This window comes from Phoenix dactylifera, chromosome 12 (assembly GCF_051530095.1).
Source record: "Phoenix dactylifera cultivar Ajwa chromosome 12, Ajwa_hap1_PhDact_Kaust_v1.1, whole genome shotgun sequence".
NCBI lineage: Eukaryota > Viridiplantae > Streptophyta > Magnoliopsida > Arecales > Arecaceae > Phoenix > Phoenix dactylifera.
The window spans coordinates 6,382,726-6,499,882 of NC_143201.1; the positions used below are offsets into that span (position 1 = coordinate 6,382,726).

Genomic DNA, 117,157 nt, shown 5'->3' on the forward strand with positions numbered 1-117,157 from the left:
AACACCAAATTTATTAGCTATCAGAACTGTCCTTTTATTTTATTTTTCTAAAACTTGTAGAAAAGGTTTCAGGCTTTCCATCTGGTAATACTTTCTTAGGGACTTAATTATCTCTCATAATATTGGGGTTCAAGCAAGCTAATCCATAGTATACAAGTTTTTGACCTTACATATATCCTCACCTTTCGGATCATATTGAACACTACGAGTTCAAGCAAAATAGTTTCTAGAATATAAGTTGTTAACTATAAGTGTACACTCACTTTTCAAATCCCATCGAATAATAGCTTCAAAAAACGTTTTGCAACTCTTTTCATGCTGTTGACGCTTGTCAAAAGTTAGTTTTCAGATTTATATTAATGGACCTCCGTCACTTATTTCTCGTTATCAAAAGCAGTCCCCATCACCTTCCATCATTAAAATTAACCACCGCCACCAACATACACAACTAAATCAAATAATGTCAAAAAAAAATTAGATAAAAAAAGATTTTAGATAGTTTTTCCTCGTTTAAATTTTAAATTGTATTTGAGCACGAAATTTTGGTAGTTCTTGAAATGTGGCGTCATGGGCTTATATATTATTAGGTGGCTACATCTTGTCTCTGGATTTATACAATGCACAAAACTCTGAAAATTCTGATAATCGAGTAGAAGAAGAAGGATGAAAACATGAAATCTAAGCTTCAGAAGAACCTCTCCGGAATTTGAATCCCATAAGCAATTGAATGTGTAATACGTATTTAAGAAATATATTACTATAGATTAATAATAAAAAAATAATGGAAATCTTTCATATTTTCTCTTGCATTATAACCGTTAAAATGAGTGTCTAGAATCTAATTATTTTTCTTTTTTCTTTTTTTAAAATTGGAATTTTGATTATTATTTTGAAAGTAGTTGGATTATTTAAATAAGAGGTAGTTGTATATGTCTTGTAATAGACATGGAAGGATATTTTTGAAAAGAAAAATAGAAGGAACCAAAAATGAAATATTTTTAAAATCAAAGCTATTATTTTCATATATAGACAATATAGATGGTGGAATATGTGATTGGTTTCACTAGTAGGGTTGAGGAAAACATACTAAATTGCTTGGTTCTTAAATGGTCTTATTTGCACCATTTAACAACAACTAGATGAAACTTGTCCATCTAGTATTGCATTCATGGTTGTCTATGCATTGCATGATAATGTGTGGTGCAACATAGATTGCTATTCATGTATATCACATGGCACCGCTACTATAACAATCTAGGACGTCATCTAAAAAGGCTACCTAGAAAATATTAGTTAGATTTTTTGGACTTTTGTAAACACCCAGGATCTCTTTGCATGGATTTCTCATGTACTCCCTACTATTTAAGTTTTAGTATTCTTGCCAAGAATTTAAATCTAATCAAATTTCATTATTAAGATTTATAGCACGTGTTTCCATCCCATATGTAATGCAAGCCTCATTACTACAAGAACCCATGATCTCATTCAGAAAAGTTAGCTAGAAAGTAAGATGAAGCTCGAATTCCATATAAATATTCAAGATCTCCCAACGGCTTAAAGTCTACTTTTACACCATAGTCATTTGTGCATTGACTATGATCTATATTACATCATAGGTTGTTATCCCATGTATAGCATAGGCGCTGTTACTATAACGATCTAGAATCTCATTTAAAAAGACTCAACATCCTTATAGGTCTCTCACATGCTTTCTTTATTTAAGCTTTAGCATTCTTATCAAGCTAAGCATCCCAATTCTATCAAATCCAATCACAAACATCAGAATTCTTATTGTACTGCCCCCAGGGGCGGCTCAATACATTCTGGGGCCTAAGGCGAATCCAATGAATGAGGCCTTTTGTTTTTAATAATAATTTTTTAATAAATATAAAATACTTAAAAAAATATATGAAAATAGATAGCTATCAAGTACACTATTTCAACCATGAATCTAACAAAGATAGACAAGAAGCCTTTTCAATTTAATATAATTCTTGAATGGAAGCACATAAAAGTAATTATTCTAAATGAAGGGCCATGAAACTGATTAAATAACTGAGATAATACTTGGAAATACTGTTTACCATGTCAAGCAAGAGCCGGATAGGAAAAGGTCATCCCATGGCACTTCATGGTCAAGGTAAGGAAAGAATTTGTCCATAAAGAAATCTCTCAATAAGAGAAAGTAGGGTCATTATGGGAAATTCACTCCATCAAATTAATAAAATCCCATCCCACCATCTCCCCTTCAAGTGAGTACCCAAGCAGCAACTGCAACATCACGGCACAGCAGCCATTCAACCCCCTCCCTCCTTTTCTCTCTCTACCACCCAAGAGGGGAGAAGAAACCGAGAGGAGAAAACTAAAAGAATCTCCACCCTCCAAGACGTCCATCTCCAATCCCCCTATCTTTCTTCCGGATGGCCCAGCTGGATCAGGAGTAGTGTGAGGGAAGGAAAACCAAGACCAAAACCAAAAAAGAGAAGGGATGAAAGGTAAGAGTGGCTTCAGGCGTCTATCAAGCCAACCAAATCCCTCCTCTCTCTCTCTCTCTCTCTCCCCCCCCCAACCCAAAACAAAACTACTGTCCCCAACTTCCAAATTGCCCCTCTGCAGGCCAGGAAACTCTCCACCGATGGAGGGGAGAAGATTCTTAGCCAGCTCCTGATCCCGTTTATATGGGGCCTTTGCTTCCTTTTAGTCAGCCTCCCGGGGCCTTCCTTTGGCCCGGGGCCTTAGGCGACCGCCTCAGTCGCCTAAGGCTCGGGCCGGCCCTGACTGCCCCTTAGTTCATATGATCGGTGATTCACTATACCATAATTTGTACAAGACCTCGTTCAAAAAAGTTACCTATAATCAAATTTTATAGAATTTTTGCTCCTACATAAATATTCAAGAATTTTCTAATGGATAATAAAATGGGATTAAAGCTATGGTGGCATGAAATCCTCACAGCCATAATGATGCATATTCATGGTTATGATTGCAAAATTGGACTGTTAAGTTTGGTCCCGGTAGAGGATCCGGGCCCTTCGTTAATTGTGGCTGTAGGTCATTTGTACTTACATGCACCCCATCAAATAAAGCCACGGCGCACCCTAGCAGCTGCGCCTCACATTGCCTTCAGGAGCTGCCAGGTCATTTCGCCGCGTGGACAGCTCGCAGCCACCAGCCGTCCCCACCTTCGCGAAGAATCTACTAACTCCGGGCAGGCGATGCAATGATAGGGAACCGGGCCCCACCACATGGGGGCGACCTTGGACGCACGTGACACCGGCACTAGCTGAATCGCCTTGGCTTTACCTCGGCTCCCATGCAACCCCGCCCTACCCCAACCCCCTCTCTACCCCCTTGGGCTTAGGAAGAAATAATAAGCGGAGAATAACAAGAAAGGGAAAGGTCTTCTGTCCCCCTTCTCTTTCTTCTCTTCTTCTCCCTTATTCAAAATTCGAAGGAAAATCTCGTGACTTCCTTCACTCGAATTTGTTGTTTTAATTGGTATGGAGCAGCTCGTCAATTTCATCATTCGCCCACCGAGGTATGAGGATGATTTAGACCTGTTTCATGTTCGATTCTTTGGGTTTTCTTCCGATTCTCTCGTTCTTTAATTGATTTAAGATAGAACGAGGGTTTCGTCATGTATTGTTGGATTATGATTTTATTTTCTGCTGCGAAGATTTGGTTTGATTTGGTTGAATTCTTGTTTGGTTTGTCGAACAATATCATGGTGAATTTGGGTGAAAAAGATAGTGATTATTAGGTTTTTTTTTTTTTTGTTCTTTCGTGATTTTTTGCTCAATAATTTCTAATTATGCCAATTTGATAAGATAGCGGGTGTGTGTTACCATAATGAAATTCAGAAAAATGTGCAATTGAGTCATCAGTCATGATCAGAGGCAGCTTAGTCGGTGACTCGTGACAACTGAATCTCCAGTAGTGGTTTTATGAATTTGCTTAAGATATTCTTTAGGTAGGGTATGATGGATTTGCAGATTGAATTATGGACCGGTTGGGCTTGGTTAGGGTTGGTCAGAGCAACACCACCATGCACAACTGAAAGATAAGCCCATCATTCTATTCCTTGGAGGTTCCATATAGATCTGGTAATATGATGTAGTGGTGTTTAGAGATGTCTAGAAGATGCCAATCTTCCTCATGTTACTAACATACACTATTGGTGGGAAATATTAAGCCTGCATAGTTCATAAGTTCATTTTTAGAACTGCATTTGAATAAGAAGTTTGCAACTTTAAACCCTTCAAATAAATTATGCTGAGGGCTAAAATTATTTTAAAGGGAATGGGAATAGTTTAACTCTTAAATACTAGAAGGGAAGTGACTGTAGCCGCTTAGGAATTTATCTTCTTGCTATATCATAAAAAACTTTCTCTGTTGGCTGCCCAGGTTCGGTGGCTTATATTGGTTCCATTCTATTATGGACTTTGGAGCAAATGATTTTTACCAAGTACTCATTATATGGGAATTGGTGGAACTATCATGATCCAAAATCTTTAACTTATGGATTGAAGGTGTCAAGGATGCCTGACTAGTTATGGATTTCAATGAGCCCTGGGTAATGTCCACTCTGTTGTTGCTTAGGAAGCCCCATGGTATGCTGATGTCACCTTGGCTTGTGATGTTCGAGATTTGGACCTGACTACCCTAGCCAATTGGGTTACATTTTAAGGACGAGGTACTTGGGTGTCATTTAGGTCATTTGCTTCCAAATTATTTTGGATTGCATCACCTGTATCTCCTTTCTCTTTGAGAGCATCAGAATCCAAATATTGTACGAAGTTCGAGTCAAAGAGGCTTACATCTTGCTACTTGGAAATGGTAAACCTGATCCTGCAGTTAAAATACTAGCCTAAATTTAGAAGATCTACACCACTTTCTGAGTCCAATGCTTTGTTAAAAGGTGCTAGAACCAATTTACAATGTTTTCCTTTATGCACTACATTGGGTACAGTGACATTGACGATCTACCACTTTTCAATTACTTCTTGACTACAGCCTGATTAAATATGGATGTTGGGTTTACCTGCCTTGCTGGGGTTTTATATTAGGCTGTATGCACATGTGAAAGCAAGGATAATTGCGAAGGAGAACATTTGGAGTCTGGACTACAGAGAAGTTATAGAAGCATAAGGAAGAGAGGATCTAAGGATCAAAATAGAGGGAAGAGAGTGTGGCATAAGAGGGGATAACTAGAAGGACACACCTTCTATGCTCAGTGAACCTTTGGTGTCAAGATATTATCTTCCTTGAGGCTTTGATTGCCAGTGTGACGAGTCTTGCCAGGGCCTCTGAACGAACTTTTTTGTGCCATATTGCGAAAAGTTGCAAGGTATCTCACCATGTAATAGAAGAGACACTATAACCTTTTAAAATAGAAGTGTCTTATTCATTTTTAAACGTAGGATTACAAGGGATATCTATAGGTTTTTGGGCCTCACTTCCTCTACGACTTGTCATGGTCGTTAGGGCATGTATATCACAAACCAAGCTTAAAGGATGAGAAGAACTAGTAATGTTTGCATGTAAGGGCTACTCTTGTCTAGGAGTCATAATGACTTTGTGTTCAACTCACCGGCTACCAGAATTGACATGCCTAATTAAAATCTGATGCAAAATTATTGTAAATAACATTCAATATGATGTACACATGAAATTAGGTGTTCTGGACTTAAGCTTTGACAATTTGTGACATATTCAACATATCTCCCTTATTTGGGCTCCAATTTATGTGACTCTTTATGTTTTGGCAGCTCTTTCAAACTCAAATGCAATGAAAGCTGTTTAGTCCTCTAAATCCATGCAGACAAATCCTAATGAAGTTTCCTTTGATTGCTAGATTTAGCTGCATTCTTCAAAAATCCAGTTTGTCTTTTGTATGCTTTGGGGCCTTCTTTAATTCCCCTCAGTTTGGAATATTTCATACTGCTCGTGTAGTTTTAAGTTAAGCCATTTCAGATTTTCCTTCTTGATCATGGTCCTTTTCAGTTAAAACTGTCCATGTTATATGACTTAGAAATTTTGGTAGGCATGATTATGAGTTGCCATGATCTAGTTGTCAAGGACTTCTTCCACTTTAAGTTGATAGGAAGGAATCTAAAGATTGCAAATCTTGTTCATGATGCCTTGTTGCCACCAAACTAAATATTTCAAATTTGTGATACTAGAGATTAATCTTTACATTCTCAAGAAGCTTGAGCAAGTTGATGTTGCTTTCCATAGAAGGAATCTAAAGATTGCAAATCTTGTTGATGGTGCTCTGTTGCCACCAAACTGAATATTTCAAATTTTCGATGCTAAAGATAAGACTAATCTCTACATTGTCAAGAAGCTTGAGCAAGTAGGCATTGTTGCCAAGCCACCAAAGTGTTTTTGGATGATCCTTTCTTGATTGATGATTGAGGAAGTTCTAGGTGTGAATTGGTCGGGTCTGATATGAATGATGACCTATCATCTATATTACATTGGACATGCATTTTTAACCTTTTGTAGGCACATTGCTGGTAAGTTTCTGCCTGTATGATAATTCTTTTCTGCACAGCCACATGAAGGCTCCTGACATTGTAGATAAGGGACTCTCTATCCTTGCTAGTCTTACTTTAGATAGGCAAAAACAAGAATAAGATGCATAATAATGGCGAATCCCTAGCAACAGCCAGCATAGAGAATGACTAGTTGGTGTAGTTAATCGAGTTGATACAGAAAAACGCAGCTTGGAGAATGATCAAGTTTTATTCTCTTGATGGTTGGCTACCAAACTCTAATTTACACCCTCAATATGGCCATCGGTCTAAGGATGAAAGGTGCTGGAGGAGTAAATTTTCCAGCTTGCCATCTTGGTCCATTGTGTCTCCTGAGCTTTACGTTTTGGTCGAAAATGATTGTTTTCATGTTTTGATATAGTCTGATGATCTGATCACCTTATTGAAGAAGATCATTTTGCAATACGCCAAGGTATGCTATATCCGTACTGGGCCTTGTACCAGCGCCACCTTGTCGCGTGTCGGTACGCCCAGTATGGTATGGTATGTCCTATAGCGCTCGGTTCGGTACGGTATGGCATACCATGTTAATGGTAGATGCATTCAGGAGATGGATGAGGCGCACCATCTTTGGCAATTAATTGATGACAACAAAATGAGCTGGAAATAAGCTCATTAGAGTCTAGTTTGAGTTGTTCCCAAATGGTTCAGTTGGTTTGCAGCTCAAACCTTATGAAAGGAGAATAAAATATGTAGCTAGCAAGAGATATCTCTATTTTAGCATGCCTAGGAAGATGCCACCTCTTCTTGCTGAGCTAATGCCTTAAAGGCAGTAATGGCACCTAATACAGCTGGTTTACAATGGTCTCTATATGTTGATTTGTTGAACCCACTATTGTAACTTCATGTCAACTAGAAATCTAGACTATCATAACCTGATTATTTGCTTTTGATCATCTAAAACTTATTAATAGCGAAATAAACCCTCTAAAAAGATGGCTATTTTACATTGCTGAATTTTAGTGCACTGGGAGGGGTAAGTAGGGACAGATCTAATCTTTGGCATTTTATGATACAAAATGGCTTTTTTAGGACTTGAACCCGTGCCATTGCACTTGTCAGCGCAAGCCTTCACCATTGCACCAAGCAATGGCCCCTAAAATAAACTCTCTCATCCTAAAATTATTAAATCAGCTGGATGGCCCTATTAAACATAAAAAAAAAAAGATTCATATATTATTCCCCTTGCATTCAAATCTTCCTCCTTGAGATTTGAACATGTTCTTCCTCTATGAATAAAGTAAGTTTTCTAAACTTGTTAGGACAAATTTAAAGCAATAAAAGGCTGTCTAATTTGTATTTTCTTTTCTTTTGTAAGAAAAATCAGCATCATTAATCTATTCCTATGATCATGTTACCAAAAAGGGAATGTGCACCTCATGAGGCCTCTCAAATCTGCACCTGGAAAATAAAAAGAAAAGCAGAATCTACTGCTGGATTATTGCATTAGCCTATACATGAGATAAGCATTGCTGAGGCGAGATTCTTGGTGTTTACTTTGTGTGAAACAAATAATGAACTTGTAATCAATCCAATGAAAGATTACAATTTCTTTAATAAACTGCAAATTGCTTTATTGTCATGTGATGAAGACCATTATAGCCCTCATAAGCAGTTGCATTTGTTTTCAAGGGTTCAAAGTCAAAAGAGAGGCAGACCTTAGGAGATTTCAATGAAAATTTCAAGAAAGATAAGGAAACTTGCCCGAAGGATTTAACCACTGATTCAAATTAATGGCAAAAATGGGTTCGTGAAAGGAACCTATGAATATGAGATAAGGCTTGATTATCATGGTTATTGTTTGATTATCTTAGTTTGTTCTACCAATTGAGGTTCACGACGCTTGAGAGTGAACTTGGTTCCTTGGCTTCTTGGACTAGTGCACAAAGTAAATGATTTCATCAGGTACACACACTGCAAATTGTATCTTACAATTATAAGCTAATGCTTGCATGAACATTTAATTTTATAGCAACTGAGCTTTGTGATTGATTTGTGCTTTGTGATTGATTTGTGATTCCTCCCAATGCCCCTTCAATTTCAGAGGTTACAATAACTTGTATATTTTGCATTTCAGAGCTGATTACAGTCCAAAAAATGATTTGTTGGATCAGGAGTTTATGCTAAAGGGACGTTGGTACCAAAGGAAGGACTTGGAGGTAATATTAGTTTGTTAACCTTATTAGGCTATAAACTTGCAGTTATCTGCCTGGGTATAATAACAACTTTTGTAGTTAAACTTATTATGTTTGCAGCTGATGGATATAAATTTATATCACTTCTTGTAGTTTCTTTTGTAACCATTGATGCTAAATGCAACAAAAGGACTATCCTATTATTCTCATGGTTTATTTTTGTGTGATATGCAATTCTTTCATAAGTACGTGTGGTCTATTTTAGCGGAGATGATTGCTTTCATATCCTTAGTGTAGCAGCATTGTAGTGTGGATTTATTAGTTGGTTAATGAGAAAAGTATAGTTGGCCATAACTGTTGCCAGCTAGTTAGTATGTCTTTTGAGCATCTATTTCAACCCACAAATAGCTCATATATTACAATCACTAGTTTTTGGAAGAAAAAACAGAGGAAAAAATGTAGAAAAGTTAAGTCTTGTACGCGCGCGCGCACACATATCCGAAAGTACTTAAAATTTTCATGCTTTCTAAAACAAAAATGCTTTAGTAACTCAAAAAATATTACTCAAAAAGTTGCTCAGCTGGTCTTGTATTTTCATTGCTCCTTTGGAATTGGCATCATGAATTGTGCCATATAATGAAGCTACGGCAATAGTGCAAGACAACTGAGTGACTTTTTTGTGTGATTTTTCTAAGTTGACATAGCATTGAAAATCTGCCACTTTGGAGGATGATATATCATATTGTATAATATCTCGAACCTTTAGTTTGATGAAGCATGAATTATGATAAGAGCAACTTACATGTGACATGGGTATTGACTTTTGGACTCTAGGGAACTATGTAACTCAAGGTGAAAACCCATGAATAAGATAAGTGCTTACGAATTTAAAATATGTTGTAGCATGAGTAGATTGCTTTTGGTGCCTGATTGCACCTCGAGGAGTGAGAGATGGTTGGGTGCGGGGGGTTGCGTATGGAATCTAGAAGATACTATTTCCTTTTTTTTTTTCCCTTCCCCCTCTTTTTCCTCCCTTTGGAAAGAGTTGCATGCCATGTTTGAAGGGCCTGGGCAATCAGGAGTAGGGAGGGTTTTTGAAAGTTTAACTAATTTTTTAAAGAGGATATGCAACTTCAGTCTCTGAGGCGTGAGGCTAGCCTTAGAAGCTTTCCTGTCATATTATTAGTAGATAGGTTTCCCTACAAGCTAGAACATAATTTTTGATCTGAATTTCCTTTCCAATGATTATTAAGGTTGAGCTGCTCTATACTTTGACAGCTTGCTTAGTCTTGTATGTCAAAGCACACCAATCTAAAGTTTAGCGTACCGACCTGTATTGACTGTACAATATCGTATGGTTAAGGACTTAAGGTACATATATAGTACTAAGGTTTGGTTTGGTATATGAGCCGTTCCATACTGGTCCAAATTGAGCAGAACCGCTTGTACCATTTGGCACCACCCGAAACTGGAGTATGTACCATATCGTCGTCCCATATCGCCCGGTTTTGGGCACTACCATGATAAACAGTAAGAACTGTATCATACTGAGCATAACATACCTAACTAGTAACCACACCAATCTTTAATATCAGTTAGATCATTTGATGATATGGGAGCTCTTCGTATCTGTTGGTGCATCAGATATAGGCTACAAGATCTGTATCTTGCATGTGCATTATTTAGTGTTGCAGCATACCAACTTTGAGTGTTTAAAACCAGACAAATCAGACATCATGAATTAGATATCATTTATTCTGCTTATGCTTTTGAATTGTCATCTCATTTTTTTTCCTAGTTTTATTTGACACAAGATTTAATCACATACGACAATTTTGCTGTTTTGTTCTATAAAGTTGTGCAAGGATGTTTCTAATTTATATGTGAATACTACAAAGCCTGAGGTGGCAGCATGATGCCACAAAAATCATCTCACTAAAGGTTTGACTTTCAGTAGACTAATTATGATGAATATCCTTTACCACTGGAAATTTCTGACATGTATCTGAAAAATTGTAATGAGAACCCTGAATTTGGGAGTACTATCGTTGCACCATGTATGTGCACTGCAATGACCGCTGAAGTGTTTTGGGTGTTGTCTCCTGCATCACATCTCTCTTCACTAGTAAACCTGAAACAAATTGGATAATGCATTACTAAATTGGTGAAGTGCACACTAGGGGTTCCCATTTTTGACTTCATGTTGTTTAATATGAAGCCAAGTAAGTGAGCGGGAAGTTAATGGTAATTTATTTTCTTGTAATATTTGTCCAGTGATATTGTTTGAATTTACTTTTACCGCAAACAATAACCCTTGTTCCTATCAGGGGCTGTGTTTCAAAATTCTCCTTTTCTCTTCTTTCTGATCAAAGGCTACAGTCTCTTCAAGGTTCAATGTGCATATCATGCTTGTACTTGTTCTCATTATATTATCATATTTTGTCAAGTATTTCCTCTGATTAACATGGAAAGTTCGGAAACATTTCCCATAGAATATTAAACTGAAGGTATACTAGCGAATTTGATTTAATCTAAAACCCAACTATTTCAGGTAGCTTCTTAATGCTACATCAACAGTTTGAATCATGTTGCCCTATCTCGGTTTGCTTCTGGTATAGTATGGAACTGGGAAAATACAGCATGGATAGGACAAATGGAAACTGAAAAATGTCGTGTCCTGGTCCATACTGACCGTCCCAATGATCCCAAGTGTTAGGACACTACCAGGATGCTTGGGACTTCCTGGCCTATTAATGGAGTGGTTCTTGCTGGTGTCCTGGGTGCTGGTTGTCAGGAACAGTAAGGTACCAATGGTGCCATCCCATTTCACAGGGACCTAGATCCTTCTCCGCTGATAGATCCTATGTATATCTAAATTGCTAAGCATAAGTTTTGACTCATTCAAAGAAGACATCCTGTCTCCATATGTGTCATGTCATGACATGATCCATATGGTAGTAGAGTTGTGTGTGGGGAGAGAAAAGGTTACCATCATGCCATGCGAGATGAGTTTCAGAGTCAGTTCTCCTTTTTTTAACTTTTGCTATATCCCTTAAATTATATGTCCGAACTCATGAGTTATCAAAAGAGTGATGGTTGAATGAAGGTAGAGTCCGAGATTCTAGCAAGGTCTAACAAACCGTCTCGTACCGGCCGGTTCAGACTGGTCCGGCCTGTAACCGGTACACCGGAGCAGTGAAAACTGGTTAACAGGCCGGTTCTGTGTCGGAAACGAAGAAGACGAAGAGAAGGAGAGAGAGCACGAGGAAGAGAGGGAGGGAGGAGATCTGTGGCCGCCATCGGAGAGCCGCGGAGGGACGACGGAGCCCGCGGGGGCGCGGCGGAGACGGAGGCTGAGGCCGGGGCCGCGTCTCCTGTTTTGAAAGAAATAGGGGACGTGGCCACGACTTTTTTAATTTGGGGATTTTAAGTGAAGTCGGCAAATCTGTTGCCGACTTCACTTAAAAATTTTTAAATTTTTTAATTTGGAGATTTTTAAGTGAAGTCGGCATCCGATTTGCCAATTTCACTTAAAATCCCCAAATTAAAAAGCTGTAGCCGCATCCCCTATTTCAAAAGAAACAGGGGATGCGGCCGCGGTCTCGGCCTCTGCCGCGCCCCTGTGGGTTCCGCTGCCGCCCCGGCCTCCGCCGCCCCTCCGCGGTTGTCCAATGGCGGCCATAGATCTCCTCCCTCTCTCTCTTTCCCACGCTCTCTCTCGTTCTCTTCTTCTTCCTCGGCTCCTGCGGGGAAGAGCTGGCTGGTTCGTACCGGCCTGTTTCGGTACGAACCAGAACCGTATTGGTCCGGTAGGCTACCAGTACGCCTACCGGATCCGGTACGGCGAACCTTGGATTCTAGTTTTCATTTAGTGGACACATAGCAAGGAAGGATGTCTAACAGTTGATCATTAAGTTTCAGGTTATTGGATCAAATTTGACCATTGGATATAATCAGAAATCATTATGCCGAAAGAACCAGATTCTTTTCTTTCTACTTATTGCTTTGATAGATGATTTGAATCTTGTCCTACCTAAAAGTTCAGTCAATCTTACTCAGTTGATAGAATTAGTTCATTGCTTCTGTTGACATGTATACACCCTGATTGCCAGGTTATTTTCTAGTGGAATAGTTCATGGTGCTAAATTTATGACTATTCAAGACACGGTTTGGTTGCATTATTGGGTTATGTAAGAATGACTTAATTGCCTGACAAGTATTGGTTTCATTGGTTTTTATCTTTTGCTTCCATGGGACAGATGGAAGCTAGCTATTGCAGCTATGTGCTTTAAATTGCATTATTGTTTTATTTGTTTGATTTTACTAAATGTATAGCTACTGCTGCAGGTTATAAATGGTCAAGGAAAAAAGCTTCAGTGCAGTCATTATGTGCCACTTGTGATGACAGAAGGAAAGACCCTTCCCTGTGTCATATACTGTCATGGGAACAGGTAATAAAGAAGTAGCAGATTGAGTTTTCATTTTTCATTATAGTTAGAGATATCTTCCTACCAGGATTGGATGTCCGCATTCCATTTACATTTCTTATAGCTTAAGAAGCATGGATAGGGATAAGGGAAATAGATACGACATCATACAAATACACCAATAGGCAAACCTTGAAAATGTAGGATATGATATAGCTAGGGTATGTCAATGAATATAATACAGTCATGCATACACACGTGTTAAGAAACATCCTTAAAGCATGGTAGGCTATGAAAATAACATAATCTGTCCTTTACATGATAGTATCAACTTTTACAAACTCATCATTTGGTTATCATTCAAATCCTGACTCCTATCCATACTTCATGTTTAAATATAAACATCATAGGCTACAATATTGACCATTCATCATTAAAAGGTCAACATCAAGAAAAGAAAGAAAATGCTATCCTTATTTTTGGAGGTAGCATACAAGTATCTCAAGTGTATCTAGGAAGTATCCGAGTGTCATTTTGATGATGAAAAATAGGATATTTTTCAGGTATCGGACATGTATTCGAGAATTTTCCGACAAGTACGAATATCTGAAATGTATCCAATTTGAAAAAAACGGCAAGTGATTTGAAGTGTCCTTGCATTCTAGGGTATACATGCTCATAGGAAGTTAAATGTGAGAAATTGTTTTGCTCTCTAAAAATGCTATCCCACTTTTAGCTGTATGTATGTATGTACCTGATTCAAGATTTTTAATTACAGTAAAAACAACAAATTGAAAGATAACTGATAACCAAATAAAAGCATGATGTCAGGTTCATTCAGCTATACTTGTAGTCTTTTGGATCCTTCTTTGACATTCATTCCCCTGAAAGGTTAAATTTCTTGTTTCTGTTTCATTAGCACTGAGGACGCAGATTCCATAGAAGAATAAAACAAAATAAGAAAAATGGAAAATATGTCAATAGTTTTGTAATCGTTAAGAACTCCACTTATCATACATTTGTAGTCATTACTGTCTATTGCTAATTGAGCTTGCAGTATGTAAAGATTTCATTTATACTGCATGATAGCAGTGTGGGCTGAACTGAGCCAACCCGCTCGGTCGGTTCGGCAGTAGAAAGCGAGGCCGGAACTTGATTGCCTCTGGCTGGAACCATCCAATTCAGAATTGGACGGTTCCGTCCAGTTCGGCTCGGTTCGAACTGGTATCGACCTGTATCGGACGCCAACCAGTACACATCTCGATATCGGTTCGGCGAATCTGGCTTGATAGTGTTTTTTTATTTCATATTCTAAAATTATCTAAGGAGGATCAAGAAGTTTGGTTTAAGTTGGTATTATAGAACTTTCACTAGTTGAGTTCATTCGAGGCTTAATCATGGAGAAGTTATTAGTTGATACTAGGACAATAGAACTTTTTTGTACTCATAAGCAAGGTTCTAAGTCCTCTGGGATAGGGCTGTCTCGGTTTTTCTGTGGAACGGGATGTGCCACCAACTCGCCCCATCTTGACACTTTGGATAGGAAATATCCTAGGACATGCTGATCGGGATACTGCGCTTATGGCAGGACGGTCCTGCCCCAACACTTAGGAAGGGATCCTATCCCAGGATCTCATGGGATGTCCCACTGGGATTTAAAACTAGGCTCATAAGTCAAAAAGGTGTAAGAGGACCAGCACAGATGTCGCTTTTTAGAAGAGACCAGCTTTAAAATGAACCAATTTCGGTTGTCTTGAGCTGTCATTGTGCAGTTCAGGCTTTTTGAATTACTTAAAGCTGGTGGACACCGGAATAAGTTCTTTTTCCATTTAATTATATGCCATTGCACTGTATAAAGAATGACGAGGGTTGGGGGGGTGGAGGGGGAGGAATTTGCATATCATATCTTCACAAATTTCTGGCTATTGTATATTTCTTGTTATGATAAGAAAAAGGATTCATATAATACTAAAATATGATTAATTTGAAAGGAATGTGATGTTCATCAAGGACTATTACTTGAGTCACAATTATGTGCATGTCATAGATGTTGGACTCAAGTTCATTTTCTAACTTTGAAATCATTTTCTTTTTCCTTTTTAGAATTAAAAGTGCATTTTCATGTAAAATTTATGTTGTTTAAATAAAATGAGAATTTTTATGTGTCTAAATGGAGCAATATGTACAACCATACATTCACTAAAGGGCCGTTTGTTTGCTTGCAAATCATTTCCTGCAATTTGACTAGAAGCTTTAATTGGAAATGCTGCGATTGGAATTGCAATTGCAAAAGCTGATTCTGTTTGGTTGTTTGTTGTTAAAACTGCAAATGCAATTGCAACTGTTTTGTTGTATAATGTTAAAAGGAGATGGTAACCCTGCGAATGATTTGATAGGCTTACCTCCTTGAAAATAGTAAACTGTTTTTTCTTCTATAATGTAATAATTATATTATTTGTTTATAATTATAACAGAAAATAATCTTATTATTAAATTACTATTGGATTGTTATAACAGAAAATAATATCATCTTTAATTGCTATCATAATTATATCACTCTAGGATAATTTGATATTACAATAATTAGAATATTATTACAATCATATTTATAAATTTATAATATGCATTATGATAAGAACTAATAATTATTATGAGATCGTCGTTATTTTTTAATTTTATAGATTATAATAATAATTAGATAAGTAGATTATGATCATAGTAATAATATTTACATTATAAGATGATTATTATAACATTATAACAATATTATTATAATAATATATTTTTTATTATACTATAATAATTAAAAAAAATAATGATCATTGTAATATTGTATCTGGATTATAATAAGGATCATTATGATGCAATAATAATTAAGTATATTATAGTCATGGTAATAATATTTATATTATTAAATTATTATTATAATATGAGGATAATAATTATTGTAATATAATATGATGAGTTGAGTTGAATATAATATGATGACTATAATTTATATTATTAATATACTTTTTCATTATGTATAAAAATTATAATGTCATTTTTATAATTTTAATAGAAAATAAATATATTATTAAATTATTATTTGGTTATTATAATATTAATCGCTATGCTGATCATATCACTATAAATAACTTAATATTATGAGCACTAGATATGTTATTATAATCATAGATTTATTTTTAATGTGTATTATTATGATAATTAATAGTTATTATGTAGTAGAGGTTACAATGTAATTGTGATTATTATTACGTTTTATATAAACCATAATAATAATTATTATGATAGAATAACAATAAATTTAATTAGCATATAATGATCATAATAATAATAGTGAAACTGTTAACATTGAAACAATAAGTGTTATAGTAATATAATATTATAAAAATTTATTGATATAGTAATATGTATGTTAGTGTAATAATAATTTATGTCTCATAATGTGTTTATTAAAATAATTAGTATATTTTGTATGTTAAAATTATATAATATTAAAATTCAATAGTTGGAGAGTGGTGAAGGGAGTCCTTTGAGGGTTGCATCCAACGACAAGAAATCTTGTAATTGGAACTTCGTCTATTTTTGCCTCTAGTTGCAATTACAAGATTGGGCCCTTTTCGCTATTTAAATGTAGTAGTAGTTGTAATTGCAGGCATCCAAACAGTTATGTTGGACGCTTGCAATATGCAGCATTTGTAATTGCAACCTGTCCGATTGCAGGTGAACAGACAATCCTAGAGTGGTATCAGTTCTACCAAACTATATTCTAAGAAAAATAATTCAAGGATTTAACAATATGCCTCTAACTTAAATAAAAATATTTCATATGAATCATCTCAAATCTAGTTTTATACTTCTTTACATTTTTTCTCCTTTTATTTTAGTTTTTTCAATAATCAATAATCAAGTTTTTTTCTTATTGACCTTATGACATGCAATACTGAAATACAAACTCTAACTATTCCTGAATTTGGAGAATTGTCCTGTGCTCCATTTCTGTGTAGAATGAACTTTTGATTCTTTCCTTTATTCTTATGATTAGAGAAATATAGTTGAGATGTATGAAGTTTTGATACAGAATTAAAAAATTTAATGTGATATAATTTCTTGTATCCATTTGCCTTTGCAAAGGCAATTCTTTTAGAACTTTACAACATCACATTACACTGTCCCTAATAATGCCATAAACAAATCTTTGTTAAGATTTGATGGTTTATAAAATAAACTATACACTTAATCATGGTCTGCTGTGCTGGTACCGAACTCTGGATCGGTTGGCCAGTGGCATGGGTCGTTATGGGCCCGCGCCATGCTGTGTCGGGCCTGTACCGACATAGTACAGGAGGCGGGAGAGAGGGCAGACGAGAGAGAAAAAGAGAGAGAGGGAGGGAGAGAGAAGTAGGGCCGTTGGAGGCCGGCGACTCGGGCAGGAGGTGGAGGAAGGATTCGTAGCCAGGTCCCCTATTTTGTTCGAAATAGGGTCTGCTTGCTTTTTTAATTTTGCGATTTTTAAGTGAAGTCGGCAAATCGCTTGCCGACTTTACTTTAAAATCGCAAAACTAAAAAGGGGCCCGGTTTGTCGACTTCACTTAAAAATCGTGAAATTAAAACAAGTGGCTGGACTCTTGTTTCGAACGAAATAGGGAACCCAACCGTGGAGCCTGGAGGAGCATCCTCCGCAAGGCTCACCGGCCTTTGATAGCTTTAATTACTTTTTTTTTTACATATTAATGCAGCAATTTTGCACATTAAAAATAAAATAGGCCTTACATGCCTGTACAACTTATACAAAAAATAGAAGGGAAAGATATAAGAATGATGATTGCCTACAAGTAAAGCTATACTTATATGCTTGGGTCACATTTGCATGTTATTTGCATCATGAGCTTCCTAAATTCAAGTGTTACTAATTGTCGGTAACTTCAGGTCATCTGAATCTGTAGGTCAAGTAACTAAATCTCTAGTTGTAGTGCAGATGTTAAAGTCAATAAACTTGACTAGCCTAACAATGATTATTGATTTCGCACTTACAGTCAGAATACTCTCTCCACTGATCCAATCAATGCTATCTTTGGCTGACATGCATATGTCTAATGGTGGAGAAAGAATCGAACTTTGTATTTTGACCACACAGAGGACTTTATAATTAATAATTCTGTTCGCCACATTTAAAGATTTAGATAGAATGGAATTTAACAGTTAAAAGTGTTTCATTAACATGCTGTATTTCTCATGTGACAGTGGGTGCCGGGCTGATGCTAGTGAAGCTGCCATTATTTTGCTGCCTTCGAACATTACAGTGTTCACACTTGATTTTTCAGGTTCTGGACTCTCTGAAGGAGAACATGTCACTCTTGGATGCAATGAAGTAAGTGCATACTTGATTAAAGAGTTTTATTTGTCAAATGCAAAAGAGATGCAAATAGCTAGGTTTTACTAAATCTTTCAAATTTTGTGCTGTTGCATATATTTGATTATCACAGTAACATAGCACTTCTGCATGCAGCCAATGTTTTCTTTTTATTTTTGTAAACAGGAACAACAAAAGGAATAATTTTTTAGTTATATGCACCAGTTGAGTAGCTTTTGTCATCACCTTCAACAAACTATATCATTTGATTATCCTTTAAACATATGTACAGGCATCTTCTTTTATTATTTGCAAATCTCTATATGATTTCATCATGGTATGCCATACCGTATCGTACCAGACGTACCGGACGTACCATACTGGTTTGGTACTGGTATCGATACGGACGGCGTATTGACTTTCGGTACGCTAAAAATTCTGTACCGTACCGTACCGATGCTATATTAGTGTGGCATCGGTACGGGGCCCGGTACCGTTACGGCGAACCTTGGATTTCATTAGGTCCACCTAATCTTGTATTTGAAAATCATCGCACTACAAAAGCTGGAGAAAATTACTGTGCAAACATTATTTCTTATTTAGGATAGGGAATCTAAAATATGATGGAACCAATGTTTTCAATATCAACCTGTACTAGCCAGTACTGGATGTACCGCACAAACTTGCTAAGGCACTAGTACTGTATGGGACCTCGATATAGTACTATATTGACACAGGATACAACTGCTATCTCCTCTCCAGGGAGATACCATGTCTCACAGTACAGCGGTGTACCATAAAACCAGTATGGGGTCAGGCATTTAGATTGAAATCCTTGGATGCAACAACTACCAAAACGGAAGAAACATGATAGTATTAATTAACTGTTTGACATGATAATTTATAAGATAAGGCCCCAGGAGTTCCAGTGGGCAAAGTTGGACTGGGTTCAGCTTGACATATCCTTATCAAATTAACATCACTTCTTGGATTTGATTCTATATACAGTTGGTTTTTAATTGGTCTGATTGGGCTCATATCCAATTGAGTGAATCTGATTTGGATCTGATTTTTATGAGGTAGACAAGACTTTTTTTTAATTTTTTATTTGGTCTATGAACGCACATCCAGTTTTTCACTTGGTTTAGTTGGAGATTTGTGTCTTGGTTGGATTTGATGTTTAATTCATGGGTCTAGAATTTAGGTCGTTGTTGGTTCCATGTTAGGTTGGGATTGAATGTTTTATTCTTTGCTGGACATACTTGTACACCTAGTTGAAAATACAGAATGACAAATAGGCACACATGAGCATGTGCATTTGTGCTCTAAAGTTTAAAGAGAACCTCTAAATCATCTAAAGCACCAAGGCATACAAATTATGCCTTACAAAGTAACGGAGCATGGGTATTACACTTAGACTCTCGAGATCTGTTTTCCTTTGAATTAGACTGGAGTTCATATCTCTACAATGAATCTATAATATGTGACATGCTTTAATCTTCTAAGCAAATCAAACATTTACTATCAGATTAGCATGTATATTGATGCTAATAAGTTTGAACAAAACACATCTACTCCACCATATTAAAAGCTTTGACACTTGAATAAACTCGGTGGAACACTTAACTATGTTAAATATATATCGTAGTGGGAAATCAATTTTGGGATACATGGACCATGCTAAGTAAATTAATTAAACAACAGTTCATAATCCAATATAATTTATCAGGATAACATGCAAGAAGAAAGGGAATATTCAGTCAGAGATAAGATCTAGAAACTTCGTCAGAATTGGTTTACTAAAGTTTGAGACTTTGAGTTTTTCATTAAGTAATAAATATATCATAGCCTGAGATGCGCGATGCCGTCTGCAATTACTTTCTTGTCATAAAATAATATATAAGTGCAAGCCATAATTGGGCAAAGAAGGCGGAGATGGTAGAGAGTCAGGAGGCATATAAGGAGGGGGGGGTGGAGAAGGAGGAGGGGGTGGGGTGGGGGGGAGTAGGCAGGGGTTGGAGGAGGAGACGGGGGCGGAGATGGGGGCAGCAGAGGAGGAGGTGGAGAGGCAGGAGGCAAAGAAGGAGAGGAGGTGGGGGCGGAGTGGACAGGGGGTGGAGGACGAGGAGGGGGGCGAAGATGGGGGTGGAGAAGGACGCAAATATGGGGGCAACCGATGTTAAAAAAATAGTGATATGAAACAAGGTTTCTATTTTCGGAAACCATGAAAAATGGAAACAGATTTCCTGTTTCCCATTTTTTTTAAAAAAGAAAGTAAAAATGATCCCAAATGGGGCCTTAAGTTTTTTGTTTTTTTGAGTCTTGACTCTTGAACAATAAAATTCTCGACCTTCAATATTCCTGCCCTAGTTGCTTTGGATGCATGCCATCCTACATCTTGTAACCAATTGATCTCCCAAATATCATTAACTGAGAACCCTACATACAAGCTTCTTAAACATGGGGACCACAACTTTCTAGCTGTTCTATATTTAGTTCCTGATGCTTTACATCACAAATCTGGATGAGTTAGAATAGAAATACTGAGGCTAGAGGAAAGAGTAAAAGTAGATAGTTCTTGGGAGAATGGGGATGAAGCCAGGGTGTTCGTAGCATGACAACATGCATGCAGAAAGCTTAAGGATACATTAGCTTGTTCCCATCATTTTTTTCTGGGTGCTGCTGAAGTCCCCTAAATGGCCATCCTTATTATCAGACGTACCTCCTTTAACAAAGGTAGCAGCACATGATGATACTAAGACTAGATTCTATCTTACTCAGTGAACCTTCATGTTAAGGGAACATAAAGTTCTTTAACTATGAAGGTGGTGAAGTCGTATCATGCAGTGACTAAGTTCCACAAAGTGTTGCAAGAGACCTTTATTTGGTGCACTCATGTAAGGGTTGCTTGACTACCTTATCATTAGCACTGTTCATTGGCCAAGTCATTTAATGGCATCCCCAACCTTTAGAGTAAGCCAAATCCTTGTTTCCACATTAATGCCACTCCTCTATGCAAACCTGTCTACCGCATAATTCCTTAGAATAAAATTAATATAGCCTGCCTCATGTCCATAATTATATTTTAGACCCCGTTCCAAGGTTGGAGAACAGGTTGTGGAAGGGAAAATTCAAGTCGGGAGCGCTTATAAGGGGTTTGACTCTTCCTAATGTGAATTACTAGCATCCAACTCTCTTGTTATATCATAACGGTTCCACGAACTGTCAAAACCTTAAAAACAGGTTCTTGGAAGTTTTTTTTGGGCATTCGAGGACCTTTTTTTTTTTTGCTGGTCATTGTTTTTGTGTCACTTGACTTTTTTGTTGGTGGTGTTCTATTAGCACTAACTAATACTTCTTTTGGGTGGTAATGTAGTCTTGCAAGTTCTTCAATAAGGCCTTTGGAGCAATCTTTCATCTGCCTTCCTTTTGCGCTCTTTAAATCCTATGATTTAAGTAGCTGTGAAATAATAAGCTGGTGATTGTAATGGTGCCAAGAATTTAAAATGTTTAGTTGTCAAATTCTCACATTTCAAAGTGGATCTCTTACTTCTGTCTTTGGTCATACTGTATGGCATGTTACTGTTATTAAGAATCTCTTCTGATTATAATAATTGTTATCTCCAGAAAGATGATCTTCGGGCTGTGGTCAATTTTCTGCGCACGGATGGAAATGTTTCTTGCATTGGATTGTGGGGGCGCTCAATGGGCGCTGTTACCAGGTCTTAGTCATGGATTTCTACCCTTAATTGCTGTATCTGGGGCTTTGGGTCTTTAATATACTTTTATACTCGATAGTAGTGATGTCTTCACGGTGCTCTAAAAATGATCATTACAATTACTTACTGGTTTACTTATTCTTGCTTACTGCGTAACAAGCATTAGCATGCTGAAATCTGTTATCATGTTGATAGACATATAGAGGAACTTTTGAAGTCCAGTTGTCATGCTGTGATATTATACCTTATGAATTAGGATAAGGAAAGTATTTTACTTCACATTTGTCTGTTTTACTTTCACCTATCAAATTGATACTATTTGTGATCTCCAGATTTTTATTTTTTTTTACTTGACGACATCGTACTCTGGATCCTCTTAATGCATCTTCCAAATACCCATGATCTTGTTGTTCCATCTTGTAGCTTTAGATTTATATACATACTGCGTAGACCTGTTAGCAATTTATGGGAATCTTTTGTATGCAAAAATGTTGCTTATGTGATGAGATCTACATTCTGAATCATCCTACACTGAGATCAACCTAGATTGCTCAAGCATCTCCATTCGGTGGACACTGATGATGATGTAATATTAAACCAACAATATGAAACTAATATATTTAAAAATAGATTCTTTGACCATGTCTTTGTTAGGGCCTATGGATAAGGTTGTTATAAACATGGTATGTTGAATCGGCTTGTATTAGCCGGTTTAGCACGAACCGTATCGGTGCTAGGGCCAACCGGTATGGTTCAATTGTGGAAAATGGTTCCGGCTGCGTACTGGTGCGAACCGGTCCGGTTTGCACCAGTACGCGCGGGGTAGCGCGCTCACGCGCATGGGGAAGAAGAAGAGGAAAGAAAAGGAAGAAAGAGGAAGAAAGTAGTAGAAGAAGAAGAGGAAAGAAGAGGAAGAAGAAGAGAAAGAGGAGAAGAAGAAGAAGAGAAGAAGACTTACTGGTACCGGGCCTCATCGGGGTGATCCTCATCAGGGTACTCGCCCTTGCGGGAGAAGAGGGGAAAGAGAGGAGAAGAGAGGAGGAAAGAGGAGAAGAAAGGAGAAGGAAGGAGAAGAATTGGGAAGAAGGAAGAAGGAAGAAGAGAAGGCAAAAAAAAAAAAGAAGAAGAAAAGAAAAAGAAAAGATGCAGCCAAGCGTGTCCCGCACGGGGAAACGCGTCCTGCGTGCGGCCTTGCACGTGGAATCATGGGAAAGTGCGGGAGAAACACGGGGGAAATGCGGGAAAAAAACGCCCCGTGTGCGCGGGGCAGCACGCGCTGGGAACCGCGCGAGCGTGCTCCCGTGCGGCGGACTGGGTCGGTACCAGTTTTGGATTGCCCGAACCAGTACCGACTCGGTCCGGGTCGCCATCGGTACGCCGACCGGTACCGATTTAGCGTACCTTGGTTATAAATGAATTATTTTGCTGCAAAACTGAACGTTCTATGCATTATAAAATGAGGATATAATAAAAGATAAATATTGTACTGTGTTTATGATCTTTTTAGTATTTCCTTAATATAGTATTGCTTTTAAGAGAAGTATAAAACATATGATTTTTAAAAGAGCACGCATGAATGAAAATATATCTTTATTTATGATGTTTCAGTAATTATTTTCTGTGTGTGGGTTTATATCTATTTCTATCTAGCATGAACTTTGTACTTCTTTTTCACAGCTTGATGTATGGAGCTGAAGATCCTTCTATCGCAGGAATGGTACTTGATAGCCCATTCTCTAATTTGGTGGACTTGATGATGGAACTTGTAGATACATACAAATATCCCTTTCCAAAATTCACTGTAAGCATTACCAACAAATCAACGGCATGAGTTGCAGATATTTTCTTGTTCTTCTCTGCCTAGAAATTGTTACGTTCTTCTGTTGCATTGTAAATATTATCAGGCACAGATAACGGCATAGTTTCCTCCTTTGCATTAGTATGCTGGGCCACTGGCTTTTTGTTGCTATTATTATTTATTTTTTTAAAAAATTTTATCTCACTTAGTAATTAAGTTTATTAGTTAGATTCTGTTAATAACATTGTTGCGAAGTTTGTAAACTTTGTTGTTTCTTTATATATTATCTGGTTATCATTTAGTATGTGTTCCTACTCCCCTTGTTATACATGGGGCCGTGAGCATCTTGTAATATTTTTTAGCTCACTGGCTTCATCGGCAGTAAACTGTACTAGTAAATTCAGTAGTTTCCTCTTTCTTTATTTTATTAATCAGTCGATACCCACTTTTGTAAGTCAAGTCTTTTTTAACACAAGGAAAACTGACAAATGAAGGTGGTGAAACATATCATCTTTTTGCTTCCACGCAAGCATCTGAGTCCTGTTTTCTGCTCTCCCCTTTAGCAAGCAATGTTTCTTCACACCATTTTTGCCCCGAAATTTCACCCTTAAGTCTCTTGCATCCCAGGATCTGAAAAATCAAGGTATGGGCTCGTGCCAATCATGGCTAGTGGCCTGGTATAGTACATACTACAGTGGAGCCCGGTACCGACTAGGGGTATTGGCCCACCATAATCAGTACCCTGTGTCAATTTGGGCTAGTATAAGTGGCATGTACTGGTGAGTGCAGGCCATACCTACCGATTCTTGAATCTCTTCTTTTGTCCTTTATAAAGTTTCTTGTATCCCTTTCAAATATTCAGTTTTTACACTTTCCAAAGAGTGTTATTGCCAATAGATATCCGAATGCAGAAGTCAATTGTATGAAGAAGACTTTGTCTTTGGGATAAATTGTAGCTTAATTTGATTTTTATTCTTTTAATCCTAATACCTAGAAGTTCTCAATGATCAATACCTAATTTATGCTGGTTACAATTCACCTTGCAGTCTTACAAAATATTATAATTTTTCACTTGTAACAGTATTTTAATTTTTAGATTTTTTCGTAATATTAGAAATAATTTTGATCTTAAATTGCCCTTTGTTGATGTTTTAATTTTTGGGCATCCCCTTTGTCGTTCCCCTATCACAAGCATCCTTTAGAGCTGCGTTTCATATCATGCCCTTGCTTCTGAGTAGGCATGGTAGAAGATATTATGACGTGCACTGTTGACAATAAATTACTCTAGATTATCTATGGTTAATAAATAAATCCTTTGGGCATCTAAACAAGAATATTGACCAATCTACAAAAATTTAAGCTCTGCACATCACATTAACTGTGCTTGTAAATGCTGTTGCATGAAACAGGCATATATCCATTTGTAAAGTGTAAACATCAAAAACCATATAGAGTTTCCAAACAATCTCTGATATTTTGAATAAATGTAATAAAGAAAACAGTATACATTAGGATAAATGCTAAATAGTAGAAGAGAGCAGAAAAAGTAAAAGAGGGGGAAGGTATGGGCACCCTGTATGAATCTTGTTAAATTGTTCGAATAGGGAGGCGCATGCTATATGACCCAGTTGTTGCTCCCTTTTTCTCTAAATTTTTTGCCTCTCTTCTCAATTTCTCTCTTTTCCTTTCATCTTTTCTTATTTATTTCTTCAACTCTCCCTTGTTATTACACTATTCTTGTCCCTTTTAAAGGATTGTATTCTGAATCAAATTTTCAATGATGCTTCAAATTTGACTTGTTAATCGTATATAGTTAATCTGCTGTACTTATATTTATTGGGTCATTTTTCTATCTTATTTACTTATTATTGGGCCTATATTGGAGCCCATATGATCCCAAACCCATATTATACTTGACCTGTTACTTGTTATGGGTATTTCTATGCTGTTTTACCCTATTGAGTGACTAGGCCCCTTTTTAATAAGAATGGATATTGCATGGATCAGTTAAGATCGTACAGCATCTTTCTCAAATCTCTTCTGTCTCCTTTCCTCACACTTTCTTTCCCCTAACTTCTCTTCTCTCTTCTTCTCTTTCTTCTCTCTCATCATTATATCCTTTTATTTTATAATCTTTTCTTGCTATTTTGATATCATAATTGGTGAAGTTTTTTCCCCCTATATCCATCACTTTATGGAATTTATATGGCCGTCTGAGTTCTTTAATTATATTGGAGTTGGAAACTATGCATTAGCTTCAGTCATTCCTTATTTTACCATTGTGTGCCATTATGTTCTATGTCCACCTTTGGGTGTATAAATTTTAACCTCTTTCTCAATGTCTCATTTTAGGTAAAGCTTGCAATACAACATATGCGGAGGATTATCAAGAAGAAAGCAAACTTTGACATCATGGATCTAGACACAGTTCAGGTTCGATTCCATTTAATTAAATTACCATGGAGCTCTGGGCAAATATTCTTCTATTCTGCTGTCTTTTAGTCCAAAATCTTAATTTGGTCATGGAACTAAATGTTTTGTATCCGAATAGTCTTGCTATATTTACATATTGTATTGCTGAAATCATATGACTGTGTGCTCTCTACAAATCTTGGTTTATTACTTGGGTGTATGCTATCTTATCAATTATCCTAGAACTTTTTTGTTTAATCTTCTCCCTTTATTGCTCCAAAATACTTGCATGAACAAGTTTTTGACATTTTGCACATTCATTTTCTCCAATCGTGATGATATATTCATGGTATGTTAGAAAGGTATAATCTGCAACATTTAAAATATGGTTTATCATGCCCATGCCTTAATGGCGAATGATATTTGGTATTGAACCTCTCTAGGATTTTTAATAAAGCGACACATCTTTCATCGTAAAAATAAGGATTTATCGGATTCATTGACAATTTTTGGTATTCCCAATCTTCATAAAAATCAACATTCCTTAAATTTCTTGGTTACATTTGAAACTTATAACACCTTAAAAATCCTGATGGACTGATCCATTAATTGTTCCTAGATCATCTTTGAGCATTCAAATGCTGAATGTTAATCTATTTAGCTGGAAGATTACTAAAAACCCTCTACTCAATGATGATTAAGTTTTAAATGCCAGTGTTCTCTTTTCTCAAACATATTCCTTTTCTATATTTCTTTTGAGAATAAAGCAGATCAAAATGGAAATTTTTAAAAAGTAATTTTAGGCGACCTTTTCTTTCTTTCTTTTGTTTAGTTGTAGTTAAAGAAGTTGAACTGTCTTCATGATGCCAAGACATGGAAAGAAGTTTCTTGGCGTTAACTATGTATTACGTTCCAATGAGTTCACTATGGACAAGAAAACTTAGGTTATATTACAAGAAGCACAGTATGAGTCTACATTGGATGCTAGGCCAGATCAAGGTCTCAAAAATTGCTTCTGGTTTTGGACTCATTCTCCTTGTGTAGAGTTTTGAATTTAGCAACTAGTAGTTTTAGCAATTTCACTCAAGAGTTTTGGAGCATCAGCTGAAAGATCCGAAATTCAGAATAAAAACAAAAAAACTAGAAAAAGCATAAAAGCAAGTTATTGCACATAATTTATTTTATTGTGAGTCATGTAGGATTAGCAATTTTGTAGTTTTGGCAGCTTTAGGCTGAAAATGAACCGTATTAAGTGCATTAAGGTTCATTACGAAACATCAACTAGTTATGGGCTAAACAAGCTGAGTTATCAAGTGTAAAATACATGTACCTATTTAGTGCCTCGTACTGTTGTGAGGTGGGTCATGCAAAGATAATAGATTTCTTTACATTTTGATATTTCAATTTTATCCAACATTGATTTATGTTGGTCGATCAGAATTTTAGTCGATTCCTCCTTTGAATTATCAAGATGGAAAAGAATTGCAAGAGAAGGGTGTTGAACAACTTGCTTTCAGGTTGGAAAATGGATAAACAATGTCCATTCCAGCTCCCACCGGTCAACTTTCAAAAGAAACAAGTAGGGTGCATTTAGTTGACAATTTGACATCAGCTGTCATTCATTGTCCCCCAAGACTCTGCAAAAGAAGAAAAATTTTGTTATCGGTCCCCAAATAACATTAAAAGCTCAGTTTGAGAGAGTTTTGGCAGTATTGGTCGGTTTTGCCGAAACTGTTAAAGCGATTGGAACTTACTAAAATCAAAAATTTTGATCAGTTTCGGAGCATTTAACATCAAAAGCAATTTTTTTAAGTCAAAATAGGTTGGTTTCAGCCAAAACTTTGTCTTTGGGTCAGATTAATGTAAGAAACGATTAAGATCTTCAAGAAAGTTATGATAATGGATCTGAACTTCCAAAATAGCTTATAAATTTTAGGATATGTACGAGAAAGTATGTGGAACATGTTTTAGCTAGATCTGCAAAACCGTCTCGAATCACACGGTTCGGGGTGTCCTGAGCCGTATCGGCGGCAGATCGGGACAGTTTCGGCATTGAAACCGAGACATCGCCGCCGGAGGGGAAGAAAGAGAAGAAAAAAGAAGAGACAGAGAGAGAGAGAGAGAGAAAGCGGGGGAGGGAGGGAGAGTGAGAGGAAGGACGAGAGAGATCGGCCAGGGCTGGCCGGCGGAAGCCTGGGAGCCTCCGCGCGGAGGAGGCGGAGGTCGGGGAGACGCGGAGGCAGAGCTCCGCTTCCGGTCCCCTGTTTTGTTCGAAACAGGGGCCCGGAGAGGGCCCCTTTTATTTTTGCGTTTCTCCGGGCCCCTTTTATTTTTGCGTTTTTTTATGTTGAGGTCGACAAACCCATTGCGTTTTTCCTCTCTCGTTCTCCCTCTCCCCCGTCTTTTTAACTGTGTCGGTATGGGCCCGACTCATCCCACTGGGTACCCGGTACCGGTTCTGCCGACATTGTGTTTTAGTATTAAGGCGATTCTTGTAGTTAAATTTAAGAGGAAAAGGTGCAAGTCTGGACCTCCTATATAGCAAATTTTATTGGCTTGATGATGAATGATATTATCGAAGAATGTAATCTCAAGTCTAAGGTGGAGAGTGGCTGAAGTATCTGTAATTTATTTAGACCATTGCTAGGTGCTTCTGCTAATTAGGCAATGCTAAAGGCAAGCCATGTGCACTGTGATGATGGGTAGTTCTTAAAAACTATGTTGTATTGAAGAGCGTTTTACAAAACAAAGGATGATGGGGCTATTGCATGTTCACTTGGGATGCAAACAGGCTAGCTTGGTCTGTCAGGTCTTTTGGCTCACTCGATAGATGGTCACATTGGGTCTGATCACATGGAAATTGAATCATGTCAGGTCATATTCTAGGCCCAAGTCTTGGGTTGGCCTGAGTCAGTCATAGTCAAATCAAACATCTTATGGCTGATGTCATGTTTAGAACATACATATTCCATTTTGTGATACTTCTCTCCTTTCCCCTTCCTGTCCGATTTCCTCATTCCTCTTTTTGTGAGTGCAGAAGGCACTGTAAAAGGTAGTGATAGTAGTGGCTAATGGTGAGAGATTGTGCCATGCACCAAGTATGCAGTAGGAATATTATTGAACTGTCTTCTCTCTCCTGTCTCTTGCTCTCTTCCTAACCCACTCCACTCGCTCGTACTCTACCTTTTCCTCTCTTCCTTCCGCACTTACCTAGCCTAATATGTGATCAAGTCGATCGAGGGTTTACATGGCCATGTAGTGCCTGTATATATAGTTAGGTCGAGTTGATCTCAGCTCGACCCTAGCCCTGCCTATTTGCATCTCTAATGTTCACGTCAGAGGCTTGATGCATGGAAGACTATATGTTTATCTGCAATTTATACAGTAGAAAAACCTTATCTCCATTTCTTTTATTTTCTTCTAATTGGAACCATCCTGCACATTGGCTATTATTTTCTCTCGAGATCATCGGTGGAGTTGTTAAGGAATATGTCTATTGTTGGTAGGATGCCAGTTTGTTATAGTTGTGAAGATTAATGGGACATTGCTCTTATGATCTCTTCCTTCTCTAGTTATCTTTTCCTTCCCTTTGATCTTTTTGAATAGATATAGATCCTAACAGTCATTAAACTTTTTGATTATTTCTATTATTCATTTTACTCTTTCTTTCCCTCCCAATGATAGCATCTACTTTTGCCTTTGACTATAAATGCTTATTCATGAATAAACATGATTTACCTACGTGGAAGGGTTAGATCTTAAAGGTAAAGGTGAGTTATCCAGGATAGAAGTAAGGTTCACAGACAGAAAACCTTTAGGTTAGGGATGAAAAGAAACATAGTTGTTATGTTCTCTTGATTTATTTATTTTCTTTTCGTGCAGCATCTGATAGCATCTTTGATACTTAAGTGCTTTGAGTAAACTCTTGAACCATAGAAAATGAGAAACTTGATGTAATAAATCATTTATGGACATAGTTCAGGTTAATTGCAGATGAAGTTGCTCTATGTTTAACAAATTGTATTTTAGAATTCATAAGCTAGCTGTAAAATGATTAGGGAAGGCTTATTACTTATGATTATCATTATGGATGAAAAGAAGGTTTTTATGATATCTTACGGTGATCAGTGATCTTTGTAGTGGAATATCTTATAAACTACTGCATGTGATGTATGGTTTGAAAGAAGTTGGATCTAAGAGTGACAAAAGGTCAGGTTTGAGTTGGATTTCTGTCTAGGAGTAGCTAGGGTAATATTAACCTTTATCAATTTTGAATGCTGTAATGAATCTGAAACTGACCTTGTTTTATATCAGTCAACCTGGAACCATCTCGATTAGGCCTACTGCTGGCCTATTGATGAGAAGGAAAAGAGAAGATGACTTTTCCACCTTTTATTTTACTTTCCACCAAACCCATCTCTTTTCTAAACTGAAATCCTTTGAGAAAAAAAATCTGAACTTGCCATTTTTTCTTTTGTTATCTAAAATTTATTTTGGAACAAGACCCAAATGAAAATAGTGTTGAAGGAGCAATTTAGAGAATTGAGGAAGAAAAGGTTCAGGTTTTGAGCAGTGAAGAGGTTTTAGTGTAAATGGATGCTGAAACTAGTCCCAATTTCTGTCGCTTGTAACAATCTTCTCATTTAGATCCTAAATGGTCATGTTCTCTCCTCCCACCATGGTATGAGGCTTTGCCTGCTCCCCTGTCTCTCCCTCTCTCTCATCCTTTTTGGTGGGTCCATTGTTTTGGCGAAGAAACTAAAGGGATGGAGAGGTTTTTATTTGTCCTTTTCCAAAGAGAATAAAGATAAAAAAGGAATGGAATAGGAATGGTGAATGAGAGAGACAAGCATGATCCAAATATGGACTACCAGTATATGTTTTTTCTGTTTTTACTAGGAGATGGGAATTATCAGCATATTCATACTTTCTGCATCTTCAGGATACAATTCAGCATGCTGTGCTGAAATTCTAGCGGGTTACTATTTATTACGTCTCCTATGCATTTTCAGTATGTTATGCTCCTATTTGTTCACATCTTCATATTCCTTGCAAGTAGCAAGCATTCACCATATTTATGGCTTGCATACAATATATAAGGATCTTGAGGTGATATAAATATGTAATTTGCAAGTGAATAAAAGCATTTACTTTTTATTTGTTTTTCGATATACTATTGAATTGTTATTTTGTTTTCATGTTTGACATATCAATTTTGTAATATAAACATATATTTTCGAGCTTTGTGCATGGAAACTTGCCTTAATCTTATTATATTGCTTTATGCTCAATGCCAAAGCAATAACTTTTGGATAACTTTTAGGTGGCGAAGTGTTGTTTTGTCCCGGTTTTGCTAGGGCATGCCATTGATGATGATTTTATACATCCTCATCATTCAGAACGCATATATGATGCATATGTTGTAAGTCCCCATCTATTCTCTTTTCTATATTGCTTCTTTTTTGTGCATTTTACGTGTCTTACGTGTTGCTGGGGGTGCAGTATGGGGGACACCCCTTATATTGTACCGAGGGTGTAGTATAGGGGACATCCGTTATATTGCTTTCTATTGTTCATTAATCTATCATTTTCTTGAAAACCTCTTTTTTGTCTTCTATTATGTTTTCCTCTCTACTTAATGTTTACATATTTGTCATAATTCCATTTTATCAATTCAGTTTCTTTTCCTTTAAAAGGTTATAGATAGTTTTATTGTTCTAATCAAATATCTGATCTTAAAAGTTTAAAGTAGAAATTTCTTGTTAACATATTTACTACCGCACTAAAAATGTGAGTGGATCCACCATCAATTTAGTCAAACATAAAGAAAAGAACGATTATTTGTAAATGTAATTGGAGCTAAATGTATGTGACTATGTGTCCTTTTGCAATTGGCTTTTATTCAAGACAAATTACCTAATAATGTCAACATGAAGTTTTCGCTAGTGATCTTAATCTTATTTGACTATCAATGTAATTAAGGATACTTAAAGAGAGACAGCAAGGGGAGCTACAACTGCATAATGGGTCACAACAAGTCAACTATAGTCTCATTGCTGAGTTTAGGTGGATGGGCAAAATTTGATTCACTGTAAGATGTTGAGACGTTTAATTGACTTTTAGCTGTCTACTTATGTTGGGCCATGGACGTAGATAGGCAACTAACACTGACAATGACTTCGTCATTATCGTTAACACCTACAGATTCAGTGGAGCCCAAGGTTCGCCATCTCGGTGGCGGACCCTGTACCAGTGCCACACTAACATAGTGTCGGTACAGGGTTTTTTGGGTGTACCGAGTATCAGTATGTCACCCGTACTGGATACCGGTATTGAATCAGTATGGTACGGTACGCTCCGTAACGTCCGGTATGGGCTGGTACAGCGTACCATGGTGGAGCCCGAGCACTACCTAAGATTGGAACCCAGAATCTCTAGTTGCTATGGCAAAGAGGTACGGCCATTGGAACAAACCCTGATCAAGATTTTTTGTAATCAAAATTTTGGCCTTCCAAGAGACTAAGATTTATGTCAAATACTATAGATTTTGAGTCTAGATATTATCTCATATCATTTAGAGTTGAGAGCAGCAATTAGTGAACTGAAACAACTGAATTTGAAGGGCAAATACAACCTATATGTCACTGTCTGCAATCATCATCTTGACATTACTGACAATCTTGTAAAATTGAAGTCAGTTGAGACTTTGTTGTGCTGCATTGACATTAGAGGTGAGGTAATGACATGGCTTGCATATTTTGTTTGACATGATTATATTTCATAAATCATTAGAAAGAACAAAAAGCACCATATGTAACACAAAATGAGCATTGTCATCTTAATCTTTCTTAAAAAATCAGAGTGCTTTACTTGTGCTCGAAAATTTGCATTAAAATATAGGATGCACTAGTTTTACTTTTGTTTTGGATTATTAATGGATTATTAGTGGATATGATCAATTTAAAATAATTTCCACTTGTTAATCTTCATATGTCACTAAACTTACAAACTTGCAGGGAGACAAAAACATTATTAAATTTGATGGGGATCACAATTCTCCACGCCCGCAGTTCTACTTTGATTCAATAACCATTTTCTTCCATAATGTATTAAATCCTCCAGAGGATGCTTCGGATGAACAATATTTTCGCACAATGCATGATTATTTTGACCAGGTAAAGAAAATTTAGACTCTAGATGGTTTTGTTTGTTGGATATATGCTTTATAAATTTGTTCTAATTTCTACATGGAATTCAACTACAGGATAATTGGCATAACATACATGAAGCAGAATATCGAAACCACAATTTTACTGTACCACTTCCAGGCAAGACTTGTGAACACTGTGCCTCGATCATGATGAAGCTGTTTTTCCAACAATGATTGCTATGAGGATTTTATTTGAATTTGTTTCATTATACCCGTTTCACTCTCTGTCTGTGGCTGCAGAACTCGCAACTGGCAGTACAGAAGATGCTATTACCCAACTTCGATCTAGGAGGCCTATGAGTCGAACAGAGGTCTGAAATATTATCATAATTAATATCCATCTTTATTGTTGCAGTTTGATGATGATCTCCAAGAGACCAGTGACAGTTATATGGCTTTTTCATCTCTTTATTTGGCATAAATGCATATGAACATTATAAGTTGCAGTATTAGTTTCATAGCAATTGTTTGTGGTCATTTTACCTAGCAATTGACTGAAATTTTAAATAAAAAATTCCGGGTTTCTGCAGATACTTATTTTTTAGGACTCATCCAAAAGAAGTCATGAAGTAGATATATTAGATGATTGGACCTGGGATAGCACATATCAATGATATATATACAATTTACCTTAGTCTAGTACTTATCAATGATTCAAAGCAACTTCATCTGGTTGTTTCAACTAAAGAATTTGTGCAACTTCTTTTGATTGCTAAGGCAGCATATATCCCTTCACTCAGAACTCCATCATTAGATTTCGAGCACGTGCTTCTAAACATCTAAAAATCTTTTATGATGTGTACCTTGACCGCTAAACTTGGAAATTAACTTTAAGGTCATGAATGGATATAGATTTGATCTTTGATGCATCCTTAATTTTCAATCCGTAAAGGTAGAAACCAATGTTCGTCGAACTAATACTAGGGCTATTACCATTCGGCGACTGGTTCGGTACAGTACGGATTTGTATTGTGCCGTTTCGAAGAATGCTGAAACTAGGGATAACAAGGGTCAGATCGGATCCAAGGTAGGACAAAAACTTGTCAACCTGAATCCGACCTGTTTATTAAATGAGTCAAAAATCTAAACCCAAATGTGTTCATTTTATTAAACAAGTAATCCAAGTGGAGCTACAATGGCTTGAATCAAGTTAAATAGCTTAAACGGTTAGGCATTGCCACCCTTGGCTGGAATAGGGAGAGGGAGAGGGAGGGGGAGAGGGAGGAAGAGAGTGTGGGAGGGAGAGGGAAAGGTGGGAGAGGAAAAAAGAGAGAGAGGCCAAGGCCTTTGGGGCATGGTCTGCCGTACCGGATCAGCGTGGAATCCGGTACCGGTAGTTTATTGTTGAAGAACCGGTAGGGGACTGGTGGGGACTGGTTCGGACCGGTACGGGATCGGTTCGGACCGGTCTGGGCCGCCACCTGTACGCTGACCGGTACCGGTAGGGCGGACCTTGCTCTGGGGTGCTTTGAAGAGGGATGGAGGCTGACGACAAAGACTGAGAGAGAGAGGGAGAGGGAGCGAGATAGACTTGGAGGGTTTCGAAGGGGGACGGAGGCTGGAGGGTTTCGAAGGGGGCTTTCATCTTCGAACTTTTCTTTGGAGCTTCAAATAGGGCCTCCCGCTTTTCGAAGAGAGCTTCTAGCATGGGGGAGAGGATGAAGGAGAGAGGGGGGGGGAGGGAAAGAGAGAGAAGAGGGGCCAAGGCCTCCTGAGAGCTTCAAACGGGGATGGAGGCTGGTGACAAAGACCGAGAGCGAGGGGGAGAGAGAGGGAGGGTCTCAAAGGTGGATGGGGCTGGAGGGTTTCGAAAGGGGCTTTGGCTTCGAACCTTTCTATGCGAACAGATCCTTTGGCGCCGATGGTTTCAAAGTGAAGGGACTCTTGGGTCGATCTCTTGGCTTTATAATATAAATAGTTTCGAGCCCATGAATCAATTTGTTTATCGACTGGTTTGGTTAGGTACACTTTGAACCGGTTGGTTTGGCACGATTTGCCAATCCCTAGTCTAAACTCTAAAGTCTTTTAATTTTCACAAGTATTGTGACTTCGAAAAAGAGTAAATGAAAATATAGGTACATGTGAAATGGAAAAAGGAAGAAATATGTGAAAGAATAGTAAAGGAAGGAAAGTCAGAGAAATGGTGAGGAAGCATGCCAGCTGAATTGAGAAAATGAGAATGGTGAATTTCTGGGCAATATTGCATGTTGGGTCATTGAATAGGTGATAGCTAAAAGGTGATGGATAGTTCAGTGGTAGCAATATTCAAGGGATGATGGATGTTTAGGACATGCAAACCATCTGACTCACAAGGTTCTAATTATCCATTTTAGCTTTTAGATATTGTAAAACACTGAAAGAATGATTGAATGTTGAGCAAACATTGAAGACCTCTTCACAATTTCCTAAGCAATAATCTGTAAAAGAAAGTTATTTTTATTTATAGAGAATCTTAATGGTAAAGCAAAGTCAAAGTGCTTGAACAATTCTGCACCCAAAGATACAAGATTAGTCGGAGACAAGGTCAAGCAGTTCGGCCCGTATTGAGGCGATCCAGTGGCGGATTGGATTGGTTCATCTTTTATTTTTTTGGATCCGATTTCGAACCGGCCGGAATCGGTCCTGAACGCATAGGAACCGGTCTCGAACCGGTAGGAACCAGTCACAGCGGGCTGGAACCGGTTGCAAACTGTCTGGACTTAGTTTGAACCGGCCGGTTCCATGCTGAACTGGTGTGAACCGTCCGGTTCACACCGAGTCGGACCAGTTCCGAACCGCCCTCCACCCCCTCTCTTTTGTTTTAAAGACTGGTCAGGAGTGCCTGAGAAGTTTTTCAAGCCTTCCCAACCTATCCGAATATGTTTTCTTCCTCATAGTGAAAAATATGCTGATTTAGCACGATTGAAGGAGAATTCAATCCTAAATAAGGTATGCTTCCTCATAGTGAAAAATATGTTGATTTAGCACGATTGAAGGAGAATTCAATCCTAAATAAGGTATGCTTCCTCTCTCCATCTCATTTCTTTGTTTTCGACGTTAAAAAATATCTTGAAATTTGCAAAATAAGGAGAGATTATACTAATTTTTTTTGATTTTGGCTTTATTTTATGATGTGTTGTAGATCATGGATGATTTACATGATGACATAAAAATTTTTAAAATATTTTTTTAGATTAAAAATAGTAATAAAAAAAATTAAAAAATATAAAATTAAAAACATATTTAGGAGCATGTAAGCTACTCTCTAGCTAAATTTGGTATCCATTTATTTAAGTTTTGATGCAGTCATGCACATATTGGCTTAGGTCTAAATTTGAAAAAATTGAGAAATAAGTAGCCTTTGATGCATGCCTATGAGCTTAGAAATATATGTGTAGCATCCATAATCAGGTTCTACATGGATCTAAGCTCAAATTAATTTTTTAAAATATTTATATTTAAAAATTATTTTTTAATTTAAAAAATAATTAAAAATATATAATTAATTCTAAAAATTATGAAAAATTAGCAGTACGTAATACATTTCAGAAGTACTTTCAGAAGTAAAACATATTTCTTTTGAATTTATGGTATTTAAATATATATTTTAATTAAAAATTATTAAAAATATATAAATGACAGTTCTGGTGGCCATGGATCTGCTGGTCTGAGAGCGAGTAGAAGACATGAGACTATCGTTTATGAGACAGCCGCAATTGCAGAGTGGTCTTCGATTTACCGGTGAGTCTTAGTTTACACATGTTACACAGGATAGCGATCATAGTATACGATTTGGTAGATTCTACAAGGATATGACTGCATGTAGGAGACGGGTTCCTCGAAGTCATTTAGGAGGATACGATGCAGCTACAGATAACCTTGCATGTGGAGTAGAATGCATAGATGTATCAGGTTTTGAGTCGTATATTGGATTTTGTTACCTACAATTGCAGGCAGCCTATGATCCATGCAAATAGGGATATGGATATGGTGCATTTGAGAGGCATCGTCTTCCAGTGTTAGCCATGGAATTTCATCCACATTTGATGATGATGATCAGCCAAAGGGGGAAAAGAAATTGGTTTAGGGATCTGAAGTCATGATTAAGAGGAACCAGCCAATGATTGGGAGGACTCGGACTTATCCTTCAACGGATCCAGGTTTCTGACTTCTCTTCCAACAGATCTCTCTCTCTTTATGCTAATTCTTCTTCTCCTCTTTCTCCTTGTCCTCCTTTTTCTTCCTCCCCCTCCTCTCTCTCCTTGCTGTTGGAGTTGTTGCTATTGCTGCCCTGCTGCTAGTGCTGCTATTCCTTCTCCTTCCCCTTCCTACTGCTGGAGTTGCTGCCACTGCCGCCCTACTGCCGGTCTTCCTCCTCTTCTTGTTCTTCCTTCTCCTCCCTTACCCTGCTGCTGGAGCTTCTTCTACTACTGCCAGTGCTGCTGTTCCTCCTCCTCCTCCTTCTCCTTCTCCTTTTTATTCTTCGTCCCTTTCCTGCAGCCAGAGCTGTTGCTACTGTTGCTCTGCTGTCCCTCTTCCTCCTCCTCCTGTGTCAGCTATTGCTGCAACTGCAGTTGCAGGCCTCCATCTAGAACAGAAGCAGAAATAGCTGTTGCTATTGTTGCTCTTCCTTTTTCCCCTGCCTTTCTTCTTTCTCGCTTCATCAAGGTGCATACCTTGCATTGCTTTTTGCGCCTAGGCTTCAAGGCACCTTGATATTGATATTTTTTGTATGTATATTGCTATATTTGTGCCTTGCTTCGTCAAGGCGCGTAGGCTCCAAGAGATCTTGGCACCTTTATGCATCTAGAGTCTTTTGCAACTTTGTACTTCAAGAGACTTTGATATTGATATTTTTATAAAGATATTGGTATCTTTGCACCTTGCTTTGTGCCTTGCGCCTAGACTCCCATAGACATTGGCGCCTTTGTGCGCCTTGAGCCTTTGACATATTTGTCATATCCTAGGTTTACTTCTATATTTAATTCTAGTTCTCAACATTGACAATTGACAGTATTTTCATGGCTGGTGTTTTTGCTTTGAACTGACAAATTTCTAATTTCAGAACAATATCTGGCTAATTAGAACCAATATGAATACAGGTTAAATAATAAAAGCCAATACTATATAGTTTGGTCTATGCTTTAGAGGTTAACAAATGACGTAGATAGTTCAATGCCCATGAATTAGGAATCTTTTTCAGATGACAAACCTTATTATAGATCCAAGTAGTCATACCTGATTTGCATTCCATATGAGAAACAATAATGGCCTTTATGCATCTTTGGGGCAACGACCTCTGTGCTCAATCTAAGATAACACTCTTAGGAAAACAACTACCAAAATGGTAATATTGGCCCAAGCTTCCGTGTCAAAGATGGGGTTTCTACTTTGCCAGGCCTAACAGTTGCTTATCCCATCATTCAGAGATAACCCCTAAAGGAAGATGACAACAAGTAATCTTCTTTGCATGGGTTAAACTTGTGAATCTACCAGGCTTATCCTAATCTTGAACAAAAGTCAACCTAAATATGCCTTCTCGCCCATTTCTTCAATGAGCATTGAAAGCTGTTATTTAGACTCAACTACATATGTTACTGCGAGGAATTATCTCTTTATTTCGATTCTGACCAAAAAATTTTAAAACTTGGATAAAATCCATTTCCAGATATTTGGCTTAAACAGAAAATCAAGTAGCTTATCCTCCTGTGCAGTTATGCTTGGGACCACCAAATGAGTGTTGCCATGTTTTTGTCTCTTGCATAAGAAAAAACAGGAAGACAGAACTCTTAACAACTTTAGCTAGAGCCACTAAGAAACTAATTTTAAAAATCCAGTAAAAAAGTACCAAGGAACTTGATCCCAAAAAAAAAAATTCTTGTCTATTTTCTTACTTTTTGGGGAAAAAGGAGTAAAGTCTGGTTTGCTTAGTAATACATATAAATACTCCTTTGCTAGATGGGTCTTTCTCTGGTTAAACAAACTTTCAAACCCACCTGGTTAATTTGCATTTTGAGTCGTAGAAAACTCCTGTTGGTTGATTTATCTCACATGGCAAGTTGGAAGTCTGATGCTGCTTTCCATTGCCAATTCTTAAAATGATGAAAATTTTCTTGGTTTATTGTATCCTTAAGTCCGTCACTATGTAAGTTACACGACTATTTCAGTTTTATGTGATGTTTTTATTTTCCAACTGTTGGCTGATGAAAACTCATGTTTCATAAGATCCTTATGACCATCCATAATTCCATATGAACTGTTTCAATTATCAGCATTAGAATAAGTCAGGTGTTTCAAGGTTTATAGTGTCAAGAAACTCAGTAGCGAGTATACCCTTTAAATAAGAAAGAATGGTGAATCAAGGAGTCATCCCAAATTTTTAAGGCTTGCTGGATATCATACTGAACTGACGGTGCAGAATCCTTTTTGAGTTCAACATATTCTATTCCAGTGGTTTGTGCATATATTTCTGATTACTCATGGCCCTACTTACATGTGCTACATGTTTGGAGTTACGGAATCCCTATAGTATATTTACACATTGAAGGTTATTACCTTACCCATTGAAAGCTGTTACTTCTATGCATGGATGGTTATGATGTTCTGCGTGTTGAGGTGTTAATCTTGATTGGGTACTTTGAACTTTGGCCATACTCTTTTGAAGAACTCCCTTTTATTCTCCTCCAAGTTCTTTTTGATGTAAAAATTTAGAACACCAACCAAAACTTTATAATGTGTGTTTGAGCGAGTACTTTTGAACTCACGTTAATATTGTGCATCTCTGGACTACTCTGCAGGTCCCAACTGATATATCCTCCCAAGATAAACTTTTCAGAGCTGAGGTATCTTCTAGTTATTTTATGTGTGCTTGATTATCCATATATTGTGTTTAATATCTTTCATTTCTTCTTTGAATGGCACTCTGTTTCTTCCAATATAGTGCTTAAGATTTCTCAATTTTGCTCTATGTGGATAGTAAATGATTGCTGTCCATTTCATTCTGCATACCATTCAATTGCAACATATGACTTTAAATTTGTTTTATCTCATGATTATTTGGGAACAAGGTATGCCGTACCGCTCCGTACCATCCAATACAGGGCGTACCGTACCATACTGGGAGAAAACCAGTATAAAACACACCTTCAAGTCGGTATCGTTTGTAGAGATGCGTATTGGTCTATACTGAGGCGTACCGAGATAAAAATTGAGAAAAATGGTTAGAGAGCTATTTGGCATAGAGGTGTTCCATACTGTACCAAACCGAAGCTCTTGCTAGATATTCCACCTATACATAACATCTGCTTGAAGCTCTTGCTAGATATTTTAGGATATGAACCACAGCATATTGGAGTGGCTTTCCAGGTGCACAAACAAACTGATTGATGATGCTATTGATTAATAATTTGGATGCGTAATCACTTCATTGCTTTAATTATGCAACATTCTTTTGTCTTTTCTCTGGAAAATCCAATAATGATCTTATGATATTGATCAAACTTCTCTGATAATTGGGAGAAAAAACTAGTTCATCTTTAAAACTATTTGTATTTACGGATCCTTTTTATGTAATTTTAGTGTTAGTTAGCATCCTATTTTGAGTAGGACTGCTACTTGAATAATGTAATTCAGTTATATTTTGGTTTATAGAAGTCCTAAAGACAATAAGGCTTAATTTTGTTTAGCATTCTACTTTGAACAGGATTAGTATCTAGTTATCGTAATTCTATATTTTGGTTAATAGAAGTCCTAAAGACATTAAGATTTAGTTTGGAAAGCTTTATATGCCTCTCTCTTTCAGGTTTCATTGGTAATCCAAATTTGTAATTTAAAAAATATTTCAAGAAGTAATGTAGGAGAATAATTAGTAATTATGCTCTGGCAAGATTCAAGTTAGGAAACATGGGAAACTGACTGAATTAATAAACAGAGGACTTTGTAGAGCTGAAAAAGAAACGTTCAAGCTGTATTTTTGACAAAGGAAAACAAAAGAAAGCTAACCACATTCTTCTTTTGTTCTCCTCTGTCTTTGTTTAAAGCTCTCAATCTAATCTCTCTCTCTCTCTCTCTCTCACTCACTCACTCACTCACTCATACATGTCTCCTTCTATACTGTCTTCTACTATTACATAATCTTACGGTTTCTACATTTGTTTATCTTTGGTAGTTTTGTTTCACCTTTCTTAATTATTGAATTTGGCCTACTTTGTGAGTGTCTTCCTACTAAAAAATTCCTACATCTGTTATTATAAATTTGCTTTTTCTTTTCACAATTACAACTTGCTAAAATGCATAATCTTCATCAATTACAACCATATTTTCTTGGTCATTGAAGTCAGACAACAAGGCACAATTTTTTTTTTTTTTTTTTTTGACTCTTTGTCCTTTCCCAGTTTATGTAATATTCTAGCTCTTGGTTTGATACTCAGACAGTATTTCAAGTAGACGTTTGCATTCTTCTGCCTTCCATTTGGATGCTGGGACCATCCAGCTTTGTTTTCTTTTTCACACTATTCATGTAAAGATATTCATAGGTTTGTATAAATAATTGTATATTCAGATTAGATCTCTTTTGTTAGTTTTTAACATTCAGTCACTTGTTCCTATTTAAAATCTCACTATAATAAGAAAAAAAGAATAAATCTTGACACATGGTTATACATTGTAGAATTATGCCTGAAGCTAAAAGGTTTATCAAGTTATAAGCTACTTCAAGGAATAAAAAATCAGTTCATGGAATTATATTATAAATATAATAATTTGTAGGATCAGTGTTATCCAGAATAAAATAAGCATAAAGAACAGTGGCTGAAAACATTTAACAGGTAAAATATTTGAATTAATTATTTCAGGCCATTCAATTTAAGCAGAAAAAAGCAAGGCATAATAATATAAGTGTCTACAAAATAGGTTAAGAAATCATTTTTTTTAAAAGAGAATAAAAAAACAAGAATACAAGGAAAAACATGGTAAAGGGAAAAATAGAACCTTGTAATTATAATGTGAAAGTACAAATTAAAATAAGAATCTCTCTCTCTCTCTCTCTCTCTTCTCACTCACAAATGTTTTCTAAGGACCGGAATGCTTCAACTCCGTATCTATCTTCCTCTTCTGTCTTATTGAGGTAAGGCTTTTTCAAGGTCCCAACAGTCCAATTTATCAAGTAGAGAGCCTAATGTAAGACTGTGTCATCTGTTGTTGGAAACTGGAGGATTTCAAACAAGATTTCTCTTGTTATTTCATGGAGACATGGAGTAGTATGTGGATATATCTTCACAACAGAAATTCCACAGTTATAGGAGAAAATCATTGGCGCAGATGGGTTACAAATACAAATTATGATATGATTCCTTGCTATTGTCATCCAATATAACTACTACCAGTCTAGGCCCTTGGCTTGCCTATGGGGGGAAATAAAAGAGGAGGAGAAAGAGGTAAAGGAGTGACCAAAGGGAAGATGGAGGAGTAATGTCTAGCATGACCAAAGAATCAAATGTAATAAAGGAATGAAGAGAACAAAAATAAACAAGTTATGCATCTTATTTGGTTTGACTAGTCAGCTTTTTATTCTTCTTTTATTCTTATTAGTGTAAAAAGTGATCTGAAACCGTTTGGGTTTTGCTTCAAAATGATGGTGAACTTAAAGGTTTTAAACTGGGGTTTGTGTCAGGAAGTCACCTTACTGTCCTGTTCCAATAATGGAACAATGAACATTGTTTTTATCAAGTGTATAAATCATAAGTGTCAGGACTTTTCCTTTTGTGGTTTTTAAGAGAAAAATGAGTCCTATCTAAATGAATCTAGGGTTGATCCGGTGATTGACAAAGATACATACAAAATTTCGGATAATTAAAATGACACTATAGAAAAAGATGCGTGCTATGAAGAAAGTTAACACAGACATTGCAGGAAATTGATCTAAGAATATCATCGCATAACTGCAAGAAAACTGCTGAGCTGCGAAGGAGTAATATAATTCATAAATTAAGTGAAAGAAGAAGGGGGTAAGAGAGAAATAGAGACAAACTTGGCCTCAAATCGTCAATTTCTTTTACATGAAAAACCAGTCTTTCCATGACTTGTTTTACATGTCATGTAGGGCACCTAATAAGCAAGTAACCTAAGTTTGGACACCCAGAAACCTTTCCTGTAATGCTAAGATTTGGATTCCCAAGGAACCCCATATAAAACACACCTTAACTATGAAAGTCAAATCTTCAATATTTGATGACTTTCAGACCCCAATCCAATAAATACCTAAAATAGGACCACTAGACACCATTCATATCCAAAATGTGACTCTAAAACCCGCAATATGATTGCCTTTACAAAAGATGCAAAAAAATACAATAAATCTCAAGGGAACCAGTTTTCTTCATTACCCATAGTGATCAAATATGTAGTGACCATGAAGGTTCTTGCCCTACCGGAGTGTGTACATGGTAGGGCAAGACTAAGATCATTTAGTGTGAAAAAACGAAGCTACCTCCATAAGGATTATTCACCTAACACAGAATCTCTTCATGCCCAACTTGTGATGTTGATGACTTTTTGTTCGCTGGAAGCTTATTTTACCAATAACTGTCACAATGATGGTAGAGAACACCCAAAAAGTGTTGTTTGGTCAATCCATACACAACTTCATTCCGCATGTTTTTTTGTTTGTGGCTGCAGGAAAATGGAAGTGGATTTGATCTTGGTCCATCTTCTTCTAGAATTTATAGTTCTAACCTTTCAAATGGCTACCAACATAGTCAGCTCATTCCATCCGCAAATGATGAGGAATTCATTGATTATTCATTTGACAGCTTATCAGACATACCATGCAGCATGGAAGATGAAAAAAGGGTAAGTTGGTTAGCTATGATCCAGCTCTGAGTACCAAATTTCTAGCTGCATTGTAATTTACTGTTAATGCTACTATTTGGTGACTAGTCCATGTAATAATGTGTTTTTTAGCACATAGATCTCTTTGGGGCCCTGTGGGACCAGGGAGTTCCAGCTAGGTGCTGCTGCTCTGGAACGGGCATCCGAACACCCGATCTGGGCCGGTGTGGGCTTTTCCCCAAATTCTCCACTTTCCCGCTGGGTTTTGGCTAATTCAGCTGTATCCAGGAGGGCCTTATTTGGGCATTCTCAGATGGGCCATACCCGGAAACTAAATCTTCCATATTTTTCTGAAGAGTTCAGAGCCTTTTCATTGCATTTAAATCATAATCAGCTAATCAGTGTATTTTCTACCTAATATTCCTCCAAGGGTAGTCCAACTTGCTTGTTTCAACAGTCAATGCTTGTGGGTTCTGGAGTGGTAGTTTTGGTGTTAAACCAACTCATAACAGTGAGACTGAGACACAGCCTAAAATCTGCCTGTTGTTATTGAAAGAGGGTGAGGAGAGGGGGGAAGGGGTCATTGCCACTGCATGAAGCAACTACTCAGTGGGCTCCCTGGACTTCGTGATTCTTGTTCTTCTAACTGAAAAAGGAAGTTCATATTTCTTTTGCTTGGGACGCAGATGTTCATGGAAGCAATCATAGAATCCTTGAAGGACCTGGAGATGAGGCAGCCTCAAGATCTTCCATCCAATGTAGGGACTGCAACATCTGTGTCATTGGATGCCACGGATCCTATGACTGCAGACTCTAATGCGCCATTAGAGACAGTAGGGACCTCCAAGCTCGAAAGCAATGAAGATGCCACAAAAGCTTGCACTGCAGGGTCGACTGGGGCATCAGAGGCTGCAGGAAGCTCCACACTGTCAAGTACCAATTTGGACTCAACTGTGGACCCAGCACTCAGCAATCAAGGATCGCATACCATGGAACCAACAAGTGCCAAGACCTCCTCAAGTAGTGATACTGTGTCTGGCACTGCTTGTACTTCAGCGGATGGTAGCAGCTCAATACAGGATGCTGACATGGCAGCCGGAACACGAGCCACATTGATAGTACAGAAGAACCCAGCAAGCCACATCATGGATGGATTGGCACACCGCTGGGGTCTGAAGTTCTTCAGGAGTAACCGATGAGATTGGATGATGATACTGTGGGTTGCCAAATCACTGCTTGTATAATGTAGTGTTACATAGTTTTTGATTTTTTGACAGGTGATTATTGTTATTTTTTCCCTCGTTTGCACAATTTATTTATTATTTGTAAAGGGAAGAAGGAAACTAAGTGTGAACTACTTTAAGCAATGATTCTGTAACGTCTGTGAATATGAACATGGGATTTCTCCAGACCACCACTTTCCCACCCCAACTCGACTCCAAGTAGAATATAAAGTTATAACTACTAAAGCTTGGTTTTCAATTTGCAAGGGCCTCTTTCAATGGTGGCATTCTTTAATCTATCTCCAGTTATCTTGCAAACCAATGTGAAATGAATTACCGACGAACAGAAGAACGTATTAGGACTGGTACCGTTTCAAGTGATTGGAAATTTTTTTGTTCATTTTTGTATGTGGAAATATATATTTTTTTAAACCATTTCTCCCTCCAGCTAGACGGAATGTCTTGCAAGATAGCCTGCACCAATTGTTCAGTGCAATGTAGTTTTGGGCTACAATATCCATAGGTTCCAACGTAGTAGTCCTATGCATGTCTTTATGCTGCAAGGTTTTAGCATGTGGGTGATCGTCTGCGTATCTCCATCCCATTTTTATCTTTTTTTTTTAGCTTTCCTTTTCAAGTTGTGCTTCTCCTATCTTTCCAAAACTGGTAACTCAATCATATGTTTTTTAACCATAAGCAAGAATTTTCTAAATCTATGTTATAACATTTATTATTATTTTTATTTAAATAAATCTCTTATTAAATTTTTTAAAATATAGTCTCACACTTTTTGCTTGTAGTTTTTTTTTTTTTTTTAAAACAAAAAGTATGCGTATTCTCATGCCACATTCTAGTTAAAATATAGGATCAAGTTTATTGTAAACTTACAGATTATTACACCAGTCGGAATTTGGGACATTGAGCATATGGACGGTCACGATCTTGCGGCTTAGGTTCGTTTCTTTCTCCTCGTGGATGTAAGCAGAACCGTCGTCCAGAAATAAATCAACCAACACGAAATCTCAGTCGTCCGATGCGTTACGCAAATCCAACGGTCCATTCCCATCAGAAATTCAAAAATCTAAACGGTATCAACACCCCCCACCTCACCGTTAGAAGTGCTTAGAACTTTCTCGCCATCTCTCTCTCACTCGCTCGCACGCTTAGAAGCTCCGAGGAGGGTTTTCTTCTGTCCCTTGGAAAGATCCGAGGATTTTTTTTCGGGCCACAATGATGGGCGCCCCCGCGATCGATCGAAGCAGCGCCGAAAACAGTGGAAGAGAAATCCAAACCCCTTCAAGAAGTTCAAGGTTTCGATCCTTCAATCCCGAATCCCCTTTCTTTCTTTCGTTGTCTTCTTTTTTTTTTTTGGATTTATCTAAGAATCTTGTAATCTTTTTCAGATCGAACCTTAGAAGCCCTCTCTGATTCCCGGATCAAGGTGTGATGCATCTCCCATCCCTTTCAAATCGAAAAAACATCATTTTTAAAAAGAAAATTAGGTCTGAGTTGCTTGAGATCCGTTCCAGGTTGAACCTTAGAAATTAACTGTTTTTCCGTTTAATGGATTTTGTGGTCGTTTCTTTCTTATATTTAAAATTTCTCTGGACATCAAAAGTTCAAACCCTAGAAGACACATGCTTGATTTCAGAAAATGAAAATTCGAGAGAAAGAGTTGTTCTTGTGAAAAGATACGTTTCTGATTATAATTTTGACTTATGAATTGGGTTTCTTGCTCTCTCTCTCTCAGATTGAGAGCTGAATCCCTCAATTGTCTTCAAAGAGATGGAACAAGAATCAAGCAACCGTATCCAGGTGATTGATCTGCTCTCCTTAGTAACTGGAGCAGCGCAACAGATATTTCTCATTTTTCCTGTTCTTTTATATATTTCAAGTCCTTTTTCTTGAATTCCTTGTCTCATTCCAGATGCTTAAGGATGATGATTGCCTCATTCCATCTCCTATTCTGAAGGGAATTTCCGTTCCTGATCTCTGTTCTACTCTTCAGCTTCTTGGTATATCGACCACTTTCTTTCCTTTTTTTTGAAGGACTGGTAAAGCTTTGGATGATCACCTACGAATCAGAGCAAATTCTAGTCCTCTCTTTTGTGTAGGGTCTAAGTACAATAGTCTGATGAAGAGACACCGCGAACAGAGTGACAAACTTGTAAAACTATGGGCTAATTGTGAAATGCTAAAGAATAAGTACCTGGAGTAGTGCGAGCCTAAATGCGAAACCTTGAAGCAGAAGTTCACAGAACAGTGCGCTGAAAGGAAGCTCCTAAATAATGAACTGATCGAGCTGAAGGGCAACATAAGGGTTTTTTGCAAATGCAGGCCATTAAGCTCAGAAGAGATCTCTAAAGGTTATTCTTCTGTGGTAGAGCTTGACCCATCACAGGATACTGAATTGCAGGTCATCTGTTCAGACTCCTCCAAGAAGCAGTTTAAATTTGATCATGTTTTTGGACCTAAAGATGATCAAGGTAATGTTTCTCTGTAGATGATTAAGATAATGAGTAATCATATGAATCACACGAAATCCTATGGACACGTGAGATGTAAAAGGAATAATTTGAGATTCATTATTGGATTCCTCATGGTTTGTGCACTGTTTCGTGTAGATAGTTTCCATGTATGTTTTTGGTAGAAAGTGATTGGTTATCATAGTCATTCCTCAATTCCTTATTTGTATGAAAAAAGATTACAAAGAAGAAAGAAAAATTACATGCAGCAGATTCTTTGTATAACAAATTAAATCTTCAAATTGCATGTTTTCTTCAGAAACAAAGCCTTGGTCGTCTTTTTAGTTTCAAATGTTCAGTTCAGTTTAGAGTTTTGATCTAATAATTGTTATGTTGTCTTTGCAGAGGCCGTCTTTTTGGAGACCTTGCCAATTGTGAAATAGAGTACTAGATGGGTACAATCTGTGCATTTTTGCATATGGGCAGACAGGTAGCGGGAAGACATTTACGATGGAAGGAACAACAGAGAACCAACATGCTCACAGAAAGTTCATATCTGATTAAGAGAAGTTTTTTTCCTTGGAATACTTGAACAGTTCCTCCAAAGCTTTGTAGTTAACACTCCTATTCTTTGAAGAGAACAGGAGTGTTAACTACAAAGCTTTGGAGAACTGTTCAAGTGTTCTAAGGAAAGAAGCTCCTTAATCAGATATGAACTTTCTGTGAGCATGTTTGAGGTCTATAATGAGAAGATCAGAAATCTACCTATGAAGAAGTAAAAATCCCTTTCTTGTGCTTGAAAATATCATGGAGTGCTTGATTGTTATTTGGACTACAATTCTCTAACCTGAAATAAGATTGTAACTTTATTCTGGTTATATCTTTTAATAAATTTCATGAAGATTGGAAATAAAGCAAGTGGCAGACGCTTTTGGGAAGGGCTTCAAAGCATATCAAGCTCAAGCTCAGCAGCTTTTCTCGAGGATGGACTTCTCCATCCTCGATGTTGATGATGGCTACGCTGATGAAGGTGGCAACCCTGATGGCAGTGAAGGCGGGGATGCCGGCCACAATGAAGGTGCCAATAGGGGTGAGGGCGAAGAATGAAGTTTTTCGCCTCATTATTTTTACTTATTTTTCTTTTTACTCGTGTGACCCTAGCTTGATGTACCTTTTTTTTGTTTGGTCTCTTTTGGGGCTAGTGTAAAAGGTTACAAATTTAATGAAAGCAAAGGGTTTTTCGAGTTCTTGGCTTCGGTTTTTGGCTCCCTTTTATTTGAGTCCAGATCGTCGTGTTGAGCTTAACCTTTCATTGTAGTCTTTTTTGGCTCGATCTCGGACGAGATTAATGTATGTACTGAAAAATAACAGATGCAAAGAAATTTTCTAAAGTACCTAACTGCGACCTTTGCTTGTCATCGTTTATTTTTTTATTTGGGTTTAGGCCGCCTCACCGGACCCTTTTGCTTGTGGAGATCGCCTTGGGCTCCTCGATTGATCTTCTTGGAGTTTAGTTCTTGAAGAATTCTTAGTGAATTCAGTAGGATGTCGGTGCTTTTAGGTTGGAGATTTATGGAGTCTTGCCCCATAAGTATCCCCGTGCTAGAGTTCTAGAGGAAGTCCGAGTAGGCTAGTTCTGCTACTCAGTTGGCACGTCAACCCTTCAGCGCAGCTACTGATCTTCTCATCTCGAGAGTATACTCTCCGCGGCATCTCTGGGATTGGCTGCCTAGAGCAAATTCTAGTGGGCTTGGTCTTCTTATCTCAGGAGTATGCTCCTCGAGGCATCTCTGGGATTGGCTACCTAGAGAAAATTTGAGTGGGCTCGGTCTTCTATCTCAGGAGTATGCTCTCCGAAGCATCTTTAGAGTTAGCTACTAGAGAAAATTCGAATGGGCTCGGTCTTCTCATCTCGAGAGTGTGTTTCCCATGGCATCTCTAGGGTGTCTACCCAAGCTACCAGAGGAAATGTCAATGGGCTCGGTCTTCAAGAGGTCGGCTCCTCCATTCGTCTTCGAAGTATACTGTCGGAGGCATCTCTAGAGTTGGCTACTAGAAAAATTCTGAGTAGGCTCGGTCTTCGGAAGGTTGGCACCTCCGTTCATCTCCAGAGCATGTTCTTGGAGGCATCTCTAGAGTTGGCTAAAAAAAAAATCCGAGTGGGCTCGGTCTTCGAAAGGTCGGTGCCTCCTTTCCTCTCTAGATTAGGGTCTCGGAGAGATCCCAAGAGAGCTCGGTTTAATGAGTCCCCAAGCATCCCCGAGTTGTCTCCTTTATTAGGACCCGGGCATCTCCAGGGTGTCCTAAGTCGATTATAATTGGCACAGGCATTCGATCTGAAAGATAAACATAATGAGAGAATTTTTATTAAAAATAAGTTCAGACTACAATAAGCCTTACTAATAACAGGCAGAAGCTTGCTGCAGTCCTAAGGTCACCAGATCGGGGCGCTGTCGAGGTCTCCCAACCATACGCTGAAGATCTTCAGTTGCCGGATTTCAAGATTCTTCAAAGGCTTGAGTTTGATGATAAGCACCTTGCACTTAGCTTCGCTACTCGTGGCGAAGGATTCGAACCAGGAAACGTACTTTGCTAGGGTCGGTGAGCATAGGACTAGCTTTGCTGCCCCCTGGGCACGATAACCTATCTATGTGCACGATTTATGGCGACTCTGTGGTCGTCTTTTTTGAGAGGTTCAGCTATTTGAGGCACTTGGGGGTCTCGGCAAGTTTGATTGCGATGATGTTGGGCGATTGTCTATCGGTTCTGCCGAGGGCGTACATATTGGTCTTGCCACCCATGCTAGATGAGTACTTCGGTTTCGTCCTTGAGTTGAATGCACTACTCAGTGTCGTGGCCATGGTCTCAGTGGAAGCGGCAGTAATTTTTTTGGCCTCTCTTAGTCATCAGGCCTTCATCAGATGCGGCAGGTGTAGATAGCCTTATCCTACAATTTTCATGAGGATCTGGGCCCACAAAGCAGTAAGAGGGGTGGACCTCCCCAACTTTCGAGGAGGGCTCTTGGGCCGTCACGAGCCCTCCTCGTGCCGAAGTGAGAAACTCCTCAGTTCTCTTTGCTCCTCGCATCTCCTCTTGGTTTACTGGGGGAGTCTTCTGTTAGTAGATTCGTAGCAGGATATCATAGCTTCCTCGGCGTTGATATACTTGTCGGCTCGTGCCAACATTTCAATGAAGTCAATGAGCAAGCGCATTTTCAAGGAGAAGAGAAAGCTTGATGGCCGTAGACTGCTTTTTGTTGCAGACATTGCAACCGACTAATCTAGGTCACGGACCTCTAGCGTCTCTGTGTTGAAGTGCTGACATATTCTCTGAGGAAATCCCTCTTCCGCTGCTTGATGCCGACCAGTATGTCCGAGCCACAATGTCATCTTTGGTTGGAGATGAAGTGCGTCGCGAAGAGGCAAGTGAGATGCCCAAAGGTGTGGATATACTCAAGTCAAAGCCTAGGAATTAAAACCGAGCCACTTTGTGCAGGGTTGTAGGGAATACCTTGTAAAGCACGACATTAGTGGCTCTATGCAGCATCATGAGAGATTTGAAGCTCACAAGGTGATCCAAGAGATCCGAGGTGCTGTAGTACGGCTCCACTTGAGGCATCTTGAACCAATGTGGGATTGATTCTTCCATGATCTATCGGAAGAAAGGGGGCTACGAGGAGAAGTTGAGGTTGTTGCTCAACCACGGAGCCTGCCCTTTGAGGCCCTAAATCTGGCGGTCCATTTTCTCGATCCTCCTATCGAGGTTGATACCCCGCTGAGGCGGAGACTCTACAGGACGAACAGGCAAGAGGCTCTGGACGAAGTTCCCACCGGAATGGGGGCTTGGAGTGCACCGTCTTCCATTCCGGGTGGGGTCGCTCTGCCGGATGTGCTGACTCTGACGCAACCGCTCAGGATCTCAGTCCTGAGAATGGGGGTTGTCTTGGGGCATGTGGTGTACCGATGACTGAGAATGGGGGCTATGCTGCTAGGTTCTAGTTGGACTGGCCGTGCTATTGCTTGCTGTAGGCTCTAGACCACCATGATCAATGCCTGCTCCTATTGAATAAGCAGGTGGAATGCTCATTATCTATAGGCGCGGCGGGCTGCTCCAATGAAGCAGGTTTGGGGCTCTGCAACAACCCTTGGGAAGTCGGAGTGCGGCTGTGAAGCATGCAATGTTGGTTGTTTCTCTTTTTGGTTGTTGGGACTGTTAGCCCTTGTTGACTCATGCCAATTGTCCTGCTCGAGCGATGATTCCTCAGTCACTGGCTCTTTGGTTGGGGCCGAGGAGTTCACGTTGGATGGTCGGCTGCTTGGCTGTGGCTGAGGTAGTTCTTTTCGGCTTATATTCGAGTAAAGGGAGAGATTTTGTCTGAGGTCGAGCTACCAAATATTTTCCCCATCACTAGTTAAAATCATTTGAAGAATAATGAAAGAAATGTGAAAAGCATGGGATGATTTTGAGCAAAGATGGCAATGGCTTACGACCTTATTAGACTCGTTCTTAAGTCTCAAGATTGTTCTAATTCATAATGGACCCAAATAAATTTTAATTAAAAAAAAAATCTCTCATTACTTGAAATGACATCACCAAATTTACCATAGTCAATTATGATCTTCCCATCTGCCCAAAATATTTTAGTTTTTCTTTCTATCATATAATTGTACTGCACGGTAAATTGATAGATTTTCCAAAGTTTGAGTTTGAAAATGTGTAAGTACGCTTTTCCAAAGTTTGAGTTTGAAAATGTTTAAGTATGCTTTCAGCTTCCCCACCTTCCATAACATTTCATCATCTAGAAGGAAGGATATTCTTGTGGTCTTGTTTACGGTAGCAATGAGTATGTCTCCCACCAGCATCTCTATCCATAAGATTATAAAAAATCTTTCAATTTTATGCCAGGAGCATCTACCAGACCAATTTCAAAAGCCGAAACATTTGATATTTCACATTGCGATGATATCGTATGAACACATGAAGACATATGGAGAGTGATTATGCTGTGGAGTTGATATGTTTCTTAAACTTATCCCTCCAAGATTTATCCTATAGAATAGCTTACCATTGGACAATACAAGGGACGTTCCTTTAAAATTTATCTGACCTATCAAATGCTGCCTAAAAATTAACATCTTTATTTGGTTGGGAAATAATTAACATTTTAGAAAGATAAGTATACAAGATTAACCTTCAAAAAGAAGTAAAGTTATGATGGATTGAGATTTTTGTGAATCTTCATAAGCTGCATATTTTTTTAACCTTGCAAAACCATCTAATTAAATATATTGAATTGTATTGCCTAAGATCAAGATAACAATAATTTTAATTGCAACTTACTTTGTCCATGTTAACTTTGAAAATTGATACATTTTTGATGTTGTAGCAGCTTGTAGTTACTTTCTCTTGTATATTTGGCGAGCAACTATTATTATCTCAATCTCACCTAAAGCGTAACGCTTGAGTCGTACTACATCAATATTGATGGCGTAAAAGTCTCTAGACATGGAAACTTACCATGAGTAAAATGTGTTTGTAGTAACTTCTTTAGTTGATTTCTAGAGGTGGAAGAACGCGTTTACTACTTTCCTTTTTTTTCTTTCATTATTTTTCTATTCTTTTATTCTTGCAACATGTTCTCAGCTGAAAAATCCAACACCTTGATCACATATTGCATCGGATGAAATATAGTGTCCATGAATCCATCTAAAGCCAATAAAAAACTCGACTTAGAACTTTTTAAAAAAGATTTTTTTTTTGCGTATATATCTTTATAAATATCTGAAATGGCATGAACACCCTATCAAATTTACTATTTATATGTATACTTTATTAATTATTCTTTTTATATACTTACAAATTTACTACTTGCATATATATTCTTATGGATTATTTATTTTTGCATGTAAACCCTTATAAATTACTTGTTTTTGTGTGTATGTCCTTAATTTAATAAAGGTAGACATACAAAAAGAAATAATTTGTAAGGGTATGCATATAAATAAAAAATTTACAAAGTCACATATGCAATTTCAGATATTTATAAATAAAAACAGTAATTTATAAGGTTATATATGCAAACAGTAAATTTGAAAAAGTATACATGCAATTTTAGATATTTATAAAAGTTTATATATGCAAAAAATCTTTTAAAAAGTGGAACTTCTCATGTTCAATTAGTTCCTTTACGAGGAGATAGTTGTAATATAAATTTTTCAATGGCTTGTTATATGAAATTCAGCTTTTTAAAAGCTCCGAAAAATGGTAGCTCAGTTTCTTATCGTTTTACATGGTGCTCAGTTTACTTGTTAACTTTTTAAAAGCCAAGTCTTTCACTTGGTAGCTATTTCTTTTTCAAAATGTACACGGATTTTCAAAAGCTGCAAGTATTTAAATCAATGCCCTAGAGTTTGTTAAATGAAACTCAACTTTTCAAAAGCTTTCTCCCATGATTTGCACTAAAAGGCTTAAGCAAGATACTACAAGGACTAAAATAATGTGATTGTAATGTATTTACTCACTATCGGTACCAATAATAGCAATCAACTGGTTCAAGAAAGCTTCCAATAGTCTCAAAAATACTATAATTCAATATATCAATAATGCACATAATGTTTTAAAATAATTTAGTACCTCGATCATTTGAACTCCAGCAATGAATATTGTATAGATAATTATCGGAAATTTAAGGAGTTAAACATTTTTTGCTATATATAAGCTGATAACCCTGGCCTTTTTCTTCTTCCAGGAAGCTGGAGCAGGACCATTTCATGGATTTCTAAGACTGCTTTTGGTTGCAAAATAACCTTCGAATAAACCATGGGATAGTAGGTCATCCCGCGAAAACATACATGCAAACAGACAAATTTCAGTCAACAGCATATAAAGTTGATATTCATGGAAGAAGTCCATTCAGCATGGTGGAGTTGGACAAGTCTCCATTTCTTTTTCCTATTTACCCCTTAAAAAAGGATTACTTACTCCTCTGGCCTCCCCGACGACCTTCGTCTATGCCATTTCTATCGTAATTTCAAAGGTGATATCCTGCCAGAAATCTTACGGGTTGATAGGATCTTCCAGCATCCAAATAAGACCTTAATCACCATAATATTCCAATAATGAGGAAAACAATGACGACTCAATGTTGGATTTCTACGAGTATTTACGGAAGGAAAGAACAAAAGCAACATGAGCCAGATTTGGAGTGTTCTTTTTGACTCATCATATGATCATTTGCATAATAAAGCACAAGAAATATTAAACCCAGAAGAGCCATGGCATTCCAAAGCAAGAAACAGTATCAGCACTTATGATGCCCCAACTCAATATCTCATTACATCCAACAATTTTCCTGCAGATTATTCATGTGACATCCTCCCTGAGAGGCCATTGTTCGAGTAATAGAAGCAAGCAAATAAAAGTAGAGCAAATATCTGAACTAAATTTTTTACGTCTTTTTTTCTGGAGAAAATTTCAACAACAGTTGGCTGCCTCACTTCTGACACCGATTCCTTTGACCAACAAAAATTTTGCATATCGGAAATTAATCAGCCATGTTATTTCTAAGATAGATATGAGTATGGATATCTATGTGCTCTTTATCCTCCTCTGAGAAACCAACAGATATCTCCGAAGAGCAAGCATTGAGATCCAAGTATACCTAGAAATTTTCTCCTTAATCATCAGCAGCAATGCAGAGCTCAGGACAGTCTTCAAAATCTGAGCCTGCAACCCCTTATAGAAACCAGAAATGCCTTCTTTTCTCCATATAGCATGTAAAGCATCTATAATTGTCTTGGGTGGTTTGGATGACCCATCCTTTTCGGAGCCATCATGTGAACTAGAAGCCTGAATCATGACTTTACACCTGTTCACAAGTTCTTGATCTCAGAGTTGCTACAATGATTATCAGCTTGCCACAGGAAATAGCAAATTAACCTCATGACATTATACCGAGCAAATTAACAAAAAACACGAAACAGCAAATTATGAAAGGATGAGCAGCTTCTTATTAGCACAGATTCATTCTAGGAATTAATATGGTTAATACTGAGTTAGAAAATCATTGGAAGACCTTGCTACCTGATTGCTGGATAAGTTAGGATTGTTGCCACACTCTTTGAAAGGGCACCTAATACAAAAGCTGAGAAGGCTGAAAGAGCTTCTGGAGAAGATTTTGCAGTAGCTGGGGAAACCTGAGTGCTTTGTCGCCCCTTTAAAAGTCTTTGTTTCAGCTGATCAAAAACTGTGTACTGCAATGTTGTCAAGTCAAAAGTTAATTAGGTTCGCTTTCTTAAATTCCTAATTATAATAGGAATATTGTGGTGTTTCCACCCATTGAGTTTGTTAATTACACAAGATCAAATGGAAAAGTTTTTTCAATTCTCAAATAACATTCTCATCATTCAGCAGCAAAGAACACATGATGAATAAAAATAGTTTTGGCATATAATTGTAATCTCCACACCGCAGTATAACCAAGTGGTCCAGCTCATCAAGGATGCACATATAAAGGTTCATAGCACAAACTGATGTATCAGAAAGGTGGGCAATGACATCATATGCTAATTACCTTGTCCTATGTTAATTTGAGGTCTCCTTCACTGTAACTGACAACTTACAGACAAATCACTAGCATGATGCTGACAAACCATGCGATGGAAAATATTTAAACCCTCTATGCTCAAACTACATTATCCTTATATCTTTTTTTTTTTTTTAAGAAGCTTCTGATGCTTTTACAGTGGCTTATCGTCAATTTCTAAGATCATTACATGATATCTGATTTTCAATTTTAGTTCAGAATAAAATAAGAAGAATAATAAAATCATAATTCCAGATAGAGTTTTATCAACATATTTTCCAAAAATCATTCAATAGTGCTTAGTCATATATAAAGTAGAATTTTAATGAGTTATAATTCACGACAGGCAAGCAGAAATTTCAGATTTTTTTAGCCTATATAAAGCAATATAAGGTCTCAAATTTAATGGGCAACAAACCTCAGCTCTAGGCCATTTTTAGTCGCAAAGTGCGAGTCCGTGGACTCTATAAAAGTAAAGAAGATGCAATATTTGGAGAATAAAATGAAAATAAGGTTGAAGAAGGTACACCTCAAAAACCATAGTAAAGAGAGTTGTTTTTTTTTCTTCTTCTTTTTTTTTTTTTTTGGGGGGGGGGGGGTGAATAGTCGGGGGAATGATAGACCAAGGCCAAAGAAAGAAGAGAGAAACACAGTTGAAAGTCAAGCGGAGAGAGAGAGAAAGACACATGACAAAAAGGGTTTCTAATTTTGGGTCCCTTTTTTCGAGCCCATATGCATGCAAGCACAAGTATGTTTGTCGGGGTGGGGCAGAAAGGGAAAAGATTCGGAGTCCAACACATTGGATGCTGGATTCTAGGCCTTTTCCTATATATATCCATTAATATATATACATATACACACAGGGTCTGCTGTATCGGCCGGTACGGGCCAGTACCGCCCTAAACGGTACCAGATCAACATGATCCAGTACCAGATTGGTTTTTTTGGAGAACCGGCTGGTACCGGTGACATACCGGTGCCAACCGGCCGGTTCGCACCAGTACGTCAGTTTTTCAAAATTTTTGTGCATCATTTGGAGATATTTTGGTAAATGATTGTATCTTAATTTGAAGATATTTTGTGTATCATTTTATCATTTGTATCATTTGGAACGGGAGGAAGTAATAAGATGCATCATCTATCTTCAACCCTAAACCTAAACATGGAAACATCAAAAATCATAAAAATCAAAATAGAAAAACATCAAACTTCACTTAATTTCACACAATAAGATTCAACAGAGACAACTTTTAGAAAAAAAAAGGGGCCGGAACCAAAAACCCGGCCATTCAACCGAGATCGGTATGAGACCGCTACGTACCGCTCTAGGCACCACCGGTACGCCAACCGGTATGGCGGACCTTGTATACACATATACAATATATATGCATATGCATATGAATTCGATTGCACACGAAATGTTAAAGCTGTAGTTAAAAAATTTAATGATTCTAAAATAAATGGTGAACCATCCAAATCAAAGATCACTATTATCGACTTTGGTTTCCACATTTAAAAATACCTAGAAGTTTTATTATATCATTTTAAGATCTCTAACTTATGCATCAAGTGGGTGCAGAAATAGAAATGCCTATTATACTAGTATGCTAAAATACATGATAGGACATTTAAATCGAGAGTCCACTTTGTTGATCATGATGATCTGCATATCACAAAACATGTATTGATTTTCAATCAATAGATTCTGATGCTCATATTATTGTAAAACATCAAATCATGTCATTAAAACCATTCATTTTTGTACCCACTTAATCACAAATGTTCCTCAAAATGCAGCATCTGAAAATTTGTACATAGGATTAAAATGAAAAAATTATTTCATAATAACACATTTACAAGACTTTTCAAAGATTTGATAGTTGAAATAAGGAGATTCTCTTTGAGTTTGTTCCCTTGGCTTCAAAAATGTTTACAATTCCTTTTTAGTCCATATCTCCTCTTTCATCTACGCTCTAACCAAGCCAAAAAGGACTCTTTGGAGCATTGCTTTGTATAAGCTTAAAGTATGTGACAAGTAGTTTAACATATTGACTAAACAACCTTCTAAGTTTCAAAGCAAGCCTATCTCTTGCCCAAAGTTCTCTAGGCCAGAACTAAATCCTTGTTAACAAGTTGACAACAGCTTGAAAAGTACCACAAAAAAAAAAAAGAAATCTATTGGATTATAATTCATGCATAAACTCAGCCCCATTGAAATGCAATAGACTTGAGGTTAAGGTATTTTGTATTTACAAATAATGGCAACTGATTTTTCAGTGAGATAGATATTGAAGTACAAAACATAAAACATAAATGCTTATAAACTTCTGCTCCTGCTAACTCCCTAGTAAATGTGTTGGAATCTAATTTTACTATTCCACATATGCAGAGTAATGTCCCACTATTTCAGGAACCAATGTCTAACTTGTTCAGGAGCCAGCTAACATGTTGACCAAATTAGATGAACAAACAATAGAATATCGACAATGCCATTGTTTCAAGGAAATAACCTTGTTTAGCTAACAGTGCATATTTTTATTTGTCCAAAATCCAAATACTGTGAATACTGGCCTAGATCCAAAAGGATATAAAGCACAAAACGTCAGAAGGTTGACAAGCCACTTGCGGAAAAGGAGCCAAATATGCAGTAAGCAGAAAGTGTGTATTTTCAATACTAGAATTCTTTAATGCATGGCGGCAGAAGCATCCCAAATTGGATGGTTTGGGGTGTACCAAGCCGTACCAGCAGCGGACCGGGACGGTTTCGGCAATCAAAACGAAAATCCGTCAATAGTGGGGGAGAACAAGAAAGAAAGAGAGAAAAAGAGAGAGAGCAAGTGGGGGAGGGAGAGGGAGAGGAAGGTGGAGGCCGGCCGGCAAAGGACCGGTGGAGACTGGTGAGCCGTGCGGAGGAGGCAGAGGAGGGTTTTCTCCTCCGAATCTACTATTTCGTTCAAAATAGAGGTCTCAGAGGGGGGCCCCTTTTTAATTTCGCGATGTTTAAGTGAAGTCGGCAAATGGAGCCCCTCCGCCTCGTCCATGCGGCTTGCCGGCCTCCGCTGCCCTTGTTCTCTCTCCCTCCCTCTCTCCCCCTTCTCTCTCTCTTTTCTGCTCTCTCGTTCTCCCTCTCCCCAGCCTCCTCTACAATGTTGGTACAGGCCCAGCACAGAACAGTATGGGGGCGTACCGACCCGTGCCGCCGGGCAACCGGTCCGAGCTTAGATTCCAGCACAGCAAAACTTGCTTTAATATATTAGAGAGAATTTTCAACCAAAAAGGATAAAGATTATTTGGCGCACATATGATTTCACCATGGTATGAAGTCTCAGCTGAAACATTAAAACTGCTAAACCCATAAAATGTACAAGGAATAAGGAAGGTATAGTAATGCAGTGAATGACCTAGCATCGAATATTGGTAAAGTAGTAATAATATAAGCACAAGACCATTCTCCCACTCTTCCCGACATGCTGAGCTCCACAAATTTTTGTACATTCAAAACAAAAGGGGAATCGATTCCACGAAAGATGGGATCAGTAAATAGCCACTAATAAAGTGATTATATTTTCACTGGGAACTGATCTAAAACAGCAGTTAGGCATAAAGTTTCAGATGGAAACAAATATAGTGCTAAATCTGCTAAATATATATGGGTCATGATTTCAATGCCTTGTCATATCTTTATTTTTATCAAATTTGAAGAAACTTATTCTCACGTTGAACTTAGATTTTGCATGTTTCAAGATTTGGGAGCTGCATTATTGGTTTCATAAAAACTTGAAGAAAATTTTTGTTGACATACTGTAGGCTATCCTATGGCTTAAATCTCATAGATGCGATGACTGTTTTGTTCTACATCGTCATTGAAAAATAAATAATATTTTGACTTTTCAGCATGGCACCACCAAATGCCATAAATTACAAACAATACAATAAATTTTAAAATGATTCCTAATTTATGTCGCTTGTTTTATAGTATTGATTTTTTGGCTGAAAGTTCTGAAACTAGAGCGGAACAGCTGAAATCAAACTTGCAAGCTCAACTCACCAAAACCAAGACTGACTGATTTTTAAAAGCCTGGGGTTTCATAAGTCCACAACCACATAAGGTTATGTCTTACTTTCCTGCTTTAAAGAAATCCCTTATGATTCAATGAAGTAACCAGTATTGCATAGAACTGTCATATCATATTTATTGGAAGATTTATTCTCTTCATCCACTCTACACATTAAACTAATTAATCTGTTTGTCCAATGAGAACTTGGGAAAGGAAATAGAATTAGAAGAAATCAGAGAGTATGCCAGGAATGGCATATTTTTATTCTATTGTCATTTTTCCCCTCACACAGATTATTCCATGCTCAGAGCCCTATGCAGCAACTTTAAGATTTCACCTCCATATCCTTGAAACTGATCATTGCAGAACCTTTCAACCAAACATTCTGATAAACTAACTAACTTAAGAAATAGAGAACCATTTAATTACTTCAAAACCGATCTAAATCTGATTTTTTTGGCCCACAGCATGCATTCAAAGTTCTACTTACTAGATTAGTAGGTAAAATACTAACACTAGTTTAATAAATTGCATAAACAATAGAGAAGCTACATGATGTGTCAACTAATATGCAATTTATATTTTCACTTTGCATAGTATTTCATATGATCTCAGTACTAAAAGTTACCATTACGGTACCTGAATAGCAGGATTTGAGGTTAATAGAAGAGATACTCCCAGACCATCAAATGCATCACTCCATGAACCCTCTGAAAAAGTTTCAAATAATCCCTTGGATTTACCAAAAGAACTCGTTTGCATTCTGGAAGATGCTGTATCCAATGGCTGAATAAAGAAAAAAAATTAACAAAAAAGAGAAGCAACACAAACTATACTCAAAATTCTAAATAGAAAGTTTGCTACAATGCCTGAAAAGCAGGAATCTACTTAAACCTGATATCGAATTTCATGTCTAATTATTGACTACCTGTGTCACGATGGCAGTGCAAGCACCAGCAGCAGCAGCTACAGCCAAGTTGGCTTTCATTCCAACAGATTTGGCTCCACTTCTTTCCAAATACAACCGCTTGAAATAGTTATAGCCATAAAAATAAACAAACTGTGATATGAAAGATTGCAAATTCTTGGTCCCAAGTCCTTGGTACAGGGAAAGAACTTGGTGCGTAGAAATTGCTTCCCACAAGACATCTGAAAGGTTCCTAGAAAATACAGTTCAAAAGAAATTAGATAAATAAATTATGCCATGTAAATGATGGTCTGCCGGAACAGTAAGATATCCAGTGAAGGAGAACCAAGTTAGAAACACGTATAAGCACTCACTAATAACTTCAACCTCCGCTCTATCCAGACTAGTTACACTGCCTTGATAGAATTAAGCATTTTATGTTAACTCTGTGAAACAGAAACAAGTTAAAAACCCATATAAGAAATGATTAATAACCTCAACCAATGCTCTATCCAGACTAGTTGATGTAGTTATGGTATTCTCAGATATTTTTTAAATAATATATGAGCTTTAGTATGTTCTGTTGGTCGTCTAACTTCCATAAGCTGTATTCTAGGGAGTGAGCTTTAAGATTCATAAAAGAATTATAAAATTGATAACCAATTCCTTGCACCAAAAATAATCATCAATATGGCGTAGAGGCTAATCAGCTAATTCTTTACAATATAGTATCTGACTTGATCAGCACATAGGGTCCCCCATAAAACAATATGGAATTAGGACACTATCCAGAGAGCATTATTCTATATTAATAGATGCCTTTAAGCATGGATGTCTAACATCCATCATTTGACCTGACAGACTCTCTAGTTATATGGTGTTATTTTCAATACTCTGCTGACTAAGGTTCACCATGGGCGGCTAACATTTACTATCACTACTATCACATGATAATGGATGCTTAACAATAAAACCACTACTGACATTACAAATCTTATGCTAGCAACCCAAATGTAATTGCAAAAACTTTGGATGTTTGGTTGATTCTAAGGACTTCGATGGAAAGCTTAAGGGTTTGACAGGCATACTACTTGATCCCAAGGGCCATGTTGAGCATCAGTAGAGCAGGTCTTATTCATAGAACTGGCAGATGCAGGAACTATAAAGATGCATTCCAGGCCATAAAGTTGGACTCATGAACATTATGTTATCAAAACAAGGGTACCAGCGTAGAAAGGGTAGGAGGGATCCTCCTTTTTTCCTTGTTTCATTTTTTAGTCTACAATTGACCTACTTCCATATGCTTTTCCCTAGGAAGCAAAAGCAAATTCACAAACCTTGTTATTTGAGTTCTAAATTATTCTGCAGTGGCCATTTAAACCTCATTTATTCTTGTCAGCATGGTTTTAGATCTTGACAGGATGCAGGGTGTCCTGGCTGTCCCATCTCATTCTTGTGAGAAAATAGAAACTGGGACTGGGACGGGACTCTGAAACACATCCACGTGAGAAAAAGAAGAAAAAAGGAAGATTACTTTCTTACAGCAAGTGCTTATTGGAATAATAAAGGATGCCCATATGCATTACTTTGGGCCTCCAAATCTGAGCAGGAAAATGACTGTTGGAAGGGTTTAATTAGCACTGTAATTGAAGGAAACCAATAATAACTGGGCAGCCTAGATGAGCAAAGTATTGACAAAGTCTTCATGGACTGTCAGAAGTTGAAGTGTCTTCAGTCATCCATCCTTGACCGAAACTATGAAAAATGAATAACAGTCAAAAGCATTAAAGACAATGAAAGCAATGAAAACCTCCTCAAAGTCATTTTGCAATTTGTACAAGTGATTCTCTGTGTGATCAGAATATTGTCTTCAAACCCTTTTTTTCTTTGAACTAGTAAGAATGTACATGCAAGTGCATGTACAGCCAATCTTCTATAGCTGGTCATTCTAAATAAATTAAATAGTTCAAACCAGTTGCGGCAACAGGTGAAGATCCAGCAATAATAGCCATTTTATGAGCAAAGAAGAACACAGTATCAAACCTACTTTATTGGCTGCACTACAAAAAGGGTTTAGAGCTTAACGACTTTCCTATATGTTTGAACAAAATATACCCATTAAGTTACAGAAAGCTGTATGTCTAATTAAACAAATACCTACTAACTGGATGGTTGAAAGGAAAGGATTATCAGGGAGCACATAGAAATTAAAATCCTAAACCAATCAAAATCGCAAACCCGAATTTTAAGACAAGTTGACCATGAGGGGAAAATGTAGGAGATGATTAGGAGACCATATCAGTTGCTTAGGCATCCAAATACAAGCAGAAGACTGGATGGACTGTTCTGGGCATGCAAATCTAAGCAGAAGAATGGCTGTTCGAAGTTTTTAGGGAGGACCTTGGTTAAGGAAACAAATTGCAACAGCCAGCACAGAGTAGGGAAGAATTGACTGGCTGAGTAGTTTGCCATGGTTCCTAATGAATTTTAGTAAGAATCAAGAAGAGGGCTAATTGGTAAATAAAATAGAGGACTTCAGTCAGCTGTCTGGGATAGTTTTTTCTTTTTCATAAAACTGAATCATAATTAAGGTTGGACATTTAGTTGATCGAGGCTCTGTAAAAAAAGCATTAAAATCTGTATTCTGGACGAATGTTTTGGACTTTTGGACATGGTTATATTAAGTAAGACAAAGTGGCCACAGGCTTTTTTCTTTCCCTCTTTGCACACATTTCTTATTCTTATACAACTTCTTTCACTTATCCCTCTATCTTCTTTCATTTTTTTTAATATTTTTTGTTGATAGATTGCTGCTAGTCCACAGAGGTTACTTATCTGAACTTCGTATCTGATTTCTAATCAGAAGTCATCCTGCTGCTTATTATACAAGAGAGTAAAAATAAGCAACAAATCTCAAATCAATTCATCTGTGCATTGAATCTGCTGCTAATTATCCTCAACTTAGACTCCAACCATCTCCGAAATAACCTGGATATGCATAAATTATGTGTTTGCTTTGCATTAAGTCATCTTCAAGCTTGCCGTAGTTGCTTGTCTGCTAGCATGATAAGCTGGTTCTCTCTCCATTCTGTCTACTGTCTGCATTTTTTCCTTTCACTCCACCATGGCTCACTGTTTGAGTTTCCTTGAGCCATATACCAGTAATCCCCAAACCGAAACAAAAGTTCAACTTCATCAAAGAAATTCTGTGTGTCCATGATTGATCTTGTGAAGGAATTCTTACTGGGCTCCATTGTCACTCTATGTTACCTTCTGATTGCTATCTTTTCTTCACATACACGGCCTTGAATCCAACAAGCATGACTTGCACTCACATCAGTCCTGAGGTTTGAAATAATTTCTGATAATATAACAAGCAAAGCTTCAAGGTTTCTTGCTGTCCTTATCTTCTCAAGAAAGTTCGTTAAGTTGAACCTCCTTTAGGACCATCTATTGAGAAAGTCCCAGGAACTTATTTTAGCTGCATATCCTCCATCCATGATGACATCACAAGAAACTTGACTTGAGGGTAAAAAAAACTCTGACAGCAATCCTCATCTTAAATCAGTTACCTCAAATAATTAACTATCAATATGAAAAGTTTTTCAATGTGCCAACCTTCATCAGCTGCATTAGGTTCCTGTTTGTCCCTCGTTGTACTAATGTCTGCTAGTAAATCTACCTTCCCTGACATACCTGTACTTAAAATAACTTATGGTAAGACCTTTATTTACTCTAAAGAAACATATTGTGAAGGTTTAAAATGATTGATAATACGGATTGACTGATACTGGAAGATTAAATAATACATTAAACATTCTCAAATTAAAACTAAATTACAATAAGGAGGTTCACTAAACACAGAAGAGAAGGGTATATATGTGGGATGAAGCCTATAATTTGATAAGTATTCCAAGTCACTTTACCAATAAGTTTTCTAGGAAAAAACATTGGTTAGTTTTATATAAGGGAAGACATTATAATATCCACTATGAAACACGAAAAAAGAAAAACCACACAAAAGAGCCTGAATACATGAAAGATGGTGAATGCATCATATTACATTGTGTACAATTCTTTACAAACATTTCTATCAGAACCCTCCTGATAAAAAGTCATTTCTATCTCAATCATCCGGACAAAATTATTATCATTTACAAAATCTTGATGATTATTTTCAAAGCCAATCTGACAACTCAATTGTTCCCTACGGGAACATCCACAATCACAATGCAAGCTTAGTTCTTTTACCGCGACAGAACGATAACCATCAAGCCCTGCATCAGTAAAATGGTCAGCTTTATAAGTCCGCATTTCCTGATCATTCCTACCAGGGGCAGCCTCAAGTATTACTGCAACACTTTTCCAAATCATTCCTTGCAACTTTCATCAATGGAAAGTTCAGGTCCTCCCCTCTTCTTTCAAGATCCTTCAACACTAAACAATTTTCTTTTTTTAAAAAAAAAAATAATCTCCCTTATAAAGAATTAGCCCCAAAATTTGGTATTCTCCTCCCAAAGAAGGGAGGAAGTCAAAGTCCTGTAGTGTGTACCTGGGATTTCAAATTCGCAACTAGACATTTCGAAGGTGATCTTATCTCTTCAAATTAGACCAAAAAATTTACTAAGATTTAACGAAGACCATGGTGCCCACAATAACATCAAGCACCAATATATTTAGACAGCATATAGCCAACGAACACTCCATTTTGTGTCACATAGTTGTCAATAAATCAAGAATAATTATAAATATAATGCATTTCATCTCAGAAAGGCACAACAACAAAAAGAAAAAGTAAAAGAAAAAGAAACACCAAGATACCACTCCAAAATTCTAAAATTTAGAAAAAACAACGGAATTCTCCAGATCCTCGAAAAGAGAACCAATCTAACAAACTTACAGATCGTAATCAATGAATAACTGACAGACAGATCAAAGAATCAATACACGAATATCATCATTTTTTATCTTTTGATCAGAAGTATGAAGATCAAATTCCAGACCACAAAACTGAATCGAAAGTGAAATCAAATCAAAAGAAAAGAAGAAGAAGAGGAGGATGAGAAAGCACGTAAACCTGTATTTCTGCCGACCGTGAGATCGGACTTCGGCCTGGTATTTGGTCTTGCAGGTGTCGAGGGGGTACAGCACGATGTTGCTCGCCAGCGCCCCCACCGCCCCCGACGTCGCCTCCGTCAGCGATTCCCAATCCACGCCCGCCATCCTCCGACCCCCTAGATCACCGCTGCCTATTCACTATTCTCTCTCGAGTACTTAGACAGCAGCCTTTGCCTTCGCTTCTCCTCCGCGTTCTGATGTCTTCTCATATAAGACGGCCAAACTTACTATAATTCGAGCTCAAACGGGCTTTCTGCGACCGAGCCGTTTCTAGTAGTAATTAAAAAAATACGTATCGTTTATAGGACGAGGAGGAGCGTAAGATTGTGACGTCTTGACGGCATTCGGGTCAAACACTCAAAGGATCGGAGCGTGAATCGTCGTCTACATTGCTCGACATTTTGAGAAGTTTCTTTGGGCATCTGTGGCTGCTAATATTTTTATTTTTTTATATTTTTATTTTTTTTAAATTTGGCCGGATGTATCCAAATTAGAGTTATATAAATTACTGTTTTTATTAAGAAAAAAGAGAGAGAGAGAGAGAGAGAGAGAGAGACCGGAGCGTGGGTTAGAGGAAACGAACGGCGTTTTACCGCGACCTTGGGCGAGCGGGAGTTGGTGCGTCCAGGTCGGCACCAACCGTGTGCGACGCGTTCGGTAGGTTTCCCTCCGTTGACCCAGGAGCGTCCGCGAATGGAACTTGCAGAACGTGGAATATAAGAGCTAACTCTTTTATTTATCCCAAGGGAAAGTGAGGACACGTGTAAATGCAAGTAGGATGGGCCCATGGGTCATTGTTTGTATATCTAAATGCTTGGCTATTTTCTTTGTCCACTTGCAATCCTATGAATTGGACAGATATGTTGCAGGTGCATTGCATGCTGTATCCATTGTGGAGAGCGAATTCAATGAACCTGGAAACACATCTTAGATTGTACAAACTTGCAGCTGCATCATTTATGATAAGAGCTGGAGCCACTCCATGAACTACATGATGGTGTGATCTATATCACATGGTACTTGTTGTTGCTAGAATTTGAGGTGAAGATTGAGATCGATAAGTAATCGTGGTCAAATGGTGAGGTCATTTCCCCTCTAAACAGGTGTGTTGTGGCTGATAAATAGGACATTAGATGCTGACTAGTAAGATATTAGTGACGAGCTTGATCAAATTTCGAGAATGCCGGATCGACTTGAAAACAAAATTCTCTTGCCAGAGTTTATCCAGTGGGAGGCCTTCCGACGCTCAAGTCAATCGAACTCTAGAGCAACACTGAAAGAAAGAGTGAGAAAGAGTTTCTAAAGAGAGTAAAAAAAGAAAGAATGACCTATATCCGAAGGTTCTATAGTTTTCTGTATATAAAGGATAGGATTGGTGTTCATTACCAAGATTAACAGGGCATGCAATAACTTCATGGTAATGGCTCTCCACGACGCACAATAACTGCATGGTAACAGCTTTCCACATTGTGCATGCAATAATAATAGCTTTTATTGTGAGATAATAGCTAAGCTGGTCTAACCATCGTTGGGATCACAATCACATTCTTCGTGATCACCAATTGCTCTTAAACGATCTTCAAAGAGACACGTGGCACTCTCTATTGCTTGGTTGGGTTAGACTTGCGCTTCGGTTATTACCAAGGTAATACACTTCGAAGAAGACTAAGGCCGGATATCTCAGTTAGCTTGATAAATATTCACCATATCACTTACCCTCCACTTCCGAGCCCAAGGTTGTTTTCCACTTAGGTGAAGAAAATAGTACTGTTAAAGTGATCGAGGTCATACTTGGGCATTCTTAGAACCATGCAGAAGGTTCTAGAAGCAGTATTTAATGCATCGATTGAGTTCCTCGAAGTGTCATTATTTTGGCATAATTTTTTGGGTGGTGATGGGGCTTTTTTAAAAGAACTAAAATGGCGAATCGAGTAAATTGATAGCTACATATTTCGAGATGCAACATGGCATGATCAACTCGGGGTAGCCATAGCGTCGTGTTGATCATAGTTGTTCACACATCGACAAAAGGCATTTAGCTCCCCCCTTCTCATTTGCATTCGTTTGAGATTGATTGTGGTGATGTTGCGCTCTCATTTGTGAGAAATCTTCATCTTCTCCGGTCCTTCTAGCAAGCTTTTTCCAGTGAGGCACTCACTTTTAGGGTGTGGCGTTGTCATTAGCATCTCATGCAACCTATTGCATGTAGTGCTTGCACTCTCGGCCGCTCAAAGCACTTCTTTTTCTTGTTTTCTTCGAATTCATAGATTAGGTACTCTCTTCCTTCCCCTTCTTTCTTCTTTCTTCTCCTTCTTCTTTCTTTTTCCTCTTTTCCATCATGAATGAGGTTGAAGCTTATGCTAGAAGTTGGTTGATGGACCAGGGTTCAACTTGGACTCGACGTTCTCCCTCTACTAGTTTAGAGGTTGGGTTCGAAGTTTTTTTTGGACCTGAGAACAAAAATTTTGTCCTCATCCAAGAGGATCTAGACAGGCTTCAGGTTCAATACTTTATTCCTACCAAATTCAATCATGAGCTTGCCGGTCCCGATGATGGGTTACCAATCCTCCTCCATCTTGGCTTAGCTTGTACGGAGAGACCCTTAAGGTTGGGCTGAGGTTTCCACTTCATCCTTTTATCATCCAGCTAATTGTGTATATTTTTTGGCCCTAACCCACTAGTTCCTAATTTTTAGCAGGTCATTATCGACTTTCTTGTCCTTTATCTATTGTATAACATCCACCCCTTCGTTCTCTCTTCCGAGCTTGCTTCACCTTAAAAAGACATCCTCAGAAGAGGAACTGGTGGTATTTTTCTCCTCGAAAAGATCACTAGCTAATTCGAAAAACCCTATGCTCTATTCATGGGTGGAAGAGGAGATTTTTCTTCCTCTCTTCTAAGTAGTTGTGGTGCTTCGACATCCTTTGGTAAAGCCTTGAAGGTCATTGAACTAGACTCGGGGGTTATCTAATGATGATCAATAATGGCTCGATACTTTGCTCGGGTATAATATACCTCCCTTGCAGGATTTGTTGTCCGAGCAAACTTTAATTAATGTCGGCTTGAGCCCAACAAGTCCTCAAGGTAACTGCTCGAACGGTATTCTTGTGCTTTATTCAAATAGTAGCAAGATCTAACTTTTCTCTTCAATTTTGCAGCAATGAAGGTTGATTCTATCTGCTCAGAAAGGTCGTCTGTAAAAAGAAGGCCACTAGGAGTGAGCCCTCCCACACAAAAAGCCTAGAAGGGTTCCTTCTCGGTCCCCCCGAGGCCACCAACCAAGTATTCTTCGGTCTTGACTGAAGGACCAAGCTCCAATGCAGAGCCTCAAGTACACAAGTCGAGCTTGATCCTAAAGTCGAGATCATTTCTCCCATCCACTCTGCTCCACCGGAGCCCATCTTCTCTCCTTAGCCTTCACTGCAGGCAGCAGCTTCACTACAAGCCATCATCGTCCGTTCCAACCTCTTCAGCCCCAAGCTCCTCTACCCTTGAGCTGGAAGCCTATCTTTCGAAGTGCCTCGTTTAGACCACAGACTTGGCTTTACTTTAAAGAGTCCTCAGATGGCTAAGGAGTTAGTTAGAGCCATGGAACTCCTTATTGACAAGAATTTGCTTCGGGCATGGCCTGCAAACAACCTCGTCGAAGATGGCTTCATTTTGGTAATTCGGGTAAGTGATGAACTACCATCCTTTAGTTTATTTTTTGTATCAAACTTAATTATTTTTCTTTTTAATAGCGGCTTACAACGTCAGTTTCATGTACAACGGCATGATGGAGCTTAGACGTCATGCTGCAGAAGCTGAAGAGAGGCTAAAAACCATCAAACTGAAATTGTTTGAGATGGACGCAAAGCTAAAGACTGAACTTTAGTAGTCCGAGGAGAAGCTGGAGAAGATAGATAAAAGAGCTAAGGTGGTAGCTGAACAGAGCTAAGGAGGTCTACAATCAAGGCCACAGAGCTTGAACTCGCTGAGGACAAGAGAAAAATGCAAGCAGCTGAACAGCAAACAACCAAGGCAGAAGAGAAGGTTGCTCAGTCTGAAGAGAAAGTTGTCAAGGCCATCGAGAATTATGTGTTTTCAATGGAGTTTAAGCTAGAGATCATCGAGTGCACCGCCTCTCCTTCATGAAGGGTTTTGAGGACTACATGGCCTAAGTGGAGAAGCTCTTTCAAGAAGCCAACCTCAATAACCTTTGAGTTGGATTGGGCGACGATGATGAAGGTGGGAATAGTTCATCCACTGATGGCTAGGCTTCAAAAGCCTGTTTATGATGTTTCTATAATATTTTTTTAATGTTTTATGCTCAGTTACCATGTAAAAACCTTTACATGTGTATTAAACATCTTTTGCATGAACTAACTTTCCTTAAATTTTGTTAAGTATTTGAGTTCGGTAATAATACTTGTCTTGTAGGTTGGTTTAACCGATGTATCTCTTGTACATTAGTATTGTGCTAAGCATAGGTCCAAGGTAGCGTAGATGAATGTTCGATCATCTCGCCATCCATTCGTTGGTTATCATTTTGATATCTTTGACCTAAATAGGTCGGTAGGTTAACTTATTTTGCTCAATTGGTTGGGTTCATAGATAATTTTCTGCTCGTATGATTGAATTGAGTATGTCTTCTCATCTGAGTCTAACATTTTTTGTCAGGTTTTTTTTATCGACTCAAGGGTTGGAATATCGGAGGTCCCAACCAATCATGGGTTGTCTCTGCATGACTACCTAGAGTTCAGCTTTAGGTTTGACTTATTATCCGCATAGGATCGGATAATGGAGGTTCCGATCAATTTTTGGGTGTCTCTGCAGGAGTAACTGGTTCTTCCATCAGACTCTCCCTCACCTTGTTGGCTTTCAAATCTAGGTCCTAGATATTCTCGGGTTGTCCTTGTTTCGATGGTGATTTTCATCCGACCTGAACTATTTAGTCACTTTATGGAGAATGTCAACTTGAAATACTAGCAATTTGTGAGAACTTTATTAAATATAATTTTGAAGTACAATAGATTAGCCTTACTGATAATAGACTCTTAAATATTTGGAGTTCCATGTTTGGAGTGCCGAGGTATAGTTAAGATATTCAAGTTTGTAAGTTTTTGGACGGAACACCTCGGTTATTCAATACAATCCTTCCCACTTAGGAGCTAGTTTTCTTTATTCTGTGGGTTGTAATACTTCAGCCTTTTTGAGGATGAGGTCACCATGTCAATATAACTTTTTTTTGACTCGAAAATTGTAATACTAAGCCACTTTTTGTTGGTAGGCTGCCATTCAAACCTGAGTTCGCTTCCTTGTTTAATCAAGTAGATCTAAGTTACCTTAGAAATGATCTAAATTCCTATGCTCACCAAAACATTCCACCTGAAGCGATGGGAGGCCAATCTCAAGTGGGATCATAACTTCTGAACCAAAGACAAGGTTGAAGGGTGTTTCTTCTATAGGGATGTGATAGGTGCATGAAAATATACCTTTTAACACTACCACTTTAGGCTAAATTGTTAAGACTTAAGCATGATTTGGACATTTTTATAATATTTTTCTAATTTGAGCTTCACTTCACAAAGTGTCCAAGACTTGATACGTCCAAAGAACATTGTACAATTTCTTTGCCTAAAGCCCTTTTGCTTAGTCTTAAGCCCTACAAATCATTCGATTGGTTGCTTCAGCCTCTCCATTAGCTTAAGGTTGCCGGACCAAGGTGAGCCGATGATCGATGCCGAGTTTGGTGCAAAATTCTTTGAACTGACTATTGTTGAAATGACATCCATTATTGGTGATGATTACTCGAAGAAGGCCGAACTTGCATATTATTGCCTTCTAGATGAAATCATGACTTCAACTATTACCGAGGTAAAACACTTTGGAGAAGACCGAGGCTAGACACTTCAGTTAGGTTGATGAATATTCCCATATTAGTACCTGCATTCACAAGTCCTAGTGAAATTACATATATGATACAGGACTGGTTCAAAGTTCCCATTGCATTATGCATTGGTTATGAGTATTTAGATAGCCATGGTATGTCTTGATCTTCTTTAGGTTAAGCTTCGTTTTGTATGCGCAGATCTTTGCAATTTTGTAGCCTGAAATTTGGACAAGGGGAAGGTATATTAATTTTGGAGTAACACTATCATTGCATCAACTTGTAACTTCTACAAGATTAATCCCAAGGGGGTTTGGTATTAGGAAAGTAGGAATTGCAATGTTGTTTTTATGATTATGAAGAATCCACATATCAAAGAACATAATTAGTTCTTTTGTGGATATTCATTACACATGAAAAGTCAAGTGATGCATCGACTTAGTTGCAATGGTGGATGGAATATTATTTGTAAAAAATTGTTAATTGTGGAGTTGTTCTTTGTTGGTCGATTTTATAACAATTTCCTTTAGTTTTTAGTGGTATCTTATGAGCACTTTTGTCGAATGATTGCTAGTTATAAATGAGCTATTAGGTGTGGCATTTTACATTAGTTCAAGTTTTCACATTCTTTGTGGTCGATGCTTGAGATCTAGATGGTACATCATCTTTCAAAACTCAATTTGAAAATTTATAAGAAATATTTACTTGTCTAAAAAGTTGACCAAATTTAAACAACACTTTTCTTTTGAGAGCTAGGGTTGTATCTTTCCGCAACACTTTACTTGTCCTTCAGACAAATCCATATCATCCACCCATCACTTTGAAATTCGTGCAGATGAATGAATGTTGGAGCTTGGTGCAGTTTGAAATCTGTGGGATGAACCAACCGAAGAAAGTTGCATCCTTCTTTTGCATGACACATATAGCCTTAATCCTATAGTTGAAAGGGATTGAACCCATAAGTACATCTAAAATAAGAAAATCCAGAAACATTAATAAGTGGACAAGAGAAGTAGAGGAGGAAAGGAAACTAGCGGCCAAAATAGTGAGGAAGAGCACCCGCTGGTTCTCATAAAAAAAGTGGGTTGTTTAGACAATATGAGTGCTTTAGCCGCCATCATTGATCCAAATCAGAATTGTTGAGTGTTGCCTTCTAGCCACATGCTATTGACATTTAGAGCACAATAACGATAACAAAGTCCCTCACGAGCTGCTGCAAGCTCATTAATATTCATTGATGGGTTCATCCAACTAGGATTCTCTAGATATGGTCTGCACATTGGAGAGTATTGTGCATCTCTGGATAGCTACCATCAGGAGATGAACAACCATCCAATAACATACTTTGCATATGATATGGCACACGCTCATGGGCTGCCTTGTTTGATTGTTGTCTATTCATTAATGGTGGCCATCCATGGTTGCAAAATATTCTGCGGTGCCATGTGTGAACCACAGAGGATCCGTGCTCTTGGACCTTCAAAGGGATGGGCCCTGCACAGATGTAGACAACCGTTTTCTAGATATCATCCTAAGAAGAAGATAATGATGCTGATAATTCCTATGCTATCCTTTTCTTGAGCTCGAACACCGGACTTCTAGTAATAGGAGCAACACATTTGTTTTTTATTTCTCTTTCTCTCTCTCCATCCCTCAATGGCAGTAGAGATGAAGAGCAGTGGAGGGGACTCTGTCTCTCTCCATCCCTAATAAATTAACTAAGAACAATATTTTCAGTTCTATATCATAAGCAAAGAAGTAATTACAAATCCAATACAAGGTTTTGCATATACCTATGACTTGGCCACTAACGAAGCATGGCAGCTAAATCCCTTCATTTATGAGTTTCTTTCCAGGTATCAGTTAGCTTACCATACAAACAATATTGTTTGAAGAGCTTGAACCCACCATATTTTTCTTTGAATCAATCAAAATTGTGGTAAACAATTCACACCCATATACATATACGCGTGTGTGTGTGTGTGTTTCAACGAGATAGATGGAGGGTTAGAGGAGACCATGCTCCTAGAATTAGGTCCAAAACATCAACCAAGGTCCATGAGGAAGATGAAGTGCCACCATAAAATACCATCTATGATGTAAATATTCCTAACAAGAATCAATGTTCATGTCAAACTCTACATCTGATCATCGGAAGTACCTTCCCCCAAGGCATAATCTCATTCGTAGCATAAATAGAATTGAAATAATAGACACTCTTTTTTAGCTAATATCATGGTCAGATCTTAGAGCAACAAAGCTGTTAGATTAAGAGAGCATAACTAGATACGGTTCTGTTGTCTTAGAATCAACACATAAGAGTAGTAGAGCCATATCTAATATTACTGCAGATGACTCCATTTCCTCTTCTTTGTATGCTTGCTTTCTTTGTTGCTTAACTTAAGATATCAAATTTTCAGAAGCTAACATGATGATCCATGCTATGGTATGCGCAGAAATAAACTATTTTCTGCACTTCCACATGAGGAGAAGGTGATGGTGTTGATGCTCGAGGATATAGAGAATTAGATTGCGTTCGATTCGTGACTGAAATTGGAATAAGAATCAGAATCAAAATGGATTGAAATATCAAAATGGATTAGAATAGGAATCGAAATAGTCATATTTTCTGACGTATTTAGTTCGTGATTAGAATTGAATTGAAGTCGAAATGGGATTTGAATACGAGAGAAGAATCGAGATTGGGTTTTAAACGATTGGGACATTCCTATTCCTCCCAAAATTAGAATCGAAATAAGACTCCCCTCAACCAAACGGTTCGTATAGGAGTCACTCATTCTCATTTTCATTTCAGAGCTCACATTCTCCTAACCAAGCATAGTCTTAATATGCAATGTTTAGGCGTAATAACATGCAAGCACCCACAGATTGCATACACAATGTCATTACTATGTCTAGCATTTATCTGCCTCTTTGACTTATTTATCCCTCTTTAACATAATGCAATACATCCAATATACTATATTTCATGAGATTTGATTCTAATAAATTGTTAAAATTTTCTAATTTTTAATAAAATATATCAATACAATGAAAATTCTCTTTCTTTTTAATTTTTGAGCTTAATTTCCTTTTAATCTTAGTTTTAACCTTTTGAATTGTAAAATATTTTTTCAAATTATAGTAAATTGATAGGAACTAATATATAAATTTCACAAAATTTAATTGAAGGGTTTGATAGTCTAGATATTTTAGATAGGGAGTTAGGAAATGAGACAAAACTTGATAGCAAATAGAGTTTTCGCTTAGTTACTTGGACTATTGCATGTGTAATTTAAAAATTACATAGACTTCTATTGGTCTACTCAATATCTTCTTAAAAGGCCATTTTTGGGAGGGTAAAAATTTTATTTGTAAAACTATATTTTAAATAAGTGTTTCTCATATAAGGTATAGATAGAAAAATAATTTATTCATATTTTTTTATTCTTGAAAAATAGCTTCGGATGTTACCCATATTATTTTATATTATTATTTTAAAAATAAGTTCCTAAAATCTATTTATATTTTCCACCCATTATTATATAAATATTATTATATATAACTATATATTATAGGATTGTTTATTTTTTTATATAAGTACCTTCGAATTATGCATGAATACCCTTCTAAAATTGATATTTGCATGTATGCCCTCGTAAAGCACTTGTTTCGTTGTTCTATCTTTTTTTAAATTTTTTGTTTTTGCATATGTATCTATGCTATCTAACGCCATTAAAAAATTAATGATTTCAAATTAAAAAAACTAAAATGCGATCGCAATGGGGGACAAAAAATTTTTTAAAATTTTATTTTATTTTTATAAAATAAATATAGTTTTTGTTAATGGGGTTAGAAGAACCGTGATACCAGGAACATTTATAAAAAACAGTGTTTTACGCGGATATAGAAATAAATATAAATGTTAAGAAAATATTCATATAAATTTAAATATTTAGAAAAATATTAATAAAAATATCTATATTATATTATATTATATTATATTATATTATATAAATGGGGTTGGGAACCAGGCATCATCTTCCCGCGGCTCGGCTTGTCCAATTCCACCCTCCTCGCCGCCGTCCAGCTCCATCTCTGAACATCTAAACATGTGGCAGTTTCTCATTTGCTGAAAATTCTATTCAGCAACTGATAGCAGATCCCAAAACCTATTTAAATCCTCACGCTCCCTCTTCCCCTCCCCTCTGACTTGCTCTCAGGGAATCGTTGAACCCGTCGTTTGCTTGCTCCCTCTACACTACCTAACCGGCTAACCCTCTCTCCCTAACTCCATTCTCATCTCCTCCTTTTATTTATTCCCCTGTTATTCTCCTTCTATTCTTCCTCTCCTCTCTGAAGACTCCGTCTCCGACGATGTCCTCTCCGTTCTTCATCCTCCTCCTATTCTCCCTCTTCGCCGCCGTTCTGTCCCAACCACCGCAACCCAGAGGTATTCCCCTTCCCCTATCCCCATCCTATTTCATCTCTTAGACCTCTTCTATTCCCCCACACGTTTTATTCCGTCTTTTGTAAACTCATCTCTTTCTTCTCCCCAGGCTTCTTGTTAGATTGCGGCTCTACCGTCGATTCCACAATCAGTGGCCTCCGATGGCTCTCCGACGGTCCCTTCGTCGCCGCTGGCGTCCCTCGGAATCTCTCCCTCGCCGGCCTCGCCCCGATCCTCTCCACCCTCCGCTCCTTCCCTTTCGACCCCTCCGCTGGGCCCCGCAAGTTCTGCTACGTCTTTTTCGTCTTCCGTGGCGCCCGCTACCTCGTCCGCACCACCTACTACTACGGCGGCGTCAACGGCCCCGGCTCGCCGCCGGTCTTCGACCAGATTGTGGACGGCACCTTCTGGACTATGGTGAATACAACTTCGGACTATGCGGCCGGCGTGTCATCGTACTACGAGGGCGTGTTCTTGGCGATCGGGAAAACCATGAGTGTCTGTGTCGCCGGCAACACGTATACAGAATCTGATCCTTTTATCTCTGCTCTCGAGGTGATCCTCTTGGATGATTCGGTGTACAATTCTACGGATTTGAGGAAGAATGCAATGGGACTTATTGCAAGGAGCGACTTTGGGTCCACCGGGATGATTGTGAGGTAAACTTGTCATCAGAATTTATTTTGCTTGTTGACAATTTTGGAGATTGAATGCATTGCTAAATGTTTTCTTTTTTTTTTTTGTGGAAAATTGGTTCTCGGTTGAGCTCTTTCGGTAAGTAACGAGGATTGGGTAAAGAAAATGAAATGAGGTGATGTTATTTTGGTTGGTAAAAGAGATTTTGCTCGAGGTTTCAGCATTCTTGTATTAATCAATTTAATATACATGATGGTTCAATAATTTTTAACAAAGTTTGGTAGTTTAACCAAGAATTGGCTAACAGGGTTAATACTTTGTTAAAAAGCATTAAGACTATACTAAGTAGTTGAAGTAGATGAGTACATTGTGACCTAGAGGTTATAGGTTCAAAACACTAAAACAACCTTCTTACATGTAGGCTTAAGTCTATGTTCACCTGACCCTCCTCAAGGAAACAACCTCTCTGCATATAGGGATAAGATTATATTGAGGGTGAACCTTAGCGCAACAATAAGGTTGGTCCATTGTGGTCAGAGGTTATAGGCTCGAAATACGACCTCTCCACACATAGAGATAAGGTTGTGCACATTTGACTCTCTCATACCCCGCAATTGCAGGAGTCTTGTGTATCGGGCTGCCTTTTAAGAAGTTAAAGTAGAGGAGTACATGCTGCTTTGTTTAGAGATCTCAGATCATGAAACAAAACTCTATGAAGACCAGCAAAACTAGCATACAGATCTTCCACATGGTTACCCCTGTCCACCAGTCAGTCAATGACCCTAGTGGTAGCCCTATTGGCATGCTAAAATGAGCAGCTTTGTATCTGTTGTTTGTTGTATAGGTACTTGACTATACCATCATGCATACTATTAGTATTAGCTCCTTTGGTTTTGGATCCAAACTTGCCACCAGCTTAGTTCCTTCTCTTGTCTTGAGGGTGTTATCTGCTTCTTGCATCTCTACAAAAGATCCATCTGCCTCCAGCTTCACTGCTTAAGACATGGTTGTAATCTGTCTCATCTCTTGATGCATGATATAATGTTGACTTTTGTTGTCACCATATTAGAGTGCATTGGACAGCTATGGTGCACCTTAGAAATCCATCTGCAGGAAGACTTGCCTCTAGGAGAATTCTTTTTGAGATATTCCTTTAGAGGAATTCCACATGCAGGTTTCCTCTTGTTCTTAAGAATGTTATAACTCCAGTTTTTACCTGTGCAACAAAGATCTATAAGAGATCACAAAGACATGGTAAGTCTTTTCAAGTTCTCATTGGGTAACATGTTTAGTATCCGATCAATTAAGTTCTTATGTATAATTTGTCCATCCACCATCCTTAAATACTTCCAGACGTCCTTCTACAGTCTCTTTTCTGGGAGCACTCCGCATGTCTTCTGTCTGTGAACTCCATCTTGGACATTCCTTTCTAGTCAGAAATTTCCCCAAGCAATGTCTCTAAGAAAGTTTTACATTCTATGAGACAATGGAGTACTTCAAACCTGCTGTTTGATTTATGTGGTAGCCTCTCTGAATCAGCAATAAAATTTACCCTATTTCAACTTTGATATTTGGGTAAAGGTCATTCTGTTTATCATCATGCCTGGCCTATATAGATATGCTCCTAGTTTATGTATGGTTTCCTCTGAAAATTATTTAGATGATTTCTCGGAGTTCGAGGTACTGTCCTCACAAATGAAGTCTTTTACCCTTGGCCTTTCCTTTGACAAGGAGGAAGTTTTATGTAATAGAGACCCACTAAGCCAATTATCATTAAGCACACTAGGACTTTTGACTTCCCCAATTAGGTGTCTGATTGAATTCCTTCTTAAATCAAGGGTACTGAGTAAGTATTACCTTGGCAGTAGCCAATATGAGATGTCTGCTTGATATCTCCCTTACAAAATATGTTCCCACAAGCTTCCTCTAAGATTACCTTCCCCACTATTTCCATCAATAGCACCCTTTGCTGTAGCTTCCAATTTTTCAGGCAAGGAATATATTTTCTTTGTACTTCTTTGTCGCAGGCTACTATTATCAGCTCTCCTTTGACCTTTATCGCCAGATAAAGCTCCTCAACTAGTAGCAATTGCTTCTATAATTTCAGAATTCCACTTTAACCACCAGGTTTATGTTGGACGACTGTAACAATTGAGTGATCGACTCCAATTCCAAGAAACCAAACCTTAGCCCCTTGATTTTATCTTTATCATGACCACTCAGTAGGATTTGATGGAGTTCCTCTGGTATTATGAATAAACAAGGGAATGGGAGTTCCCTTGTCTCAATTGTCTTGTTAGCCTATATATGTAACTCTGTGCATGACTCAGAACTGTTAAGTTCTTGCACGTATCCATTTGAGTTCTTCCCAGCTAATCCTGTCATAGGCCTTACTCATATCCCTTGAATGATATCAATGCCTAATTTGCCAATGTATTTTATAGATCATGCAATAAGTTTTTTGACAAAAGCATGTTTTAAAAATAAACTTTTACAAGATGAAAGCAGACTGCTACCTGCAATGATTTCTTTTCCCAACACAGACCTATGACTGCATTCATCCCAGCTAATCCTGTCATAGGCCTTGCTCATATCCGCTTGAATGACCATGAATGCCTAATTTGTCATGTAATATCCCTTTTAACAAAAGAGTGTGTTTAGAAATGAACTATATAGGGATGAAAGCAAACTGCTCCCTGCATTGATTTTTTTCCAACAAAACCTAAGACTATAAACAGACACTCAAGCCACACCATTGTTAGGTTAAAATCTTATGTTGTCAACAATATATGTTTGAAAAACCCAAGAAAATTCTAAGCAAATAAGGATAACTCTGCACAACACTTAATTCTATTTGACATTTAAAAAGAGTGTTCGGCATTACCATAATGTGCTATACAAATACAGTATTGTCAACACATTTGATTACATGCTACACTTGGGGTGTAATTTGTTTTTTTTGTTCTATCTGTTGCCTGGCATGATAACAATTGCATGCCGGGAGTGTCCAGGAATACCTCAGAGCAATGTGAATTTTTTGTATTCTACTATTCCTCTAGACTGGATTTATCCTTTTGAATTTTCATTTTATTACTATAATAAAAGTGAAATTGTTAATACTCAATAAGGAATTCAGAATAGCAGTCTGATTATCACATTGTGACTAGTGCTAAGTATATTGGATTTAATATACTGAAATCTTATTCTGTGGTAGTTCATATTTCTGTTGAAATATTGATTTGCCCATGTACAATTTTAGGTATCCAGATGACAAATTTGATAGATATTGGCAGCCATTTTCAGAGAGCACCCATGGCCAGAGTAGCACCCATAATATTTCAGTATCTGATTTCTGGAATCTCCCACCTGCAAATGTTCTTAACACTGCTCTAGTGGCCGGTTCAGATAAATTCTTGGTGTTGCAGTGGCCTCCTACATCCCTACCAAACTCCAGCTACTATGTTGCTCTGTATTTTGCTGATACATTACCTGAGAGCTCCAGGATATTCAATGTCTTTATAAATGACTACAGCTTCTACAGTGATCTTACTGTTACTTCATCTGGTCTTGTCGTATTTGCAACCCAATGGATTCTTTCTGGTCTCACAAGGATTACGCTGTCTGCTAGTCCTGGATCTGTCCTTCCTCCCATCATTAATGCTGGAGAGATTTATCGTCTTTTCTCTCTTGGAAGAGTAACTCATACTGGAGATAGTATGACTACAAATCTCCTACTTCATGAATTTGAATATTATCTTCTACAACAAAATAATTTCTCTTCCAACATGACCTCTTCATTTATTTGCAGTAATTGCACTGGTGGCAATAAAGAAAAATATTAGTAATCCACCACTTGATTGGAGTGGAGATCCATGCATGCCTCGTGAGTACTCATGGACTGGAGTCACATGCTCCGAAGGAACCCGAATACGTGTGATCACTCTGTGAGTTGGATTTCATATCACAAAAACAGTGCGTACATTTATTTTTGCCGTTTATATTGACATATAAATGGTCTTCTGTTGGAACCAGAAATCTGTCAAGTATGGGTCTGTCTGGTTCTCTATCGCCTAGTCTTGCCAGGCTGACTGCGCTAAGTGATATGTAAGCATCTCAAACTTAATTTAGATTAATTGCAAAATAGTACCTCAAGCTGATAAAAGATCCCATGTCTACAGATCTTTTGCAAATAATAACCTTTCTGGAAATATTCCAGATCTTAGCCGATTAAAGAGGCTTGAGAAATTGTAAGTAAGATTTCTTCAGATTTTTCTAACTTATCATTTATTAATCATACACTCATATAGTGGCATCTTTATTTGAAGGCATTTGCAGGACAATCAATTAACAGGAAGAATCCCTTCATCACTGGGGAATAGTAAGAGGCTAAGTGAGCTGTAAGTTAATATCATATGTGTATATTTGGCCACTAATCTGCATATTTGACAATATGAACTCACATGTTGCACCAATATTTTTCGACTCCTACCTTGAGAAATCTTGCCTTCAGTTTAACTCTTCATAAACTCATTTAATATTTTAAATGTCTCAATTCTGGCTCCCCTCCTGAAGTCATGCTTTATTACTGTTACGGGGGAACTTAGCCACCATGCCCCACGTGACCGGCACGCGCGCCCAGAAAGACTACGGCAGCCCCTCGATCCAGCAATCCGACCCCGAGTCGGACATCTTCGGCTCCGCAGCCCGACCCCGAGTCGGCTGCCCCTTGATCCAGCAATCCGACCCCGAGTCGGACATCTTCGCCTCCGCAGCCTGACCCCGAGTCGGCTGCCCCTTGATCCAGCAATCCGACCCCGAGTCGGACATCTTCGGCTCCGCAGCCCGACCCCGAGTCGGCTGCCCCTTGATCCAGCAATCCGACCCCGAGTCGGACATTTTCGTCTCCGCAGCCCGACCCCGAGTCGGACATCTCTCGACAATGACAGGCTATTCCCCAGAGGCACGCCGCAGCCTCCTGCTCCACTACTCCCTGCAACGGTTGTATCTGGCGCTGCTCCACGATCCCCTGTAACAGCCGTACAAGGCGGAGCTCCACTACGCCCTGTCACGGCCGTACCCAGCGCTGCTCCACGACGCCCTGTAACGGCCGTGTCAGTGGCAGCTCCATCGTGCCCCACGATGACGAACCCCCCTGAAAGACCCCCCAGCCTGGTATATATGCGGCTGGGGGGAGAAGGGGGGTAAGCAAGAACTTCCAGAGCATTCTCCTACTTGCTACTATTATCTCCTCCAATCTCCTCTGACTTGATCGTCGGAGGGCCCCCACTACCCCAGTGGTGGTGCGAGGCTTGCTTGCAGGTTTCCCGGTGGAAAGTGGAGCGCAATCAACACCAACCAAGGCAACCCAAACGGAACCCCGTTCACACCGCTGTGCCAATCGTTCTCGGTTTGGACTACCAGCAACAGTTGGCGCTAGAGGAAGGGCCCGAATCTCAGAGCGATCGTAATGGCACGGCGAGGTGGTCGTGGAGCTTCCAATGCCTCCGGTCGCGGGGCCTCTCGCGCCTCCGGCCGGGAGGCCGCTGCGTCTCCAACACATTCTCAGCAACACTCCACCGTTCCACCCCCCATTCAGATGGTCGAAGCCGCTCAGTTCGACCAGTTAGCCCAGCAGGTTCGCACCCTCGCGGAGGCAGTGCAGAACCTGCAGGGTGTGATGTCTCGGGCGCCGCAGCGGGCCCAGGAGCCGCTGCTCCCTGAGCGCTCACCTGTCCTCCTCAACCCGCGCTCCTTCCTCTCCCATGGGGAGGAGCGCCGGCGCGAGGAAGATTCTCGAGCACGGTCCATTCTGCCGGGACCTTCCCATCGGAGCTGCGCGGGGTACGAGAGGCGGGCCCGGGCGCGTTCCCAGACCCCCCAGTCCTCAAGGAACCCGCGCTCCAGTCGGTCCCCCTCTCGGTGCACCTTGTCTCCCACCCATCGGTCGCGCTCCCTGGACCGGCGGGTGGACGATCTCCACCGACAACTCCAGGTCCTGAAGGGCCACTCCAAAGATCCCTTCGCCGACTTGAAGATCTCCTCCCAGCCGGCGCTTGCCTCGAGGATCCTGCGGACCCCGAATCCGCCGGGGTTTAAAATGCCGGCGATCGAGCCCTATGACGGGGCGGCGGACCCGCGGGATCACGTCGAGAGTTTCAGGACCCTTATGCTCCTCCACGGAGCATCAGATCCTCTCCTCTGCAAGGCCTTCCCGGCGACCCTCCGTGGCCCGGCAAGGGCGTGGTTCGCCGGCTTGGAGGCTAACTCAATCCAGTCCTTCGACCAGTTTACTCGCCTCTTCATCACCCATTTCGCCGTCAGTAGCCGGCGGCGACTGGTCTCCGACTCCCTCTTTGATGTCCGGCAAAACGAGGGAGAAAGCTTGTGGGATTATCTTACCCGCTTCAACAAGGCTACGCTGGAAGTCCGGAACCTGAGCCAGGAAGTGGCTCTTTCAGCCCTGAAGCGTGGCTTCCGAAAGGGCAGACTCACCTTCTCCCTGGACAAACGCCTGCCGCGGAGCTTTCCGGAGCTGTTGTCCCGGGCGAACCAGTATGCGGACGCCGAGGAGGCGGCCGCCCACCGGAGCAAGGAGGCCGCCGAGATCCCTCCAAAGCTCGGGAAGAAAAGGCGAAAAGAGGCACGCCAGAGGAGGAGCCCGACGCCTCAACGTCGGCGCAGAAGCCTGTCGCCGGCGAGGAACCACGGCGCCCTACGCCCTCGTTCTCCGCCCCGACGTTTCAACCGGTACACTCCTCTCCTGACTCCCCGGGCCCAGATCCTCATGGAAATCAAGGGGCGGGAGGACCTCCCGGTCCCGAGACAGATGAAGAAGATTCCTGGGAGGAGGCCCTCTCGGGCGTACTGTGAGTACCACCGGGACCACGGCCACGACACCGAAGACTGCTTCCAGCTTCGGGACGAGATCGAGGCTCTCATCCGCCGAGGGCGTCTCGGTCGATATGTGAACGACCGACGTCCCCCCGCAGACCCGCGTCCGGCCGATCCAGCCCCTCAGGAGCCTCGGGAGCAGAATCGACCCGTCGCGGGCGTGATCCACACTATCACTGGGGGCTGCCCCCGGCCCGAGAGGAACGCAGGGGGCTCGACTGAAGCGTCAGGGGCAGCCGTCGCAAAGAGGCAGAGGGTCGGTAATGTAATCACCTTTTGTGATGAAGATGTAAAGGGGGTTCAGACCCCCCACGATGACGCCATGGTGATCTCCTTCACTATGGCAAACTATGATGTAAGGCGTGTTCTTGTGGATAGTGGAAGCTCAGCTGATATTTTGTTTTACGAGGCCTTCCAAAAGATGAGCTTGTCCAGACAATTGTTGCACAAAACATCCACCCCCCTCATAGGATTCACTGGTGACGTTATCTCGGCCGAAGGTGTCGTTGAGCTGCCTGTGACTGCGGGCGTTGCACCCGCAGAAGCCACGGTGCGGCTCGGGTTCTTGGTCGTCCGTGTTCCCTCGGCCTACAACGCTATCCTCGGACGACTCGGACTGAACGCCCTTCGCGCGGTGGTCTCTACGTACCACTTGCTCATGCGGTTCCCCACGGCGGCCGGGATTGGAGAGGTCCGAGGTGACCAACCGACCGCAAGGCAATGTTTCCTAGCAACTCTCAAAGGGAAGAAGCCCGTAGAAGCCTTAAGCGTCGAGTCCCTCGACGCCAGAGACGAGGTGGCCTTGCGGCACGGGGAGCCGGCCGAGGGTGTGATCGAAGTTCCCCTCGAGGAAGGTCGCCCGGACAGGACGATCCGGGTCGGCGCCAATCTCGACCTGGGAGCTCGGGCCCGGTTGGTGGAATTCCTCCGAGCCAATGTCGATGTGTTTGCCTGGTCGGCGGCCGATGTACCTGGGATCGACCCGGAGGTCATTTCTCACGCCCTCAACGTCGACCCGACCCACCGACCGGTAAAACAGAAGAAGAGACACTGTGCCCCGGATCGGATCCGAGTGGTCGACCAGGAGGTAGACAAACTCTTGGAGGCAGGATTCATAAGGGAGGTCAGCTACCCCGAATGGCTGGCAAATGTCGTACTTGTCCGGAAGGCGAGCGGAAAGTGGAGGATGTGCGTCGACTACACCGACCTGAACAAGGCATGCCCCAAGGATAGCTTTCCGCTTCCGCGGATAGACCAACTGGTCGACGCGACTTCCGGATATCAGCTGCTGTCTTTCATGGACGCCTTCTCCGGCTACAACCAGATAATGATGGCTCCACAGGACGAGGAGAAAACTGCCATTATAATAGACCGGGGGCTGTACTGTTACAGGTAATGCCCTTCGGTCTGAAGAATGCTGGCGCCACTTACCAGCGCCTCGTCAACAAAATCTTCAAAGAGCAAATCGGCCGGAACATGGAGGTGTACGTGGACGATATGCTGGTGAAGAGCCGCCATGCAGACCAGCACATCGCGGATCTGGAGGAGACTTTCGCCACCTTGCGGAAGTTTCACATGAAGCTGAACCCAGCGAAGTGCGCCTTTGGCGCTTCGGCCGGGAGGTTCCTCGGTTTCATTGTCAACCAGCGGGGGATCGAAGCCAACCCGGACAAAATCAAGGCCATCCAAGATATGTCCCCTCCGACCAAAGTGAAGGAGGTTCAGGAGCTCGCTGGGAGGGTCGCCGCGCTTGGACGATTTGTGGCAAAATCGGCCGAACGCTGCCAACCTTTCTTCAAGGTGTTGAAACGCCCGAAAGACTTCCTCTGGACGGCCGAATGTCAAGCAGCATTCGACCAGCTCAAGGAATACTTGGCGTCTCCTCCCCTGCTGTCCAAGCCGCAAGAAGGGGAGATGCTCTACCTCTATCTGGCGGTCTCCCCAACCGCAGTCAGTGCGGTACTGGTTCGGGAAGAGGCAAAGCTCCAGAAGCCTGTGTACTACATCAGCCGGGTCCTACGGGATGCCGAGACGCGGTATACGAAGGCTGAAAAGATCGCCTTCGCGCTGCTGACCGCGACCAGGAGCTTCGCCCCTATTTCCAGGCCCATTCTGTCACCCTCTTGACCGATCAACCGCTGCGGCAGATCCTCAGCAATCCTGAGAATGCGGGACGGCTGGTGAAGTGGGCAGTAGAACTTGGTGAGTTCGACATCCGCTACCAGCCCCGCCCCGCCATCAAGGCCCAAGCGCTCGCGGATTTCCTCGCTGAGTGCACGGTGCGGGAGGCGGAACCTAGGTCGCCGGAAACACCCAGCCTCGACCTCCCGATTTGGACGCTTCACATCGATGGGTCGTCGAACCCCGAAGGTGGAGGGGCCGGGCTGGTCCTCACCAGCCCTGATGGAGTGATAGCCGAGTATGCCTTGAGGTTCGGATTTTCAGTGACCAACAACGAGGCGGAGTACGAGGCCCTAGTCACGGGACTCAAACTCACCAAGGAGCTCGGCATCCGGCGCCTGAAGGTCTTCACCGACTCCCAGCTGGTGGTCGGGCAGGTCCGTGGGGAGTTCGAAGCCCGGAACCCGACCATGCAGAATTACGTCCGGAAGGTGCAAGCACTCATTCCCGACCTCGGCAGTGTCGACATCCAGCAGGTCCCAAGAAGTGAAAATGCCAGGGCCGACAGGTTGTCCCGCTTAGTGAGCGCAGACGCGCACAACTTGTCGAGGGCGATCTACCTGGAGACCCTGGATGCCCCGAGCATCGGCGGGGCTGGAGCGGTGATGGCGATTGATCCGGAGCCGTCTTGGATGGACCCGCTTGTCGCCTACCTCGCCGAAGGGATCCTCCCTGAAGACGAAGATCAAGCTCGGCGACTTGTTATGAAGTCCGCCCACTACGTACTCTATGAAGGGAGGCTGTATCGGACCTCGTTCACCGCCCCCCTCTTAAAGTGCCTCCGCCCCTCGGAAGTGGCCTACGTCCTCGGCGAAGTCCACGAAGGCGTTTGCGGATCACACTTGGGGGCTAGGTCCTTGGCGCACAAGATCATGAGGCAAGGTTATTATTGGCCTACCTTGTTGGAGGACTCAAAGGATCATGTACGGAAATGCGACGCCTGCCAGCGCCACGCCAACGTCCAGAGAGTCCCTTCTGTCCCCTTGGCACCAATCACTGCACCCTGGCCCTTCGCCCAGTGGGGAATGGATATCCTCGGACCATTCCCCGTCGCTTCAGCTCAGCGGAAATTTTTGATTGTTGCAATCGACTACTTCACCAAGTGGGTGGAGGCAGAGCCGCTGGCCACTATCACGGAGGCGCAAGTCCGGAAGTTCGTGAAGAAGAACATCATTGTCCGATTTGGGGTACCTCGGGTCCTCATCTCGGATAATGGCCGACAGTTCGACAACAAGCATTTCCGTGACTTCTGCGAGGAGTTCGGGATCGAGCATCGGTTCACATCTGTGTCGCATCCCCAAACCAACGGTGAGGCCGAGGTCACAAATCGGACAATCCTCCAAGGAATCAAAGCGCGAATCGGTCGGACGGGGCAAGCTTGGGTCGAAGAACTCGAGAATGTCCTTTGGGCGTATCGGACCACGCATCGGACCCCTACCGGGGAGACGCCTTTCAGCCTAACCTATGGCACGGAAGCCGTTGTCCCCGTGGAGCTCGGACTCCCCTCACCTCGGGTGGCCGCGCACCGACCCGAGGCCAATTCGGAGCAACTCCGAGGGAACCTGGATCTCTTGGAAGAAGCGAGGGAAATGGCGCAGGTTCGGATGGCGATGTATCAGCGGAGGGTGGCCCGATATTACAACTCCAAGGTCCGACCGAAGCTTTTCAGAATCGGAGATCTGGTGCTAAGGCGAGCTAAAGCATCTCAACCTGCGGAAGGTGGGAAGCTAGCGCCAAATTGGGAAGGCCCGTATAGGGTTCGCTGGGTAAACCGACCTGGCTCCTACCAGTTGGAGGCCCTAGATGGTCGAGAAATTCCAAGGAGATGGAATTCCGCTAACCTGCGGATGTATTACCAGTAGAACGACAATGCCAGAAAGACAGTTCAAAAATGTGTAACACTTTTCATTTCAATAATTTCTGGTTACAACGGCGTGCTCGTGTGATTACAAGGAATTCCCAGAGGGGAATTAGGGTGTAAAGAAAGTAAAGAAGAGGTGGAGACTCCGAGGAGCTGGAGATCTGGGATCCCGAAACCTCCATCCGAAGCGGCTGCAATCCCACCGGAAGTGGGTGCCTCCAACCGGAGGCGCCATCCACGCCTCACGAAAAAGACGAGGAGCCGCCGCAGACGAAGCTCCCGCTGCCTCCAGGGGAACGCCACCTCCAAGGGATATTCCTGTCCTCCCCAGTGTTAGGGGAGAGAAGGAATACAAGGGAGAAGAGCATATGGAGGCGCGGTCCCGGATCAAGCGCCTGGTGCGGAGCTCAATCGGGAGGCCGAACTTCAAGGAGGGGAGACGTGATCCCGGATGAAACGCCTAGAGCGGAGTTCCGCCGGGGAGAACCTCCTTGTTGATCCCAGATGAAACGGCTAGTTGGCGAAAGTCGCGAAGGGCGCGCCTCCCGTTCCTTCGGTAGGGGTCTCTCAACCATGCGCCGGAGAGGAGGCCCACGATCCATGGCAACCTGAACAGCTCCGGCTTGGCAGGCTCCATCGCACCTGCACCTATATTTATAGCCAAACTGCGGCCCCCCCGGTCGTTCCGATGCGGGTGGCTCCAATAAATGCGGGCGCATTGAATCCGGAGCTGATCCGGCTCTCGAGGCGTATCTTCCCGCGATTTCCTAAGCGTTATTCTCCTTAATCGCATTCTTTGTGCAGGACACTCCGGGTGGCCTGTACCCCTAGGTCCACATATCTCCGCTCGCGCCCAGGCCGCATCCGCCTCGAAGAACGCGCGTATCGCGGCCGCTTAACTGACACTCCTCGCAAGCAGCAACTGGCGATCCGATTTCCCAGGTAACCCCTCAATTAGCATTTAATGCCCATCTGGTGTTCCCCAGGCGACGCTTGGAGAGGAGGAGAAACACGATCGCAGCTGGCCACGGAGAAATCCCGTCGGGCGGCAAGCGACAGGCGCACGACCAGCGAGTGGAATTTTCCGAGGCTCGGCCCTCGGATGCCAGGCTACCCGATGATCATCCCGGGAGCAGACTAGCCTGAAGCCCCGACCGGTCGCCTCGGCTTGCGCCAGCCTTGGCCGACCAACGAGCGGAATTTTCCGAGGCTCGGCCCTCGGATGCCAGGCTAACCCGATGATCATCCCGGGAGCAGACTAGCCTGAAGCCCCGACCGGTCGCCTCGGCTTGCGCCAGCCTTGGCCGACCAACGAGCGGAATTTTCCGAGGCTCGGCCCTCGGATGCCAGGCTAACCCGATGATCATCCCGGGAGCAGACTAGCCTGAAGCCCCGACCGGTCGCCTCGGCTTGCGCCAGCCTTGGCCGACCAACGAGCGGAATTTTCCGAGGCTCGGCCCTCGGATGCCAGGCTAACCCGATGATCATCCCGGGAGCAGACTAGCCTGAAGCCCCGACCGGTCGCCTCGGCTTGCGCCAGCCTTGGCCGACCAACGAGCGGAATTTTCCGAGGCTCGGCCCTCGGATGCCAGGCTAACCCGATGATCATCCCGGGAGCAGACTAGCCTGAAGCCCCGACCGGTCGCCTCGGCTTGCGCCAGCCTTGGCCGACCAACGAGCGGAATTTCCCGAGGCTCGGCCCTCGGATGCCAGGCTAACCCGATGGTCATCCCGGGAGCAGACTAGCCTGAAGCCCCGACCGGTCGCCTCGGCTTGCGCCAGCCTTGGCCGACCAACGAGCGGAATCTCCCGAGGCTCGGCCCTCGGATGCCAGGCTAACCCGATGGTCATCCCGGGAGCAGACTAGCCTGAAGCCCCGACCGGTCGCCTCGGCTTGCGCCAGCCTTGGCCAACCAACGAGCGGAATCTCCCGAGGCTCGGCCCTCGGATGCCAGGCTAACCCGATGATCATCCCGGGAGCAGACTAGCCTGAAGCCCCGACCGGTCGCCTCGGCTTGCGCCAGCCTTGGCCGACCAACGAGGAATTTCCTGAGGCCTAACCCTCGGATGCCTAGCTTAGCGCCGGAAGAAGTTCCTGAGGCCTAACCCTCGGATGCCTGGCTTAGCGCCGGAAAAAGTTCCTGAGGCCTAACCCTCGGATGCCTGGCTTAGCGCCGGAAGAAGTTCCTGAGGCCTAACCCTCGGATGACTGGCTTAGCGCCGGAAGAAGTTCCTGAGGCCTAACCCTCGGATGCCTGGCTTAGCGCCGGAAGAAGTTCCTGAGGCCTAACCCTCGGATGCCTGGCCTAGCGCCGGAAGAATTCCCTGAGGCTTAGCGCCGGAAGAAGTTCCTGAGGCCTAACCCTCGGATGCCTGGCTTAGCGCCGGAAGAAGTTCCTGAGGCCTAACCCTCGGATGCCTGGCTTAGCGCCGGAAGAAGTTCCTGAGGCCTAACCCTCGGATGCCTGGCTTAGCGCCGGAAGAATTCCCTGAGGCCTAACCCTCAGATACCTGGCCTAGCGCCAGAAGAATTTCAAGAGTCGGGAGTCAGCGAGACGCTACCAAGAGTTAAAAAGAAGAAGGACGAAAGTGAAATGAAGAAACTCTATTTGCATTAACTTTCATTGTTTCAGGGCCGAGACCCATACAACTTGGCAAAACACCAACACACAAAGAAAAGAACAAAAATACAGAAGGTCAGCTTGGAGGAACCCCCGGGTCGGGAACGCCGGGCACGTCCGCAGGGGGTAGGGAGACGGTTGGAGAAGCAGCAGGCAATGGCGCCGGAGGGGAGTCGAGAAGGGAGATCCCACTCAGGTCAATTTCGGGGTACTTAGCCGACACCCTTGCCAGGCCTTCCTCGAAGCCTAAGACAAAGGAGTCGGACCCCGCGTCCGACATGTCACGGACGAACTCGTCAGACTGACGATAGGCCTGTACCGCCTCCGACATATCACGGGTGAACTCGGCGGACTGACGATAAGCCTGTACCGCCTGACGCCCGATCTCCGCACTCTTCTCGGCCAGCGCCGCCTCTGCCCGCTCCATAATCTGAGCCTTCGCCTCCAAGACCTTCGCCACAATCCGGTCATCCGCCTCGGAGGAGACCCTCAGCAGATCAGCCTGAGCCTCCTTGTGCTTCGCCTCGGCAGCAATGCGAGCAGCCTCAGCCTCCTCCAGGCGCGAATGAAGCTCCTGGTCGCTCGCGCGGAACTTCTCCAAGGCCGACTCCAATTCGCCCAGCTTGGCTTCAAGAGACCGGGTTCGGTTGCGGGCGTTGTCGGCTGACCGCTGGGCCTTCTCCCACCTCTCCCGGTAGTCGGCAGCCTTCCGGGACTGCTTCTCGGCCCGCTCCTCCGCCTTCTTGATCTCGCCCTCGAGACCCGAGGCAACCTTGAGTTGCTCCTGAGCCTCCAACAGTTGCTTCTCGAGGGTGACGAAGCCGAGTGCCCGCTCTTCGGCCACCTGGAGCCTCGTCTCGAGGTCCCTGGTCGTCCTCCCCGCCGCAGCCTGACCTCCCTCCTCTACTGCCTTCAGTTGGCTCTCGGCCCTCGCCAGAAGCCTCGCCTGTTCCTTGTAGCACTCCTCCAGGCGGATCATGTACTGGGCGAGCTAAGAGATAAGAAAAACGAGGGCGTCAGGCGGGGATCAACAGAGCCTATAAATGATGAAAGCGACCAAAAGAACACTCACCGACATGAGACAGACGCAGCTGGCAGCCCCAACGTCAGGGACCCTCATCTCCCGGACCTGCCTGCGGTCCTTCTCCAGCAGTACCGTCTCGATGAGGTTTCGGGCGCCGGCGAAAGTGAAGGCCGACCCCGACTTCTCCCCGGAGTCGGACGGTGGTTCTGCAGCCTTACCCTTACCCATCGCTTGGGGAAGAGTTATGTTGACCATGCTCGGGGCGGGGACCGCCCCTGGAATTGACAGGGTCCCGCTCGGCCGGGGCCTCGGCGCGTCCCTCCTCGTATCATCCGGAGCCGACCGAGTCGAAGGCGGGGCTGGGGACCGATCACGTCCGACCCGTCCATCTCGGGCGCGCCCAGGTGATGCCTCCGGAGAAACGGTAGTCTCGGCATCGGAGGGCTGATACAGCGTCAACTCCCGGTCCGCGCCCGCGGCGTCCCCCTGATCGGTGGGTCCGGACCCGTCTGTCGGCGTCGGAGTCGCCTGCCGGCGGGACTTCTTCGCCGGTGGGGCCCCGCTCGGAGGAGCTCGTTTCTTCCTCCGGACTGCTTCCAGTAGGGACGTCCTACCAACAGCCGTTGCCTTGTCCGACCGCATGACGTCGTCGATCTCTGCAAAAAGGACGAGGTGGTCGGAGGTTGAGAAACTGAAGAAAAGAACGAGACGAAAGAGGAGAAAAGAGCTAAAAAAGAAATGGTGGCGGGCTCACGGTCAGTGGGGACCGAGCTCAGACCAACGTTCACCAAGGTATCCTCGGAAATAAGGCAAGCCACCGGGGGGAGCCGACCCTCGGCAACCAACCCCTTCAAGACGGCGACGCCATCGGATTCCTCCCTCGACAACCTCGATAGGCCAATCGGGGACTTCATCGGCGTCTCCCAGGTTGCCCTGATTCCCCAAGAGGGATCTACGTCAATGAAAAAGAAACGCTCCTTCCAGCCGTGAATGGAGGAAGGAGCCTCCTTGACGAGGCCGCACCCTCGCCGCGCCGCAAAGCACCACCACCCTTTGTCCTGGGGGTGGCCGCTCAGGCCGTAGCATTCCCAAAAGACATTCAGGGTGGCGGGAACCTCGTGCATGCGGCAGAGAACCTGGAAGGCCGTCAGGGCGCGCCATGAGTTCGGCACCAGTTGCGTCGGCGCCACTCTTAAACCCCGAAGCACCTGCACAACTAAGTCCGAGGGGGGAAAGCGAAACCCGGCCTGAAGAATGCCCTCATTGATGGCGACCTTCCCTGGAGGAGGATGGGACATCCTCTCCTCAGGCCCCGGGAGCGTAACATTGCAGGCCTCGGGAAGGTGGTATCGAGCCACGAACCTATCTAGGTCTTCAGCGACCAGCTCCGACTTAATGCGGTCTGCTCTCACTTCGCCCATCCCTAATGGCCAGTGAATCTACGGTCAGGACGGGGTCAAGAAGGGGGAAAGGACCGGAACGACTGGAGTACCCTAATACAAAAGGAGAAAGTATGGAGAGCCTTAAATTGAAGAATGGGGCAACTCACCGGAAGAAAAGGAAGAACGGCTCCGAGAGCGTCAAAGGAGGAGCAAGCGAACAGTCCGACGGCAATGACGACAGCGCAAAGGAGAAACTCGGAGATGTCTGTAAAGAGAGAGGCGGACGGAGGAGGGCCCCCGGTTAAATAGGCGGAAAGGTGGGTGACGCCACGGTGAGGACGCCTGGCTGCCGAAGGGTCGCTCGCGCCCCAAAGGCGAATCGACGCCATTAAGGAGGGATGTCCGCCGAAATCCTCAGACTGCCAGGTCAGCAACAACCGCCATACGCCATAAAGAAGGCGGGGAGCTCGAAGCGCGCGCGCCTCTCCGAGGGATGGCGGCAATCACGAAGCATCACTCCCTTCACCCGTTCCCCTTCAGGTTCCAGGCTCGGAAGTGGGGGGCTACTGTTACGGGGGAACTTAGCCACCATGCCCCACGTGACCGGCACGCGCGCCCAAGAAGACTACGGCAGCCCCTTGATCCAGCAATCCGACCCCGAGTCGGACATCTTCGGCTCCGCAGCCCGACCCCGAGTCGGCTGCCCCTTGATCCAGCAATCCGACCCCGAGTCGGACATCTTCGCCTCCGCAGCCCGACCCCGAGTCGGCTGCCCCTTGATCCAGCAATCCGACCCCGAGTCGGACATCTTCGGCTCCGCAGCCCGACCCCGAGTCGGCTGCCCCTTGATCCAGCAATCCGACCCCGAGTCGGACATTTTCGTCTCCGCAGCCCGACCCCGAGTCGGACATCTCTCGACAACGACAGGCTATTCCCCAGAGGCACGCCGCAGCCTCCTGCTCCACTACTCCCTGCAACGGTTGTATCTGGCGCTGCTCCACGATCCCCTGTAACAGCCGTACAAGGCGGAGCTCCACTACGCCCTGTCACGGCCGTACCCAGCGCTGCTCCACGACGCCCTGTAACGGCTGTGTCAGTGGCAGCTCCATCGTGCCCCACGATGACGAACCCCCCTGAAAGACCCCCCAGCCTGGTATATATGCGGCTGGGGGGAGAAGGGGGGTAAGCAAGAACTTCCAGAGCATTCTCCTACTTGCTACTATTATCTCCTCCAATCTCCTCTGACTTGATCGTCGGAGGGCCCCCACTACCCCAGTGGTGGTGCGAGGCTTGCTTGCAGGTTTCCCGGTGGAAAGTGGAGCGCAATCAACACCAACCAAGGCAACCCAAACGGAACCCCGTTCATACCGCTGTGCCAATCGTTCTCGATTTGGACCACCAGCAACAATTACCATCCAAGGGAACCTTGGAAAACTAAATATCAGAATATCAGTACCATCAGGCATGTGTTTCATTTAGGAATATTTGAGCATTTAAAAACTCTGTATCATGATTGGGGAAAGTTTTAGATGACTAGCTTCTAGGCATTCTTGTCGGCAACCTGTATTAGGTAATTCCATAAGAATTTAGTAAGAATACCTGACTAAGTCAAACAGGGACTGATACTTTTTATTTTGTTAAAGCCAGGACTTTAAACCTCTCTAGCTCAAATAATTATAACCCCTTGGAGATGACCTATATCGGCAAGACTTTTACCTCATATCATAAACAATCTCTGAGTTTATTTATGTTAGAGAAGTGTAGCATGCTCCACATACATATGTGCACATGTATTTAAATCTTATAATATATAGAATAAATAAGTTTTTTTGCTGTCTATATGTGCTTCATTTATTATATTTGTGTGAGCTAGTATATTGCTTCTATTCTTTGTAGTAATACTCATAAGGTGTGAGTTTGTTGTAACTCTGGAAGCTTCAGAGCAAAGTACGCGGTACCGACTGTACCGACGTACCGGTGGGCATCGGTACCGGTACGGTACTGAACCAAACCGAGCCGAACCGGTACTGTACCGATGGGGCTAAAAGCCAAAAAAAAAACTGGAGCCGGTACGGACTGGTCGGTTCAGCCCGGTACCGGTTCGGTACGGGCCGGTACCGAGTCGGTATGGGTTGGTGCCGGTCGGTACGGGCCGGTACGCATCGGTACTGGTCGGTACGGGCCGGTACGGTTTGGTACCGAAATATATAGCTGTATCGTACCAGTAGGGTCCAGTACCGGTATTGACCCGTACCGGCCCGTACCGACCGGTACGGCAGACCATGCTTCAAAGCATGCTATGTTCCTTCATGGTACTCAAGCCTTATTTTTCTTTTGTCAAATATGATGGTCGAGGCACCACTATCAATCATTTCAGACAAATGAAGGGATAATTACACAGGTCAAATCACTTGAGGAAATACCTCCCAGATTTGAACCTAGACACCCTTCCAAATGGAAAAGGATTGCAACTGCTGGGCTTGTTTACAATTTGCGTAAAATCTGCATTGCTGCAAACAGGCATTAACCATAAGCTTTAAACCTTGTTATGTGAGATTGAGTTATCATTTATCCCTTATTAGTTCCCATTGTTAAATTGAATTGTCATGTAGTCCTGTATCATGCCTCTAGACCAAGGTTAGCCATCTTGGTACTGGACCCCATACCGGTCCTATCCTACTATAGTGTTGGTGCGCAATATGGTATGGTATGAAACTGCATACTGGTTTGGTACTGGTATAGTATGGTACAATATATGTCTAGTATGGTACGGTTCCAACCGGTACAACAAATCATGCTCTAGACCTTTTCTAGACATTCTTCCCTAAGCATTGCTTGAATCCAATGACTTGAAACTAACTCGATGCTAGAAAGTCCACTGGTCCTTGATGGATATTTTTTTTAAAAAATTTTATTATCCCAATAGAGAAAATAATCATTAATTTTATTCCAATTTGATTAAGGTTTCAAATTTGACATTTCCAGTATACTCCTTGAACAAATAATTCAGCTAAAAAAATTAAGCACAGCAAATAATTGACGCTATAAGGTTTTTTACCTGAGCCCTAATTACATTTTGTTAATTCAACACCTGAAGGACCTACTGAACTGAAGTAGAAAGGCTGATAATTAGAGGGTTAACCTTGAATTTTGTTCAAAATCCACCATTTGTTGAATTAGAGAGGAGGATTTACCATGAATTCTCTCCACTAGACAAGATAATTATATCTCAAAAACAATTTCTTCCATGAAGATGAAGCGACTCCTTTTTCTCATTGAAATTTCAAGTGATAAATTCCTCCAAAGAAAGAGGACTGCTCTTTTACAGACAGAAACCAAAAGAGATCAAATACGAAGACACTAGTACCAAGACATTAGTGCCCTAATGGTCCCTCATCATTAGGGACTATTAGTACCAAGACATTAGTACCCTAATGGTCCCTCATCATTTAAAGTGATTAGCCATTACTATAGTGGGGTGGCTAGTTGCTTTAGTGGTCTTAACTCTTAAGAATGTTTATCCATTTGTCCCTTTGTTATTTGTTGGGCACCGAGGAAAAGAAAGCCCCTTGATTTTCTTCAGCCATAGGAGGGACTTACTTTCTTTATTGACTCTTTTACGGCGAAGGCCTTTTTATTATCATTTTTGAACTCTTAACTGAAGTAGGAAACTTTGTGTTAGCTATTTCCTCTTCCTTATGTTTACTGGGACTTTAAGTCCCATCTTTACGTATTCTTTGAATTATGTTTCTGACTTACACCTTAAAGCCTTTTCTTGACTTTTTTCCTAGTCTAGATTCCAAAATGCAGCCTACTTTTACTCTTGCAGTGCCTTTTCTTCCTGTGAGAAAAACCCCTCCTTTGTCTTAACTTTAAATGCAGTGGCAGTTGTGATTGATATATTTATCAAATAAGGAAAATCTAGGAGGCCTTAATAGGCTGGTCATCCTAAGGAGCTCCACAATTGATGTAAGATAACAATTGATATCCCCTTTGTTTTGATCTTGCCCATTGATTGGGTGGTCCAAGAATGCAAGGGCTTTTAATCTTGAATTAAGCACTGAACGCGATTAGTTGATTGTTTTGATTAATGGCCTGCTTGTGCTTATATCTTTGAGCCATGAATCCCTACTGTTGGACTTTGTTTGGCTAGAATCAATCTTTTGTTGATCTCTCAAATCAATCCAACCGTTGCATATTCTTCTCATGATGTAATCTTGGCTCTCCAGTATTCTCTTTTCTTATGTTCAAACTTTCAATTTAGCTATCTATATTGGATGCAAAGCATTTTGTATGGGTTGTAAAGCTTTCTATTTACAATCAATGCATGAATGACTATATTAGAAAAGCTATTACCTAGGTTTGCCATCTCAGCACTAGACCCCATACTAGTACCATCCTATTACAATGTCAGTAAGCTCAGTATGGAGGCCGATTTAACATACCGAGTGACAGAGCGCTGCTATGGCACGTACAGGTTCAGTATCTGTATGGTACGATATGATCGGTATGCACTGGTACCGATCGTTATGGCAAATATTGCTATAACCAGATCCTGTTAACTATGGAGTCTCATACCACCTAAATATAGTATGATGACTTTGGGAAGAGCATCTCATTACAATATTTCTTAGTAGTCTTTTCTAAAGAGAGAGATAGCAAGGCTACTTGCTTTGACTGGAATAGTAGAATAATTAAACTATGAATCTTAGTAGGTTCACGATGCCTCTACTAGCAATTCAAGCTAACAAATTCTTGCTACAATTGTTTATGATGCTCATTATCAACAACCAATATGCACGATCGTCTACTATAAGTCACTTTTCCTAAAGGGATTTGCATGCCAAAAATCTCGTCTTCTCTACAATTATTGATGAATGCCCTATACAACATCAAGGAGTCCTTTTCATATTCAATTTAAGTCATACTTTCTTGAATGGTCATTGTTGGTCTTTGTCTATCATCCTTTTGTACATTCGTGATTTGACAATTAATTGTTGAGGTCAAATTTCATCATTATTTCTTGTTATGCCTTCAAATTCATGACTTATGTACCTCAATAATAAAGGAGTTGTATAATTGGCCTGAATCTTGGTCCAAACCAGTTTGGTCATTAGCATGGTTTGTCGTACCACCCTATTTTATCCGGTGCGAGATGTACTATACCGAGAAAAAATTGGTACGAAACTCAACTTTAAATTGGTACAAGCCTCGTATCGTTTCGTATTGGAATATACCGACCTGTACCGAGGCATACCGAGATGTATCGAGGTGCGTACTAACCCTTACCGAAGCGTATCGACCTATATCGAGCCGTACTGAGATAAAAAATAGTTTAAGAGCTATTTTGATACAACATGTGTACTATACCGTACCAAACCAGTAAGGTACCAATACGGTACCCAGCACCGAGATTACAAACCTTGGTCATCAGTTTATGAAACATGTTTTAAAAATCTACCACATTCTTCTTTGGATTTGAGATTATCTCATCAAACTTAGAAAGAAAAAAATCAGATTTTTTCCTCACTCTCAATGAAAGAAATCAGCAATGACAATTAACTATATCAGTTAACTTAATCTCTTGAGTCATTTGCTCAGGGGCTCAACAACATCTAAGTTGAAGTTAAACCCTAAGAACATCCAGAAATTGTTAACAAGATTGATGTATTTTTTTTACAAGTTGGATGCTGGCACCTCTATAATTAAGGTGAAAGGTTGATAATCAGAAGGCTTACTTTGAATTCTATTGGAAATCCACCTTTTTATGTGTAAGAAAAGTGTTTATTGGTCATAATACAAAGGAGAGTGCACATGCTAATTGCACAAAACCCTAAGAACATCCCGAAATTGTTAACAAGATTGATGCATTATTTTTTAAAGTTGGATGCTGGCACCTCCATAATTAAGGTGAAAGGTTGATAATCAGAAGGCTTACTTTAAATTCTATTGGAAATCCACCTTTTTATGTGTAAGGAAAGTGTTTATGGTCATAATACAAAGGAGAGTGCACATACTAATTACACAAAGAAAAGTCAAGGTTATATTTTTCAGCCGAAACTGATTAATTTCAGCCAAAATTGATCGGTTTCAGTTGCGATCGAACTGAAACTGACCCCTAGTTTCGAATTGCGGTCAAAACTGACCAGTTGGTATCCAATTTCAGCAATGCCGGTCAGTTTAGGCAGAAACTAGTTAAAACTAGCCATATACATTTTTCTAAAACTTTCTTTTTATTTTGTATCATATATTTGTCAATTCTGTGCTTATTTAAGTACTTCTATCAAATTTTCAGTGGATTTTCTTGTTTCTTGAATTAAAAATGATGCACAATAAATATAATTCTTAATGGTCAGGGATTCTAATGATCCTTGTTTTAGTACTTTATAAAGATTATTCTAAACAAGATACACCATATTGTACCGAACCGGACGGTATGAACTACGAAGCGTACCATACGATGCCGGTTTGGTATCGGTATGTGGTAGGGGGGTGTGCCGACACTTGGTATGTTGAATTGGCCTCATATCGAGCATACCGACATGGTAATGGGGTGGCACTAGTACGGAGCCCGGTACCGATATGGCGTACTTTGATTCTAAACAAATAAATATAATATATTTTACAAAAATAATACTTTTACATACAAAAAATAAAATATTTCATAACATTTTGGAGGATTGGTGTTGAACGATCTTATGTTTATCCTAATCTCTATCAACAAGCCCTCCAATATTGTGACGAATGATGGTAAGTACTGTTTTTTGTGTGATTCAACATTGCAATAGTATGTCGTATTGAATTCATTAACCTAATTTATTTTACACTTCTGTATATTTATCTTGTTAGTTTTTGCTTGATTGATTGATGTTTGATATTTCACTTAAAAGGTTAGTACATTTATGTAATATAAGTAATGCAGATTCAACATACTTTAATTACAGATTGAAACTGCTTAAAACAAATTATGATCCTAGATAACTTAAAACTATCAAATGATGAAAAATCTGTTTTTTTGATTTTTTTCCTAGATATTTTAGCCAAAACTCTGAAACTCAGAGTGAAGTTGCTGAAACTGCCAAACCAAAATCGAAACCTAAACCGAGTTCTAAACCTTGGAAGAAAAGATTGTAGCACTCACAAATCAACAATTCCACTGTTGTAATATTCAATCAAGGAGGGAATCTTTTCTAATACATCTAAATTAATTAGTGTTATACTAGAACATGTGGTGGAATCATCTATTATAAATATATCATCATGCAACCAAATTGGGTACGTGAGCATTTGCCCACATTCTTGGCTGCACTATGATTTGTAGATGAGAATCTAATGATGTCCTCAGTGAATATGGTATTAGTGTCTTATCAGAAATTTCATTGAATATAGAAAATTTTCAATTTAATAATTACATCTAATGATACCTTTCTCACAAGAGGCATACCCTTTATAGACCAAAACCTAGCCCCCACCCTACAATTACAAAGAATATTAAAGATTTACGGGAACTAACCACAAAATCTGCTGTTACCCATTGAATTTGGCACATACTACCAAATCTTTTCTTGGGAAATAAACCACAAAGCGTAACCTGAACTGGATTGGAGCTAGCATCAGTCTTAACTAGTCAGACTTGACTCGATCACATATGCTGAACATATCTTACTCGGATTGGTGTATTTCACTCCACCTAAGTGAGGCGTGGTGATTGATACTTGGAGCCAAGGGTTTAACATGGCTACTATGTTCAGTGTCACCTCTGAGAAAATAGATGGAACACGCAATGTCCGAGCAAAAGGAGATATCTGTAGTTCTAGTGGGAAAAGGAGAATTCTGGAAGAGGGATTCTGCAGGAACCTATGACCTGTCTCAGACCATATTTTCTTAGAGAATTTGGATACTTGCTGAGATTTTATTACTGATGATTTCCCATATTTGATGAACTCTTTGCAACTGAAATTAATTTGGTTTAGGCTCAATTGTAAAGTACCCTCTAGCTTTTGAAAAATTATAGAGAAGGCTTTGACCAATTAACACACATCAAGTGGATTGAGGTCTGTTATTCTTGACATAATGAGCATCATATGGTCATTGTCGAGTATAGATGTTGCACATTTGAGATTATTTAAGGCCTCATATCTCTTATAAACCAACATCTCGCTTTTTGTAATGAATCTATGAAGGTCTTGTGGTAGTGTATCCATTGTCATATGATCCGTATCACTGGGAAGAGTCATTGGAAGATAATTGGAAGTTTTTGAAAAGACCGTCATTTTTAATAAATCGAATGAGGCTTGATTTTAGTTTAATATTGCATTGGTTGGTGCATATTTATAGTTTTATCAGTTGCAATACAATTTAACCTATTATATCAAGTAGAGTTTAACCTATTTGTTGTTCAAGTGTGAAGGAAGCTACCAATATTTTTAAGAAGGGAGGGACATTCACCATTATTTTAAATTAGTCAGGTCTAAATATTTGGGAAGCCAGAGTTGGACCTGTTCCTGTCTGGTTAGGTAGAGGGGTATGACTGTTGGGGCAATGCTCAGTTCACAATGGAAAATGTCTTCATTGGTTTGTGGTTTTTCAAGTTAAAAGGGTGGTCGGATGGTTTATCATATAGCAGTTGGGAAACACACGAGGAAACAGAATCCTTTACTGTCAGTATGTTGTAGGCGCAATTAAGTTTAATTTGGTTCTAGAATTATGACCCAAATTTGAACATATCCACTTAATAATTTAAGGTATAGGCCAAGCACTCATGGAATGTCATAACCTGGTTGAAATAAGAGTTTATCCAAAGTAATGTTGTAATAAGGATGAAAAGTGGATGACTTTCTTGAAGTATTTGATCTGTATCTACCATCTGTCCAAGATTTAACTAATTTAAAATACCGATTCATGCATGGGTGCATGCATGTACGTGTGTATGTATCCACATCCATTTGTTCATGTTTGAGTGCATGAAAAATTAACTACAGTGAGAATTTACATGTTATACAATAAATGTCTAAAGTGTTTCTGAGGTAAGTGGCTTGGTCATCTGTAAGAAAAATTTCAAAGGCAGATTATACTATCATTGCAAATTTGGATGTAATTTGTTGCTGTGGAAGCATGGCTGGAGTTCGAGTGAGAGGTATAGAAATGTCCAGTCAGTACTCATGTATGTTGAGCATTCTCAAGCAGCCCTCTAAGACTATGTTTAACCTAAGAAGCCATAAAAGCAGATGGTTATTTGCTAGATATATAACGTTGTGAAGGTAAAAAGAAGAAGAAGAAGAAGAAGAAGAATCATATGTTCTCATAACTGTAATTCTTATCTTAAGCAAGTATAGGAGCGGTAGTGAATTCAGGTAAGAGCAGGAAGCAGAGCCTGCAGAACATATGAATTGTGTTGCCTAGAAAGATTTTTTTTTTTAATAATATAGATAATAAATTAATTAAAAGAATACTCATACTATGGCTTGTGTCTGTGTATTATGTGTCTATTTATGTATACCTACATTTAGTGCGAACAATATATATTAAATAAAATTGACATGAAATGATAAACTCTAATAATGCTTCATCAAAGAGGGGGTTCATGGGTGTCAAAGAAGTAGGGCAAAGCATAGGCACTGGAGCAAGAGACCTGACTGAGTCTATCAATAGGCATCTATAATTAGTTAGCCTTCTCTTGCAAGCAACTCCTTTGTGGTGTAATAAGCTGGCTTATGCAAGAATGACCTTTTGCAACGTGGATTAGTTGATTAGGGCCATTTCTTTTTTGAAAAGCAGGCAAAAACTTGATATTGTTTGGTGGATTTATCATATAGCCATATTTTGCTTGCATAATTAAATCATAAGCCTCAACTTGTCATGTTGACAGTTTATGTTGTTTGTGGTAAATATGTAATTGACTATTGGATGTCAAGTATGGGATATTCAGAATTTCTGGTTCATCATATATACATTCACATGGCTGTCCTTCCAGGATGCACTTATAGACACATATTCATGATGTCATGCTCCCAACCCAAGATCACGAGCTACGGGTTGTGGCAACCACCATATACTCATAGGCATAGTCTGTCGTACCGCCCCGTATCAGGCACCATACCATACCAAGAAGAAACTGGTATGAAACTTAACTTGAAGTTGGTACAATCCCCGTACCGCCCCATACCGAGGCATACCGCCCCGTACCGACCTGTATCAAGGTATACCGACCCGTACCGAGGCTACCGAGCTGCATATCAGCCATACCGAGATGTACCAACCTATATTGAGGCATACCGAGATAAAAAATAAGAAAAATGGTTAGAGCTATTTCGGTACAAGAGTGTACCGTATCATATTGTATCGTACCAAACCAATAAGGTACCAATACGATACTCAGTACCGAGATTGCAGACCTTAATCATAGGGAGCACTCAGCACAAGCATGCAAGGCATTTCAACATGATATCATAAACAAGTAGCGAAATAAATTTAGATCAAGGTCTGACGAACCGGCCTGTACTGGTCGGTTCGAACCGGTCCAGCCTGTAACTGGTACGCCAGAGCAGTAAAAATCGATACGGGACGGTTCTGTGCCGGAGACGAAGAAGGCCAAGAGGAGAGAGAGCATGGGGAAGAGGGGGAGGGAGGAGACTCGTCGCCACCATCAAAGAGCCGTGGAGGGGCGGCGGAGCCCGCGGGGGCGTGGCTGCGGCTTTTAAATTTGGAAATTTTTAAGTGAAGTCGGCACCCTGTTTAAAATTTCCAAATTTAAAAGCCGCGGCCGCGCCCCCGTGGGCTCCCCCGCCCCCTCGTGGGCTCCGCCGCCCCCCCCGGCCTCTGCCACCCCTCCGCGGCTCTCCGATGGTGGCGATGGGTCTCCTCCCTCCCTCTCTTCCCTGCGCTCTCTCTTCTTCTCTTCTTCTTCTTCGACTCCAGCGGAGAAGAGCGGGCCAGTTCGTACCGGCCGGTTCCGGAATGAACCAAAACTGTACCGGTCTGGTAGGCGACCGATACGCCTACCGGATCCGATATGGCGAACCTTGATTTAGATAATTAATATTTTTAAATAACTAGATCAAAAATTGAAGGTTTCACCAAAACCAATAATATTTGAAAATCTTGCATCAACCTTAATAATATCTAGTCTAAAAAAGGTGCCAAAATCTTGTCTCTAGATGCTCTTCCATAACAAATCCCCGAATCAAGCTAATTCTCCGAATCCGTAAAAGTAGTGAATTTTTAAATAATGAGCCAAATAGCCCAGCAAACAATGAACACTTTAGCTAGATAAATCAAACAATAAAATAATAATAATATGTTGAAATTAAGTGTACAAAGTACATCAATTCAAAACCAAATCTAAACACTATCCAATCATTTTAAAATTCAAATTTCGTTCATAAATCATTTTCTTTTAAAATATCGAGTTCATCGCGACATTAATGAATTATGGCCATATCAAAGTGCCACCATATAACCCCCAATAGCAGGGTATCAAAGTGCCAATGTGCAACCTCCACTAGCAGGATATTGAAGTGCCAACATACGACCCCCACTGGCAGGATATCAAAATGCCAATATACGACCCCCACTGGCAGGATATCAAAATGCCAATATACGACCCCCACTAATAGAGTATCAAAGTGCCAATATACAACTCCACTGGCAGGGTATTGAAGTGCCAATGTACAAAACCCACTGGCAAGGTATCAAAACAGTCTGGCTGCGAGTCCAAATTTGTTTCAAAGCAAAACTTTTTTTCTCAAAATCATGTTCAGTATTCTAAATTGTAAGGTACATAAAGTCATACATCAAAATCAATTGAGCATAGTCAATACGTTCGATCAAGAATCTTACAATATTCCAAAAAAGACATATATAATAATAAAATACACATCAAGTTCATAAATCAAGAATAATTTGATTAAGAAAATATTTATAATTTGCCGATAAATCTAGAAAAAGGGTTACATTACATACCTTGCGAGCGCAATCCAATTAACAAATCCAATCAATTCTAAAAATTTCTCTCAGAGGCTAATATTCAAAATTTATATTTTCATTAAAAATTCATCATATTTTCAAAATAAAATTTTAAATTCCAACACTCTTATAGGACTAACCAAGTGGGAGTACCTGCCACCTTGGTCGGTCCAATCAAGGTGAAATTCATCTGATCTTGCTTGGACTAGGATATAGGTGGTCCAGTAGAGATCAGGAGTGATCAAATCTAATAATATCTCGAAAGAGCCAAGGTGGGGGCTGGCACGCCGCCCAACAACCATGGATCAAGGTCCTTCACCAGGGTCAATCCAAAATCACTGAAAGGAGTCCCTTACTAGAGCTAACGCCTTTAAAGAGAGAGTAGAGAGGGAAAGCCCAAGTAGAGAGAAACACAATAGGGAAAGGAAGGGAAAGAGAGAGTATAACTTCTCTCTTTAACCAAAGAAAAGGAAGAGAGCAAAAGGGTGGTTGAAGGTGGTGCCTGGGGTCGGTCACCTATGGTTGGCCAACAAGCGGCTAGTAGCTGGTGGCGACTAGCGATGCTAAATCAATCTAAAAACAAGGGTATCAACCCCTTAAACCATGGAAACCAAGCATCCTGGCAGCCGAAATGTCGGCCATAGCTTCCACCTGCTATAGGGAATCGGGGGAAGACTCCAGCGACGAGCACCGATGGCAAACAATAGCTGGAAAAGAAAAAGAAGGGTCGAACTTCTGAAAGTAAGGAAAAATAGGGCTTTGCCCTTCTTAGCCAAAATCCGGTGATCACCGGCGGAATCGAGGCTCCAAGGAGTCTGGAAGAAAGAGAAGAAGAGTCCATCAAAGGTTGTCAGGTTCTTACCTAGCTTTCGGCGGCAATGGCATTGGTAGCGGCCAGCATTCGGAGAGAAAAACCAAAGAGAAACTCTAACACTGAGCTCTGATCGAGGTTAAAACCTTTGGTGGAGTGGAAGAGGGACCGGGAGGGGCTCTAATAAGGCTCGGTTGCGACCGGAATCCAGCCTGAAGTCGGGTTCCATTCGATGAACTTGGGAGGAAGCAGACTCCCATCGAAATCCGGCCTGAAGTCAGGTTTCATCCAATGAACTTGGGAGGAAGAAGACTCCCATTGGGAGTCCTCTTTCCTCCTCGCATGTGTGCGGCACGTGCGATTTTTTTTCGTTTGGGCCAAATCCTCTGGGCTGGTCATGTGGACCGGGCTAGTTTGCTGGGTTTTACACATGAATGCCCGTACAAATCTAGATTTAGCTTATTTATTGCATTGTTATCTCTGTATAATGGTTAAGAAATTGTCCCTATGAGCTTTAGTGGTGGTATTATGACCACTGAGGTCAACTCAAACTTTTCATTGCTGGATCTCTGGTTTGCATTTGATCAGAGAGTATGCATTGTTAAGTACTTTGTATGCATCAAGGAAACTCATCAAGTTTTGATGGGAGCTTTGGTCCATAAAGTCAAAAATGATTCCTAAATGGTTGAATTGGTTCCAAGAGCGCAATTTGTCATACATCGACTTTCATTGGAAATATTGTGATGCATTTCAGCACCTTTTATTTCATTATATTCAGCAGACAGATTGATAGTGCATCTATTTTGAACTTTTTTGAGAGATTTTACTCACATTAGAGTTGCTTCACGTTGTCCTGATATGTGTATAAAGTTCATTTTTTTCACTTTGATATTTAACTTTATAATCATTAACCAATATTATGCTTTCTGACTTCTTTGCTTGCCTTGTTTTGTTCAATTTTATTTCACAGCTTCTTGCAGAACAATAATCTGACTGGTGAAGTTCCATCCAACCTATTAGGGAAACCTGGATTAAACATTAAGTGAGTGCTTCCTTTCTTTACACATCCTCATGGATCACCCTTTTCTCAGATATTACATCAACACCTGATTGATTAATTTTTTAGGCTGGTCCCTGGAAATCCCTTCCTTTCTTTGCCTCCAAGTTCATGAGTTGATCTTGTCTCTTCATCCGAAGGCATAGGATACATCAATACTTCATTACAATACGTGACGTAACATTCATTTGTTCTCCCAAATATTTGAAGTCGTCAAGATCTTCATGCTAGATTACAACAGGCTGCCAGGACCAAATTTCCTTTGAGGTGAGGAATCTAGAATGTTCCGCAGAAGCAATTAGTACATGTAATATTGCTGTGGATATGCGACATGAATTTAGTTTCATCTTTTTTCCTGCCCTCTAAATTAGCAGGAGTTCAAATTCACTCCAAGCCCTGTTGTATTTTTTATAGTTTTCTGTAAACTAATTCTTAAATTAAGTCTGGTATCTGGTTTATACTTCATAATTGATGCACTTGTGGATTCATTTGTTCAACATGCGTGTGCATCATTTGATAGCAGAATATCAACTGGAGGAGATTAGAATATCAGAATTCATGACTTCATTTCTTTTCTTCCCCTGTAATATAATTTTGGCATGTGTCAATTATGATAGAATATTTACAATGTAACTAGTTTGGCTATGATTTGTTTGGCATGTGTCAATTCAGGTGCCCCCACCTATCCTCTCCTCTTTTTCTTCTTTCCACCACCCCTTCAATCCTCCCCACAGGTGAAAACTATGTTACATGTCACTGCGGTGGTAGCTCCATGGAATTGGGCCATTACTTCCACCCGCGTGGTCCGAGTTCGAGACACGCGGGCGTCGATTAAATGAAAAGGCCGCATGCTCCCCGCTTGGACACGTGGGATGAGAGAGCTTATTGGTCCACTAGTAGCTTCGGTGGTGCTGGGTGTGACGTACTTACATGGAGGGTTCGAGCCGAAGCCCAGAGAGGTGACTGAGCCGGGCTCATAGATGAGGGGAGGGTACGAGTAAAAACGGCCGGCATGCCCAACAAACGGTCAGTTCTACCCGCATCAAACATTCTCTTGGCGGGGTGGGGGCCGAGTAGGGACTGCTATGCGGGGTGGGTTTGTCCCTTCCTCCTCCCTTCCTCTTTTCTTAAGCCAAAAAAAAAAAAATATGTTACATGAGCTTTATTGATGATTTAGATTTCCACCAGCACCCATATTTCCATCTTGCTTCCTTGGGAAAGTCCCATTACTGCACATTGGAGTAAATATCACATGATATCTTTTAGCAGGGCAGGGCCACGTTCGGTTTGCAGGAATGGGAATGGGTATCTGTTTCTTATCCAGTCTATTTCCATGTTCAATTACTCCTCTGGTCATGGAAATGCTAACTCCCATGGTATTTTTAATTTTCATGAAAAAAGAGAGGATAAAACCATACTCAAGGGGCTATCGTTTTCCAGGCAATGTGCTCAGGTGACAATAATTTTTTATTTTGTATGTTAGAATATATTATTATAGTATATTATTATTATGATTTGTTATCTATGAGTGTTATAACATATCATATTAAAATTATGTCATTATATTATAAAAATTATATTTGCATTATTTTTTAGTATTAAGATTAGTGTTAATAAATATATATTAATGAGAAATAGATTTGGCTACACTTTAATGAATCTTTTTTAGATTTGGTTAGATCTAGATCGGACAATAGGGTCCCAATAATCTAAACTATTGGATGTTAACTATTGTCTCTAAATTACTTTCACATAAAAAATTATATAATTTAAAGATCCTTGGTTTATGCATAAGTGGTAAAAAATATGTATTGTTTTTGGTTATTTAAACTATCTAATTTCTTGACCATGTAATGCATAGACTAAGGTTGTTTAAAATACGTAATTTTTTGTGCAAGTAGTTTAAAAATAGTAAATCACATCTAATGGTTTGAATCGTTGATGTTGGATTCTATCGTTCAGTGTAGACCTGATCGGATTTGAGCAGAGTTGCACTCTAATGTAGCCAAGTCTATCTCATATCAATACTATATTATCTATCACGCTACCAAGTTTGCTTTATTTTCTAAATATTAGCTGCACTTGTTCAAACACAAGAGTTAGATTAACTATTCTGAATGATTAGATTTTCTAGAAATGGAAAAATAATTTCCGGTTCCCATTCCTCACGACCAAAAAAAAACCATTACTTGAGAAACATCGGATCATTCGAACTGCTCTCGGTAACCTAAAAAACATATAATTAATTTTGAAAATAAACCATTACTTGGAAAATATTGGATCATTATGCTCTTGATAACCTAAAAAATTATATAATTAGTTTTGAAAATAAAGTTCAAGAACAAGGAAATAAAAAAAATTAAAAGTAAAAGCAAATGGGATGGAACAATGTGCTATCACAAGTATGGTAATTGATATGTCATCTAAAAAAAATTCTGTCAGTTTCCCCAAGATTCCTATTTGGTTTTTTGTTTCGGTATTTTTTTTAAAAAAACTGATCCTAATTTAGGGTTGAAGAAAAGAATAAGAACTTGGGATTGAACTTGGGATTGAATTAATACTTCTATTGGTCGCATCCTCAAATCTCGAGGGACTCAAAAAACATGGTCACAACTGTTTCCTGGCACTAAATACAAAATGGTGAGACACGTTTACCATAATATACAAACAAATCCCTCCAAGATGTCCATATTAGCAGCATCACCTCTAAGCATGGTTTGCCGTACCGCTCAAAATGGGGTGTACTATACTATACCAAAAGAACATTAGTACGAAACTTAACTTTAAGTCAGTACAATTTTCGTAACACTGTACCAAGATATACCAATTCATACTAAGGTGTGTACCAGTCTATACCGAGATGTACCGATCTGTATCGGAGCGTACCGAGATAAAAATTGAAAAAAATAGCTAGAGAGCTATTTCGATACAAGAGTGTACCGTATCAAACTAATAAAAAATCGATACAGTATTTGTTACTGAAATTATGGACCTTACATCCAAGCTCTCATGAACTGGAGGCCTATTGTTATGAGAGCCTCCTCATCATAGATCTCTATGCGCAACACCTGAATGAGGAAAGATCCATGGTCTGTCTCCCGTTTTCAAACCACCAAAAGCAGAATCAAAAACCTTAAGCTAATTGACATAATAGAACTCGGTTGCATATTGTCTGAGAGGTGTGGAAGATATCTCTGATACCTCGTGCGATGATTCGGGATCATCTTTAGAGCCGTTCATGATGAATGGCATTAGTGTGATCTATGATAAAATCAATTTATTCCATGTAATCAAGTGTTCAAAGAAGATTTACTTTGGTTGCATGAAAAATTTATATTTGATTTTATGAAATGATATTAAAATGTGATCATCAACAGGTTGAATTGTCCTCCCTTCAGATCATCTTTGAAGAAAGCAATAACAATTGCAAACTGGTGTTTGGAATTAAGAAAAACTTAGACCTTTCCTTCTCTCACCTCTATTCTGAACATTTCAATGGAAGTTCGACTACTCAATGGTGAACATTGACCATCCAAAAACCGACTTCCATTCTAAAATCACTGTATGAAACATTCCTTCTCTTTTCTCTATTGATTTGTTCAGAGAACTTCTCAAAAGGGGTTTTAAAAGCTGGTTGTTCTAAGGGAAGCTTGGGGAGTTAGAACTTTCTTATTTTTTCAGAACTTTCTTATATTTTCAGAACTCCCTAGTATATAGTTTCTCTTTTTATTTGTTTGTGGGGAATAGTTTCTCTTTTTATTATTTTGAAGGAGAAAAAAATATCTGGATCTAACTCTCAACAAGCATCAAACTGCTTTTTTACTTTTTCAAACTCACTAGAGCAAATGTTTGGCATGCTAGTTCTGTATACAATGGTTAAAAAGAAATGTACCTTCCGGAAGAATCTCTTCAACAGTGCAATAAAGAGAAAAAATAAAAATGTTTTCATGGCTCCACTGCTTGCAACATGAAGACAATGCTGGCCTTGTCAATCAAAAAAAAAAATAAATTCATAACATATATTCCAGAGGATATAAGGTGAATTAAATCTCAACCATTATTTACTATGTAGCTATATATAAATTTACAGTAAAGACAAACACAGATTTATACAATAAAAAATATTATTAATGCAAAATCTCTCTAGAATACATCGGCCTCACCTCCTCCACTCCAAGATTTGCACCTCCTACCCCATTGCCTCCATCTCCTCTCCTCCTCCTCCACCGATCCTTCCTTTGAAACTCCCCTCCACACCCTGCTGCAGCTATTTTTCTTTTTCGTCTTCCAAGTTCTCCTTTAAAAGTTGTAAGATCTGATCTCAGTCATATTACTTGTTTAATAAAATGTTCAGGTCCGGATTTATATTTTTGACTAGTTTAATAAATAGATCGGACGGATTGATAGATTGTTGATTTATCCTGTATCCGACCCGATCCATATCTGCTCCGAACCAAAACAATTGCCTCCTTACATTTCCCATGAAAGGAGTTGGAGGAGGCTAACTATAGATTGCTTCAGTGTCAAATTGAGTGATTGTGTGACAAGAAGTACTATTCCAATACTCAAGCCAGAGTAACCAGCTGCAGAATTTTTCTGCATCTCCTTGAATATAAGATTGCACAACAAGATGTTCTGATCAGGGCCAATTTTCATCGCTTATGTCTCGAAATGGACAGGTCAAAATATTTTTTTTCATAAAATATTTTAACTGAGCATATCTCTCAATCCCAAAAGAATGAGATAGAGCGACAAAAAACAAAATCTATATAAGTGTTAATTTTGAAAAAATGGTGTCCTTTTTCAACTAGAAAATAAATCCGATTTAAATTGTGAAAAGGCATATCTCACTAGGTTATTAGTTTATTTTGTTATTCATTAATGTAAGAAAATAAGATCTAAATCCTACTTTTGCGAATTTTTTTACTTTTTCTAATTTTCTTAATAGATTTGAACTGAGCGGATTGAAAAATTTGTTACCTCTCTCCGGATTAAATCAATTGCCGTAATTTTGGATTGGAATGCTTGAATAATTTGAAATAGCTGCAGTGCCAAGACTTTTCCTTTCTTCTGTGCCTCCTCTGCAAAACTATCCTCGTCAATTACTTCTACAGGACGAGCTCACTTCCCATAATTGTTGAGTACGACCATCAAGTGCAAACTCTGTCGATAGCTAAGAAAAGTCCTATGTTACACGATATAATGTGTGAGCCCCTTCCCAAAGAAATAATAAAAAGTCAGCAATAACGGGTACCACTTGGATAATAATGGTGAGTCCATTACATTGTCCTAAGCTAGAAATCTTTCACCATTAGCCACTATTACCTTAAGCTCCACATTTTTCAGAATAGATATCTTGGCTTTATGAACCTCAGCTGAATCCAGGAAGCTGTGATATTTCTTGGCTGCCACTATCAATTAGTACAGTAATTGGATGTTTCTTCGCATGACCAGACACCCTCGCAGTTTAGGCATTGAACCAACTATTGCAAGAAAATGAAATTTCAGGGCAAAGTCTTTAGCTTCTTCATGTCTTCTGGTGCATTCTCCATACTCTCAGATGGCTCATTCTCTTCATCTAAACACATTGCTTCAATAAGAAACGATTTTTATGTCATGCACCACTAATCCCTCTTTGCCTTAGCATCTATTTGTGCAAGCTATTTGATCAGGGATAGAGATTTGTGTTCTAGTAATTGTAGGTACAAATTTGTTATTTCTTCCTTCTAATTTCCCTTGCTTATGCCATAAGAGAAGCTTTTTTTGTTGCAGTCGAGTCGATCCTATTGATGCGATCAATGCCTTAGGTGAAATATTTGCACATCTATCCAAATCTCATCCTTTGACCCATGAGTAAAAAACTGATCAAAAAATTCTTCAGTTAGACCCTCTGCAAGTCTCTCAAATTCTTACTTCGCAAGAGTCCATACATAATCTTCATATTTGTTGGCTCGAAACAGGAATTATGTGTATTCACAAATTCAGCCTGTGTTATGCATGGATGAAAATTTTCAAACCCCCTAAACCATTGCAAAGCCTCCACTTCCATGCGAAAAGAGGCTATGACTAATCGCAGCTCCATAGTTGCTTGCTAGAATGAAAGGAATTGCTCTATTCGATGCAGCCACCCTGATAGGTCAATCGCATTGCATGAGTTCGAATTATTCCCCCTGATTCATTGAAAGGTCTGGCATCATTCTCAATCAAAGCTTGATGATTTACATATCTTCCACATAATGTTTCTTCTCTATCTTTCATTAAGCTTTTAGACAATTGATCATTTTTGGTATCAAGATCTAATATTTTCTGCAAAGTTTCTCCAAACCTTTCACCAATGTGAGCTGAGTTGTCCTGAAGTTGCTCAATATTCTCGTCCCATCTTTGCTAGTTGAGTTCCTTAAGCCATGTCTAGGACCACCTTCTCTCATACCGAAATGTTGCAGTTATTTTTCATCTTTCCATGATCTATGATGAACTCGATAAAATAGATCCATTTCGAGTGGGATCAGCTCCTCATAAACATCTTGATGCATATGTCATAGATTTGGCTGACATGTACTTAAACCAATATATGTGACTAAAGGAATAAAGAAGGTTGACACTAGGTTCAAGCCTAAGTCACTTCTTGAAGTTTGCTATACATTCGAAAATAATCATAAACATCTAATTAAATAGAGTTGAAATCAATAGAATTTATGCAGATTTGGAAGGATGATCAAGATAAGTTAGAGATCTTAACCCATCAAGAGAATTATGGGAAATATTCGTACCAAATCAAATCCTAGCATATTATGAAAAATATTCTTTTTCTTTTTCTTATTTGTAAAGCTCTTCTATCTTTTCAGCAAGAAACAAATGTGGACATATTTGTTGGTTCAAAGAGTCCTACAACTATAAATAGGGTGCCTAATCATTATAAGGAGCGTCTTGAATTGAATAATTTATAGTTCTATTTTTTATTGTTTAGTGAGAGTTTTTTTCTTTTAACTTGCTACTCCATTATTAGGTAGATTTTCTTTCTCAAGGAGAAAAGATCACAATGTGCACTATTTTGGTATCAAAGCTAGTCTAATTTGTGTGTGGTGTTCTGTATTGATATTGAAGTAATGATTCTTCAAAGCATCTACAATACTTTAGTTCTAGATATTGATCTAAGAAACATGGAGATCGAACAATTACAAACATATAACACAACTATAAGTGGAGCGTGATTGTGTGGTTGGCCATGATCACCGGTTAGAGGATCATATCAGGAAGATGATGTGTCATCCAATGTATCTTTTAAGTGCCTCATCAACACTTTTCACCACCATGCTTTAAAGGGTAGATTCATCTTCCTTCACTTGATGAGAGTCTCGCAACGTCGTGAAAAGCTATTCAGCATCAAAGCTAAGTTTTCCAAGTTTCACTGGAGGCTCAGTCTAGAGGACTTCCTACCCTAGATCACCACTATCGAAAAATATTTTGAAGCTATGGACATCACTAACAATAAGAAAGTGAAGATTGTGACCTTGAAATTACAAGGTTACGCATCAATATTGTGCCAATACTCTTGAGTGAGTATTGGAAAAAATGAAGATCACTAATTAGGCAAAGATGGAGAAGCACCTATGCTGCCACTTCCTTCTAGTAGATCTCTCTTACTCTCTTTATCAAACTTATATGAATCTTAGATAGGGCAAAAAGAGTACAACTAGCTACATAGTGGAGTTTTTCAAATTCTCTTCTTTGGCGTACCTACCTAAAGACAGAGAAACTTATGTAGCCCATTATTTCGATAGCTTATGTGTGTCGATCTATAATGCAATTGTTGATCACACCATGTGGTTGCATGCAAAGAAAAAACTATAAGAGTAATATTGGCAAGAAGAGGATCCATTGTTGCATATGCCACAACGTGTGCTACCCCTTCATCCTCCAAGGATACTTACAATTACCAAGTCTAGCACTACAAGAAGACTACCAACCACCGAACCATCATATTGTGGTCTCAAGCGAGGCGAGTCCTCGCAAACCATGCCATGTGATATATATACTTTGTTGTCTTGCTACATTTGTGGAGATCTAGTAAACCATGCTTTCGAGTGTCCTCATCGATGCTCTAGTACTGATGTCCACTTATCGATACAGATGAAATGGGATGTCCAGTATGAAGTGCACGACACTAATTAATGAGAGTTGGTTGGTAAGCTTATCTACGACGATGAACCAAGCGATGAACCCACCATCAGGCTTGAAGCAAATCAAGGCTAAAGCCTTAACTTGTGATGAATGATGTATGTATCTAAAGTTGAAGAAACAGATTGGCTTTGTATCAACATTTTATACACTTGTTGCACCACTGATGTACATGTTTGCAACATCATCATTGATAGTTGGTCGCGCAAAAATATTGTATCTCAAAAAGTTATTAACATGCTTAATCTAAATGTAGAGAAGCATCTCCAACCATAACAAATTGCCTGGTTCAAAACGGGTAATGAGATAATAATCTTCAAGTGCTGCCTTGTCAATTTCTTTATTAATGGCACTTATATTGATAGTGTATGTGACACTAATGAATGCTTGCAATATATTATTATGTTGTATTTAGCAATATGACTGAAGATTATCTATGATGAAAGATACAACATATACTCCTTTCATAAAGATGGAATAAAGATCATGCTCCAACTAAGGAGGAGGAATCCTCACCAAAGGTGGGGGATTCAAGTATCCTTACTATCATAAACTTTCTCGATGAAAGTAAGGGCTTGGGTATGGTCAACCACTGAAAAAAGGGTAATATAGATCCAATGCTTGATGACATCAAGCCACTCTTTTAAAAATTTGATTATCCATTGCCTGAAGTGCTCTTCAGAGGTCTTCCCCCTACACGTGACATCTAGCATGTGATAGGTCTTGTAATTGGTGCCAACTTGCCAAATATTTTATCCTGTTGCATGGAATCAAAGGAGAATGAAGAATTATAAAGGCAAGTCAATGAACTTTTATGGAAAGGCTTGATCCATAAGAGTTTAAGTGTTTATGCCATGCTTGCCCTACTTACTCCAAAGAAAGACAGGATCTATAGAATGTGTGTGGAAAATTGTGCCATCAATAAGATCATAGTGAAGTGTTAATTTCTCATCACTTTGTTGGATGATGGGTTGGACCGGCTTGTAAAAGTCTATATCTTCTCCAAGTTTGACTTTTGCTTAGGCTATCACCAAATTCGAATCTGCCCAAGGGAGGAGTCAAAAATCGTGTTTGAGATGCAGGACCAGCTTTAGAGGGGCTTGTCATGCCATTCTGTCTGTCTAATGCCCCAAGCATGTTTATGAACTAGGTACTTCAATCTCTTACTGAAAGATTTATAGTTATATATTCTAATAGCCACAATTCTTGTGAGCATATGGAGTACTTGTGATAGATGCTTGGAATCTTGCATCAATGAACCTGAAGAAGTGTTTGTGGATTGTGCCCAAATTGATCTTCCAAGGATATGTTGTATGTGAAAATGGTATCTAAGTTGATGAGAAGAAGGTTAAGGCCATTAAAGATTGGCCAACTCTTTGAAACATCCACAATGTCCAAAGCTTCCATGGCCTTGCATCATTTTACCAACACCTCATCAAGAACTTCTCCTCCATCAT

The 117,157-nt window shown here is 40.2% G+C and overlaps 3 protein-coding genes across 7 annotated transcripts; 2 read left to right on the forward strand and 1 right to left on the reverse strand.

The window, feature by feature from the left end:
* The first annotated feature begins 3,290 nt into the window (after positions 1-3,290).
* LOC103712341 (uncharacterized) lies at positions 3,291-45,829 on the forward strand. 4 transcript variants are annotated; one of them, XM_008798835.6, is made up of 14 exons: positions 3,291-3,538; positions 8,635-8,716; positions 13,040-13,143; positions 18,367-18,493; positions 22,103-22,197; positions 23,872-23,995; positions 26,345-26,425; positions 31,728-31,826; positions 33,421-33,579; positions 33,669-33,732; positions 33,855-33,925; positions 40,391-40,435; positions 44,268-44,441; positions 45,107-45,829. In XM_008798835.6, exons 1-14 carry the CDS (start codon positions 3,501-3,503, stop codon positions 45,617-45,619), a joined length of 1,776 nt encoding a protein of 591 aa, XP_008797057.3. In that variant the 5' UTR covers positions 3,291-3,500; the 3' UTR covers positions 45,620-45,829. The 4 variants fall into 4 exon arrangements, with proteins under 4 accessions (XP_008797057.3, XP_088564950.1, XP_088564951.1 ...); XM_088708824.2 differs by having other exon boundaries at positions 3,307-3,538; positions 23,907-23,995; XM_088708823.2 differs by lacking the exon at positions 3,291-3,538 and adding an exon at positions 3,546-8,462.
* Positions 45,830-55,363: 9,534 nt separating this feature from the next.
* LOC103712343 (peroxisomal adenine nucleotide carrier 1-like) lies at positions 55,364-67,479 on the reverse strand. Its single transcript, XM_008798839.6, has 5 exons — positions 66,735-67,479; positions 61,679-61,910; positions 61,390-61,536; positions 56,191-56,360; positions 55,364-55,975 (listed from the first exon to the last, which is right to left on the reverse strand). Exons 1-5 carry the CDS (start codon positions 66,878-66,880, stop codon positions 55,696-55,698), a joined length of 975 nt encoding a protein of 324 aa, XP_008797061.3. The 5' UTR covers positions 66,881-67,479; the 3' UTR covers positions 55,364-55,695.
* A 9,183-nt stretch (positions 67,480-76,662) lies between these two features.
* On the forward strand, positions 76,663-108,165 carry LOC103712344 (Leucine-rich repeat (LRR) family protein). Of its 2 annotated transcripts, XM_008798840.6 has the most exons (9): positions 76,663-77,097; positions 77,204-77,753; positions 80,990-81,444; positions 81,539-81,674; positions 81,763-81,834; positions 81,909-81,977; positions 82,056-82,127; positions 107,436-107,507; positions 107,592-108,165. In XM_008798840.6, exons 1-9 carry the CDS (start codon positions 77,022-77,024, stop codon positions 107,635-107,637), a joined length of 1,548 nt encoding a protein of 515 aa, XP_008797062.3. In that variant the 5' UTR covers positions 76,663-77,021; the 3' UTR covers positions 107,638-108,165. The 2 variants fall into 2 exon arrangements, with proteins under 2 accessions (XP_008797062.3, XP_089782639.1); XM_089926513.1 differs by lacking the exons at positions 107,436-107,507; positions 107,592-108,165 and adding an exon at positions 82,303-82,618 and having other exon boundaries at positions 76,688-77,097.
* Positions 108,166-117,157: the final 8,992 nt, after the last annotated feature.

Excerpts from the sequence above, each read along its gene's own strand:
- LOC103712343 (XM_008798839.6), bottom strand. The coding sequence starts at position 66,880 with ATGGCGGGCGTGGATTGGGAATCGCTGACGGAGGCGACGTCGGGGGCG. Across the intron at positions 61,537-61,678 it reads GCACTGCCATCGTGACACAG|CCATTGGATACAGCATCTTC; the intron begins GTAGTCAATAAT and ends TTCTTTATTCAG. Across the intron at positions 55,976-56,190 it reads CTAACTTATCCAGCAATCAG|GTGTAAAGTCATGATTCAGG; the intron begins GTAGCAAGGTCT and ends ACTTGTGAACAG.
- LOC103712341 (XM_008798835.6), top strand. The coding sequence starts at position 3,501 with ATGGAGCAGCTCGTCAATTTCATCATTCGCCCACCGAG. Across the intron at positions 33,926-40,390 it reads GGCCTATGAGTCGAACAGAG|GTCCCAACTGATATATCCTC; the intron begins GTCTGAAATATT and ends ACTACTCTGCAG. Across the intron at positions 44,442-45,106 it reads GCATGGAAGATGAAAAAAGG|ATGTTCATGGAAGCAATCAT; the intron begins GTAAGTTGGTTA and ends CTTGGGACGCAG.
- LOC103712344 (XM_089926513.1), top strand. The coding sequence starts at position 77,022 with ATGTCCTCTCCGTTCTTCATCCTCCTCCTATTCTCCCTCTTCGCCGCC. Across the intron at positions 77,754-80,989 it reads TCCACCGGGATGATTGTGAG|GTATCCAGATGACAAATTTG; the intron begins GTAAACTTGTCA and ends GTACAATTTTAG. Across the intron at positions 82,128-82,302 it reads AGTAAGAGGCTAAGTGAGCT|TCATGCTTTATTACTGTTAC; the intron begins GTAAGTTAATAT and ends CCCCTCCTGAAG.